The sequence below is a fragment of the Notolepis coatsorum genome (genome assembly GCF_963971535.1).
Source record: "Notolepis coatsorum genome assembly, chromosome: 15".
NCBI classification, from domain to species: domain Eukaryota; kingdom Metazoa; phylum Chordata; class Actinopteri; order Aulopiformes; family Paralepididae; genus Notolepis; species Notolepis coatsorum.
The window spans coordinates 16928880-17073058 of record NC_140179.1 but is presented as its reverse complement, the minus strand read 5'-3'; the positions used below and the strand labels follow the sequence as shown (position 1 = coordinate 17073058).

The window sequence follows — 144179 nt, the reverse complement described above, 5'->3', positions numbered from 1 at the left end:
AAGCAAAACAGAATTGCTCCACCTGCTGGCCAAATCCTCCCCCCTGACCGACCTCTCCATCACAGTCGAGAATGCAGCTGTGACCGCGTCCAAGACCGCCAAGAACCTTGGTGTTGTCCTCGACGACCAGTTGAACTTCTCTGCTCACATCGCAGCGACAACCAGAACCTGCAGATTCCTCCTGAGCAACATCAGAAGGATACGCCCCTTCCTGACAAAAGAAGCCACCCAACTACTCGTCCAATCAACAGTCATCTCCCGCCTCGACTACTGCAACGCACTGCTAGCTGGCCTGCCGGCCACTGCCACCAAGCCTCTTCAACTCATTCAAAACGCAGCGGCCCGCCTGATCTCAAACCTACCGATGTCGGCCCATGTCACCCCACTTCAAGGCCCTCGACCTAGCATACCGTGCAGCAAAGGGAACCGCTCCCGCCTACCTCCGGTCAATGGTCTCTAACTACCAGTGATGCCACAGATTACTTGTAAAAGTAATCTGATTACTGATTACTGATTACTCCTTTAAAAAGTAATCTTAGTTACTTTACTGATTACTTGATTATCAGAGTAACTTAGTTACTTTGAAAGTAACTAGGTTACGAAGTCGTCCCCCCTGCTGCTGCCACAACATAAGAATGACAAAAAAAATTTAGTAAAATGTACTCAGTTTGAGTAAAATGTACTAATAGGGCAGGTAGGCCTATCTTGCTATCTATAGATCTATAGATTTCACAAAAGATAAATGGTCAATAACACCACAATAGGCTGATATGTAGCCTACCTTTGAGGCCTGCCCCATTCAGATATGGTTCTACGTTATTATTATTTATTATTGTGTGAATGAATGAATGAAAACTTTATTTAACAGATTGCAGAATGGGTACAATACAGTACGGCTCAATACATACAATTGTTAAGGGGATGCAGACCTGAGAAAGACATTTGTCTTGTTTCCATCAGGGTCCCCCATTTTCAATTCATATAGACATTTATGACATACACAACATACATGACATTTATGGCATAGGGACATATAGGTATTTAGTACTGATACATTTGTGACATAAGCGGTATTCAAATATACAGTACTGTTACCCCTAGATCCTGACAGAGTATATACATATGATGGGGAGGGGACTGTACATTAGGAGGGGGTGGGTGGGTGGGAGGGAAATATACATACGGCGGGGAGGGAATATATATACTGCAGTGTTGTCAGTGTGCTACTGACAACCTACATACTGCAGTATGGTGTTCCATGTTCATGAATAGTGCAAGCAAAAGATGTTTAACTCAAAGGTGGAACATACTGTTTGGCTGGTGCAGCTCCGACTCCGAGTCCTGTAGAAGTCGATGGTCGTGCTGTGCTGTATATTCCATATGCGGTAGACAGTATTTTGTTTCCTCCGCAAAGTGAATGTTTTTTTCACCCGGCTTAGTTTACACAAACGTTAAGTAGACTAGTGAACTTCCAGTGCAAGGAAGCATTACGAGCGCGAGCGTCTCCCTGCTACAGTAGCTCGCAGGTCAGCCTGATAATAACAATAACAGCCGCGCCCACCAGCATGGCTCAACACGCGAGTTTGCGTGCTGTGACGTCACTCCCCAATACAAGGAAAAGCTTTCCAAACGTATATTTGACTGTCGAAAACGAAAGAAAATACTGCATTCCGCCTGCATTATGATGAGATAGTAACGAAATAGTAACGCACAGCCACTTGAACAAGTAACTGCAATCAGATTACTGGCTTGTAAAGATTAACGCGTTAGATTACTATTTTCGGGGGAAAGTAATCAGATTACAATAACGCGTTACTTAGTAACGCGTTAGTGGCATCACTGCTAACTACACACCCTCAAGACCCCTACGCTCTGCATCTTCTGGCCGCCTCAGACCTACTCCTATCCAAGCTCCCGGAGGGTCATCAAAGAGAAGCCGCCTATTCTCAGTCCTTGCCCCACAATGGTGGAATGAACTACCCATCCCAGTTAGGACAGCCAAATCCCGTCCAATCTTTCGCCGTCGACTAAAGACTCACTTCTTCAACCATTATCTGAAATGACAATAAAAAAAATTCAAAAAAATTTTAATAAAAAAAATTAAAAAAAATTATATATATATATATCTAACCCTGACTAACCTTACTGTCATGCACTTGTCCTAATAAACTAACCTACACTGTAACACGCAACACTTTGATAAACATTGTTACTCAGCTGATAGAGTTGTACCCTTCTTGCTGTCTTGTCGTACAGAACTTGTAAGTTGCTTTGGATAAAAGCGTCAGCTAAATGACTAAATGTAAATGTCTGACATCACAGATCAGCACATTTTCAGATGACTCAGTTCAGTGAGGGTGAATATTGTGAGAGGAGAATTGGAAGAATGCGCCAATATGAGAATTAGAGACATAGATCATATTAATATAGCTATGAAACAATGCTAAACACTGAAAAAGGCCATTTATAAGATAGTTCCCCTTTAAAAACGCTGCCTATGCTATAAAGCAAATAGATCTTTTCAATAGAAGGTTACTCTACAGGTTAAATTATATGGAAGTTAAAAATAGTTACAGATAAATAAATAGATATGGTTATAGAAACTAGAAAACAGCTTCACAGGACATTTGAGCTGTTGACACGCTGCATTTCAGTAGAAATATTGCATCCTGATTGATCACATTGCAAATTTAGTACACAAATATCAGATATATACATACACAGAGTATCAGGTTAAAACTCACACAGCTAACACATAGAAGACACTTGATGTTGGGAGAGATTAGAGTGTTAAAATGGGGGAGGAAGTGAGGCTATATGCAGTAGTCTGACAAGTTTTTTTATACTGCAGAAAATACATTTAAATGAGAGAACTATGATTGAAGTGTGAATATGTATGGGACAATACTGGATAAAAGTGAATTGATCAATGCAACTATTTAGTTTCACTAAGCTTGTAATGATAGGAGACAGTTGAGACAAGACACAGACTCTGCTATGTTTTGTCAAATATTCCACCCAAATTGTGAAATGAACCCAGTCGGGTCTTCACCGAATTGACATGTATATCTGACTATATTCAATATCCAAACTGTCATAGTTATCATAATCTATGAGGAAAGAACATCCTCCAAATGGTTTATTGGATGACTGTTGTGAGTCCACAGCAAATTATGGCATTCAGTTTAAAACAGTAGATAAGTACTGTACAGAGATTGTCACTTACAAATAGATGGCATTATAAATAGATAGATAGATACTTATTTTTCGCAAATTTCTTACGTTTACATTTTCTTGGTTGTCTATAGATGGGACTGCCAGCAGCCCCAACAGGGGGAATGTAGTAGAAAATGTATAGTTTCCATACCATAAGATCAAAATTACATAATTACTATTGATCTGCAGATCAGTGATATCAGCTTCCCTTCGAGCTCTGTAATATATTAACGTTGGCGGACCTCTGTGGGAGGCTGATGTCGCTGATTTGTAGATGTGGAATGTGTACAAAGCAGGACAAGGTGCCATAACCCAGCCAGGTCATCAGGACCAGGGGGGCCTCGTCAAAAGCCCAATGATCTTTTGTCCGATGATGTAAGATCGTATGATTTGGGGGAGGACACGCCTGTTTAAACTTGTCATCTTGTCATGTGATCAGCTGTTCTTGAATGTCTATAAATATCAATGTGTTATGAAAGACCGGGCTTCTCTTCCTTCTGCCGGTCCGGTTCTGTTCTGTCTTAAACTTCAGTGCTTTAAATTGAATAAACTACTGTCGATATAATTTAGACCAGCCTCGTCTACTTCCTTTAAGAAGCTCCATTTCTCCTTCAGTGACTTTGGCCTTGTACAGCTAAATAAATAATGTGACTTTGGCCTTGTACAGCTAAATGATTAGTCTGACTTTGGCCTTGTACAGCTAAATGATTAGTGTGACTTTGGCCTTGTACAGCTAAATAAATATTGGCCTTATACATCTAAATGATTAGTGACTTTGGCCTTGTACAGCTAAATTAAGTGTGACTTTGGCCTTGTATAGCTCTGTTTTACTTGCTCTATGAAAATGAATAAAAAAAAATCTATAAAAAGATTAGAATTAGTATATTGTAACACTACAGAATATTGTATATTGTAACACTACAGAATATTGTAACACTACAGAATATTGTAACTACAGAATATTGTAATATTGTAACACTACAGTATTTTGTAACACTACAGTATATTGTAACACTACAGAATATTGTAACACTACAGTATATTGTAACACTACAGAATATTGTAACACTACAGTATATTGTACTACAGTATATTGTAACACTACAGAATATTGTACGCGACCCTCTCTGCGTGCCCTCCTGTCTCCGGCTGTCTCGTAGTGATGACCGGAGTGCTGGACATCCCGCGATGATGACGGGGAGGTTGCGACCCTCTCTGCGCCGCCCCCTGTCTCCGTCTGTCTCGGAGTTATGACCGGAGTGTTGAACGTCATGTGATTAAGACGGGGAGGTTGCGACCCTCTCTGCACCGCCCCCTGTCTCCGGCTGTCTCGGAGTTATGACCGGAGTGTTGAACGTCCCGTGATTAAGACGGGGAGGACGCAACCCTCTTTGCGCCGCCCCTGTGCCTCAAATAGATCCGCTATCTTTAATCTTTCAAAATGTTTAGTTGCTATCGCTATCAGCTCTATCTTACATTTTTCTAAATGTTCAGTTGCTATATTGCATGCACTCATCTGTGTTTCACTACACACATGAGTGCATGCTTACCAACTGTCTGTCTGCAACACTACTATCACCGACATCTAAGAAGGGAGATCCCCTCTTGAATTGGCCCTTCTTTTTTTTTTTTTTTTTTTGTCTTTTTCCCCCTCCATTTTCCTCCGATTTTCTCCCATCCCAATGTTAGTCGTATGCCAATTCCCAGTCCCTTCCTGGTCGCTGCGCTTTACCCCCCACAGTCAGATCATTTGGGAGAGTGGAGGCTACCACGTGCTTCCTCCGACACACGTCCAGCCAATCACCGCTTCTTTTCACCTGGCAGCGCGGATTCTCATTGAGAGGGCGTAGCGTGTGGGAGGACCACACTATGCCCCTCACGTCCAATCCGCGCTTAGCAGGCGCCCCGACCGAACTGTAGGAGTCGCTGTTTACAACGACCCGGACCCACCCCGCCAGCTTCTCCCACCCTCTGATACAGCCAATTGTATCAGTGCAGACGGCCAGCCAAGCTGGTGACAACCCCGGAGCTGTGAGCTGGATTCGAACAGGCAAACCAAGCTCACAGCTCCGGGGCTGGTGACGAACGCAATCTCCGCTCGACCACCTAACCGCCTGAATTGGCCCTTCTAAGGGTTCTCTCCTCCACATTACCTGTGGTGCATTTTTTCCTATTGCTAGGTTTTAGTGAGTTTTTCCTTACCTTCGCGTGGGGTATGTCTGGGAGTGTTTGCATTCATTTATTTTGCATTTATTTAAAATGTATTGGACCTTATGGTGTTCTTGTTTTGTTTCTTGACTTATTGTGATGTTTCTTCTTGACTTGTTTAAAGAAGATGTGTCCGGCCCATGGGGACATTAACGTGTTGAGCCTTACAAATAAATTTGATTTGATTTGTACTACAGTATAGTGTTGTCACGATACTGGCATTCCGACTTCGATACGATACCTTGAAAAGTATCGATACTTCGATACCATTTTGATACAAAAAAAAGAAAATAATAATAATAATATATATTATTATTATTATTTTTATTTTTTAAACAAATTTAGCTTTTGTTGCTGGTTGATTCTCCTCAGCTTCTCTCTGGTACTATAAGAGAAGATAAATATAACACTTTTAAAACCCTTTGTTTATCTTTAGATCACACATTTAAAAATAACTGTTCATCTCACTTCAATCATTTTTATTGCAGATGCAGAACATGGTATTTTCTCAAGCAGACAGATGTAAACACTGTAATCTGTGTTGCATGTACCTGACAAACTGAACTGTTTGTATTATAGTTAGTAACAGTTTAGATTTTTATTTAAAGATAACAGGGCTATATAACTTCACAACAGCAAAATTACTACTAGTACTAGGAGAGAGAGAGAGAGAGAGCGAGAGAGAGAGAGAGAGAGAGAGAGAGAGAGAGAGAGAGAGAGAGAGAGAGAGAGAGAGAGAGAGAGAGAGAGAGATATCTCCGGAGGTATGCTCGGACTCGGAGCATTTATTAACGTTACATTTTCAACAAGATTGCTGCTACTTAAACACTTCATGGAAACGGGGTAATGTTATGTCGAGTTCATACGGGTACTAGTGTAGTTAGTATGAACTCGACTTAACGTTACTCCGTTTCCATGAAGTAATTATAAAGGTGGCCAGCTAGCTAGCATAAGCTAACGTTAGCTAATAGCTGTATTCGTATCGTTGGCACTGCTCTGTAACAACGCTTGCAAATGGGCATCGTGGCATCTTTAGCTTTTCCCGAAACGGGGTAACGTTATGTCGAGTTCATACGTGTAATAGTGTAGTTAGTATGAACTCGACTTAACGTTACTCCATTTCCATGAAGTAATTATAAAGGTGGCCAGCTAGCTAGCATAAGCTAACGTTAGCTAATAGCTGTATTGGGCGGCTACGTGGCGTAGTGGGCAAGGCACTCGCCACGAAATGCTGGAGACGCTGGGCTCGTCAGTTCGAGCCCAGCGCTCCACATTTGCTTTCAGTTTAGCTGGTCGTCCGTACTAATACACATTGGCCGTATTAGGGGGTGGGAAACTGATGGGTGGGGATCGGGCGTTGTGGACAGCGACTCCTACAGGTCGGTTGGTGCGCCTGCGCAGTAGAATCAGGAAGTGTCTGGGGCAGCGTGAGCCTCCCACGCGTTACTCCTCGCCACTGAGTGATCGAGCTGTGCAGGTGAAAAGATGCGACTGCTGTTACCTCAAGTACCAGAGGGGACTTGTGCTATGTATGACTTAGTCCACATTGCAGCCGGCTTGTGGGAGGCAAGAAACAGCGTCCGTGACAGGGGAGGGTTGAATTGGATGATACGAAAATTGGGATGGGAGAAAATATAGAAAATGGGAGAAAAAGTGGATAAAAAAAAAGCTAATAGCTGTATTCGTATCGTTGGCACTGCTCAGTAACAACACTTGCAAATGGGCATCGTGGCATCTTTAGCTTTTCCCGAAATGGGGTAACGTTATGTCGAGTTCATACGTGTACTAGTGTAGTTAGTATGAACTCGACTTAACGTTACTCCGTTTCCATGAAGTAATTATAAAGGTGGCCAGCTAGCTAGCATAAGCTAACGTTAGCTAATAGCTATCGTTGGCACTGCTCTGTAACAACGCTTTAGCTTTTCCTTCGTCGTTTACTTCAAACCCGAAGTACTTCCAAACAGCACTTCTGCTGTTTTCTTTATCCACAAGCACAAGTTGCGGAGGCTGTGCATTTGCCATCTTCAGCTAAAATGTTTGTTTACAAACTGAAGACGGCTCTGTGAGGGGGAGGGCTGGAGGAGGCGGAGGGGCAAGCGTGCTCTGAACAGCGTGTCAACAACTTCTGGTAGAATACTCGCCAGCTGGTACAGATACTGCAGAAAGTATCGGTATTTTGGGAAATGAGTATCGAAACCGTTTTAAATATTCAGTATCGATATGTATCGATACTTCGATATTTTTGACAACACTACTACAGTATATTGTAACACTACATAATATTGTAACACTACAGTATATTGTAACACTAACACTACAGTATAATAATAATAATAATAATAATAATAATAATAATAATAATAATAATAATAATAATAATAATAATAATAATAATAATAATAATAATAATAATAATAATAATAATAATAATAATAATAATAGATTGAATTTGTAATGCACTTTTTGTTCGCTGGGATCCCAAAGTGCTACACTACAGGGTTAAAACATAGTTAAAAGAAATAAAATAGTTATTAGTAAAACAAATAAAATACAGAATAAAAATAAGATAAAAATAGAACATAGTTAATTAAAAACATAGTATAAACAAAAAAACAAAAACAGCACAAGAAAATAAAAATAAAAAGTCAAAGGCCTTTTTGAACAGGTAGGTTTTCAGGCCTGCTTTAAAAGAGTCCAGGCTCTGTGGTGACCTCAGCTGGATGGGGAGGCTGTTCCACAGGCGTGGTGCAGCTGTGCATAAGGCTCGGTCACCCATGATGCAGAGCTGGGTATTGGGGACCAGTGATGCCAGTAACGCGTAATCTGATAGTTTATAGTAATCTAACGTGTTAATCTTTACAAGCCAGTAATCTGATTGCAGTTACTTGTCCAAGTGGCTGTGCGTTATTATTTCGTTACTATCTCATAATGCAGGCAGAATGCAGTATTTTCTTTAGTTTTCGACAGTCAAAAATACATTTTGAGCTGTTTTTCTTATTTGGGAGTGACGTCACATGTCACGTTTTCAAAGCGTGTCTGAGAACGCAACCTCACGTGTTGTACCATGCTGGTGGGCGCGGCTGTTATTATTAGGCTGACCAAAACATAGCGAGCAGGGAGATGCTCACGCTGGTAACGCTTTCTTGCACTGGAAGTTCAGTCACTACTTCACGTTTGTGTCAGCCAAGCCGGGTGAAAAAACATTCACTATGCGGATGAAACAAAATACTGTCTACCGCTAAAAACAGCACATCCAATTGCATTGAAAGCATCTGGAATCACAACACAGCACGACCAAACGGATAGAAAAAAAACCGAAGCCGAAGCTTCGACTAGCTACAGGAGGACTCGGAGGTCCACCAGCCAAACAGCAAAAGCTGTATTTCAATAAAAAAAAAAAACCCGTAAGTGAGCGAGAGCTGAAGAGAATGGTCGGGAGATATGTTGTTAGAAGAAATGTTACCTCTGAACTAGGGATGTGCATCTCCTCACTGAGGCCGATGCGATGTGCATCTCGATACGGTGGCAACGATACGATACATTAACGATACATTTGAAGCACCGGGCGATGCGATGCGATATGATTCACCCCCTGTTGAGATACGATACGATTCGATACGATTTGATTCAACATAATGCGATTCGGGCCGATACGATGCGATTCAACACGATGCAAAATAATAATAATAATAAATAATACAATTTTATGGTATGACAGAGGATTTGGTTGTATTCCTTATATGCAGCTTATATTATTATTAAAAATAAAAGAATCTACTGTAAGACAATTTATATAAAAACTCTTGGGTGCCTAAGAAGACTTTTGCATAAACTGTCTTTTCTATCCACTTTAGCTAAAAACACACGAGAGAGAGAGGAGAGAGATAAGAGAGAGAGAGAGAGAGAGAGAGAGAGAGAGAGAGAGAGAGAGAGAGAGAGAGAGAGAGAGAGAGAGAGAGAGAGAGAGAGAGAGAGAGAGAGAGAGAGAGAGAGAGAGCCCCTCCCCGTCTGAGCGGCCGGCGACAGTTGATGATGTCACACACTAGACTAGGTCACTAGTGTTACCTTTTTCTGTGTTAACTCGAACCTTAGTAAGAGTACAGGAGAGTGTTATCTTCACTCTAGGGCCGAAGTGGTCATGTACAGTCACGTACTGTTTTAACGTACTGTCCGGACTTCGGGGTAAATCCCTCTTGATGTGTGGTGGTGACAATAAACCACTGGAAACAGTTATCTTCAGGACTGTGCATTTATTTCCATTGTATTCTTCATATCATGCTGTTGACTAACGTTACATATCTCACAACAAGCTACCTGCTTCTGTTGTTCTTCCTGTGTACACACTGTCTCATCACATATTCGCTCCTTGCGTAGCTGACCTGTATGCGTGGGTGCCTCCCTCTTAAAGGAACAGACCATAATCTTATAACACTACCCCCACTCTGGATGGCAATTAACAATTAAATATAATAACATTCCAGCACCCCTATGACTACACACAAAATATCCTAAACAGATTACATAGACTTTTTTTTCTTTTTGAACACCCCTTGAGTCTCTGGAGTCCTTTAGGGTCACAATGCCCAAGAACATCTCCCCTTGACGGAGTAACAGTCCATAAGAAACAGTCCATAGGAAACAGTCCATTATAATCCTTAAGATAGTTGTTTCCTTTGAGAACAGGGTGAAATTGTGGAAGGTAGTGCAGTGTTAGGAATTTAAACAGTCCACCTCCTTTCAGTGCTTCTGAGGTTCCAACACACTCTGAAAAAGAAGCATGAAACACACCTACAACGCAACGAATACAGCCCCAATATAACCACAGCTCTAACTCAATATTAAAGGCAACCTCCCAGTATCCTCTCTAGCTTCTAACTGAGTAAAACACCTGCTTCACCTGTTCACCCCAAAATAATTGTATGGTCTCACTTTTCTCACCGTAAACAAGATCACCACCAAAGTAAACTTACTCATGATGCCACAGTGCCTCAAGTGTTTTTCTTTAACCAAAACAATACAAAGTCTTTCAAACAACAAACTCCTTTCAACAATTTTTTCTTTAAACAGGAGTAATATAACCCTTTTTTTTTTTAGTAAGTCACCCACTCTCCATATTTATCTGGGGGTCTCCTGGTCCTGCTAGACCTGCCCCTGGATGTTTGGCACTGAGTGGAGTCCATAACCGTTGCTTTTTGAGTACGTTGTACTGCACTACCCCCACTAGCATGAACCTCCTCTGTACTCGAGGAGACTTGGGCTGTGTGTGGCGAAGAGGGGAAAGCAACAGGGCTCAAGGGAATGTCTGTAGATGACTCTGCTTCCTGTCCGCTATCACTCCCCGCCGCCGTATCCGGGAACAGATTAGCCAGGAACAGGTCAGAGTCGATGAGGCTGGTATCTGGAATGGGTGGTAGAACCTCAGCAGGGTTCCAGACTTGTGCTTGTTCGATGACCCAGACATTATCCAACAGGGTACGGGAGTGGTATGGTTTGAGTTTGTCATGGTGCACTACTTTGACTTTTGCCTTAGGCCCCTTTTTGATGCGGTACACCAAGTCGTCCAGTTGGCCTAGGACAAAGTATGGCCCCTCGTATGATGGCAAGAATTTCCTCACCTTATCTCTTACTCTCTTGGTGCCTTTTACTAGGTGCCAGACAGCATCACCTGTGTGGTACAGAGTGCGGCAAACGTTCTTGTCATATTGCTTTTTGGCCCGTTCCACAGACTGACCTAGGGCATCTCTGGCGATCTGGTGAGCAAGCTCCAGCCTTTCACGGAGCTGAGTGACATACTGTGGAGGAGTCTGGGCACTTTCATGGCCGGGTGGCAGACCAGCCACCAGGTCAATTGGCTCAGTCACTTCCCGCCCAAACAACATCATGTTGGGGGTAAACCCAGTGGAGCTGTGCTTTGTTGCCCTATAGGCCATTACAGCATAGGGAATCATGATATCCCAATCCCAGTGGCAGCGTTCAGCTGTTGTGGCTAAGATATTTTGCAGAGTGGCATTGAAACGTTCAACCTGCCCATCAGACTGTGGCCTGAAAGAAGTGGTGCGCGTCTTGTCTATTCCAAGTAGTTCACACATTTTCTGAAACACTTGTGATTCAAAATTGGTGCCCTTGTCACTGTGCAAAGTCTGAGGTGCTCCAAAACGACATACCCATTCAGAGGTGAATACTTCAGCGACAGTTACAGCCTGCTCATCTGGTAGGGGATAGGCTTCCACCCATTTGCTGAAGTAGTCTTGAACTACTAACACATAGCGACTATGACGATCAGTCTCGTTGAGGGGGCCCATTATATCCAGAGCCACTCGCTCCATAGGTGCTCCAACGCGGACAGTGCCCATGGGGGCCTGGGGTGTCTTAGAGGGCCTGGCTCTGGCAGCACAGCTAGTGCATGTGCGGCACCACAGCGTGACATCTTCTCTCATACGATACCAGTAGTATCTTGTCTGCAGACGGGTGAGAGTCCGATCCACTCCAAAGTGACCCCCCACAGGACCATCATGCATTTGTTTCAGGACATCTGACTGGTACATACGAGGTAGTATTATCTGAGGGTAGAATATGGTTTCCTCTGCACAATAGAAGCGTCGCACCAGAATACCTTCTTTGAAATACAGTCTTTTCCACTGACTCCAATATGTTTTGGTGGCCGGGCTATGAGGTGAGATCTCCGCCCATGAGGGACGTTCTGTTCCCTGTTCCAGCGCTTTCCTGATGGGAGTGATATCAGGGTCAGCTATCTGAGCCTCCCTCAGCTGCTCAACGGTCCAACCGTGGAATAATTGCGCCTCTGTAGTCTCTGTGAGAAGAATCCTTTCTTCAGTTTGTGAATTTCCATCAGACCTTAAGTCCTCCACACATGTGCTTCCCATTCCAGGGGATGGGGAGTCCACTACCCCCACTAAGCTCAACTCTATGGGATGAGCTTCAGTAGTTCCTGCTGTCACACTACCGCCCAGGTCACACTGCACAGCCTGATGTCTTGACTTTTCCATGTTCAACAACGGGTCTGGCACTTTGCAAGGGCAGAACTGACGACAAGGCCTTCTAGACAGAACATCGGCATTGCAGTGCTGCCGTCCTGGGCGATGGATCACCTTGAAGTTGTATTCACCAAGCTTCTCAAGCCATCTGGCTAGCTGTCCCTCAGGCTCCTTCATCCGTATTAGCCAGCGGAGGCTACTATGATCCGTGCGGACGGTGAAAGATCTTCCCAGCAGGTACTGGCGGAAGTGTGATGTGAATTCCACCACGGCTAGCAACTCCCTCCGTGTGGTACAGTAGTTTTGTTCAGTCTGGGAGAGTCTTCTACTGCCATATGCCAGCACACGCTCCTCACCGTCCTGCATCTGAGAAAGGACAGCTCCGATTCCAGTGTCACAAGCATCTGTGTCTAGAATGAGGTCCCCGGTATCAAGGGGGTAGCCAAGGACAGGTGCAGTGGTAAGTAGTTGCTTTAGTTTATCAAATGCCTCCTGGCATTCCTGTGTCCAGTGGAAACGGGCATACTTTTTGGTCAGGGCATGTAGAGGTTGAGCGACAGCAGCAAAGTCTTTTACAAAACGTCTGTAGTATGACGCAAGGCCTACAAACTGGCGGACCTCACTGACGTCGGATGGTGTAGGCCACTCTCTGACTTTCTGGACTTTCTGTGAGTCGGTAGCGACCCCCTGCTCGGAGACGATGTGCCCGAGGTAGGCTACTTGCCGTTGGAACAGGCAACACTTTGCTGGTTTCAATTTCAACTTGGCTTGGCGCAGTCGGTCAAACACCTGGGATAGCCGCTGCAGCATTTCTGGTACATCTTTTCCCAGTGTAATGATGTCATCTAAGTATACTAAGCAGGTCTCCCATTGCATGCCAGCAAGGACGCGGTCCATTAGACGTTGAAATGTTGCTGGGGCGTTACATAGCCCAAACGGCATGACATTCCACTCAAAGAGCCCCTTCCTGCTGCAGAATGCTGAGGCCTTGCGTGCTCTGGGGGTTAGTTCCACCTGCCAATAGCCAGATGCAAGGTCCAGAGTGCTGAACCATTTGGCGCTGGATAAGGTGTCCAGAGTATCTTGAATACGAGGTAATGGGTACGCATCTTTAATGGTACAGTCATTCAAAGCCCTGTAGTCCACACAGAGACGATAGGTATCGTCCTTTTTGCGTACCATGACAATGGGCGCGGCCCAACTGCTGTGGCTGTTACGGGCGAGTCCAGTCTCGAGGCTCTGCTGTATCTGCTGGTCAGCATTCAGTTGTTTTTCCTGGGCCATGCGGTGGGGGTGTTGTTTCACTGGGACACCTGGCAGGGTTTGAATGTCATGTTGCACTAGGTTAGTACGGCCTAGGTCAGTGGGTCCTGTAGAGAAGATGTCGCCGTAGTCTTGCAGGAGCTTCGCTAGACTGCACTTTTCCCCGGTAGTTAGCTCAATGGAACTCTGGGCGTACAGAGTGGTGAGATGTTCTGGCACGGTGGGGAAGGCATGGTCGGACTGTTGGGATTCAGTGATGATGGTAGGGGGCTCCATTATCTCAACAGACTGGAGAAACCCTGCTACAGCTCCTTTCTTGATGGTAACATCAGTGGTTCCTGGGTTAAATACTCTGATTGGTATACTCTTACTGGGCTGGGCTCCTACTAAGACCCGGGCCACCAGCAATCGGTGCTTCTCAACAAAGCCTTTTGTAGGGCATAGCATCACTTCTCCTTTCACAGGGGTCCGGAAATGAGCATTTCCCGGTATAATGTACTCACGTCCTGGTGCTAGAACTGTGGTGCGAGCTACTCTTACTGCATGTGCTCTCGGCCTGTTGTCCGGATGGAAGTATGGTATTTGTTCACCGAACAACACAATCTTTCGGTTGCCAAAGTCCAGATGTGCTCTTGACTGCTCTAAGAATGGATGGCCCAGGATGGCCTCAGCACTGCCTGGCAGGTCGGCAAGTATGAAATCTACACCCACAGTCTGGCTGCCAATCTGAACAGGTAAGTGAACTTCACCCAAGGCAGGGACATTCCCAGGACCAATGCCATGCAGGGACTGTACAGTTGATGGCTGGATAGGTGGTCTGACCTCCGGGTGGATAGAATTATAGTATCGCAAAGGCAGCACATTTCTCCCTGCCCCAGAGTCTAAGATGGCACAAATCTCCATGTCATACATCAGCAGGTGGATACACATTTCTGGGCTCTCACCTTTGGCTTTACCACTGGACCCTCTGCATGCATTTTGGTTTTTGGAGACATTCAAAACTGTGTCCGCCTGCAGCTTAGTTGGGTTTGTTAGAGAGTGGCAATTACGCCACATGTGTCCAATACCCGAGCAGTTGTGACAGCGGATGCTATCCCAATTTGTATCTTTTTGTCTCCTTTGTTTGTATTGCGCGGGGTGGTTCTGGTTCTGCTTTGTGGGTGCTGGTGCTGCACCATTATTTCCCTCAGCTTCATCAGAGTGGGCATAATCGCGCACCATAGCCATTCTGGTTCTCCGCTCAGCTACATTCCGTGCTCCAGTCTGCATGAGCTGTGCAACGCTGGTAGCTGCTCTCCTGGTAGTTTCATAACGACGAGCAATGTCGTAAGCTTGGGCTAATGTGCGAGGTCGGTCTTCTAGGAGCTTCTGAATAATGTTGGCGTCCCCCATAGCATTAGTGAACACCTCAACACTGATTGCATCCTGCTCCTTTTCAGAACGGTCAGCGTATGCAATAGACACTTTCTCATATATGTCGTCCCTCAAGATGTGTAGTGCCTCACCTGGCAGGCGGATTCGTTGCCTTAACTCGATGGCAACAGCCACTGCATACTCTGATGATGGGCCATAAGCAACCTCCACCTCCTCAACAATGTCTCTGTAGTCCCAGCGTGCTGACCTTGGGTTGCGGTGGACCACTGCTCCTGCTGCACCTATGAGACAGAACCTCAACTGGACAGCCATAGTGTTCTCTGACCAGCGATTAGCCTCAGCACAGCTCTCAAAGCGCTGCAAGAAGTCCTTCCATGGTGTGGTGCCATCATACTGACCCGGTCGTAGTGTAGGAATCCTCTCTCGCTGAACACTGTCGTCCTCGCTGTCTGAAGACAGGTTGTACTGCACACGCCGGGGCAGCCGGCCACTTGGATGGAAGCCTGCTCGCCTGCGATGGGACTGATCATAGCCATAAGTCACAGCTTCATTACCTCCATGGACCGGTGTACTCTGCCTGTGGTGTACAGCGCCCTCTGGCTGCACCTGACGGGAACACACACCCGGTGTCACAGGGGTGGAAAGCAGGGTTGCAGGTTCAATATGTGGGGAATAGACTGTCACATTGTTCATAGGTGTGCAGCGTGTGCTCTCCATAAAGGCTGCTGGTTTAGCAGCAATGCAGGGGTTAATGTTATGGGTAGCTGCATCTCCTATGGTCATTGAATGCATTTGTCCATACAACATATTCATATGGGGAGGCTCAGTTCCATAATGACTTTGCTGCATTTCAATGCCACTGTCTCTCATACTTTGATCATTCATATGAGCAAAGGGGTTTGTGCTTGACAACGACAGATGAGCATGTGGGTAATTGTCACTGGCCATTATCACAAGCGATACCGGAGTCTTATGGCGAGCACAGAAAGACTCAGAAGGAGCTTCTATCCCCAGGCCATCAGGCTGCTAAACGAACAATAATCGCTAAACGAACAATGATCGCTATGCAACAACCATCAAATGCACACAGCACACACACCCACACGCACACACTCACTCAAACAAACAACACACTGCAGCACCCACTCTCCACACTTTAGATCACACAAACACACTTACACTTTATATTTATTGATAGAGGATTTGCACTGCAACTCGTACACCTACTGTGAATTGTGCCTAAACTGCACCTCGTCCATTTATGCCTTGCACTGTATGGTATTGTATATTGGTACACTGCACAGTATTGTGTGTTGTATGGTGACTACGTCTACGAGCATTGTACATGTGTCTAGGCTGAACACTGTGACCTCTTTTTACTTCTAATTTTTACTATGTTTTTGTTTCATACTTATCTTGTCATGCACAGTCTCTGGAGCGCAACAGTAAGAAGCATTTTGTACAAAAGTATTCTGTACTTCTGTATGACAACTATTAAAGAAACTTGAACTTGAAACTTGGCTTATTATGTGCAGTAAATGGGTTTGACATTGCACCAGTAGGGGGCAGCTGATCCTCTGTTATGAACGGGTTGAGGCTTTGTCCATGTTGGTACTTCATTTCACGTCTCAGGTTAGCGACATCAGACTGAGAGTACATGGTTGTAGTTGTGGGGGTTAACATGAATGGGTTAGAGTAGTTGGTCATTTCCCCGTCAACGTTACTTCCATGGGCCGTCATCATCTCAACTCAGTTCATTGACTGACGAAATTGCCTCGTGCGTCCTTTAGCATGAGCTAACTATACGTGTCCATAGTTTACAACTCATTGATGAAATCAGGATTTTTCATATCCCGGACTCGAGCCCCCAATGTTACCTTTTTCTGTGTTAACTCGAACCTTAGTAAGAGTACAGGAGAGTGTTATCTTCACTCTAGGGCCGAAGTGGTCATGTACAGTCACGTACTGTTTTAACGTACTGTCCGGACTTCGGGGTAAATCCCTCTTGATGTGTGGTGGTGACAATAAACCACTGGAAACAGTTATCTTCAGGACTGTGCATTTATTTCCATTGTATTCTTCATATCATGCTGTTGACTAACGTTACATATCTCACAACAAGCTACCTGCTTCTGTTGTTCTTCCTGTGTACACACTGTCTCATCACATATTCGCTCCTTGCGTAGCTGACCTGTATGCGTGGGTGCCTCCCTCTTAAAGGAACAGACCATAATCTTATAACACTAGGATGCGTCAGATACTTTCCGACCGTAGCATTATTGTCAACAACACGGAGCTGGATGGATTGCATGAAGCGATATAATTAAGAAATGAATAACCAATAAATGTGAAGTTATCTTTGAACCCCTGTTGTCAAGCGTCTTCAATATACCCCCCCCTCCTCACTAATGTTACTGGTGTTGCAGAGTCACTTTAGTTAGACACTATAGTTTAGCGTTAGCTGAACGGCTAACTGGCGTTAGCATGTTGGGCAATTCTATTCATGTCTCCTTGACTTCCACTGTTTGTTGATAACTGTGACGCGGCTCTCGCCTTATGTAGTAGCAAAGCAATAGTATCTGCTGTGTGTGTGTGCAGTCACAGTGCACTGCTGACAAGTGGATGAGAGGAAATTATATCAATGCATCGGTTTTGACCGGTGCAAAGACGCTACAACAAGATGCATCGCGAGTTCAGCCTGGCATTTTGCCGACGCGGACTTATTCCACCGGTGCACTTGCATCGTCAACGTGTATGCCGGCGCACCGATGCAAATCGATGAATCGTCACATCACTACTCTGAACACTGTTGGTGGGAGTCACTTGCTTCAAAGACTGCAGGCCTTCCAGATGCCATAGTGCAGGTATGTTCCACCTTCCTCATTTACTCTGCAAAATGTACTGTGTACTCGTTGCTGCTAAACAGTCAGGAGAGATTGTTGCTTTCCCTTTTGATTCATATATATGATGGTGGCAAAGCAAACGCTCTTATTTGCCAAATGCTGTTCATTTACAGGTTAAAGACAAGAGAGACTCAAGTCAAGTCAAGAGATTTATTTGTCATGGCATACAAGTATACAATGAAATGCGGGTGGTCTTGCCCGCAACGATGTGCAAATAACATATAATAGAATCAACATGGTGCATGTTGACTGACGTTCATAGAGAATTTTTTAGCCTACATGTGGTGTTATTCACCGTTTTTGTTTTGTGAAACCACTCGTTGCTGCTCAACAGTCATGAGATTGTTGCTTTCCCTTTTGATTAATGTATATTTGATGGTGGCAGAGCAAAAGCTCTTATTTGCCAGATTTACAGTTAATTTACATGTTAAAGAGAGACTGATTGTATGTTTATAGAGAGACATTTATAAAAACAATTTAATAGTTAGTTGATATAATTGAATAGTTCAGCCTGCATTTGTTAGGTGTGAATCTTGATACACTGGTTTTGTAAAACCACTGGCTGGCTGCTCTAATGCTGTGAGCATCAGAGACTGTTGCTTTACCATACTTGATGGTACAGAAGCTGAAGCACTAGTTTAACAATTTACGTTATGTGCAGAGAAACAAGTTAAAACAATTTATGCACTTTCAATAAAGCGTTTAAAAAAACTGTTGGGGGAACGACGACGACTTCGTAACCTAGTTACTTTCAAAGTAACTAAGTTACTCTGATAATCAAGTAATCAGTAAAGTAACTAGATTACTTTTTAAAGGAGTAATCAGTAATCAGATTACTTTTACAAGTAATCTGTGGCATCACTGTTTGGGACCTGAAGGAGCAGGCTACCTGCAGATCTGAGGGTGCGGGTGGAGGATTGTGGAGTGATGAGTTCCTGAAGGTAGAGGGGTGTATATTGAGTATATTGTAACACTACAGTATATTGTAACACTAACACTACAGTATATTGTAACACTACAGAATATTGTAACACTACAGTATATTGTAACACTAACACTACAGAATATTGTAACACTAACACTACAGTATATTGTAACACTAACACTACAGTATATTGTAACACTACAGAATATTGTACAGTATATTGTAACACTAACACTACAGTATATTGTAACTGTAACACTACAGTATATTGTAACACTAACACTACAGTATATTGTAACACTACAGTATATTGTACAGTATTATTGTAACACTACTGTAACTGAGGGGTACAATTCCCTGACTGTATTACTAGATATGATACTTACTACCACTACCTTTGTACTTAATATTCGGCCACCCAGTACACGGCATAAATATATTATCATAAACACTCTCACGTAGATGAAACGGATCCAACACAAATGTACGAAGTCGAAACAGGTCTTTATTTCTACACAGCGATGGTGTGTAGAATAAGCACTTAATCACTTAATTACATTTATGAATTGAAATAGTATGCACTTTTATGGCAAAGAGTATTCGTCGGTATATCAATAGAGAATGTCCAATCTCTGAAGGCGCAGGTGGTAAATATACGACCTGGAATAGTTAAGGAATAACAGCAATGATACTTTAATGATTATATACTAGATACACTAGAGGGGGTTAATCCGGTCGCTTGTAAGCCGACAGGAGTAGGAGGGGGGGGGGGGGGTAGAATCCGGCTGCCTCGTCCGGCCAAGGGTATCCCAGGTGAACCCACTGTAGTGCCGTTCAATGCGCCGGCGATCCTTGGACCACAGATGAAAGCAGGTGGACTCTTTGTGGGCCGGCTCTCTCCGGTCCACGGGGGAGAGACGTGAAGCGACCTCGTCTTGCAGAGCGTCTCCTCACCTTGCGTCCTCTCCAGGGGGGGGGGGTTCCAACACACGGCAGTGTCGGGGGTCTTTATCCATGGAATAATCAAAGTATACAAAGCATAATCCGTGCCTGGGAAGGCGGGCTGTCGTCGGTAGAATAATCCGGTATACAGGTCCACTCGCTCATCGGCTCTGGGGCTCCTCGGGTGCAGCTTCACATGGGGTCAACCACCCTGGGTAAGCAGCCAGTTCTCTGCCCGAAACGATGGGGTACTGACTACGGTAGTATTCTCACCGCACGAAGCACTATATATTAACAGACTATTATTAGCTTAATAGACTACGTCCAACTCGACGATATAGTGCCAAATATGACTATTCAAATATTAATATACACGATGTCTCAATACCGATGGTAGGCGAACTTGGCCTTACTCCCACACGTGGCGTCGCGGGGAGGCTTTACGTCTGTGACTCTATTGGAGGGTAAGAAACTGGACTGAAAAGAAAGTCCTACTTTAGTAGCGCAGTATATATACGCACTATGAACAAATAGTCCCATTAGTGGTGCGGTAGCCAGATTCCTACGCGGAACTAGGACTTGTTCGTACATGTGGAGCGGTACGTTTGAACTGGGTCTGAGGGGTATGGCAGCCTGGCACCAAGGTCTCGACCAATAGTAGAATGGAGACTATTATGGGATGTTCAGTAGGCTAGAATGGATATTCAATGCATATTGTACAAGGAATATACAAGGGATATCAGGGAATATTAGAGAATATACAAATACAATTAAATATATATATATAAATAAATATATATATTCGGTTTAATCTGGCCCTTCACAACAGCCACCCCCTGAATAGGTCCCAGACCTAATCAGTTAAACAGAGACAGATTAATCGCGTTGTCTATTTACACATAAGGGTTTGCTGTAGGGGTCAGTCAACTTCACAAAGTCATAGGGTTGTAGGGTCATGGTCATCATCGATTGTGTCTGGGAGTCGAGGCAGTTCTATGAGCCTCGCCACGGGACGGGTGTAAGTGCGACCCTGGACGAGCACTTCAGCTGCTCGGACCTTGCCGTCGGCACCGGTGATCACTTTGCTTACGCGGCCGGCCGGCCACATAGCTCTGGGCAGTGATTGATCAATAATCATGACGACTGTTCCTTCTGTCAAATTGTCTCTCTGGGCTCGCTGCAGTAGAAGCAATTCTGCTTCCTCGTAGTTAGCTGCGGACATATCGGCGGGGGACTTGCACTCCGGGTGGTACCGCAGGAATGTTCTTTGTTGTGCACTCTCTATGGACGTGCAATCGTCTATGTTAGGGTCGGTGGAGGCTACGGTGCTCAATCCACAGAACACAGACTTCTTATTTTCCACCTCCTCTGGACTTGCTTCCCTCGGGATAGGCATGGGCCACTGTCCTTCCGGGAGTCTTAGGAATGCGGGGCCGTCACTGTAGACATTGCGACGGGTGAGGTCATCCAGGGGCATCCCCCGGGTGATGACGTCAGCTGGGTTCTGTTTTGTATCAACGTAGCGCCACTCTGTTTCTCCGGTTAACTCTTCGGTTAAGTCTTGAATCTCGGTGACTCTGACTCCCACGAAGACTTTGTACTTGCATGAGTCCGATTTGATCCAGGCGAGTACCGTCGTGGAATCTGACCACAGGATTGTTCTAGACACCGGTATGGTGAGCTCACGTTGGATGAGCGTGGCTAGGTGCGCTCCGGCTAGGGCTGCGCAGAGCTCTAGACGTGGGATAGATTGTTGCTTGCGTGGGGCTATTCTCGAGCGGGCGAGGACAAATGCTGTGTAGATCTCTCCCCCCTGGTCTTGGGCCAACAAGTAGGCTACTGATCCGTATGCGACCTCTGAGGCGTCACTGAAGACGTGTAAGTCCATTTTACATGTCTCTGGCCTCACCGTGGGTGGGAAGTAGCTTCGGCGCATATTAACGCCTGGGAGTGAGTGGAGCTCCATCTCCCACTCTCTCCAGGTGGATGCAAGGTGTGCGGGAATGGGGTCGTCCCAGCCCTGGTCCTTGTCCCACAATGCTCGTACAATCATTTTTGCCCTGGTGGTGTACGGTAGAATACATCCTAGCGGGTCATATTGTCGGGCGAGTGTTGTGTACACACTCCGTCTGGTGGTCGGCGCCGCCGCCGGCCTTCCCTGCTCCGTAGTCAGGGGCTTGTGTCTGTAGTGAAGCGAATCTGTTTTGAATCGCCACACCAATCCCAGGGTCATCTCCTGGGCTTCTCCCGGGATTGTAGCCATCCAGGTCTCGCTGCTGGCTGCCTTGTCCTCGGAGGAGAGGCTGCGCAGTACTTGCGGATCGCTGCTGGCCCACTGCCTGAGATCAAAGCCGCCTTTGATCAATGAGGCGCGGAGTTTAATCAGGAGAGCCTCGGCTCCTTCCTGGGTTGAAAGGCTTTGTAGACAGTTGTCTACGTAGAAGCTGTTCTTTACGCTGTGTCGGACCTCTTCGTCCGCTGCTGGGTCCTCTGCTACATGTTTCTGTAGTGCAAATGTCGCACAGCAGGGGCTGCACGTCGTTCCGAAGGGGAGGACTTCCCATTGGTAGATGGCTGGGTGCTCATCTCCTGGCTTCTCTCTCCATAGGAACCGTAACAGGGGCTTGTCCGCCTCTACTAATCTCACCTGCAGGAACATTCCTTTAATGTCCCCGCTGATGGCCACCTTTTCCTGGCGGAAGCGGAGTAGAACGCCGAGTAGGGAGGGGCCGAGTGTGGGACCGGGCAGTAACTCTTTATTCAGATTTTGGGATCCGATCTGGTAGCTGCAGTTAAATACTATGCGGTCTTTACCGTTGTGATGGACCTTGTGGTGGGGCACGTACCACGATTCAGTGGTCTGGTCAGCCTCTTTAATGTCCATCTTTGTGACGTGTCCCGCTGTGATGAGCTTCTCAATCTCAGCGCGGTATACACTCTCTTGGGCGGGGTTCTTGGCTAAGCGCCGCTCCGTGTTCAGCAGGTACCGTTCTGTGGCGTCTGTCTTGGCGTGGAAAGTAGGCATTCCTTCTCGCCGCAGGAGTGGCGTGGCGTATCTCAACACGCCGTTGACCGGGACTCTCTTGGTCCCTGTCTCGAGGAGGTGAATGGCGTAAATGTCATCTTTAGAGCGAATGTCTTTCTTTCCGTTCTTAAAGGGCATTTGTTCCAAGGTCCATAGCCGCTCTACGTGTTGCAGGAGTGCGGTTTCTCCCTCTGTGACTCGGGAGTGGAGACATCTAGTGGCTGTACTTCGGTTGAGAGATTTGGCGAGCGGGCCTTGGAGAATCCATCCCAAACGGGTCTCGACTGCTGCAGGACAGCCTCGGGGTCCGGTATGAACCCGGTCTATCGGGACAATGAGGTCTGCATGGTCGGAGCCTATCAACAGGGTCGGCATAGCATTGTCTATGAGCGGGATCGGTAACTTGCGCAGATGTGCATATTTCTCCATCAGCTTGGCGACGGGGTATGTGTACCGCGACAGTCCTATTTCTTGGCTGGTGAAAGCGTCTGCAATCTGGTACCGTCGCTCAGGCTGGCCGCTTGCTGCGATAGAGAATGAGACATTCTCGCCCTTTATCGTCTTCAAATCTCGTCTTATTGTCCGAATTGTCATTTGGGTTTCGCTTCCCCGCAGCCCTAGCTGGGCCGCAGCGGAGGCGAGCAGCAGGGTCTTCTCTGACCCGTCATCGAGGACGGCGTAAGTGTCCAGGACTTTATTCTGGTAGCTTAGTGTCACACGCACTACTTTTAGGAGTACTCGGGCTCCACTGCTGCTGGCGGGATCGATGTACATGACGCTCGCTTTGCGGCTGGATGGTGCAGGTGAAGGGCGCCGTCTGTTACTGTCGTGAAGTATGTCCAGATGGGCTCCATCGCACTTGGTGCACCTTTTCTTTAAGCGGCATTCGGCTGCCATGTGTGAGCGCGCACAGCGAAAACAGCGCTTGTTGGACTTTATCCATTGACCTGCTTCCTCCGCGTTCAGCTTGGGGAAGGAGTCACATTGCGCTAGCCAGTGTTCTTTCTCACAGTAGGGGCACACTATCTTCCACTTCTCCGTTCTGGAGGGGGTACTGTGGCTCCTGCTGCTCGGTACTGACTCCGATTGGTGCATCACAGTCACCGATCTTCTTCCATCATTTAGTCGTCTGGTTCCTTCTCTGGAGCCAGGGGTGCTCCGTCCGAATGTATCTAGCCGTAGGCTGCTGACTTCTCTCGCCAGGAAGTCTGCTAGATCGAGGAGGTACGGTTCGGGGCCATTCGGGTCTCTGTGGTCCCTCTGCCGCCTAAAGCGCTCCTGACGAGCGGGCGGCAGCTTCTCCAGGATCCTTTCCACATTTGAGTTGGCGTAAAGTTCATGCCTCCCCTTCTCTCTTTGCGCTCCCAACATCCCTACCAGGGACTGCACTCTGATGGACAGGTCGTCCAGTGCTCGATTGTCTATTGCTGGGGGTAAGCGGTCGATGTGTCGGATCTCCTGGATCACGTAATCCCATATGCGCCCATACCTCTGGTCCAATGCTACCAGCGCTGCTGTGTATGGGGTGGTGGAAGTCGCGTAGGCGAGCGCTATATTATGTGCGCGGGGTACCTTTAAGTGCTTCAGTAGGATGGCGTATTTGTGGCGTTCATCCAATACATCCACCAACATGGTCTCCAGACACATGCGGAGTTCTGTATACTGGGCCCGGTTCTCTTGGGTGAAGTCGGGTACCATAGGCGTGCCAATGTATGACGCTGACTGTGGATACATCGGCGAGCGTTGGGGGAGAGGCCTCCTAGGCGAGTCTCCTCCCGCTCCTTGGTATGGGCTGGTACCGGCAGTGTACCATGGCCCGCTTGTCCAGGTGCTGTTCCTCGGTGCGGGTCGTGCGTCGTGCTCACCCGGGTATAGAGTCGGGGGTCTGTAGCGCAGCTCCGCGGGAGTATAGCCTGGGCTGTACCGGGCCTCCTGGTCCGGTAGAGTACTGTGCTGTCTTCGGGCGTGGTTCTCCTCCTCTTCCTCTTCGTCTTCAGTTAGGTCATCCAGTGCTTGTAGTCTCTGGTTTAGCCTCTCCACAGGATATGCTGCTCCTTCCCGGTTGCTAGGTCTCGCTTGGACCGGTGGGGGGAGGTGGTCTGTGGGGGGTATAGACCTCGTCTGTTGGTCAAGTTCAGGGTTGTTTACTCGGCTAGGGGATGCCGCCCTGGAGGTGTGTCTAGACGAGTTCCTGGAGCCTCTGGCGGAGGGAGAGGGTGTTGTCCGTCTGATCAGCTGTTCTATTAGTTGCGACTGCTGTCTGTCGCGCGCTGCGTCCCGTTGAGCACCGGCTCGTTCTCGGGCCACATTCTCTTCCATCTGAATGCGTCTTATTTCTAGACGTATCTGCTCGTGTTCGCTTCGCTGCTGGATCTGCAGTCGGTCGCGTTCAGCAGCGGCGTTCAGGCTGATGAGGAAGGCCTGCTGTAGGGTCCTCTCTGCCTCACTGGGAGAAGGCGGTTGTATAGGGGAGCCTTCCCTCGGGGTACTCCTTGCGGAGCCTTGGAGTTCTATCTCCACGGTGCTCTCCCCGTCTTCTTCCGTGCCGAGTTCTCTCTCGGTAGCGTTGTATTCCTCCCGGGACTCATCGGGGACTACTTCTTCAGTACTGGCGGGGTGTGAAGTCATGTCTGGTTCCCACTGGTCCCCACCGTGAACTTGGTCAGTTACATTAGAGCCCGTAGGGGCCTCTATGGTCGGGGTAGTCTGGGCGTTGGGGTTAGACATACTTTTACTTTCTAGTTTTACCGCGTTTACTGTTAGTAGAAGACTAGGTTGTTGACTGACAGCGTAAGCCTCTAAGTACTGAGGGAGCCGTCGTTCGCGCTGCGGGCGTTGGTTAGGAGGATCGTTTCGTGGAGTGTTCATCATAGGCCATTTCAATATTAATAACACTATATTAATATTACACTAATTACCCTCCGGCTCGAAGGACCAATTGTAACTGAGGGGTACAATTCCCTGACTGTATTACTAGATATGATACTTACTACCACTACCTTTGTACTTAATATTCGGCCACCCAGTACACGGCATAAATATATTATCATAAACACTCTCACGTAGATGAAACGGATCCAACACAAATGTACGAAGTCGAAACAGGTCTTTATTTCTACACAGCGATGGTGTGTAGAATAAGCACTTAATCACTTAATTACATTTATGAATTGAAATAGTATGCACTTTTATGGCAAAGAGTATTCGTCGGTATATCAATAGAGAATGTCCAATCTCTGAAGGCGCAGGTGGTAAATATACGACCTGGAATAGTTAAGGAATAACAGCAATGATACTTTAATGATTATATACTAGATACACTAGAGGGGGTTAATCCGGTCGCTTGTAAGCCGACAGGAGTAGGAGGGGGGGGGGGGTAGAATCCGGCTGCCTCGTCCGGCCAAGGGTATCCCAGGTGAACCCACTGTAGTGCCGTTCAATGCGCCGGCGATCCTTGGACCACAGATGAAAGCAGGTGGACTCTTTGTGGGCCGGCTCTCTCCGGTCCACGGGGGAGAGACGTGAAGCGACCTCGTCTTGCAGAGCGTCTCCTCACCTTGCGTCCTCTCCAGGGGGGGGGGGTTCCAACACACGGCAGTGTCGGGGGTCTTTATCCATGGAATAATCAAAGTATACAAAGCATAATCCGTGCCTGGGAAGGCGGGCTGTCGTCGGTAGAATAATCCGGTATACAGGTCCACTCGCTCATCGGCTCTGGGGCTCCTCGGGTGCAGCTTCACATGGGGTCAACCACCCTGGGTAAGCAGCCAGTTCTCTGCCCGAAACGATGGGGTACTGACTACGGTAGTATTCTCACCGCACGAAGCACTATATATTAACAGACTATTATTAGCTTAATAGACTACGTCCAACTCGACGATATAGTGCCAAATATGACTATTCAAATATTAATATACACGATGTCTCAATACCGATGGTAGGCGAACTTGGCCTTACTCCCACACGTGGCGTCGCGGGGAGGCTTTACGTCTGTGACTCTATTGGAGGGTAAGAAACTGGACTGAAAAGAAAGTCCTACTTTAGTAGCGCAGTATATATACGCACTATGAACAAATAGTCCCATTAGTGGTGCGGTAGCCAGATTCCTACGCGGAACTAGGACTTGTTCGTACATGTGGAGCGGTACGTTTGAACTGGGTCTGAGGGGTATGGCAGCCTGGCACCAAGGTCTCGACCAATAGTAGAATGGAGACTATTATGGGATGTTCAGTAGGCTAGAATGGATATTCAATGCATATTGTACAAGGAATATACAAGGGATATCAGGGAATATTAGAGAATATACAAATACAATTAAATATATATATATAAATAAATATATATATTCGGTTTAATCTGGCCCTTCACAACAACTACAGTATAGTGTAACACTACAGAATATTGTAACACTACAGTGTATTGTAACACTACAGAATATTGTAACACTACAGTATATTGTAATGCTGTAACGATTGGGGGTGATGATGAAGTTGAGGAGAACACAGTATGCAGACAAGGATAAAAGAGTGGAGGCAGAGACGAAGGGGGATGCTTAGAGAAGGGTAATTTACTAAATCACAACCAAAATACAAAACAAAAAGGCACAGCCGGACTGGCAGTGGGACAAACACGGACTGTACACGAAAAACAAAGAGCACCAAACATTGCTAACATAACATACGGGGGAACGAACTCTCTCGACAGGACATAGGTACACGGGCACAACACGGGAACAACGCGGGGACAATGATGCCACAACAATCCAAACAAACCACAAGCAATAAATAATGACACTAATTAATAATGGAAGACAGCTGGGGGGATAAAGGCACTAGAACTAAACAATAATCAAACACAACAGGAACAAATGACTAGGCTATTACAACACACATAATCAGAATACAACACAAAGAACAACCTAAACAGATAACACTTGTAACATAGACACTAATTGCAACAACAGTATGTTATTAATACAATTAAGAAGGATCATTGTTGACTGCATCATCTGCAGGTGACCGCTAGATGGCGGCATGATACCACTGTCAACTCTTTGTCTGGGGTAGTGACTCTCCCAGACTTGAGCTGGTCTGGGAGTGTAACATAATGCTACATATAGTTTACATGAATAGTTTTTTCACTTGGGCTCATCCCGCTCCTCGTGACACAGCAGTTGGCTGTGACTTGACTCTTTTCTCCATTAAAAAGGCACCTATTGTGAAAACCAGCCTTTTCCTGTGTGTTGCATTGTTTTCACAGAACAAGGGGTTTCCCCAACACTGAGAACGTGTTAAATATGTGCATTGTGCCTTTTCTGCAGTTCAGCTGTGACCCCTCCCTCTTGAAACAGTTCAGCTGTGACCCCTCCCTCTTGAAACAGTTCAGCTGTGACCTCTCCCTCTTGAAACAGTTCAGCTGAACCCTCCCTCTTGAAACAGTTCAGCTGTGACCCCTCCCTCTTGAAACAGTTCAGCTGTGACCCCTCCCTCTTGAAACAGTTCAGTTGTGAGTGACCCCTCCCTCTTGAAACAGTTAATCTGAACCCTCCCTCTTGAAACAGTTCAGTTGTGAGTGAACCCTCCCTCTTGAAACAGTTCAGCTGTGACCCCTCCCTCTTGAAACAGTTCAGCTGTGACCCCTCCCTCTTGAAACAGTTCAGCTGAACCCTCCCTCTTGAAACAGTTCAGCTGTGACCCCTCCCTCTTGAAACAGTTCAGCTGTGACCCCTCCCTCTTGAAACAGTTCAGCTGTGACCCCTCCCTCTTGAAACCAGACATTCAGAAATGCAGCCACAATCACTGTAGTTAGTAACGTGTGTGTGAAGAGATCTTGATCAAATGTGCGTGTACAAGATGGCGGCTTCTCCTTTCGACCTCAAGTTGAACCTAAAATATGTTTCTGACAACATTTCTATTTCTATTGCTGTGTCTTGAGTCTTATCTGACCTGCAACATCTAGTTTGAAAGTGGGATATGAATTTGGTGTGACGGTACAGACACAGGCTCACGCAGCGCTGCTAGATGTACCATGTGTGATCTTTAGGCTCACGCAGCGCCGCTAGATGTACCATGTGTGATATCTGCGTCTCGCTCGTTAAAGGCACAGAATCAGCCCGTTGAGAACAGGACTGAAATGCAAACACGTTCAAAGGCATGTTTATGGGACCTGGAAGACCTCTATTAACTTGTTGAAAAGGACTCAAATCCTTTAAATTAAATAATGATTTGATTTCAAAGCCCTCGTGCACTCGACACCCAGTCTGTCCCCAGTGGCTCTCTCTCTGTGCTCAGAGCGTTTAGTTCTGAGCTGCTTCTCTAGAAGAGCTACTTACTAACCTTAACCTAGCTAGCAACTGCTTATCGGAAAGAGTTTAGCTAGTACAATTCAATAAAATACAGCTTAGTTTAAAATGGACAGATCGCTAAGACTATTCTTATTGATTGATTGTTCCTTTGAGCAGCTTAATGAAAATAATGTCAAGTGTGAAGTTAATTTTCATTCTATGAATCCCTGCAGTTTTAGCAGCGTGTGTCACCTGACACCTGACACGTGCCCTTCCGTTATGACGCTCAACATTTAACCCTTTGAGGTGTGAGTCTTGCCTAAACCCATGCCTGTTGGGACTGATGGTATCTGTTTTAAACCCCTTCCTCTCGCTCCTCTCCCCCTCTCCTGCAGATGAAGCAGATTCAGTGCTCTTCTACTGCTCTTCTACCACCCTTCTACCACCCTTCTATTACCCTTCTATTATCTAGGGACATCTACCTGTATGGATCTCAGGGAATGTATGTCACTGATCTTTCCACACACAATGCCAACCCCCCCCCCCCCCCACCCCCTACATATTTTAGAACTAGCACTCAGGTGTTATATTTCGGGGGTGACTGAGCTGACCCTGGCTCCCCAAGAGACCAAAGGGAGGGTACTTGACTCAAGTGCTCTCCTAGAGAGGGGGTCGTGGGCTCCTGCCCCCAGACCTCCAGAATATTTTAGAAGACAGGTTCTGGGCAGTCTGGTTTGGGGTACTGCCCATATGGAAGTGACTCAATGTGTAATAATAATCGTGTGAAAAAATCTGAAAGATGGGTTGGAGCTGGGGCGATTGGGAATAATTAAAGTCCATAGTGGGAAGCAGTCCTTCCCAGCCCTCAGGTAATCCCATTACACTGAGGGGGATTTGCAAGGAGGGGGGCTGGTGGCTCAGTGACTGAGCTGGCCCTGGCTCCCAAAGAGAACAAATGGAGGGTACTTAACTTAAGTGCTCCCCCAGGGAGTGGGTCAGGGGCTACTTGGGTTGGGGGCAGTCTGACTTGGGGTACTGCCCATATATTAGTGTTGCAATGCATGATAAGTAAACAGTGAAAAAAGCTAAAGAATCAGATGGAGCTGGGGCGTTTGGAACGAATAATATTTTTTATTTTTTTTTTTACTTTATTTTTTAGCGTTTATCGCTTTTCTGGTCAAGCATGACCGACAGAAACAGGTTGAAATGGGATGTAGAGCAGGGGAAGACATTCTGAGAAATGACGGTGGGTCCGGGAATCGAACTCGTGTCCCCCAGATCCGTGACGAGCACGGTTTTCCCCGACGCAGAAATAGCGCCGAGATATGCGGTGAGCTACGGGAGCTCCCCTGGGACGAATACAAATTTAAGATGAAAAAGTCTCCCCAGCCTGATACACTGTGGGAGGCAGTGGAGGTGTGAAATCTGGCCCGGTCCAGAACAATAGGAGTCACAAAATCAGTTTGGCCCGTGGAGTTAGAAGGGTGGTAGAAGGGTGGTAGAAGAGCAGTAGAAAAGCGAATCTGAAGAGCTTCATCTGTACCTGCTATCTGCGCTCTGTGCTTCGTGCCATTTGTCGGACTCTACTCAAACCAACTCGATATGGATCTAATTAGCTGGTCACTTTCAGTAGTAGATCGCATATTTTCGTCAAGAAAGCAGAATGAGAAGGCGGTTAGGTGGCCGAGCGGAGATTGCGTTCGTCACCAGCCCCGGAGCTGTGAGCTGGATTCGCCTGTTCGAATCCAGCTCACAGCTCCGGGGTTGTCACCAGCTTGGCTGGCCGTCTGCACTAATACAATTGGCTATATTAGAGGGTGGGAGAAGCTGGCGGGGTGGGTCCGGGTCGTTGTAAACAGCGACTCCTACAGTTCGGTCGGGGCGCCTGCTAAGCGCGGATAGGACTCGAGGGGGATAGTGTGGTCCTCCCACACGCTACGCCCTCTCGATGAGAATCCGCGCTGCCAGGTGAAAAGAAGCGGTGATTGGCTGGACGTGTGTCGGAGGAAGCACGTGGTAGCCTCCACTCTCCCAGATGATCTGACTGTGGGGGGTAAGTGCGCAGCAACCGGGAAGGGACTGGGAATTGGCATACGACTAACATTGGGATGGGAGAAAATCGGAGGAAAATGGAGAAAAAAAAAAAAAAAAAAAAAAAAAGCAGAATGAGGCTGACCCTCTCTGCCCACTTGGGACATTTCAATCAGGCTACCAAATTGACAGACGACGTGGAAGACATTTGGATTATCGCATTCATGCTACTCTGCCTCAATAAACTGACTAAGACACTTGCTGCGTTCCATGCAGAGGACCAACAACTGCATTCAGTCATTTTGGACGGCTTTGGAGCACTTGTGGTATGTGGTTGGCTATGCTATAAGAAGCTTTTGGATTGCTATCAGAAGATTTTGGCTCTGTTTACCGCGCACAGGACTTGCCTCAATGAACTGACTAAGACACTTGCTGCGTTCCATGCAGAGGACCGACGATTGCATTCAGTAATTTTGGACGGAGTTGTTAAAATGCACTCTACTCAAAATCTCATTTAAATCGACGTGGCATTTTTCCTAGAAGAAATGCCTACTCAGAAGGCAGTCTTCTCTTCTGAGAATGCCTGCCAGCCAAAACAAATTCCGGAGAGACGACCCACCAAGGACATAACCCACAGAGCTGATAAGACTTTTCCAGCTGTCAAGAAAGCAGAATGAGGTGCCCCCCCCCACCCTCCCAAAGCCCCCCCTGCCCCCTACCCCCCCCTCCTGTGGGTGTTCCGCGCCTACATGGCAGCGGAGCTACACTGTGGCTGAAAGAGCACCAGGATGCTGATGATGTCTCGTCACACCCCTGCGTCCTCCTCCTCCTCACACCCCTGTGTCCTCCTCCTCCTCACACCCCGGTGTCCTCCTCCTCCTCCTCACACCCCTGTGTCCTCCTCCTCCTCCTCCTCCTCGTCCTCCAGCTGGGGCAGCAGTCTGTAGTGCTCCAGGCCGAGGGGCAGGAAGGCAGCTCGGCTGGGCGGCCCGTCTCCCAGGTCCACGGTGGTCCTGGAGTCCGAGTCCAGCTGCTCCGTGGAGCTGCACTTCGCGTAGCGCTCGCGGTGAAGCTCCGGGGCACCGCCCAGCACCTCCCCCTCCCCCCCGCCCCCCCCCGGCACCAGGCCGCGGCTCTGCAGCACAGAGTGGAGGTAACCCACGGGCACAGGCAGGGTGGCCAGGAGGATCAGGATGGAGATCATGGCCAACGCCCAGCCGGGATACTCCAGACTGCTCTCAGACGCCTAGAGAGAGAGGGGGGGGGGGGGGGGGGGGGAGAGAGGGAGGGGAGGGGGACACAGAGAGGGGAGGGGGGGAGAGAGGGAGGGAAGGGGACAGAGAGAGAGGGGGGAGGAGAGAGGGGGGGGAGAGACAGAGAGGGGGGGGGAAGAGAGAGGGGGTAGGGAGAGAGAGAGATCAGTACTTTTACATATTCTAAGTGAGAGAGATCAGTACTTTGCTTTTATTTGCGAGATGTGAGTGAAACCAAGACAGAGCTGTACCGGTGATGCCTCTCCGACAACCTTGGCATCACCGGTACAGCTCTGTCTTGGTTTCACTCATATCTCGTAAATAGGTCTCAGTTTGTCAGCGTCAGCGGCTCATCCTCCCCCCCGGCCCCAGTCGGCCACGGTGTCCCCCAAGGCTCCGTGCTGGTTCCCCTACTTTTCACCATTTACATGCTCCCCCTTGGTCAGATCATACGTCACTACGGACTCAACTTGCACTGCTACGCTGATGATACTCAGCTCTATCTCAGCACCTCACCATCCTCCCAGCTCCCCCCACAGTCCTTAGTCAACTGCCTCCACGCCATGTCAACCAAACTACTTAAACTCAATAGCAAAAAGACCGAGCTCATGGTTGTGGCCCCCAAGGCACTGCTCCGGAAGGTTGGAGATCTCCTCCTCCACGTTGATGGCTGTTCCATCTCCCCGTCTCTCGAAGTCCGTAACCCTCGACTCCACACTTTCATTTCACTCCCACATCAAATCCGTTACCAAGTCTGCCTTCTACCACCTCAAAAACATCTCCTGTCTCCGACCCTCACTCTCAGATTCTGTGGCTGAGACCCTGATCCACTCATTTATCACCTCCCGGTTGGACTACTGCAATGGAGTCCTGTTTGGGGTACCCAGCAAAGCCCCGGACAGGCTCCAGTATGTTCAGAACTCAGCTGCCAGGGTTCTCACTCACACCAAGCCCTGGCTGCACATCACCCCCACCCTCATCCACCTCCACTGGCTCCCAGTCAAGTTCCAGATATCCTTCAAACTCCTGCTCCTCACCTACAAGTCCCTCCATGCCCTCGCCCCCCCGATACCCGTCTGATCTCCTCCACCAGCACACTCCATCCCGGAACCTACGATCCTCCGATCTGGGTCTCCTCTCCATCCCTCGCACCAGGTTGCAGACTTTCGGTGACAGAGCCTTCAGCGTGGCGTCCCCTACCCTCTGGAACTCTCTCCCCCTGAAATCCACAACGCCCCAACCCTGGACACCTTCAAAACTGCTCTCAAAACACACCTTTTGGCTTTTCCCCATTAGTTAGTTTAGATTAGATTAGGTTCATTGTCCATTACCTGCCCTCATCCCCCCCCGTTTCCCCCTATTGCCCCCTTTCCCTAGCCCTCTTGATTGTGAAGCGACCTTGGGTTTCCTGAAAGGCGCTATAGACATTGTATTTATTATTATTATTAGTACTTTTACATATTCTAAGTGAGATCGATCACTACTTTCTTTACATATTCTAAGTGAGATCGATCACTACTTTCTTTACATATTCTAAGTGAGATCGATCAGTACTTTCTTTACATATTCTAAGTGAGAGAGAACAGTACTTTTTTTGTGTGGCATTTTATTGCTTTATTTCGGATACAAGTCCGGCAGAGAGGAAGGATGGGAGCGAGATATGGGGGAAGACATTCGGCAAAGGTCGCCGGGACGGCCGCGTTGCACTACAGTGCGTCACGTGGTGCGCCACCCTGGCGCCCCAGAGATCAGTACTTTTACATATTCTAAGTGAGAGAGATCAGTACTTTCTTTACATATAAGTGAGATCGGACCACAAACACAAAATATCTTCTTCACCTTCTAAGATGTGGTGAAAATGCTTTAATCTCATATGTCAACCGGAAGACATATAATATACAATGTACAGGTGATTAAACTGGGTACAAAATATACAAATTAGTACTACTGTGTGTAGTAGGTGTAGGTACAGTGTTCAAGTAGCTAACTAGAAGCTAGTTCCCATAGCCAATGGCCTAGTTGTTGGGCGATATTTGTAGGAGAAGTGGAATTTTGTATTTTTGTTCTTATTTTCAAATGGCATTTCTTTATATGTAAATGCTACGTTATTGTAATTAGTTGTGCTGCAGCCTGTTTTCCCACTGGTGAACAAAAGAAAAGGGAAAATAAAAACAAACCACCGGGTGATGACAACCTGCCCCAGACTCTATTTTCCCACCGCTTGGCCACATCCTAACACGCCTGTTTTGTGATTCTGTAAAATTGCGCGGGGAACTAGAGGGGAGCGGGTCTTACGGGGAACTAGAGGGGAGCGGGTCTTACGGGGAACTAGAGGGGAGCAGGTCTTACGGGGAACTAGAGGGGAGCAGGGTCTTACGGGGAACTAGAGGGGAGCAAGTCTTACGGGGAACTAGAGGGGAGCAAGTCTTACGGGGAACTAGAGGGGAGCAGGTCTTACGGGGAACTAGAGGGGAGCGGGTCTTACGGGGAACTAGAGGGGAGCAGGTCTTACGGGGAACTAGAGGGGAGCAGGTCTTACGGGGAACTAGAGGGGAGCAGGTCTTACGGGGAACTAGAGGGGATCGGGTCTTACGGGGAACTAGAGGGAGCAGGTCTTACGGGGAACTAGAGGGGAGCAGGGTCTTACAGGGAACTAGTGGGGAGCAGGGTTACGGGGAACTAGAGGGGAGCAGGTCTTACGGGGAACTAGAGGGGAGCGGGTCTTACGGGGAACTAGAGGGGAGCAGGGTCTTACGGGGAACTAGAGGGGATCGGGATCAGCTGCTGAGGTCAGGCAGACGCCTGCGAACCCCAGCTACTAGGACGGAGAGGCTTAGGCTAAGCTTCTTCCCCCAGGCCATCAGAGCCTTGAACAATGAACATTGAGAGACACAGAAACTGAACTATCCACACACAAGCACACACAAGCACACACACGACACGCACGCTGAGCACGCTCACACACTAGCAGCCACTTTAACACTCATGCCGCACACACGCACACTTATGGCCAGAGGAAAGGCCACTTTAAATTAGTAAAACAACAGGAACAGTGTATTGCACTACTAAAGCTACCTAGCATGTCCTATATGCTCTGTAAATACGATGTACAGATACAGAGATGGCACACCATGTTACCTGTTTATTGCACTGTTGTTTTTATTGGATTCTATTATATGTTGTACCACTGTATTTTTATTGGATTCTATTATATGTTGTACCACTGTATTGCACATCGTCGCGGGCAAGACCAGCCGCATTTCATTGTATACCTGTATGCCGTGACAATTAAAACTCTTGACTTGACTTGACTTGTCTTACGGGGAACTAGAGGGGAGCAGGGTCTTACGGGGAACTAGAGGGGAGCAGGGTCTTACGGGGAACTAGAGGGGAGCAGGGTTACGGGGAACTAGAGGGGATCGGGTCTTACGGGGAACTAGAGGGGAGCGGGTCTTACGGGGAACTAGAGGGGAGCAGGGTCTTACGGGGAACTAGAGGGGAGCAGGGTTACGGGGAACTAGAGGGGAGCAGGGTCTTACGGGGAACTAGAGGGGAGCAGGGTTAGGGTCTTACGGTGCTCTGGTCCCAGGCCGTGTACGTGGGCCGCTTGAAGACCATCCGCAGCAGACTGGCAGCCAGCAGGCCGACCATAGCGAACAGGCAGACGTACTTCCAGAGGTACTTGTAGACCACCGGGGGGCGCCACTTCAGCATGACCTCGATGTCATCCAGGAAGCTGGAGGGAGGAGCACACGGTAAGAGGCGGCTCTATTCTGTCCGATAGGTTGAAAGTGAGAATGATAGAATTAGAAAAGTAAATGAGAAAACACTCAGATAATTGTGTTAAATGACGATATTCTCAAACACTAAAGACTAGCGCTAAAGTAACATTGCATACTTTGTATGCAAATGTCAAGTTAGACCGCGCTCTCAAGATACGACACTGGGTGCTGAAATCCCATTAAGTATTATATAAAAGAAGCAGTGAAGCCAGACCAGCACTCTCAGGTTCAAAATTTAATGGCAGCCTGAAACAAACATGTTTCGGAAATATGTATTCCTTCTTCAGTGTTATAGCTTGCAATGGACTTGCAGTCAAGATAATGGTTATATACACACAGGTGGTTAATTGGCAGGAAATGACATCACAGCGCAGGTGTGCCTGAGTCTATTGGTCCTCAATGACAAAAGAAAAGACCTATCAAAATAGAGTCTGTTAGTAAATACAAATTATACAAATATACCATGTATAAAAGACATATAAAAAGGCATAAAAAACACAAAAGCAAAAGCAAAAATTGCATTACATTACCCTACCAGAAACTTGCTATGTAACATGCCCGTAGTTTATAGGGCTAATTTAGCCCCTATACTTTTTTCTTTTTTCTTTTAAGCATCAAAGGATAAACATACCTCTTGCAGGAAACAACCACTTGGATTAAACCATATAGATAAAAGGTACTTAAAGGAAACAGGTTAAAACGTTCTCTTCATTCATTCCTCTAGGTTCTATGCAATCAAACAGGTGGATATAATAACATTCCCGTTGTAACAGTAACTTATGTCTGTCTCCCCCTCTCGCGGGCCTGTTGACTAACTCAAGTCCCATGTATCTGAGATCGTTAACGGTATGTTTACACCTGGAAAAGTGTCTAGCTACTGACGACTTTATATCTGAATTTCTCACTGAACACTTATGTTCACTGATTCTTGTTTTAAAGGCTCTGGTTGTCTTCCCCACATAAGAAAAATCACACGGGCATTTTAGTAGATACACAAGATTGGCTGAATTACACGTGATACGCCCTTTAACAGGTATTTTTTTGTTCGTTTTCGGGTGCGTGTAAAATTTCTCTTTGATCATGCCTTGACACTGTACACAGGCTTGACATGGAAAATTTCCATCAGGGATATTAGACAAAAAATGTGTAGGTTTCCTTACGGGCAAGTCGGTTTTAACTAATAGGTTGGATACATTCGCTTGTCTTTTATAAAAGTAATTAGGCGAATGTTGAAACGCTGTCCCTATTATTGGATCCGACTGTAGAATATGCCAATATTTATTGACAATGCTCCGTATGCCTTTCGTAATGGGGCTAAAAGTGGACACGAAAGATACTTTGTCTGTGTTTTCTTTTTTCTTTTTGGGGATAAACAACGAGGCCCTATCAATCAGCTTGGTTTTATTCAGGGCTTTACGTGTCAAATCGACACTATAGCCTCTGTCATGAAAACTGCTTCTTAGAACTTCTGCTTGTGCAGTAAATCTATCTTCAGTGTCGCAAATTCTCCTATAACGGAGTATTTGGCTGAAAGGTAGACTATTTTTCAAGGCAGGAGTGTGGTAACTGGAATAATGTAAGAATGAGTTACGGTCTGTCTCCTTTTTGAAGACCTCTGTATGTAAAGAAATACCATCCGGGGCTTTCTTGATCAAAACATCTAGGAAAGGTAAAGTATGTATATCAGACTTTAATGTAAACTTTATAGTTTCTCTGCAGGTGTTCAAGTACTCAAGGAAGGCTTCAAGATCAGACGATGTACCAGACCAAATAAAGAACATATCATCGATATATCTCATATAGGATTTGACGAATTTCTCAAACGGGTTATTATTAAAAATGTGGTCAGACTCATACTTGGACATGTACAGATTGGCTAGGTTCACAGCGGCTGGGGAGCCCATGCTGAGGCCTCTGTTTTGCAAGTAGTATTTATCTTGGAATCTAAAATAATTCCGAGTTAGTACTAGGTCGGCTAGATTAACTAGCGCTTCTGTGGAGGGGAGTAATTCCTCTCTCGAGTTTAGATAAAAACTCAGTGCGTCCAGCGCGTCAGCATGTGGAATGCTGGGGTATAAACTGACTACGTCTATGGTAACTAATAAGTCCAAGGGACTAATATTACAGGTCGAAAGTTTGTTCAAAAATGTAGTAGTGTCTTTCAAATAACCACGCTGAGAAGAGGCCAAATCCTTAATATGCGAGTCAACAAATTGCGAGATTTTTTCTGTAGCGGAACCTATACCAGAGACGATCGGTCGACCAGGAGGGTTAACCAGATCCTTATGGATCTTCGGTAAAGTGTAAATAATAGGCGTAACTGGGTACTCTACGAACATAAACTTAAATTCATTTGTGTTTTTTATGCCTTTTTATATGTCTTTTATACATGGTATATTTGTATAATTTGTATTTACTAACAGACTCTATTTTGATAGGTCTTTTCTTTTGTCATTGAGGACCAATAGACTCAGGCACACCTGCGCTGTGATGTCATTTCCTGCCAATTAACCACCTGTGTGTATATAACCATTATCTTGACTGCAAGTCCATTGCAAGCTATAACACTGAAGAAGGAATACATATTTCCGAAACATGTTTGTTTCAGGCTGCCATTAAATTTTGAACCTGAGAGTGCTGGTCTGGCTTCACTGCTTCTTTTATATAATACTTTGTATGCAGAAAACTCTAAATTACCTATTCCCTTCACGCAAAACACTTTTTATAAACTCTAAATGACCTATTCCAGGGGTGGAAAAACCAGTCAAAGACGAAGAGCCACAAAAATTACTGTGGTACCACAAAGAGCCATATACCAGCGTTTATCAACATTTTTTTCAGTCACGGCACCCTTCATGTGTTTATAGGTCTCATCCTCTGGCCTCTGAAGTTGCTAATGACTTTTTTATTTGGGCCTCACAGGGTTAACCTCTTAAGCCCAAGATATACAGTCAAAGTGTATATTTTCAGCATTACGTTTGTTTACCAATGATTTTAACTGTTATTAGTAGGGGTGTAAAGGTACACGTATCCGTACCGAACCAAACAGTTTCAGTGTGTACCGTACCATACGGCTGTGTAGTGTACCGAACGAATACAACGGTATGTTAACTACTAACCCACTGGGGGCTGTTTTTTTTTCTCACAATCTAATATAATTATTATTATTTAAAAAAAGATTATTACAAGTCGATTATTAATTTCAATATAGAATATTCGTTGATAGCCCTACAAGTACAATTAGTTACTGCACACTACATCACCCTTGAGTGGAACATGGAAAGCCAAACTTCCCTCACTGTACCGAAAACCCGTACCGAACCTTGACTTCAAAACCGAGGTACGTGCCGTACTGTGGTTTTTGTGTACCGTTACACCCCTAGTTATTAGTGAAATATAAGATTATAGAAATCTCAGGGCATTGAGTGGGAAACCGGCGCATATTGACGGGAGGAAGTGGCGCAGCCAAAAGTGAGTGTAGTATTTTGAAGGAAGAGACCCAGGGCTTTCGATGGGCTTTCGAATTCCGAAAAACTACACTACCCAGCTCATGCCAGCCCCTGTCAATCTTCTGACTTCTGGATTAACTTTTTTATTTCTCTTATTTTTCAGGATTATCTCCCACAAACCTGAATGTTATTGCCATAAAAACAGAACGCAGTTAGTTTCTCGACCTTTCTGTGAACGTCTAGCAAAAAACAGCGTTGCAATCTGATGAAAAATGGTGGAGAAATTTACATTATAAAAAAGTAACTGTAGATTTCATTCGCGGTTTGTGAATCACGCCTGGTGATACTAAATCCAGATTGAACTCTGCCATTGGAAAGGGGAGATTTGGCCCGATCCATAGATGTGCGACTTGGCCATAATAAGGTCATTTATAGGCCTGATATTTATGTTTATGTTTATTTAGGATCCCCATTAGCTTTTGCACTAGGCAAAAGCTATTCTTCCTGGGGTCCGGATATCAAATTGCATGCATCCGGATGGCAGAATTCAGTACTGTATCTACAAAAGCATGGTGTTATTCACAGTCAAAGATACAAAAAATATATATATAGAATTTATATTCTCCTTTGGTTCATTACAATTTACTCAAGCCTAGTAACAGACACAATATTTCGGACACTGGGAATACATTCCCTGAGATCCATAGATGTCCCTAGAATCAGATACCAAGAACATGCAAATCGACCATTTAAAAAAAAATCTATAAATGTTTATTCTATGTTCTTATGGAATGAATGACAAAAAAATAAAAGAATAAATAAAAAAAATATAAATATATATATATTTTTATCAATGGATTAAAGAGCCACACATTGACGGGCAAAGAGCCGCATGCGGCTCGCGAGCCACGGGTTGGCCACCCCTGCCCTATTCAATGTCAGGGAGCTGTATTTTGCCTGTAAAAGGCATATTGGGACTCCGAAGGTGCAGTACCGGCCAGATCCTGCTAGTAGCGTTGTATCGAGAATGCAGTAACCCCTGTTCTACTAACCTGAACCGAGTGGCTTCACCCGATCGCATTGAATAGTTTTCGGGACCCCCAAACCATTATGCTGTGGTGGGTTATGTCGTGGGCCAAATGGACATATGACCTACCAGATGGCAATCAAATAATTGGAATATTCTTTTTGGAATCCCACCGGCCACAGGTAAGAACAATTTGAAGTCAATTTCAGCTTGATCGAGAGTGGCGGTCAGGTGGCGTAGCGGAGATTGTGCTTGTCACCAATGCAAGAGGCTGCGGTCTCGACTCCCGGAGTCAGCATTACCTTGGCTTGGGCCGGCCGTCATACTAACTCATTTGGCTGGGTTAGGGGGAGGGAAGCTGTGGGTGGTAACCTGGCGTTGTGGACAGGTCAGGTCTGGGCGCTTGCTCAGCGAAAGGCAGGAAATGGTGGGGGCAGCGTGACCTCCCACGCGTTACACTTCACCAATGAGAGTCCTCGCTGCCAGGTGAGAAGAGAGCCACTGGCTGTCTCCACATGTGTCGGAGGAAGCGTGTGGTGGACTTCAGGGTTCCCTTGTACCGACCAGTAGGAGGAACATGCGTACAACAACCAGGTAGGGGAGGGGGGGAATTGGCATAACGACTAAATTGGGATGGGGAGAAAAAAGTAGAAAATCAGGCGAAGAAAAAAAGAGGATAAATTCTTTTTAATTCAGCTTGATCGTGCATTGTTTTCATAGCCATCTCCCTGATCAGCGTATGTTGTGGTAATAACGAATGCCGTTATTCGCAATCAATTAATCAGAAACGACCCCCCCCTTTTCATGCATTCATGATGAAACATAATACCTATCATATGCATTTGATTTTTTTATTGTAGCGTGTGTAGGGACAAAACGCCAATGGATTTGGTATAATACACATTGCGGCTTATAAATAGCCTCACACGAATTAGCCCCGATCATTCCGAAATAACACTCATATTCACCATGGTATAAAACGGGAACGTATGGATGGAAAAATTATTTCTTTTTTGCATCTTGAACGGAGGGTTCTTACTGTCAAATGACCATGATATTGTATCCATAGCTATAATATAAAATATAGATTTAGCTCTACAAACAACGTGACGCACAGTGAAAGTGTGTAATGGAAAGCTGGCCCAGCTATAGCTAGATGGGGAATTCCAATGGCCGTTAAAGCATTACATCACGCGCAGGAGTGGGTTATGAGAATTAGACCATGCCTAGGGGTGGTAGTTAGGTCCGAGGCGCAGCCAAGGGTCGTTAGACCCCCCTAGGCATGGTCTAATTCTCATAACCCACGACTGCGCGTGGTGTAATGGCTTTTATACAATGGCCGATGTCAAAAAAAATTTAAAAGAGAAGTTGCCTCCATGTGGAAGCAGCTCGGAAGTGCATCCAACTGTTCTCAGTAAGACATCCAACAAACTAAGACATCCAACTGTCTCTCAAATAAGACATCCAACAAACTAAGACATCCAACTGTCTTTCAACTAGACATCCAACAAACTAAGACATCCAACTGTCTCTCAACTAAGACATCCAACAAACTAAGACATCCAACTGTCTTTCAACTAGACATCCAACAAACTAACACATCCAACTTTTCTTTTGTTTTGAATCTACTTTCTATAGAACTTCATTCTTAGATGCTTCTATAGAAAGTAGGTAAAACAAATTTAAAAAAAGTTTTCTTTGCCCTATAAGAGTTTTTTTTTACCTACTTTCTATAGAAGCAGCTGGGAGGTGTGCTGTTTTAAGTGAGCGTGGGTTATTGAATTGATTGATTGATTGATTGCTAATTTTATTACTGGCCGCCTTGTTTCCAACTGGTTAAGTTTAGGCACTCTTTCGAAGTCGCTCTTTTTCGAAGTTGGTTAAGGTTAGAGTTTGGAATCAGGGCTGGTGGTCTATCGCCCTGCTATTTATATTGATGTGATGCCGATTGATTATGAAGAGAACACTACGTTAATATCTGAGATGAAAACACTACGTTATTTATATTGATGTGATGCCGATTGATATGAAGAGATGAAAACACTACGTTATGTGATGTCGATTGATATGAATAGCGCGTTACAATACGTTATGTATATTGATGTGATGTCGACTTGCGTTGTGGAACTGAAAGCTAGGCGCAACGCAATTGGGCGCTGAGAGGTCAATCAGGGCGCGCAAACCGAACGCGGAAGGACAACTGCCTTGGGTAAAGTATTCACGCGAGGGGGATACTAAGTAATTCCACTCGCTCTGTTGTTGAGCGAATTGTTGATTGTGGGCGGTGACTACAACCAGTGCCTTATTCACGTCAGCAAAACAGTAAAATCAGAATGGCTTAGTTGAGTGAGGGAGGATCTCGTGAACTCGAGACTAGACTGATGAGTCAAAATGAGAATTAGAGACAAAGACCCCATTGATATAAACCCCCATTGCTAGGAAACAATGCTAAACACTGGAAAAGGCCATTTATAAGACACGGGACCTTTAATGCAGAAAACTGTGGTAAATACTCTATTCTTAACACAGAAAACTTTGTATTCTTACCGATCTGCTCCGTAAACCCAGGCCACACTGATTGTTTCAAAGACGACCACGATGATTAGCGGCAGGGTGGCAGAGTAGTCATCGAACATGGTGACAAAGTAGTTACCAGAGCGCTGGGTGAAGAGCAGTCCAATCAGGAACCCCAGAACACAGCTAGAAACTGAAACAAACAACAACATCAACATCATCAATCAGGAACCCCAGAACACAGCTAGAAACTGAAACAAACAACAACATCAACATCATCAATCAGGAACCCCAGAACACAGCTAGAAACTGAGAAACAAACAACAACATTTACCAAATACATCTCAACCTGACAAATATAAAAAAGATCTGAAGAAGACAATAATCATAATAATTGATTATAAAAGAGCCACTGGAAGGGTTGTTATAGGGATTACTAATTCAATATTTATGAAAAAGTATTACGGTAGGACCGATAATAATGAAAGAAAATATTGTTTATAATTTATATTCATAATGTAGATTTATATTATATTTATATAATGTTTGTTTTCATCCCCTACAAAAAGGTGTTTCTGCCTCCTGACTGGGAATGGGTTATTCAATATATAATATTTGTGTAGATCATTTCAGTTTCCACTTTTTGGTTTATGCAGTGTGAGGGTTATCCTAATTTTGGATTGGAATAACAGTTTCAATTCTCAAGAAACAAAAAGTACATCTCTCTGAAATCAATGAAAAGAGAATGTCTTGTCCATATATTTTTTGTGTGTGCAATATTTGGATCAAATCGTTTTACCTTCAGTATACCTTCATATTATGTCATCCCTCCCAGCTCTAATATGTTAGGTTCTCTTTGGGACGTGTTACAGGTTAGTATGGTGGTGTTACCAGTCAGTATGGTGGTGTTACCAGTCAGTATGGTGGTGTTACCAGTCAGTAAGGTGGTGTTACCAGTCAGTATGGTGGTGTTACGAGTCAGTATGGTGGTGTTACCAGTCAGTATGGTGGTGTTACCAGTCAGTGTGGTGGTGTTACCAGTCAGTATGTGGTGTTACCAGTCAGTATGGTGGTGTTACAGTCAGTAAGGTGGTGTTACCAGTCAGTGTGGTGGTGTTACAGTCAGTAAGGTGGTGTTACCAGTCAGTATGGTGGTGTTACCAGTCAGTATGGTGGTGTTACCAGTCAGTATGGTGGTGTTACCAGTCAGTATGGTGCGGTGGTGTTACCAGTCAGTATGGTGGTGTTACCAGTCAGTATGGTGGTGTTACCAGTCAGTATGGTGGTGTTACCAGTCAGTATGGTGGTGTTACCAGTCAGTATGGTGGTGTTACCAGTCAGTATGGTGCGGTGGTGTTACCAGTCAGTATGGTGGTGTTACCAGTCAGTATGGTGGTGTTACCAGTCAGTATGGTGGTGTTACCAGTCAGTATGGTGGTGTTACCAGTCAGTATGGTGGTGTTACCAGTCAGTATGGTGGTGTTACCAGTCAGTATGGTGGTGTTACCAGTCAGTATGGTGCGGTGGTGTTACCAGTCAGTATGGTGGTGTTACCAGTCAGTATGGTGGTGTTACCAGTCAGTATGGTGGTGTTACCAGTCAGTATGGTGGTGTTACCAGTCAGTATGGTGGTGTTACCAGTCAGTATGGTGGTGTTACCAGTCAGTATGTGGTGTTACCAGTCAGTATGGTGGTGTTACGGTCAGTATGGTGGTGTTACCAGTCAGTATGGTGCGGTGGTGTTACCAGTCAGTATGGTGGTGTTACCAGTCAGTATGGTGGTGTTACCAGTCAGTATGGTGGTGTTACCCGTCAGTATGGTGCGGTGGAAGCGTGTAACCGGTCAGTATGGTGCGGTGGGAGCGTGTTACCGGTCAGTATGGTGCAGTGGGAGCGTGTTACCGGTCAGTATGGTGCAGTGGGAGCGTGTTACCGGTCAGTATGGTGCGGTGGGAGCGTGTTACCCGTCAGTATGGTGCGGTGGGAGCGTGTTACCAGTCAGTATGGTGCGGTGGGAGCGTGTTACCGGTCAGTATGGTGTGGTGGTGTTACCCGTCAGTGTGGTGCGGTGGGAGCATGTTACCGGTCAGTATGGTGCGGTGGGAGCGTGTTACCGGTCAGCAGGGCCGCCTCAAGGGGTGTGCGAGCAGTGCGGTCGCACAGGGCCTCGCAGGGAGGGGGGCCTCGCCAATTTTTTATTTATTTTTTTAAACTTTTTCTTTATTTTTTCTTTCTTTATTTTTATTATTGTTTTTATTTTATAAACAAATTAAAAAAATAGAATGTTAACAATCACTAAATCACACAAAGACCTAAAATCTAGTTTTTCTTACATGCTTATATATTTCACATTAGACACGTTTGTAGAATGTGTCTGACTTGTTCCGGGCTCTGCGGCTCTGCAGATATACTATTGGAGCTCTGCGGCTCTGCAGATACACTATTGGAGCTCTGCGGCTCTGCAGATATACTATTGGTTTCAACGAGGGGAGGGGTTACATAACTTACAGGTACGGGGTCTGACTATTCGGCGCTATCCACGGGAGCGCTGTGCAGCATCGGAGCAGAAGAAATAACGCTGCGTGCCGTAAGCTTATCAATACCAAGTATAGTGATTAGGTTATGCCAAGACGAAGAGGACGTTCGGCAGATAGACTGAAGATGAAAGTTGTTGCGTGTTAGAAAGTTCAGTCAGGCTAGCCATGTCGGCTTAGCTAAAGGCAGGGACAGCTAACTAGCATTAGCTACGTTATCGAGTGCTAACGTGTGGCAGATAAACTAGGAACAGACTCCCAAGTTCATCCCAATGGGGGGGGACAATATGGACTGGTGAACTTTATCATCTCCACGGTTGTCTCCTTCCTCTTGGACGTTTGGTGAGTTTTTAATGCAATCTATTCTGTTCCCGCCGTGGATCTCTCTCTCTCTCTCTCTCTCTCTCTCTCTCACTCTGTCTCTCTCTTGCTCTCTCTCTCTCTCTCTCTCTCTCTCTGTCTCTCTCTCTGTCTCTCTCTCTCTCTCACTCTCTCTCTCTCTCGCTCTCTCTCTTGCTCTCTCTCTCTCTGGCGCTCTCTCTCTCACTCGGTGTGTTGCATCATGCAAGGGTCTGCTCACACTGTGCTCGTGCAGTTTGTGACGTGTGTACTAAGCTTATAGAGTTCGATTCAAATAAGGCAAAACTGCAAATCTGCATGTCGTGCTTGAAAAATGTACCTGGCTTTAAGCTTGTTTATCAGGTTCCAGGGGTGTTTTATGCATTTTCCCTGTTACTGCCAGGTGTACGACTGTACAGGTGCATTGCCACTAAGCCTCGGGCAGCGCTATTATTTAAGAATACGTTGACTGTATCATATGCCCAGCCTCGGGCAGCGCTATTATTTAAGAATACGTTGATTGTATCATATGCCCAGCCTCGGGCAGCGCTATTATTTAAGAATATGTTGACTGTATGCCGAGCCTCGGGCAGCGCTATTATTTAAGAATACGTTGACTGTATACAAAAAATGTAAATCTCGCGTTTAAATCTCGCACAGGGCCTCGAATTTCTCCCAGACGGCACTGCCGGTCAGTATGGTGCGGTGGTGTTACCCGTCAGTATGGTGCAGTGGGAGCATGTTACGGTCAGTATGGTGCGGTGGGAGCGTGTTACCGGTCAGTATGGTGCGGTGCCGGCCCAGGAGGCTGAAGTTGTCCATCAGGGGGGTCAGGATGCCTTGCATGGTGCCGAACATGGTGCTCAGGCCGAGGTTCAGCAGCATCAGAAAGAACAGGGTGGACCAGAAGGGGCTGGCGGGGAAGAAGGCCATGGCCTCCGTGAAGGCAATGAAGGCCAGCCCTGTTCCCTCCACCCCCTGAGAGAGAGACCAGAGAGAGACCAGAGAGAGAGACCAGAGAGAGACCAGAGAGAGAGACCAGATAGACCAGAGAGAGACCAGAGAGAGACCAGAGAGATACCAGAGAGAGAGACCAGAGAGAGAGACCACCAGAGAGAGAGACCAGAGAGAGACCAGAGAGAGACCAGAGAGACCAGAGAGAGCGACCAGAAAGACCAGCGAGAGGGACCAGAGAGAGACCAGAGAGACAAGAGAGAGACCAGAGATAGAGAGACCAGAGAGAGAGACCAGAGAGAGACCAGGGAGAGACCAGAGAGAGACCAGAGAGAGAGACCAGAGAGACACCAGAGAGAGACCAGAGAGAGACCAGAGAGAGAGACCAGAGAGAGAGATATACCAGAGAGAGACCAGAGAGAGACCAGAGAGATACAAGAGAGAGAGGCCAGAGAGACCAGAGAGAGATACCAGGAGGGGAAGCAGAGAGAGACCAGAGAGAGAGACCAGAGAGAGAGACCAGAGAGAGAGACCAGGAGGGGGGCAGAGAGATACCAGAGAGAGACCAGAGAGACCAGAGAGAGACCAAGAGGGGGGCAGAGAGAGAGACTGACTAGTAGGTTACACCCCCTCAAAACATCCTACACCCCCTCAAAACACCCTACACCCCCTCAAAACACCCTACACCCCCTCAAAACATCCTACACCCCCTCAAAACATCCTACACCCCTTCAAAACACCCTACACCCCCTCAAAACACCCTACACCCCCTCAAAACACCACCTCCCCCCTCAAAACATCCTACACCCCTTCAAAACACCCTACACCCCCTCAAAACACCCTACACCCCCTCAAAACACCCTACACCCCCTCAAAACATCCTACACCCCTTCAAAACACCCTACACCCCCTCAAAACACCCTACACCCCCTCAAAACACCCTACACCCCCTCAAAACATCCTACACCCCCTCAAAACACCCTACACCCCCTCAAAACACCGTACACCCCCTCAAAACTCTCCTTCCCGCTCAAAACACCCTACACCCCCTCAAAACACCATACCCCCTCAACATCCTACACCCCCCTCAAAACACCCTACACCCCCCTCAAAACATTCTACACCCCCTCAAAACACCATACACTAGTGATGCACGATATATCGGCCGCCGATATAATATCGGACGATATGGCCGTTTTTTTACACATCGGTATCGGTCCGATATCAAGATAGGGCCGATATACATTTTTTTTTTTAATATCTTTTTTTTTTCTTTTTACATGTTTTGGCCTTAAATAGTTTCAAAATATCAGTAATTTCTGAAAATAAGTTACAAAAGTAAAAAAAAGTATACGTTTTGGAAAATAGCTCTTTATTTGATTATCATAAAAAAGTGTTTTCTATACAGAGATATCGACATCGGTAAATATCGTTATCGGCCAGAACAGCAATATTAATATCGGTTATCGGCCACAATTTTCACATCGGTGCATCACTACCCTACACCCCCTCAAAACACCCTACACCCCCCTCAAAACATCCTACACCCCCTCAAAACACACCCTCCCCCCTCAAAACACCCTACACCCCCTCAAAACATCCTACACCCCCTCAAAACATCCTACACCCCCTCAAAACATCCTACACCCCCCTCAAAACACCATACACCCCCCTCAAAACATCCTACTTAACCGAGAGAGAGACCAGAGAGACCAGAGAGATACCAGAGAGAGACCAGAGAGAGACCAGAGAGAGAGACCAGAGAGATATATATACCAGAGAGACCAGAGAGAGAGACCAGAGATAGACCAGAGAGATACAAGAGAGAGAGGCCAGAGAGACCAGAGAGAGATACCAGGAGGGGAAGCAGAGAGAGACCAGAGAGAGAGACCAGAGAGAGAGACCAGGAGGGGGGCAGAGAGATACCAGAGAGAGACCAGAGAGAGACCAGAGACCAGAGAGACCAGAGAGACCAGAGAGAGACCAAGAGGGGGGCAGAGAGAGAGACCAGAGAGAGACTGACTAGTAGGTTACACCCCCTCAAAACATCCTACACCCCTTCAAAACACCCTACACCCCCTCAAAACACCCTACACCCCCTCAAAACACCGTACACCCCCTCAAAACTCTCCTCCCCGCTCAAAACACCCTACACCCCCTCAAAACATCCTACACCCCCCTCAAAACACCCTACACCCCCTCAAAATATCCTACACCCCCCTCAAAACATCCTACACCCCCCTCAAAACACCCTACACCCCCTCAAAACACCCTACTCCAATAGAGTATATATTTTGAAAGTCTACCAATTGAGTATATATTTTGAAAGTCTACCAATTAAGTATATATATTTTTTTAACTCTACCAATTGAGTGTATATATTTTCAAAGTATATATTTTGTCATGGTCATTATTCTTTCCAAGTTTACCTTATTCATCTGCTCCTCCAGATTACAGTCGGTGATATTTGGTCCCACCAGGGAGCCGTAGTGGCCAAACCACTCTCTGTACTCAGGGATGGACACCGAGCCTGGATCACTCATGTTGAACCAGGGCCACCAGTGGAGCTCAGATCCGTGGGAGGCCATGCCGTTTAGAAGACCCAGGTTCCTGGAGGGGGGGGCAGTTTTTAGAATAACAGGTCGTTTTGTTACCTACATCAGGGGATCCCAAGCGTTTTCATGTTAAAAGATAAATACTCTGGGTGCTCCACCAAGCGGAGGCTCAAACCAAAGCCTGTCTGGAGAGAAGAGGGTTCACTCTACCGCCTGCTAGCGATGGGAATTGATACGATTTTATCGATACGATTCCATTATCGATTCTGCTTATCGATACGATTCTTTATCGATTCCCTTATCGATTCCTGATAAATTTATATTTTACATAAATAAATTGGAAATGCAACAGAACTAAGCTGGTTAGAATAACAACATGCAACTTGACATTTCTGATTGTCATTTATTGTTGCGCCCCCACCAAAATGGTCGCAATTTCGAGCCCTTACAAATTTAGTTACTGCTCTGTGACACTCGTTCACCTTTTCCTGAGTCAGTTTACCCTGCTGTGCTAGTGTGAAAGGATTTTCCTGAGGTGCGCGAGAACCACTAGCTGCAGTCTCAGTCTATTGTGATCTAAAATGGATGAAATGGGAGAATATTTATACAGTGAAAGCATTCGTTTTCATTTAGGTTTTCCTAATCAAGGAATCAAATAGTCTGCTATGGCTAACGTTATTGGTTTAAAATGTGCAACTGTCGGAAAAACATGCCATCGATAAGAGTAATCGATAGTCACAAAGGCATGCGATTCCAGGAATCGGACAATTAGGAACCGGAACCTATCCCTACCGCCTGCTGCTGTCACCTGTAAGTAAGTTGATTGTAAAGCGACCATGGGTTCTATGAAAGGCGCTATATAAATTTGATCTATTATTATTATTATTATTATTATTATTATTATTATTAAGTAAGGTTCTCACCTCCATCACCACTACTACTACTATCACTACCATCACCACCACCACCACTACTACTACTACTACTACTACCATCACCACCACCACTACTACTACTACCATCACCACCACCACTACTACTACCATCACCACCACCACTACTACCACTACTACCATCACCACTACTACTACCACCACCACCACTACTACTACCACCATCACTACTACTACTACCATCACCACTACTACCATCACTACTACTTCTACCACCACTACCATCACTACTACTACTACTTCTACCACTACTAAAACCACCACCACCATCATTACTACCACCACCACCACCACCATCACCACTACTACTACTACTACTACTACTACTACTACTACTACTACTACTACTACTACTACTACTACTACTACTACTACTACTAAAACCACCACCACCATCATTACTACCACCACCACCACCACCACCATCACCACTACTACTACTACTACTACTACTACTACTACTACTACTACTACTACTACTACTACTACTACTACTACTACTACTACTACTACTACCACCACTACTACTACCACCACTACTTCTACCACCACTACCATCACTACTACTACTACTTCTACCACTACTAAAACCACCACCACCATCACTACTACTACTACCACCAATACTACTACTACCACCACCTCCATCACCACCATCACCACCACCATTACCACTACCACCATCACCACTACTACTACTACCATCACCACTACTACTACTACTACTACTACTACTACCATCACCACCACCACTACTACCAGACACCACTACTACTACCACCACTACTACTACCACCACCACCACCACAACAACAATGTGAGTGATTCCTGACAGAAATTAGTTCATATAAAACACAAAAACACAAAGCACATACTCAGCCACGCAGCCCAGAGTGTTCTTCTTGGCGCGGAAGCCGAGCACGACGAACACGACCAGGGAGGCCAGGATGGAGGTCATGAAGTTGATGCAGGACACCATCAGAGCGTCCCGGTGACAGTTGTTATTGACCGGGTTGTAGGAGGAGTAGGCGATCACTGAGCCGTAGCCCAAACCAAGAGCGAAGAACACCTGCGTGGCCGCCTGGCGCCAAACCTGCACCTCTGCCCAGATCTCCACCTGAAGAGGGAGCGAGAACCCAGAAGAACCTTAACTATGAACTGTAAAACTATAGAACCCAGAAGAACCTTAACTGTAAAACTATAGAACCCAGAAGAACATGAACTATAAAACTATAGAACCCAGAAGTACATGAACTATAAAACTATAGAACCCAGAAGAACATGAACTATAAAACTATAGAACCCAGAAGAACATGAACTATAAACTATAGAACCCAGAAGAACATGAACTATAAACTATAGAACCCAGAAGAACATGAACTATAACTATAAACTATAGAACCCAGAAGAACATGAACTATAACTATGAACTATAACTATGAAGCTAGATTATTCCTGTTTTTGGACAGCCCATTTATTTGCATTTGTAAATTAAAATAACTTGGGAGTGTGAATGTAGAAACTACTGATAAATAAATTAAAAAAAACTAAATCGAATAGATTTCCCCCCAATTTTAATTAAAGATCCAATATTATGGAAAATACAGTAGGTTTGTTCTGTAAGTTCTGGACAACACTGGTACTCCCAATTCATGAGGGTTACCTAAAGAACTGCAGTGATATTACTACCACCTAAATCACGCGCACCTCTTCTTTTCAGACCACTGCCGATCTCGCGGGAGTGGGAGGCACCAACATGATACCTGGCCTGGCGAAGGCGAGGCCGGGGAAGCCCGCACTGTGTGCCTCAAAAGGTTTCGAACCCCCCTGCTGACAACACTTATAGTTGACAGACGTAACACCAGGCTCAACCAACACAGCTTATGGTGTGGGAGCCGCTTGACAGCACAACATTCTCACGGACAGACCCAGGCTCAGCCATCAACTGGGTGTCAGCCCCTGTCCCCATGAGAAGCGAAAAGTGGGGCCGCCCGCACTTCAACGAAGGCACGCGGCCCGCAGCCAAAGGAAACAATCAAAGCCCCCTTTTTCCGCTGGTGTTGGGGGAGGGAGTGATCGGAGAGCGGGCTGCTCGTGGCAGCACGGCGACGGCTTGTATATTCCAAGCCGAACCCATCCAACATGGCCGATCCCTCGGCCGCCAAGGCTGTCGGCCTTGTGGACACCTGTCGATTCAACGCCCAGGATACCTCTGGCGGGGGAAAACATGGCCGCCTGTTGAGGGCCTCGTCATCGCCGCTGACGAGGCCGTGCTCTCTCTTCTTCTGGCTGCGCGGTGTGAGGCGGTGTGGGGCCTAGGACAAATACTGCCCGCGCTCCAGCGGAAGATCAAAATCCTCTGCGGAGAGGGGAGCCCTGAGCGGTTATAGCTTGCGGCTGGGTCAAAGCTAATAACGTCAACAACCTCGCGCGATGTGTCGACGTCGGCTGGCCCTCAAGGCCCCGCCACCAGACACCATTTTTTGATAGAAAAAACAGAACACTAATCGCTGCCAATTCCATAGCGTGGCGGTACAGGCTTTAGCAGCCCACCAGCCACTCGCCGGGCCGACCCACCTCATGGCGTCGGCCGGGGGGGCACTGTTTCAATATGTCAAAAGCAAAGGGCTGATGCTAACACGGAGCACCAGTGGTGGTTGCAAACAGCAACCTCCACTGTGGTGTGCACCATGAAGGGGTTAATGAATAAATGAACTAACACCATGAACACAACGTTTTTTTTTTATCCACTTTTTCTCCCATTTTCTATATTTTATCCCATCCCAATTTCGTATCATCCAATTCAACCCTCCCCTGTCACGGACGCTGTTTCTTGCTTCCCACAAGCCGGCTGCAATGTGGACTAAGTCATACATAGCACAAGTCCCCTCCGGTACTTGAGGTAACAGCAGTCGCATCTTTTCACCTGCGCAGCTCGATCTCTCAGTGGCGAGGAGTAACGCGTGGGACTGGGAGGCTCACGCTGCCCCCGACACTTCCTGATTCTACTGCGCAGGCGCACCAACCGACCTGTAGGAGTCGCTGTCCACAACGCCCGATCCCCACCCATCAGTTTCCCACCCCCTAATACGGCCAATGTGTATTAGTACGGACGACCAGCTAAACTGAAAGCAAATGTGGAGCGCTGGGCTCGAACTGACGAGCCCAGCGTCTCCAGCATTTCGTGGCGAGCGCCTTGCCCACTACGCCACGTAGCCGCCGCCCATGTACACAACGTTAAGGGGAGGCGGACCAGAGAGAACCAGTCCCGCATTCATTCATAATATTGACAACAGCACACCAGCCCTAGACTTCAGCCCATTTACCCATGAAGGTAAACAAAGCCCCCCCCGCACTACTCCCCCAGTAGACACCGATTGACCGTCAGCATGAATGGTTGAGAGGAGGGAAAAACTGTAGCATAGACAGACATTCCCGTAGCAGAGAGACAGAACAAAACAGTAGCTGAGCCACAACACTGGCCGCCGCTAAATTCCGTCCTGCAGCAGTATAGCTCTACTGCCACCCGCCGAGCCGACTCGCTCTCAAGCATCGGCTACCGGGTGGGACACCGTTCAAACCCCGCCGAGGCACAGGACCAATGCTACCTGGCTAGGCTACCTAGCCACGGCACACCCGCCCTGTACCCTGTTGTCAACCCATTTACCCGTAAAAGGGTAAAATAGGACTCAGCAAAACCCCCACATTAGCTACCGACTGACCTTCATCAATGAACCGGTTTAAGAGGGAAAAGCGGCAACATCCCACGGCGGGGACATTAGAACAGTGCCCAGCATGTCAGCAGTAGTGTTAGCATTTAGCATTAGCATTAGCATTTTGCGTTAGCATTAGTGTTTAGCACGCTCCAGGATCGCCTGGAACCCGTCCACTTCAGTGGAACGTTCACCAAACCATCCCGCCCCTGGCGCCGACACACAACTTGGTTGTGTTACAAAACAAACCAGCATTACTAACACTAGCATCAATGCCTGATGACACAGGGCTCACCTGTGTGCAAGCCGGCTCGATAGCCAACCTCGCACACTGTTCCTCGATCTGCTGCCACAAGACGAGGGAACATCAGAATAGACCCGACGTGTCGTTGGAACATACCCCGAAGATTCCAGGGGTAAGCAAATCTCCGTAAGCACTCAATATTATCTAAAGTTTTCGAACAGCTAGTTGCATAGGGTGACTTGCATCCGCTATGATGGAAACGAAAATAGAGGAAGAGTGAGTGGTGGCCATGCCCAGTACTATGTAGCACGCCACTAAAGGGGCGGGGCCTGGCAGGTGGTGGGTGTATTTGATTTTATTCGTTGATGGAGTACAATAGGTACATGAGATGAGGTATATCTCGGTATGGCTTAAGAGCGGGACGCGATACAAGTACGCTATATAACAGCTTACTCTAGGATAGAACATGTAGGTGATTATCAGCTTACTCTAGGATAGAACATGTAGGTGATTATCAGCTTACTCTAGGATAGAACATGTAGGTGATTATCAGCTTACTCTAGGATATAACATGTAGGTGATTATCAGCTTACTCTAGGATAGAACATGTAGGTGATTATCAGCTTACTCTAGGATAGAACATGTAGGTGATTATCAGCTTACTCTAGGATATAACATGTAGGTGATTATCAGCTTACTCTAGGATAGGACATGTAGGTGATTATCAGCTTACTCTAGGATAGAACATGTAGGTGATTATCAGCTTACTCTAGGATAGAACATGTAGGTGATTCCCTCCACGGCACCGTCCAGCATCAGGCCTCGGATGAGGAAGATGAAGAGGACCACATAGGGAAAGACTGAGGAAAAATACATCACCTGAGGAAGAGCACCACACAGGGAAAGACCTTTATTAACACTTTCAGTGGGCACTTCACCAAAAAACAATGCCGATTTATTTTGCACATAATCTCACACACATCCAAAAACTCTCAACAGTTTTGCACACATTAATTTAGTTTGGCAGTTATTGAGAGTAAATTAGTCTGAAATTATATGGCCACCAGTGTTGTCATCCCGGGGCATTGAATCCTTGTGTTGTGTTAATTACAGCTCAATGAAATTATAAAGTAGCAGGACCTATGAGGAGTTGCTATTTTTTCATCTACATAATTTCATGGAGCTGTAATTAACACAAGGATTCAATGTCCCCGATGACATCACTGGTGGCCATATTCAAACTCATTTACTCTCAATAACTGTCAAACTAAATGTGAAAAACTGTTTAGAGTTTTTAGATGTGTGTGAGATTATGTGCAAAATAAATCAGCATTGTTTTTGACGAAGTGTCCCTTTAAATATGCTATTTGTAAGATTTCCAAATGGTCTGGAAGGAGGACCATGTAGACTCAACCACATGGAATAAGACTATTGGTTCTCCACGTGTGGTTGGGGGCCCCTCCACGGGTCCCTAGAAGAATAGGGAATAGTTTAACTTCACTGTATTTAAATGTACTATAAAACACACATCTTCTCAAAAGTGGGGTCCACAACCTAATGTGTATCAACTTGGGGATCCTTGACATAAGAAAGGTTGAGAATTACTGATTTATACTCATTAAATGACACGCTTTGAAGTCCTCATGACTTCAACCCACTTAAAGTCCAGACCGTTATTCTTTTTGGAGGTATATTCTATGTCTATTTTACCGAACCTGAAACATGTTTCTGTAACGATCACAGTGTCATATTTTATTTGATTTGGGAGTATTTGGGGTTTCAGGCGAACAACCAGAACGATTCGGGCTTATTGCATATAACGCGTCATATCTCGCAATCTATGGAAAAGGACTGGATTATTTTGGAAATGGGCGATGTTTAGCGTGTAATAAACTACAAACTACAGTGTGTAGAAACAACTGTATTAACATTATTTGAGGAAGTGAAGGGTTATTAACTAACTAACAGCTTATTAATTAACATGCTTTGAGGAAGTGAATGGTTATTAACTAACTAACAGCTTATTAATTAACATGCTTTGAGGAAGTGAAGGGTTATTAACTAACTAACAGCTTATTAACATGCTTTGAGGAAGTGAAGGGTTATTAACTAACTAACAGCTTATTAATTAACATGCTTTGAGGAAGTGAAGGGTTATTAACTAACTAACAGCTTATTAATTAACATGCTTTGAGGAAGTGAAGGGTTAGGGTTATTAACTAACTGACAGCATATTAATTAACATGCTTTGAGGAAGTGAAGGGTTATTAACTAACTAACAGATTATTAATTAACATGCTTTGAGGAAGTGAAGGGTTATTAACTAACTAACAGCATATTAATTAACATGCTTTGAGGAAGTGAAGGGTTATTAACTAACTAACGGTGTATTAATTAACATGCTTTGAGGAAGTGAAGGGTTGGGGTTATTAACTAACTAACAGATTATTAACATGCTTTGAGGAAGTGAAGGGTTATTAACTAACTAACAGCTTATTAACAGCTTTGAGGAAGTGAAGGGTTATTAACTAACAGTTCTATATCATACTGGCTGCCGCTCAGCGTCATCTGCACTAACCTCACTTCGTGCACATGCACTGAATAAAAATCCACAATGTACCTTTACATACCAACATCCGTCTGGCCACACCCCTATCCGCTACCTTCATAAGCAGGTGTGTGGTCACCTACTCGCCTCCTTCTTCACTTTCACCACAAGGAAGTGCCTGTTGTATACATCACTTGACGAGGTTGTTTTAGCTGAAGAAAGTTGAGTTACGTTTACATTTTTTCTTGCTTTTTTCTTTCTCTCATAAACTTTAAAAAGAAAAAAGCGAAGTCATAATGTTTACCTCGGAGGGTCGCGCTAGCAACGTTACCCTTCACCAGCGGTTCTCCATTGCCTCCTCTGTCGTGCGTCTTGGAGCGGAGTTGAGGCCTCTTTCGTGGTCGGCAGCCGCGCCCGGTAGGCGTCCGATAGGTAGTTTGCCTCTCCAAGGAGCTGGTGCACCAGCGCCGTCTCCTGTGCGATGGCCTGGTTCCGGCTCTGGTTCCTTTGCCTCCGGAGAGTCGTCCGCTGTTGGGCGGCCGGCTCCTCTGGTGGCGGAGGATTTGAGACACAAACTTTTTGCGTCGGCTCGCTCCTGTCGCAAGATGGTGGCTTGTAGACGCGAACGGCCTGGTTTTGGTGAGTTGCTGGAGCCGGATGAGGATGCGTCTGATTCTCCATGGCCAATGGAAACAGAGGACTACATGGTAGAAGCGGACGGGTTCTTGTTTGACGCCCCGGTGGAGACATGTCCGCCGCCCGTCCAGGTAACACTGGAGGGGGGTGATAGGTCTCCTTGGGGTTCCTTGTACGCGGATGTTGGGTTAGAACCTCCGACTCGGCGGCGGGATGCCCTGCTATCAGCCACATCAGAATGTGGCTCTGTAACCAGTAGTCTGCTGCATGTGAGGGACTTGAGCTCGGTGGGGGAAAGTATGCAGGGGGAACTGCATGCTTTGTTCCCCGAGCTCATGGCGGCGGCGACAGTCGCAAACGGCGTGCCGCTGCCGCAGCCACTGCCTGTTCCTGTTCCTGATGATCTCATAGGTCATCTATGGCAACGCCGTCCTGTGAGAGAGATGGGTCGTTGTCTGTCCATTTTTCCCCTCGATGGAGGCCTACGTCCGTCAGGGACAGGTGGTCTCCCACATCATGGGCCTCACCCCCACCTACGTGCGAGTCACGAGGGTGGTGGGTTTGGTAGACGGCATGAAGGAGGGGGTGCCTCGGCTTGATAGGCCGATGGCAGCTCTCCTTTGTCCTGAGGTGGTGTGGGAGCCGTTACGGAAGCCGGTTCCCCAAGGGAAATCAGCGAGGCGGTTGACTTACTGGAGTGACCAGTCATTTATCTTCACGACTCAATCTCTGGCTGCCACTTCTAACATCGCGCAGCTGGCGAGATTCATGTCCGGGATACTGACGGGCGGTACGGAGCTGACCGATTTGCAACATGATCAGCTCGCCCAGTCTGCAGGAGCCATCCTGCATCTGATCCAGCCGCAGGCCATCGCCGCTGGGAAAGTACGTGCCCTGGCCACTCTAGTCCAGCGCCACCTTTGGCTGGAGCAGGCGCGTGTGCCGGAAAGGAAGAGGACTCCACTTCTGACGGCACCCCTCTCCGATGCTGGACTTTTCGGGTCGGCACTGCAGTTGATGACCTCGACCTGCAGGGAGATGCAGGAGGAGCGTTCCGTGCTCCAGCCTCATTTCCCCCCCGCCCGATGTCGCCGGTGGGGTTCCGCCGCCGTAGCCGCCGCTGCTACCACCGCCACTGCTGGACCTTCGGCAAAGAAGGCCAGGAGGAAAGAGGGCGCCTCCGCCACTGCAGCCGGCCCATCTACGCCCGGAGGGTTTCCCTGACTCCGCACCTATCACGGGCGGTTGAGTCATGGGTTTCCCCCTGTCATAGAAAACGTCACTAGGCACGTTTCTATTGGACGACGGCTTCTGTGAATTTTTTTTCAGACCCGTATGTAGGGTCTGTCATTGTCAAGTTGTCGGGGGAGAGCGTAGGAACTTACTGTTCTGCTACGCTCGATAAACGTGTAACTTGAGTCTGTTGGTCACATGGCTCAATGTTACCGTGGCTTTTCAATCTGTGGCTCACGTGGGAAGTCTCTCTGAGGATTCCCGTCTCCTCTCTGTGGTGAGGGTGGCGGGATGTAAGAATGTAAACAATTTTTACCCTCGGCCGCGTCACGTGGGATTCATGTCAGTCGGTGTTTCTTTCTTTTTAATGAAAAGAGGGAAGAATATGAGCACGACAACTCCTTGTCGTTCTCCCAGGCGACTTGAAGGACCAATGTCTGGTGTCTGGTTAGACTATCCATTGATGTGTTTGGGTCTCGACGCGTACATAGTGCTGGCTCGGGGTGTTTCTGATAAGAATCACGCATGAGGCTGGTACGCCTTGGTTGCTCGTTATTAAAACAGCGTTTTTATAGGGCAACTGGGATGGAGGTTTTCTCTTCCGAGCGCCTGTTACTAGGTCTCGACGGATTCTCGTTCATATCTGGGGGATGTTAACGGAATAGATCAAAACATAGGTAGAGGGGTCTCACGCCCTTGGGGTGGGCCACTGAGCGCGGTACGAATGGGACCGTCTGGGTGGCGCCCTCTTTTCATGTTTTAGATCTACATGCATACCTACCCCCTCTCTTGGAGTGGGGATGTCGGCGTGGTTAGGGCACGGGACTGGTTCTGGTCACGCTGGTCCAGGTCAGTTAACCCGTTGTCCGCCGGTGGCGCAGATCTGCTGTTCTGGTACCCTGAGGGACTTGTGCTTTTTTCGGGGGAAAAAATGCCGGGTCGGCCCGGGTGTCACAGGGTTGGGCGTTATGGAGACCCTTTGTTGGGTACATGTTGTACCCTGCGCTATCATGAAGGGGCTGGTTCTCCATTCTTTTCGCTCCTCTCTCACGCATGGCGAAGAGGGGGCTGTTGGGGTGGTCTTATGGACCTCCTCTGGTAGCCCTGTGTGCTTCCCGAGCCGCCGGGCCCGGTCCGAAGTTGTGTTTCGTCGACCCGTAGGCCTGGAATAACCCTTTTTTGAAAACTGAAACACTTGTACTGCGGTGTAGCCAGTGTATACCCGCAGGTGTGTTTTGGAGTTTTTTCTTGAGGGGTTATAGGAACAACCACCGCATGTGGTACCAAGAGGGTGGTTGATTCCCTGGTGTGTTGGAGCAGAGTCAACTCCCAGGTTACCCGGTTGAGTGTGCCCCTGCACGTTCATGACGCCTGCCAATCGTGTCAGCTTTCTCTGCCTCGGCCCCTCTGGGTCGGGGTTTTTTGGTGGAGGCTTTGTCATGGTGCGCAACAATGCCAGCATACGCCCCTTCCGCCAGGGTGCTGTTTTCAGTTGACCCCTTTGGCGCCTGTCTCGTCCGCAGTGCTCCAGGCTCGGGTCAAACGCCTGCTGCCTGGTTTAAGGGATCAACCCCCTCTGGGGTCGTCTCCTCGGTGCGCTGCCTGCTTCCGCTGTAGTGTAGCCTTTTGAGTGCTTCAAGTTACGGCCATGCTGACTGCCTGAGTTTGCCAGGGTCAGTGTGCCAGGCGGCGTACTAGTGGGGGGAAGGGCCCGCTCTTGGAGGGGCCCTGTCCGAATACGCTGGCGATGTGGGGGGCGGTGTCACTAAGTGACCGCCTGGTGAGGTCTTGATGCTGTGGCGTCATTGACCTCTCCGGGCCCCCTTTTTCCGGGGGATCCAGTCCCTTCTTCCTTCGCGCTCCGCTGCTACGGCCTTGCCACAGGGGTTGAGTTTGCTCTCGACCACGTGATTTTGGGGGCGGTAACGAGGTTTGTTCCTTCCGTTCGTTCCCTGGTGGCATGCGGGTTGTGCGTGTGCGTAGTCGTGGGGTCAAGCCACGGTCGGATCCGTCTCCCTCCCGTCCTCCAATAGGGGGGGTATCCTCCATTAGGGAGGGTCGGGGGGCTCGGTCCTCTCCGGTCTGATGGTTGTGGGGGGCCTCAGCGGGGTACATTTGTCGAGCTTCAGGCTCCCGCTCAGCTCCTGTAGTGCAGATGACGCTGAGCGGCAGCCAGTATGATATAGAACGTATGTTCTATGAATACTGGTGACGCTCAGCGTCGGGACGCCACTGCGGCCCTTGATCTCGCCTTGTGGTGAAAGATTGGGAAGGAGGCGAGTAGGTGACCACACACCTGCTTATGAAGGTAGCGGATAGGGGTGTGGCCAGACGGATGTTGGTATGTAAAGGTACATTGTGGATTTTTATTCAGTGCATGTGCACGAAGTGAGGTTAGTGCAGATGACGCTGAGCGTCACCAGTATTCATAGAACTTGGTTATATTCATAACCTTACGATTATTAATATTGGGTTAGGGTTAGGTTACCTTTGCAGAAGACTTGATGCCTTTGATCATGGCCAAGGACACGATGGCCCACGCAGCCAATAGGCAGCCCGTCATGACAGGGTTAAACTCTGTGGGCTCATCGATGGAGCTGGTGATGTCCAGAGCCTTCCGGAACCAGAAGAAAGAGGTCGGGGAGCTGCTCGCACATTCCTTTACTGTTGAGGAGGGAGGGATGGAGGGGGAGGGAGAAAGAGAGACAGAGAGAGACAGAGAGAGGGGGGGGAGAGAGAGAGAGAGAGAGAGGGGGGGAGAGAGAGAGAGAGGGGGAGAGAGAGACAGAGAGAGAGGGGAAGAGAGAGAGGGAGAGAGAGAGACATAGAGAGAGTGAGAGAGCGAGGGTGAGAGAGAGACAGAGAGGGTGAGAGAGACAGAGAGAGAGGGAGGAGAAAGAGAGAGAAAAGTCCTGTTTAATGGTTCAGAAATCATAATCTCTTTGAAAAGGAGATACTACTATTGGGGCGGCTAAGTGGCGCAGTGGGTAAGGCGCTCGCCACTACCGCAGGAGATGCTGGGTTCGAGCCCAGCTCTCGGCGTTGCTTCCGGCTTGGCTGGTCGGCAGTATTAGGGGGTGGGAAAGCCGGTGGGTGGGGATCGGACGTTGTTGACAGCGACTCCTACAGGTCGGTTGGTGCGCCTGTACAGCAGAATCAGGAAGTATCGGGGGCAGCGTGAGCCTCCCACGCGTTACTCCTCGCCACTGAGAGATCGCGCTGTACAGGTGAAAAGATGCGACGGCTGCCTCCTCGTGTACCGGAGGGGACACGTGATGCAAGGCTTCGTCCTCACTGCAGCCGACCAGTGGGAGGCATGGTCTAGCAACGTTCGAGACAGGGGAGGGGAGAATTGAAGGGAGAATTGGCGAGGCGAAATTGGGATGGGAGAAAAATTGAAAATAGGGAGAAAAAGTGGACAAAAAAAAGAAAAGGATACTACTGAATTTCAGAATTCTAATTATTAGACAGTTTAGTCTTTTATACAGATGGGCGAATTCACAAAGAATGGATTGCACGCGCTAATAGCACCCTTAACTGCATGTGAGAGAGAGAGACAGAGAGGGATAGAGATAGAGAGAGGGATAGAGAGAGAGAGACAGAGAGAGAGCGAGAGAGAGTTTTTGCTATGAGGCTCATTTGCATAGAAAGGGGCACATGTTCAGCCCACGTGATTTCTTTTCGTAGCCGCAGTTTGCGAAGACGCTCTCTGATTGGCTAGCCCACGTACAGAGAAGACCCTCTCTGATTGGTTTAGCTCCGAAGGGCTCTGGGATAGAAATATCCGCCTTGTACATATATATTCTCTGCTTCGAAGTGGTTATGCTTTGGCCCTCTTTCGAAGTGGGTTATGCTTAGAGTTTGGAATCAGGGCTGGTGGTCCATCGCCCTGCTCTAAAGATAAACTCTAAGCATAACCCACTTCGAAAGAGGGCCAAAGCATAACAACTTCGAAGCAGAGAATATATATGTACAAGGCGGAAGAGCCCTTCGGAGCTAAACCAATCAGAGAGGGTCTTCGCTGTACGCGGGCCAGCCAATCAGAGAGCGTCTTTGCAAACTACGGAAACAAAAATCAGACAGACTTTATCCACGGAGGATGAATACGCCACGACACGTTTACTCAAAACTACTTTCAGACATCTCATGTTTTATTATCTTCCTCAAGGGTTGCTGGGAAAGACTCCAGATTTACACTGAGGGGCAATCCCTGTTTTCAGTGTCGTCCAGTATCACATGATGTCAGCATCAATAATCATCAGTTAATATACAGTACAAAGTACAAGGAAGAGAAAACACTTAAATAATAAATAAAACTGTACTATACGAATATAAACATAGAATCCTTTAAGCTTTACACACTTTTAAAGCCCAACTTGCAGGTTAAACCCTACTCTTCAATTATGGGTAGTTTACATCATTGGTATCTAATTTCATTATTTATTTTTTTCCATTTGACGCCAGAAATGCCACTCAGAAAGGGTTAAAAAGGTCCATGCACGAATAACATGCACACACGAATCAAAAAAGCTTATCAGACGCTAGCAGGGCCGTGACGTCACTCGAGGCAACTTATGCCTTATGCCCGTCCGGGTCATAGTACTATTGGCTATGGCTCTGGCTAACGTTACCCCGCTAACGTTAGCATTATGGCTACTGTCGTGAACCATTTTAGATCGGGCATGTAGAGGAGTTTGGGGAACGAGTAAAATGTGCAGGTCCTCTTCTCAGACCTGTGGGGCAAAGCACTGCACACACATCATGCCGGCTAGCAAGCTATACGTTGCGGCATGTTGATACGATAGCAGCCCCTCGGATAGCACTCGGTGCATCAGTCATGAAAGGGGCTACCACAATAGCTATTAGCTAACGTTAACGTTACAAGCTCAAACGCCTTATAACTACTACTATTGTCGTGTTTATAAGTTCCCTAGCAGAATACTTGTGAGGACAAAGGTATACAAAGAGGAGAGAACCATTTTAAATCGGGCATTTATGCCGGCTAGCACGGCATGTTGATAAGCATGAACCGGTTGGGATTCGATGTTGATAAGCATGAACCGGTTGGGATTCGAATAGATGTAGCTAGGGCTGGGCGATAAAACGATAACGATAACTATCGCGATAAATTATTTCCTCGAAATAAACATGAAACGTGGTCGCAAATTTCGATATATCGATTTCCAAGCTTGGCTCCGTTCAGCCTCGGCTCAGCACACTCACTAACAACAACCAACGTTACGTGATGACGTGACGTGCATACGCACAACAGCTAACAACCAATCAGTGAAGGAGATGGCCGAGAGCGAACGAGATCCGGAAGGAGACCCAGAGCAGAGGTACTAGGACTCACTCAACAACAAGGCTTGCTAGGCTAATTAGCTTGCACGGCGTTGTTTTATATATTTACGTGCCGAGTATGTGTGTGTTTTGAATTCTGAGGCCACGTTTAAGTAGTGTGGGGTATACAGTGGACGTCGTTTCAATATATTGTGGCGGAAGAGAGTATTTTAGTGTCATATTTAGCACATTGTCGTGGAATACACCGCTTAGAAGCAACAGGCTGGCTAGGATACCTAGCTTGCACGGCACTGTTTTATATATTTACGTGCCGAGTATGTGTGTGTTTTGAATTCTGAGGCCACGTTTATAGTAGTGTGGGAGTGGACGTCGTTTCAATATATTGTGGCGGAAGAGAGTATTTTAGTGTCATATTAATTGTCATGAGATACTCCGCTTGTCGGCTAACTGTTAACGTGCGCAGACTGATGACGACATCAACTCGACTTGAGACATTCGCAGCAGCATATTAGAAGTTAATTAAACTTGACAGACATTATATCGACGATAATTATCGATATCGAATTATATGAAAATAATTTTATAATTTTATCGCAATAACGTTTTTGGTCATATCGCCCAGCCCTAGATGTAGCCCCACTCGGTGCATCAAGTTTCAAGTTTCAAGTTTCTTTAATAGTTGTCATACAGAAGTACAGAATACTTTTATACAAAATGCTTCTTACTGTTACGCTCCAGAGACTGTGCTAGACAAGATAAGTATGAAATAAAATAGTATAGCATGTAAAATAGAAGTAAAAATAGAGGTCACACTGTTCAGTATAGACATATGTACAATGTTCGATGCAGAATAGAAGTAACTGAGTTACCATAAAATATACAATATACTATGCAATGTACTAATATACAATACTATATAGTGCAAAGCAGAAATGGTACAATTTAGGTACAATTTAGGTACAATTTACAGTAAGGTGTACGAGTTGTAGTGCAAATCCTTTACCAATAAATATAAAGTGTGTTTAGGTGATCTAAAGTGTGGAGAGTGGGTGCTGCAGAGTGTTGTTTGTTTAAACCATAGGTGTCAAACTCACGGCCCGCGGGCCAAATGCGGCCCGCCACGTCATTTGATGTGGCCCCCCAAGAGCTCAGGTAAAAAAATAAAAAATAAATAATTAACATTAATATTGGGTTAAAAAATAGCAGTGTTAAAATAATTGTGGGTTAATGCGTTAATAAAGCTTTGACTTTGACAGCCTTAGTTATTACACATTCTTACACATACATGTATGTTGAACATCTGAGGTATTGATGAAGTAACAAAGGAAAAAAGCCAAAAGCACTTACTCCTCAGACATTCTTTGACAATTTTACAGCCCAAAATACAAAAAAGATCCAGGCGGAATAGGTAACAAAGGGTTGAAGAAATATTGTCTGAACTGTCAGATGCAAACTGGCTGTGTGACATAACCGAGCATCTCGCTCAATTGAATAAGAAGCTGTAGGGACGCAAACAAGTCCCACCCAAAACTTGACCAATATAGTTGTGAACTGAGAACCCTTATTTTGTTATTTTTGAGTACAGTTACAGTTGTGTGTTCATGCAGACACATAATAGCAATTTCATTACGAATTGAAAATGGGGGACCCTGATGTAAACAAGTCGAAAGTCTTTCTCTGGTCTGCATCCCCTTAACAATTGTGTGTATTGAGCTGTACTGTATTGTACCCATTCTGCAATCTGTTAATTAAAGTTAATTAAACTATCTTCTATTAGTTGGATGTATGGCCTCTGCAAGGTTGTGTGCAGCCATTTGTTTTTGTAACATCTGCTACATCTGTCCCACGTGTTCTTTGCAGCTCACAGTTGTTAGTTCTGCCCCTCTTGACTGTGACAAAAAGGTTTTGAACAAACTTAATGTCATAGCTTGTATTTGATGATATTCTTCTTTGTTATTTACTTGAATGGTTTGATCATTGATTGATGGAGTAATATGGGGTTCTGATAAACTAAAATTATTTGTTAAAATAACATAAGCTAACATATATTTGTACATTTATGCAAATGCATATGCAATATGTATAACTTGAATAAGTAATAAATACAGAAACAACATGTTTAACAATATGTAAATGAGTAGCTACATTTATTTTACATTACATTAACATTTATACGGTCTTTGGCCCTTTGAGGGCAACCATAATGCTGATGTGGCCCTCTGTGAAAATGAGTTTGACACCCCTGGTTTAAACTATACCAAAGAATTATAATAAAAAAATGAAATATATTATTTAACATTAGTTTGTGTGTGTGTGTGTGTCGTGGGACAACTACAGCATCGCAAAAACGACAGTGAATGCATGTGACACACACACATGAACTAACGTTAAATAATAGTTTTTCTTTCTTTTTTAAGAAAAAAGTATAAAACAAACAAAAAATCCCACATGCAAAATAATAATAATAGTAAAATCAATATTTATGTCCCGATTTATCGATTCTTCCAAATGGCATATCGGCTCAGCGTTAGTGAAAAGACACACACATACACAGGGTGTTGTGTACCTGTCTGGTTGGTCAGCATGTCGACGGGACAGGTGCGTGTTGTGTACCTGTCTGGTTGGTCAGCATGTCGACGGGACAGGTGCGTGTTGTGTACCTGTCTGGTTGGTCAGCATGTCGACGGGACAGGTGCGTGTTGTGTACCTGTCTGGTTGGTCAGCATGTCGACGGGACAGTGCTCCCAGGGCAGGGGGTACTGGAAGGAGTTCCCCAAGTAGAACAGACTCCAGGCGATGATCACGTTGTAGTACAGAGCCACGTAGAAGCACACCTGAGGAGAGAGGAAAGGGTTAAACACACCTGAGAGGAAAGGGAAGGTTTAAACACACCTGAGAGGAAAGGAACGGGTTAAACACACCTGAGAGGAGAGGAAAGTGTTAAACACGCCTGAGAAGATAGGAAAGGGTTAAACACGCCTGAGAGGAGAGGAAAGGGTTAAACCCGCCAGAGAGGAGAGGAAAGGGTTAAACACACCTGAGGAGAGAGGAAAGGGTTAAACACACCTGAGAAGAGAGGAAAGGGTTAAACACACCTGAGAGGAAAGGGTTAAACAGGCCTGAGGAGAGAGGAAAGGGTTAAACACGCCTGAGAAGAGAGGAACGTGTTAAACACGGCTGTGAAGAGAGGAAGGGGTTAAACACGGCTGTGAAGAGAGGAAGGGGTTAAACACGGCTGTGAAGAGAGGAAAGGGTTAAACATGCCTGAGAAGAGAGGAAAGGGTTAAACAGGATATTTGCTGTATTTATTTATATTTTTTGAGAAATGGTAACTTGGTGATCCTTTTCTGTATTTAAAAAAATATACATGATTTTGTTTTTGAGAAATGGTCACACTTATCCAAATATGCTATTTTTATGGAAAAGTGTGGAGCTGCAACAGATGGCACTTTAGTGATCATTTTCTGTAATTTTATTTAAAGAAATATGCTATTTGATTTACTACTACAAGCAGTGTAATGTCAACAGTACTAAGCCATTTAGACCTGGGCCCTATTCCCCGTACCTGGTTCAACTAAGTCGATCAAGAGTCCCATTATCCAGATTCAATTAACCCGATGTTTGAAGCCGGGATTTTCCTGTTCCTCGAAGGTAGATTCAGTCTCGTTAACTCGAACCAGACTTGATACTCAGGATCAGTGCGCGCGCCCGCCTCAGCTGAGAAGACAGCAAGTGTCGAGAGCAGAAATCCTGATTTTCTAACGGCATTGATTGATTGATTGATTTAAAACTTTATTAACAGATTGCAGTACGGCTCAATAGCCTCGCCGACAAGTTAAATGCATAATCTATAGGCAAATTTTAAGTCCCTCATTACCCCAATCAATCAGATTATATTTCTTTAAACATGCCCTGCTGGCAGTAGGTTCATGGAATGGATAATCAAATGAGATCTTGCTAGCGAAAATAATTAGTTCAACAGTTTCAGAATAAGGATACGGCTCTCTTATCCATTGATGGATGTATGGTTGATGTTTCATTTGTCTGCCACCGTGGTCTGATGGTCGAGCATTTTGCCTTTCACACGGAAGACCCGCGTTCGAATCCTACTTCTTCTAGTTTTCTTTTTGAAATGTAAATACTTCAATTTGGTGCACGTTGAGAGCTATATAAAGAATGACATCCTCAATGCATGTAGATTTATAATATTTTAACTTAAAACTAGGCTACTTTTGCGTATAATCATTAATATTATATTCCCAAAAAATTCTATTTGAAACGCGGGGTCTCGAACTCTGGTCGCCCGCTTGCCAGGAGTGAACACTGGCCGTTGGACCACTGTGCCAGACGGGATATATTCATTGTGTATCCATCAATGGACAAGTGAACCGTGTTTAGAATATTTTTCTTTTGAATGAAGTTTTATCTCTTTATTCTCAAATGCATTAATCCCAGTTACAATATCACAATAACGTGTGAGTGATGATACAATTCAACAATCCTCAGATTCCTCGTAATTCATAATCCACAAAAACCACAATCCACGCATAGACACTTCAATTTTATGCTTGAATGAAACACAATCCATGCGCTCCGTTAAACATCCACAGCGGAAAATATGAAAGGAATCAGAGCCAAACGAGCGATAGGTTTCAATCATTAAAAATATCCCTGCGGGATTCACATTTGCAATGCTGCACGTTGTTAAAATAACCACATAATGTGTACATCGCACCTAGCGAGCGCCACGGTATATATAACGTGCATTATTTAGGACAACGTGAATTTAGTATCAGCATTTTGGGTCTATTTCACATTTCAAAAGCCCCCTCTAGAAGAATGAAGCACAAGAACATAATTCAGAATGGTATAATGCAGATCTAGACTGTGAGGATCATTTCAGGAAGCGAGCTGGCATTTCTTTGCGGGGGCGTGGCCATGGTTCATCCAGCTAACTGAATTTAACCCTGCTCTCGACCAGGCTCAAACTTTCTGATCTGTTACCATGGTGATTTAGACAATCGAGCGTCGGGGAATGGAAAGGTCTGGCTTAAGTCAGGCTATACTGGAAATTATCCGGCTAACTCAGTTAGCCAGGTACGGGGAACGGGGCCCTGAAACACCTGTTAATAATGCATTATATAGCCTGCATATACACACAAATGTGTTTCCCGGTTTCTTAAATAAACATTATTTTGAAAGCAAGCAGTTTTGTCATCATTGTAGCAAGAAAGACAGGACCGGAAAAGTCTTTATCGTATGTAGGGGTGCCCTGGAATATTTTATTGAACACAGGGGTGCCTTGGCAGCAGAAAGGTTGAGAACCCCTGGTAGACGACTAGATAGAACTAAGATGACTAGATAGAACTAAGATGACTAGATAGAACTAAGAGGACTAGATAGAGCTAAGACGACTAGATAGAACTAAGAGGACTAGATAGAGCTAAGTGGACTAGATAGAGCTAAGAGGACTAGATATAACTAAGACGACTAGATAGAGCTAAGACAACTAGATAGAGCTAAGACAACATGATAGAGCTAAGACGACTAGATAGAGCTAAGACAACTAGATAGAGATAAGACGACTAGATAGAGCTAAGACGACTAGATAGAGCTAAGACAATTAGATAGAGCTAAGACGACTAGATAGAGCTAAGAGGACTAGATAGAGCTAAGACAACTAGATAGAGCTAAGACGACTAGATAGAGCTAAGACAACTAGATAGAGCTAAGAGGACTAGATAGAGCTAAGAGGACTAGATAGAACTAAGAGGACTAGATAGAGATAAGAGGACTAGATAGAACTAAGAGGACTAGATAGAGCTAATACAACTAGATAGAACTAAGACAACTAGATAGAGCTAAGACAACATGATAGAGCTAAGACGACTAGATAGAGCTAAGACAACTAGATAGAGATAAGACGACTAGATAGAGCTAAGACGACTAGATAGAGCTAAGAGGACTAGATAGAGCTAAGTGGACTATATAGAGATAAGAGGACTAGATAGAACTAAGAGGACTAGATAGAGATACGAGGACTAGATAGAGCTAAGACAACTAGATAGAGATAAGAGGACTAGATAGAGCTAAGACAACATGATAGAGCTAAGAGGACTAGATAGAGCTAAGAGGACTAGATAGAGCTAAGTGGACTAGATAGAGCTAAGAGGACTAGATAGAACTAAGACAACTAGATAGAGCTAAGACAACTAGATAGAACTAAGACGACTAGATAGAGCTAAGACAACTAGATAGAGCTAAGAGGACTAGATAGAACTAAGAGGACTAGATAGAGATAAGAGGACTAGATAGAACTAAGAGGACTAGATAGAGATAAGAGGACTAGATAGAGCTAAGACAACATGATAGAGCTAAGAGGACTAGATAGAGCTAAGACGACTAGATAGAGCTAAGACAAGTCGATAGAGCGACTCTACAGATTAATACACAAAACACAATAACTGACATGAAGACAAGGGGAGTGACAACACATGAGGAACACCTGGGGTGACTGCAATAAGATAAGAGGATAACACAGAATAAGATAAGAGGATAAAACACTGAATAAGATAAGAGGATAACACTGAATAAGATAAGAGGATAACACTGAATAAGATAAGAGGATAACACAGAATAAGATAAGAGGATAAAACACTGAATAAGATAAGAGGATAACACTGAATAAGATAAGAGGATAACACTGAATAAGATAAGAGGATAACACTGAATAAGATAAGAGCATAACACTGAATAAGATAAGAGGATAAAACACTGAATAAGATAAGAAGATAACACACTGAATAAGATAAGAGGATGAAACACTGAATAAGATAAGAGCTTAACACTGAATAAGATAAGATGATAACACTGAATAAGATAAGAGGATAAAACACTGAATAAGATAAGAGGATAACACTGAATAAGATAAGAGGATATAACAGTGAATAAGATAAGAGGATAACACTGAATAAGATAAGATGATAACACTGAATAAGATAAGATGATAACACTGAATAAGATAAGAGGATAACACTCAATAAGATAAGAGGATAAAACATTGAATAAGATAAGAGGATAAAACACTGAATAAGATAAGATGATAAGACTGAATAAGATAAGATGATAACACTGAATAAGATAAGAGGATAACACACTGAATAAGATAAGAGGATAAAACACTGAATAAAATAAGAGGATAACACAGAATAAGATAAGAGGATAACACTGAATAAGATAAGAGGATAAAACACTGAATAAGATAAGAGGATAAAACACTGAATAAGATAAGAGGATAAAACACTGAATAAGATAAGAGGATAAAACACTGAATAAGATAAGAGGATAAAACACTGAATAAGATAAGATGATAACACTGAATAAGATAAGAGGATAAAACACTGAATAAGATAAGAAGATAAAACACTGAATAAGATAAGAGGATAACACTGAATAAGATAAGAGGATAACACTGAATAAGATAAGAGGATAACACTGAATAAGATAAGATGACAACACTGAATAAGATAAGAGGATAAAACACTGAATAAGATAAGATGATAACACTGAATAAGATAAGAGGATAAAACACTGAATAAGATAAGAGGATGCCACACTGAATAAGATAAGAGGATAACACTGAATAAGATAAGATGACAACACTGAATAAGATAAGAGGATAAACACTGAATAAGATAAGATGATAACACTGAATAAGATAAGAGGATAAAACACTGAATAAGATAAGATGATAACACTGAATAAGATAAGAGGATAAAACACTGAATAAGATAAGAGGATAACACACTGAATAAGATAAGAGGATAACACTGAATAAGATAAGATGACAACACTGAATAAGATAAGAGGATAAACACTGAATAAGATAAGATGATAACACTGAATAAGATAAGAGGATAAAACACTGAATAAGATAAGATGATAACACTGAATAAGATAAGAGGATAAAACACTGAATAAGATAAGAGGATAACACACTGAATAAGATAAGAGGATAACACTGAATAAGATAAGAGGATAACACTGAATAAGATAAGATGACAACACTGAATAAGATAAGAGGATAAACACTGAATAAGATAAGATGATAACACTGAATAAGATAAGAGGATAAAACACTGAATAAGATAAGAGGATAACACAGAATAAGATAAGAGGATAAAACACTGAATAAGATAAGAGGATAAAACACTGAATAAGATAAGATGATAACACTGAATAAGATAAGAGGATAACACTGAATAACATAAGAGGATAACACACTGAATAAGATAAGAGGATAACACTGAATAAGATAAGAGGATAACACTGAATAAGATAAGATGATAACACTGAATAAGATAAGAGGATAACACAGAATAAGATAAGAGGATAACACTGAATAAGTTAAGATGATAACACTGAATAAGATAAGCGGATAACACTGAATAAGATAAGAGGATAACACTGAATAAGATAAGATGATAAAACACTGAATAAGATAAAATGATAAAACACTGAATAAGATAAGATGATAAAACACTGAATAAGATAAGAGGATAAAACACTGAATAAGATAAGAGGATAAAACACAGAATAAGATAAGAGGATAAACACTGAATAAGATAAGTTGATAACACTGAATAAGATAAGAGGATAACACAAAATAAGATAAGAGGATAAAACACTGAATAAGATAAGAGGATAACACTGAATAAGATAAGATGATAAAACACTGAATAAGATAAGATGATAAAACACAATAAGATAAGATGATAACACTGAATAAGATAAGAGGATAAAACACTGAATAAGATAAGAGAATAAAACAGAATAAGATAAGAGGATAACACTGAATAAGATAAGAGGATAACACAGAATAAGATAAGAGGATAACGCTGAATAAGATAAGAGGGTAACACTGAATAAGATAAGAGGATAAAACACTGAATAAGATAAGAGGATAAAACACTGAATAAGATAAGAGGATACAACACTGAATAAGATAAGATGATAAAACACTGAATAAGATAAGAGGATAAAACACTGAATAAGATAAGAGGATAAAACACTGAATAAGATAAGATGATAACACTGAATAAGATAAGAGGATAAAACACTGAATAAGATAAGAGGATAACACAGAATAAGATAAGATGATAACACTGAATAAGATAAGAGGATAACACTGAATAAGATACGAGGATAACACTGAATAAGATAAAGGGATAAAACACAGAATAAGATAAGAGGATAACACAGAATAAGATAAGAGGATAAAACACTGAGTAAGATAAGAGGATAAAACACTGAATAAGATAAGAGGATAACACTGAATAAGATAAGAGGATAACACTGAATAAGATAAGAGGATATAACACATACGTCGGCAGAACACACACTCCTGGTTAAAACACAAAAATAACTGTAACTGGGTTTAAACACACTATAACATAGAAAGAGACAATAAACCACACAATTATAACTATCTTGATCAAAGGTGTGTGGGTCTATTATTTTTCTCATTATACTATCCACTGAACTGCTTTATGTGTACAACCTCAATCTTTAGAAAATTTTACCAGCATCTTTAATATTGCAAGTTGGGAATCACAAGGTGAAGTGTTTTTGATACAAGTTTGCTGCATGCACCAGGGATTGTGTGTTTATGGAGGTTTATCGAATAATTTCTCCGACAGGACGTCATGCATCGGTGTGATTTATTTTTTTCAACATTTTGAAACATTCAAGACGTTTTCACAGCGTGTGCAATGCTGTGTTGTTAGTGTAGAGAGAAGGGGATATGATTTAAATGTACAGTATGGTTAATAACACGTACGTTGTGGCCCGTTTCTCAGCTCAGCTGTATCCAATCGCTTGCCTATAGCAAGTAGCGTACAGTATATGCATATAACATTGTTTAGAAACCTATTTTGCAAACGTTAGAATTAGTGCCGTCAATCGATTAAAATATTTAATCTGATTAATCGCATGATTGTCCATAGTTAACTCACAATTAATCGCAAATTAATCGCATTAAAAATGTAAAATTATCTACCTTAAACGGATCTTTTTCAAGTTCCAAGTTTTAATACTCTTATCAACATGAGAGTCAACAAATGCTTGCTTTATGCAGCCATTTAACCCTTTCTCTGCCACACTTATATCCATCCTTGTAGCCAGTCTGCCAGCTCTATTTGTCTATGGAGATGTTCACCTACTTTGCAGGGCTATAACTTTTTAAATTGTATTGCTAAATTGACATTACTATGGCCCATTCAACATCGATTAGCTATCGTTCAGGATGTAGGAACGTTTTACTTTTTCATTCACACATTCATACAAAAATACGGTCTAGAGTATAAATATGTTTTTATTGTTTTCTGCAGTATTTCATAGAACGTGAGTTATAGCCATAAATGCTATATTAGATCATCAAATGCAGTTTGATACCAATTGACGCCAGATAAAAAATGTCAACTGTACAAGGTCCCAGACGTTATCACTCATCATGCGCGGTTGACTGGAGGGGGGGGGGGGGGGGGGGGGGTCGTTTATAAGTCCGTGGCCGACGTTAAATCATTCATGTAGTATGGGTGATATATAGATCAGAACAGTTTGTATGGATAATAATAATCAAAACCGCTGAAACTCACCCCAGTCTCCTCTTACCGTTGGGTGATGAGCGTGGAGCAAAAAGATCGCTATTATGGGATGTTGATCTATGCGATCCATTTCCAGGTTGTATAATACTATATACTTCCTAATAATGTTGTTTATTGAGTTATGGCAACGAATCGATTATCCAGTGTGTCAAGATGGAGTCCTGCGAGCGATAGCGAGTGGCCGGAGGGAATAGGGAGACACACCGGCGTCACAATTATCAACATCCGGTTGTAACTCGCCGATCGGCCACCAGGTGGCGGTATTGAAGCGTTGGAGAGTTGAGCGGAGTCCTACAGCACCAGTCAAGGATCCATGGGTGAAATATGAATACCATGACAGAAATTTGAAATATTGATCTCAAAGACGCTGTAAAACGTCATTGGCAGATTACGCATGGCGAGGAATGGCGTCTTAACACGTCATCGGCGGAGAAAGGGTTAACACAAAAGGATGACCCTCATGCATTGCAAATTTGCATCAAATTCAAAACAGAGTGATGCACAAAATAACTTAAAAGAAAATAATAATTTAAAACAATGGATAAAGTGTGCATGAAATAATAGGGGGGGGAAAACGTTAGGAACTTGTTACATTCACCCACACAAGGACTGAGGACTCACCCCCCCCCCTCTCTCACACACACACACACTCTCCCAGCTCTCTTTCTCTCTTGCCCCTTCCTCATCTCTCTCACCCCCCTCTCTCTCTATCTCTCTCACACAGACACACACACACACACTTTGAGTCAGAAACAAACATAGTATCAATGAGAGTATCAATAATACACCTGAGTGAAGTCTAGTAAAAAAATTTAAATAAAAATAAAAAGTAAAAAAATATATAAAAGGAATTCTCTAAAAGGTTAATCGTGAGTTACAAAGAATAGAGGCGTTAATAGAATTGTGCGTTAATACCGCGTTAACTTTGACAGCCTTAGTTAGAATGTGTTTGTCCATTTTCATCAAGATGTACTCCGTGGATGACATGCTAACGTCACGTTACTGGTCTGTAACTTGGCAACAAAGAGAGCTGCTATTGGTCGAGCGCAAGATACGTGACAGAACTCACACCAATACGTCAAATAACACTATGCGGTGACCATGTATCCGTTCGCGAGGAAAGATCTAGTCCCGCCTCGAAAATTATGATTGCGCAAAACCGGGTGGATTCTAAATGGAGAACTTTTTATTCCTAAATCTACACCAATAGATCTTTAGCCCAGAGTGAAAATTGTGTAGTCCGCCGAGGTGGGAACGAGAATAGTTTTCTAGCCACTTCTCAGCCTTCACTATACGGCCTAAATTGCTTGATGTGAAACATTATTCCCACGCTCCTCCTTGTGCCTCTGTAACGTTACGCACCAACTCACAAGCTGATTGGCCCTGTAGCTTACACACACACACACACACACACACACACACACACACACACACACACACACACACACACACACACACACACACACACACACACACACACACACACACACACACACACACACACACACACACACACACACACACACACACACACACACACACACACACACACACACACCACATGTTCCACAGATTCAAGGAAGTCGTATAGAAGTTTTCTGAAAGTATATGTAAAATATACATATGTCCCCTTTAGAGAATCTCTTAAAGCTCTTGAGCGTGCATTTTGTGCGTGTGCATGCCTGAGTGAGTGTCTGTGTGTGTATGTGTATCTGTGTGTGTCTATGTGTGTGTATCTGTGTGTGTGTGTCTGTCTCTGTGTGTGTGTGTGTCTCTGTGTGTGTCTGTGTGTCTCTGTGTGCGGAGAGACATGTGATCTGTGTGACCAATAGGCTGCAGCCTGTAAATCACAGCAACATGGAGACAGAAAGTCTTGCCATGTGCAGTGTCTCATGTTACAAGAGGAGTGTCTTCATGCAGTCTCTCGTGTGACCACAGGGGTGCAGGGGGGGGGGGGGGGGGGGGGGGGGGGGGAATGGTACAGGGGGGGGGGGGGGGGGGGGGGGTGCAGGGGGTGGAGGTGGGGGGTGGTGCAGGGGGGGGGGGGTTGGGTGGGGGGGGGCTAAATAAACTTTAGTTCCAGACGTTAACTAACAGCTTGTATTTATTGGCTGAAGTCCTAAATATGGCCGAAGTCCTCCTATAGGGGTCATCCCCAGGCACCTCTGAGATCTACCAGGCCTACTAGGGGGCTGTGGGGGGTTGTGGGGGGGGGTTAAGGACAGGGTATCTTGGGGGGTTGTGGGGGGGTTACAGCAGATGCCACATACAGTAGAAGTGTTATACATCATCTGAAGGCGATTGAGGAAGCTGAAAAAGGAAAAATATGTCTTATCTCATCTCAATACTTCCCTCATGCACACACACAGACACACACTTTTCAACGTGTTTGCCAGGTTGCCAGGTTGTGCAGAATAAATTAACATTGACAGTCCCTCAAGCTAATCTGGCAATATGAATCTTGTGTTTCATGACTTGGAACCCACATTATACCCACATAACCCACATTATACCCACTATACCCACATAACCCACATTATACCCACATAACCCACATTAAGGTTTGTGTAGGTGTAATATCCAAACGTCTTGTAGTGAGTTTCGAACACCCTTTAAGCCAGAGTAGGTGAATAACGGGAGTCTTGAACGTGAACGACAGGACCACGTATAGGTTTACAATTCAATAAAATAAAGAAAACATACAGTAACACGTCAACATCGCTCGTCGCACGGTCAAAAGCTATGACGCTTCAATCTACGCTATCTGGCTCCATTCACAAAACTCCAGCTGCCTTCTTCACATGACATTTCCGGTCTATCAAAATAAAGAAATGTTTTTATCACATCGTCTCATTGTCTCTTTTTAAACAAACAAAATCTTATCAAATCATGAAATCATGACAATTCTTTTTTTTAACTATATAGACTATTAACACTTTCAGAGCCCAAGCTTAATTCCTTTTTACCCCCTTGAATGCCCAGCACCACTTCAATGTTAACGTTAATATCGCCTAATCTATGTTTTGTTGTGTCTAATCTGCCCGTCGCTTATCAAAGACCCATTGTCGAAGCAGATTTTTTTTTTATCGGTTCGTTTCCGTTTTCTAGCATTTTGAAAAGCACTCGTTTTCACGGAAAATAAAAAGAATCCGTGATAAACGCCCTGTACTGGAATATTCTAGAACGTTGTCATTTTTCGGTCTATTTATGAATCGTTTTCAAATAAACGCTAGATTATCGATAGTATATGTTTACGTATGCACGCTGGTGCCGTGAGCTGAAAATCGATTCTCTTAGTTCCTGATCGCTCGCACAGACAAACAGCCATATCACACATAGGGGAAAAGCTTATATCTCCATGAAAACAGGTCTGATTATCCTAAGACTGGTAAAATAGATTCCTTACCTGAGATCAGATGGTATCCAAAAAGATTATTCCAATTCCTGATCGCCATTCCAAAAATCAATCCTTTTATTGATCCAATACTAGGTACTGTAAAGACATATTACACGCTGTTCTGATGGTCCACAATGACTCCGAGCGGCTCTGGGTACATGCGTGAGAAGTAAAATGTGGATTCCGGATTTTTTTTTTCTCATCCATTTTCATTGAGTCCATTCCAAAAGGGTGCATTACCATCTGGGAGACGATAGGGGGCGCTTTTTTCACATCTGAGCGCCTGATGGAGCTGGTTTCCCAACGGTAGATGAAATATGAATTCAGATCGTTAATAAAAAAAAATTCACGCTAATTGTCGTGATGGGCATTCAGGGGGCGGACTGCTAACACGTGTTATGTCGTCCGTGGCATCCAAAGTGTTAATGGTTCGGTACTTTATCGATACTCTTATCGGTTCTTTCTGATTATTTTGCAAGAATTGCATATTCTTGGTATCTAGGGACATCTATGGACCTCAGTGAATGTATTCCCAGTGTCAGAAATATTGTGTCTATTACTAGGCTTGCTTAAATTGTGATAAAACAATTGACAGTGAATAACACCATGCTAATAATGACCAGACATGAAAACAAAAAATCTAAGGAAATTAATAAAGGGAAGATGAGTAAACAGAAGGTTCTGTAGATACAGTACTGAATTCTCCCATCCGGACCAATGCAATTTGAAATATTATTATAGAATATAGAATAGCAGGCTTATAAATGACCTTATTATAACCAATTTGCACATTCATATATATACTAGGGATGTCCGATATTATCGGCCTACCGATATTATCGGCCGATATCGGCATTAAAATGTGATATCGGAAAATATCGGTATCGGTTTTCAAAAAGAAATTATTTACTTTTCTATAACGTTTATTTACCCAGGCAAGCAAGTAAGAACGAATTCTGATTACATTTATTGTCAAAAGTATGCATAATGTTGTGTTAATTTCACAACAAGAGATATGTAATGTTAATTACCTGAAATTATTAAATTCTTTGGGGGGGGAAACCCTGCATATATCGGTATCGGTTGATATCGGTATCGGAAATTAAGAGTTGGACAATATCGGTATAGGTAAAAAAGCCAATATCGAGCATCCCTAATATATACATATATTATCTTTCAAATGGCCGAGTTCAATTTGGATTTAGTATCACCAGGCGTGCATAATAACAGATAATGAACTCTACTGTAATCTACTGTACTTTTTTATTTTCACCACAGTGCAACCGTTTTGAAACTAATTTCAGATCTAATTGTTGCTGCATGCTAACAATAGGGAAGAGAAACTAACTGTATTTCAATATTTGTCAATAACGTTACATTTTGTGGTATATTATCCCGAATAATAAGAGTTATTCAAATAATGCATACAGAACTATGAACCTTGAACCCCATAGATTCATTCAGGAAGTGTAGTTTTGAAAAATTCCAACACAGATCCAGAGCTTTGGATGTCCGCTACAAAATGGCCAATGATTCAAGGTTTTCCAAAATGATTAAAAGTTTTCCAAAATGTGCGCCTCTCGCGAAATATACAGACATTTCGAGAAGGAAAATCTATCTAATAACACTTTAACCTATTCCTAAACTAACGTATTATGATAATATACATTATAAATGCTGTTGTGACATGGTTATGATGTTTATACTTGAATACTTTGAAAATAAAAACGCTAATTTTGTAGAACATTCTGGAGATATTGATTTATGACCAGATGTCATTCGCGGTCCACCGACGGACCGCACAGGCAGAAGAGGTTAAGGTGTGTCTGTAATGACCTGCGTGGCTTTAAGGTGTGTCTGTAACGATCTCACCATGCGGCTGCAGTAACCTCCTCACCATGCAGCTGGAGTACCCGATGCCGGCCAGCTTGGGGGAGATGTGCTTCCAGACGCCGATGCTGCCCTGCCGGATACACTGGCCCGCAGCCAGCTCCATGAAGAAGAGCGGGACCCCAACCAGAACCAGGAGCACCACGTACAGCAGCATGAAGGCCCCTGGGGGATGGAGGGGGAGCAGAGACACGTATGAGGAATATAGAGAACTCCTGCTGCCTCATGAAGGACACACCCTGCTTCCACCTGTTCCACCTGTTACCATCAGGCAGGTGTTACAGGTGTATGTTACCATCAGGCAGGTGTTACAGGTGTATGTTACCATCAGGCAGGTGTTACAGGTGTATGTTACCATCAGGCAGGTGTTACAGGTGTATGTTACCATCAGGCAGGTGTTACAGGTGCATGTTACCATCAGGCAGGTGTTACAGGTGCATGTTACCATCAGGCAGGTGTTACAGGTGTATGTTACCATCAGGCAGGTGTTACAGGTGTATGTTACCATCAGGCAGGTGTTACAGGTGCATGTTACCATCAGGCAGGTGTTACAGGTGCATGTTACCATCAGGCAGGTGGTACAGGTGTATGTTACCATCAGGCAGGTGTTACAGGTGCATGTTACCATCAGACAGGTGTTATAGGTGCATGTTACCATCAGGTAGGTGTTACAGGTTTATGTTACCATCAGGTAGGTGTTACAGGTGCATGTTACCATCAGGCAGGTGTTACAGGTGTATGTTACCATCAGACAGGTGTTACAGGTTTATGTTACCATCAGGTAGGTGTTACAGGTGTATGTTACCATCAGGCAGGTGTTACAGGTGTATGTTACCATCAGACAGGTGTTACAGGTGTATGTTACCATCAGGCAGGTGTTACAGGTGTATGTTACCATCAGACAGGTGTATGTTACCATCAGACAGGTGTTACAGGTGTATGTTACCATCGGGCAGGTGTTACAGGTGTATGTTACCATCAGACAGGTGTTACAGGTGCATGTTACCATCAGACAGGTGTTACAGGTGTATGTTACCATCAGACAGGTGTTACAGTTGTATGTTACCATCAGGCAGGTGTTACAGGTGTATGTTACCATCAGACAGGTGTTACAGGTGTATGTTACCATCAGACAGGTGTATGTTACCATCAGACAGGTGTTACAGGTGTATGTTACCATCAGACAGGTGTTACAGGTGTATGTTACCATCAGACAGGTGTTACAGGTGCATGTTACCATCAGACAGGTGTTACAGGTGTATGTTACCATCAGACAGGTGTTACAGGTGTATGTTACCATCAGACAGGTGTTACAGGTGCATGTTACCATCAGACAGGTGTTACAGGTGTATGTTACCATCAGACAGGTGTTACAGGTGTATGTTACCATCAGGCAGGTGTTACAGGTGTATGTTAGGTGTATGTTACCATCAGACAGGTGTTACAGGTGCATGTTACCATCAGACAGGTGTTACAGGTGTATGTTACCATCAGACAGGTGTTACAGGTGTATGTTACCATCAGGCAGGTGTTACAGGTGTATGTTACCATCGGACAGGTGTTACAGGTGTATGTTACCATCAGAGAGGTGTTACAGGTGTATGTTACCATCGGGCAGGTGTTACAGGTGCATGAGAGAAATATCACACTTTTTAGAAACATAAAATTTGTTCTCATGTTAGATTAGGTCTTTAGAAAAATGAAATTATGTAATTAACTAATCTTAAATTAAGTAGATGAATATGTAGGCTATCACCTTCTTGTGCTTTATAAGAGGTGTACTGTGTATTGGACTATAGACCATAGTCACAGTATTCTTCCTGCTTTATAATAGAGGTGCTGGACTATAGACCATAGTCACAGTATTCTTCCTGCTTTATAATAGAGGTGTACTGTGTCCTGGACTATAGACCATAGTTACAGCATTCTTCCTATCAGTTGCAACCCAGCTGTCTGATTTCTCAGGCCTGCTAGCTCTAAGGTGAGTTAGCATAGCTTTCTGGGACATCTTGTATTAATGCTTCAGTGATATTGAAACGAGAGCTGTCATCCATAAAGAAAGTAGTTTTAGGTTTAAAGTAGAGGTGGGCATAGATAAAAAAAATTAATCTAGATTAATCTATCTGCAGTTAATCCTGGAGATTAATCTAGATTAAAATGGCTCATTTGAAGTCTGCCCAAGGCATTCAAAATATGTGTGTTCTACCCAAATAATGACCAGAAGTAAGTCCTTACTTTTTCTTTCCTCCTTACGTTTCTCAGGCCAGGTGGCCCATTACACCATGAGCCCATCTCCCTTTTCCAAAATACATTACAGACTGTTTGAAAAAGCAGTTTTGCTATGATAATTGGTAATGAAATATCAAAATAATGTTCAATAAGATGTACTTGTGTTTAATAAATTGTTTTATTCAGAACACAAATAATGTTACCAGTACAGTCACTCAGTATGTGACATGGCTTGACTCAATCAGTCCAATCTCTACTTCTCCTTCTTCCACCAGTCACTCAGGCAGACCAGCTTGTTCACATTGGCTGGTGACAAACTAGCTCTCTTCTTCTGTACAATATGGCCTATTAAAGAGAACAGTCTCTCGCATGGGACAGTTGAGGCAGGGGTCCCCAAGTACTTCAGGGCAATGTGGGCCAGCTTACCATAGACAGCAGTGTGGTCTGACCACCACTCAAGTTTCTTTAATAGTTGTCATACAGAAGTACAGAATACTTTCATACAAAATGCTTCTTGCTGTTACGCTCCAGAGACTGTGCTAGACAAGATACACATTAAATGCACCTACTGTTGGTACAGACAAAACTCTTAAAACTATAAATATTAACAAAAGTAAGCACAATCTCGACGGAGCGAACAGACAGGCGACCGGGCATAGCGGCGCCATCTTGTGAACACTTCAATGGACCCTGATCCAAGCTGGCACTTGGCTCTACCTTGTACCTCTCCACAGCATTGCGTACTGGTGTGTCGTCATCCGACTCTGACTCTGATCCCATCAGTAGAAGGGCTGTTTTCTTTTTAGCTTGTAACATATAGCTTAACTTAGTTAGCAGCTAACGTTAGTTAAAAAGGTTTTTAACCACAACAGGCATATAGTAATGGCGAGGATATAAAGCATGTTAAAGACGCATTTATTGGACGCATTGCTCGCAAAGTTTACATAGAACAGCGCGACTCCCAAGAGGAGTTATCACAGGCTGTAGAACGCAGGACTGAAGAGATGCTTCTTAAACTAAAGTGTGGGTACTGCTCAGCCCCTCCCTGCAGCTGGAGCGTTATGTGACTGTAGCCGCGTTTTGAATACGTCATCACAAGAACACGTTAGGTCCAACTTTGAGAATAGATTAACGGCGGTAATTTTTTTATCGCGCAATAAGAGTCCGCCGTTAACAACGGCCCGGCCTTAGTTTAAAGTTAAGTAAACATTAAGTAGCCGAGGTATAAAAAAAAAAGGCAAAAACATGATGTTACCCAGATACCAAAGCGTTCTGAATATCATGATCCCAAGAGACAGTTTCAGTTCTACACTGATGCCCACAGGCCCGGAGCATCAAGAGACAGTTATACAATGGCATGCAAATATCTTGATTCTGATTGGCTGAAACAGTCAAGTTAGCCGTTGTTATTTCGTATAACACACTCCACGTGACCCCAGATACCTCCCACAACCGAATAACTTTTTCTGAATGAGTCCGCCATAGATAGACAAATGGAAGTATGAATATATTTTGAATGAATCCTCCAAAAAAGATAGTCAACTAGAATATGTTAGTTCGTTACACATGTGTTGGATTATGTAATTGGTTTGTCATGACCCATTGTGAAACAAAAGAAAATCTAAAAAAAAAAAAAAAAAAAAATGGCAGTCGATTTTGTTTTTGGTCAGACTTGGATCTACCATTGGATCTACTTTCTCTGTGGATGGTTTTGTGAATAAATCTCCATTATGCTTCAATTACTGTGTGTTTATTGTATAGCAATAAGGTTGGGTGAATTCGGGCCATTGTATAAAAGCATTAAATCACTTGAAGTTGTGTGTTATACTCATTAGATCATGCCTAGGGGGGTCTAACAACCCTCCGCTGCGCGTCGGGCCTAACAACCACCCCTAGGCGTGATCTAATGAGTATAACACACTCCTGCGCATGATGTAATGCTTAATTCTACACTGAGGCCCACAGGTCCAGAGGGTCAAGAGACAGTTCTACACTTATGCCCACAGGTCCAGAGGGTCAAGAGACAGTTCTACACTGATGCCCACAGGTCCAGAGGGTCAAGAGACAGTTCTACACTGATGCCCACAGGTCCATAGCATCAAGAGACAGTTCTACACTGATGCCCACAGGTCCAGAGCATCAAGAGACAGTTCTACACTGATGCCCACAGGTCCAGAGGGTCAAGAGACAGTTCTACACTGATGCCCACAGGTCCAGAGCATCAAGAGACAGTTCTACACTGATGCCCACAGGTCCAGAGCATCAAGAGACAGTTCTACACTGATGCCCACAGGTCCAGAGCATCAAGAGACAGTTCTACACTGATGCCCACAGGTCCAGAGCATCAAGAGACAGTTCTACACTGATGCCCACAGGTCCAGAGCATCAAGAGACAGTTCTACACTGATGCCCACAGGTCCAGAGGGTAGCAGCTACAACTCATCTCACGATTCACGCTGTTTCTATGTGCAACGAAAACTCTGTGAGCAACGGTTCCAATAGTCTAACATGCTTTGCATCCTCGCCATTCCTGTATACCCACGTCGCACTAAAACCTTAACTACTGTAATGTTATCTGCTAACTCTAATTAAGCTAACTTGCTAACGCTAACTACTGTAAACTATCACTGGGAACGCTCAGAGGCATAGTGAGGGAAGTCTCTGTCTCTCTCTCCCTCTCCCTCTCTCTACATCTCTCTCTCTAAGAGATATTGATGGACAGTAGCTATAGTATATAGATCAGCAGCTGTAACAGAATAATTTTATTATTTTAGATTATTTACGTTTCAATAGCGTTTAAATTATAATGAATTAAATAATATAATGAGAGTATTATATAGTAATAATAACACATGGCAATATATTAAAAAGCTATTTATCACATTTGGCTGGTAAAAGATCTGCCTGGCTGGTAGTTTTTTAAATCTACCATGCCACCTTGTCTGGTAAGCCAAAAAGTTAATTTTGTTCCCTGCGTGTTGTGCTAGCTACTGTACACAAAACACTGTCGTTTTTATTTTCACTTTGTGCAGCTTGATTTGATTGTATTTCATGAAAAAAGTGTTTTTCAGAGATGGAAATAACTTGAGAAAAGGTTTTGCATTTTTCTATTGCAGTTTTGCACAATAAATGTTCTTAAAATATCTCTGTACTATGTGAAATATGTCCTAGTAATACAAGAGTACAGTAATAGCTGCCAGTGTTTTACCCCTTCAGAAGCATTTATATAGACATTTTAAGATAAATGCATATACTGTGATATATACAGTTACCGTCTATGCTTCAAATTATACCGTGATATAAATTTTAGACCATACCGTCCAGCCCTACCTGGTTCTCTGGGTAGACACTCACTCCTGGTGGTGCTAACATGGTATCTGGTGACTCTAGTATGGTGCTAACATGTTCTCTGGTGACTCTAGTATGGTGTTAACATGTTCTCTGGTGACTCTGGTATGGTAACAACATGGTAACAACACGGTAACATGTTCTCTGGTGATTATAGTATGGTAACAACATGGTAACAACACAGTAACATGTTCTCTGGTGATTATAGTATGGTGACAACATGGTAACAACATGGTAACATCTTCTCTGGTGATTATAGTATGGTGATAGTATGGTAACATGTTCTCTGGTGATTATAGTATGGTGACAACATGGTAACATGTTCTCTGGTGATTATAGTATGGTGACAACATGGTAACAACACGGCAACATGTTCTCTGGTGATTATAGTATGGTAACAACATGGTAACATGTTCTCTAGTTATTATAGTATGGTGACAACATGGTAACAACACGATAACATGTTCTCTGGTGATTATAGTATGGTGACAACATGGTAACAACACAGTAACATGTTCTCTGGTGATTATAGTATGGTAACAACATGGTAACAACACGGTAACATGGTCTCTATGATTATAGTATGGTAACAACATGGTAACAACACAGTAACATGTTCTCTGGTGATTATAGTATGGTAACAACATGGTAACAACACGGTAACATGTTCTCTGGTGATTATAGTATGGTAACAACATGGTAACAACACGGTAACATGTTCTCTGGTGATTATAGTATGGTGACAACATGGTAACAACACGGTAACATGGTCTCTGTGATTATAGTATGGTAACAACATGGTAACAACACGGTAACATGGTCTCTGTGATCCCCAGCTCTACTCACCTCCTCCATTCTGGTGGCAGAGATAAGGGAACCTCCAGACGTTGCCCAGGCCCACGCTGAAGCCCACCTGAGCCAGGACGTACTGCAGCTTACTGTCCCAGGCCGGTCGGTCATCCTCCGCCGCTCCCGGTCCCGGCGAGCTCCCGATGTCCAGGAGCTGAGACTGGGACCGCCCCTCGCCCAGCGCAGGCCCCTCCTCCTCGCCCAGGCCAGGCCCCCCCTCCTCGCTGGGCAGCGGGGGCTTCTCCAACTAGACAGAGCAGAGGGAGACTGGGTGACTACACGCCAGAATCACCATGACCACACGCCAGCCTCACCATGACAACACGCCAGCCTCACCATGACAACACGCCAGCGCCACCATGACAACACGCCAGCGCCACCATGACAACAGGCCAGCGTCACCATGTGTTGCTGAAGTGAAAGCTTGGGGCAGCTTAGGCCTTGTCCAGATGGAGATGGAACCGATATTTTTCGTTTCCATTTAGTTTTCATTTCAAAAAAGTTTTCCGTAAACACAAAATCATCTCAAGAAATATGTGCGTCCAAAACGAAAACACTGAAAATGCTGTAATGTCGCCACAAATGTGCAAAATAAACGTATTTCCGGTGTTTTAGACTTCGCTCTTTTATTTGACAAACTCCCCCCAACCGGAAGTATTATTGTTGTTATCTTGTTGTAACCTATCTATGAGCGGAACAACTTGTGTCATCCGGTTCTGTGTTTTTGAGCTAAAGCTAATACAAATGTTGAGATTGTTGGTGAACAACTAACTTTAGGTTAGTTTTAACATTAGCTAACGTTAGATAAGAGCAGGGATTGACGCCGTTGTGCAAATGCAGCTACAGGCAATCGATGATGAGGAGGAAGAGCTGCTGATTTTAATCGGCAGGAGAGAGAGAGCGCGTCAAAGCTGTATATAATATTATATAATAGCCCTGTGGTGCGGTCGTAGGCACGACAGCGCAGCTCGAACTACCTGTTGTATTACATTTATTGCTGTTTAACTTGTCCCTGTGTCCAGTCCTTTTGGTCACTAGCCCCACCCGTTCATTGTAAACAATGATGCATGTAATTGTATTAACGTTACTGTGTGTTGTAGCTATGTTAATACATTCTGAATGGCATTAACGTTAGTTGGGTATGTTAGCTAGTATGATAGTCCAGACAAACAAAGCTATTTAGTTAGCTTGCTAGCTATCGTTGGTAATCAAATGTATTTAACGTTACCTCAGGATACCACTGTCATTGTATTTAGTTGGTTAGCTATTTAGCTAATGTTGATAGCATTGAATAGCATCAACGCTAGCTGGCTACAACGAATGCTCACAAGCTGGCATCGTAAAATGAACACCAGCCATGGGAATACCGTTTACTAAATTATGGAGGCTTTTTAATCGTCAAGGTAAGAGAGGATTTGTCATGATCAACTGAAGGCGTATGCTATGGAACAGTCTATGTGCTTGGCTACTGACCCAGCTTCTGGCCAGCAGGTGGTTTAAACTGACCAAGCCTCCGGTCAGCAGCTTTAAACTGACCCAGCCTCTGGCCAGCAGGTTTAAACTGACCCAGCCTCTGGACAGCAGGTGGGTTAAACTGACCAGCAGGTGGTTTTGCACGTTGTGTTACTCTTTGATGAGGAACGTGATGGTGGTCTCAGTTTTCCCACCCCCAGGAACAGCACTTGGCAGGCAAGACATCTGATTGGTTATTGATGCAGGGAGCTGATGTTTTTGGCCAATCAGATCAGTAGTATTATTGGGCAGCCAGTTCAGAAGCAGTTCAGTGTGGCAGTCAATTATACAGACTCCATTCTCACAGTTATACACAACTTTTAGTCTGGAAATTGTAAAAAAGAAAAGAAAAAAAAAGATTTATAATAATAATGGTCCATAATTTCCCGACCAATACATAAAACGTTCAGACTCAAAATCGTGTCGGCTGGGAAACACTGGTCTTCCAGGATTTGCGTTTCTGTGTTTTTGTTTTTATAGTATCGCTGGGAAGCTACGGTCCGACTCCCCTGACATGAAAACATAAAACATGTAATTCATATGGAGCGCCCCTTTCTACACACAAACACACGGAACACAGTCCACATGGGAACAAGAGAGACATCTGTTCTGTGGCGCTCCACAATAACCCACCACTTCTGTTCTGCATGAAGAGAGCCAAGTCAATATTTTGAGGCAGTTCATTCATTTAACTGATGCAAACACTGATGTATACAGGGCCCTTGAATATAATATACTGTGTATATATATATATATATTATAATAACTTTATTTTATAGCACTTTTCATACAGAAATTGCAGTTCAAAGTGCTTGACAACAGTCAAAAATACAGGCATAAGCTAGCATAAAAAAGATAGAGGTAGCAAGGTAAGGTAAATCAGTGTTTCACATTAGGATCTAGCATCCCAATAGGCCTTTCTGTTTACAGTTTCATTCAGTAATACAAATAATAAAAATTGTTTAAAATGATTCAGTTTAAGAATAGGCTAAAAATGATAAAAATAGAACGGACATACAACAGGGTATTTAACATACAACATACAATCAGTAAGAAGTAAAAAGTGTGATAAAATAGTAAAATCTTGAATTACAGCAGAGCAGTGCTCTTAAAATTACAGTGCATAGGAGATAGTGAGATACAATTTGCATAGAACCGACACATGAATTTGATAGGAAGTGTATAAAAGTAGTTATACAATGGCATGCAAATATCTTGATTCTGATTGGCTGAAACAGTCAGGTTAGCCGTTGTTATTTCGTATAACACACTCCATGTGACCCCAGATCCCTCCCACATGAATGAGTCTGAATGAGTCCGCCATAGATAGACAAATGGAAGTATGAATATCTTTTGAACGAATCCTCCAAAAAAGATAGTCAACTGGAATATGTTAGTTCGTTACACATATGTTGGATTATGTAATTAATTTGTCATGACCAGTGATGCCGGTAACGCGTTACTAAGTAACGCGTTATTGTAATCTGATTACTTTTCCCCGAAAATAGTAATCTAACGCGTTAATCTTTAAAAGCCAGTAATCTGATTGCAGTTACTTGTCCAAGTGGCTGTGCGTTACTATTTCGTTACCATCTCATCATAAATTCATAATGCAGGCGGAATGCAGTATTTTATTTCGTTTTCGACAGTCAAAAATACATTTTGAGCTGTTTTTCTTATTATTATTATGGAGTGACGTGGTGTGGCAGTGAAAGGGTTACACAAGAATGTGTCCCGCGGCGTGACTGGACTCTCTGTCTGTGAGTGACTCTGCTTTGGCCCAATCACATTCCCCATCCACAGTCTGCGAATCAGAGGCAGAGTAGGGCGGGTCTTCACAGCACGTCATGTGACATATGCGCCAATCGTGTGACAGCAGGGCTCCGTTGTTATGTTCGTCTGAGAATTCCACCCCAAAACGCTTGTCTAAACGAAGTGAAACCGCAAGAAGACGTTTTGCGGTTTCTGTTCAGACTTCCACTCCAAAACGCTCGTTTAAACGTAGCCTCAGTCAAAATACTGTCTACCGCTAAAAACAGCACATCCAATTGCATTGAAAGCATCTGGAATCACAACACTAGCCGACGCTTCGACTAGGTACAGGAGAACTCGGAGGCCAGCCAAACAGCAAAAGAGAGATTGATTGATTGATTGATTGATTGAAAACTTTATTAACAGATTGCAGAATGGGTACAATACAGTACAGCTCAATACACACAATTGTTAAGGGGATGCAGACCAGAGAAAGATTGTTTCTTTCCCTATTGATTAATGTATATTTGATGGTGGCAGAGCAAAAGCTCTTATTTGCCAGATTTACAGTTAATTTACATGTTAAAGAGAGACTGATTGTATGTTTATAGAGAGACATTTATAAAAACAATTTAATAGTTACAGTTGATATAATTGAATAGTTCAGCCTGCATTTGTTAGATGTGAATAGATACACTGGTTTTGTACAACCACTGGCTGGCTGCTCTAATGCTGTGAGCATCATAGACTGTTGCTTTACCATACTTGATGGTACAGAAGCTGAAGCACTAGTTTAACAATTTACGTTATGTGCAGAGAAACAAGTTAAAAACAATTTATGCATTTTCAATAAAGCGTTTAAAAAAAACTGTTGGGGGAACGACGACGACTTCGTAACCTAGTTACTTTCAAAGTAACTAAGTTACTCTGATAATCAAGTAATCAGTAAAGTAACTTGGATTACTTTTTAAAGGAGTAATCAGTAATCAGTAATCGGATTACTTTTACAAGTAATCTGTGGCATCACTGGTCATGACCCATTGTGAAACAAAATAAAAATCACAGACTAAAAAAAGAAAAAAAAAGAAATGGCCATCGATTTTTATTTTTATTTTTTTTCAGTCTTGGATCTACTATTGGATCTACTTTCTCTGTGGATGGTTTTGTGAAAAAAATCTCCATTATGCTTCAATTACTGTGTTTATTGTATAGCAATAAGGTTGGGTGAATTCGGCCATTGTATAAAAGCATTACATCACTTGAAGTCGTGTGTTATACTCATTAGATCACGCTTAGGGGGGCCTAACAACCACCCCTAGGCATGATCTAATGAGTATAACACACTCCTGCACGTGACGTAATGCTTAAGTAGGGTAAGAATAGTGCAGGTAAAGCACAATTTGTGTCAGGATATCCCTGATGTTTCATTTAAATGCCTGAGCAAAGAGATAGGTTTTAAGCTGTCTTTTGAAGATGTCTAGTGAGTTGGCTTCCCTGATGTTTTGGGGTAGTTTGTTCCACAGTTTTGGGGCATAGTTGATAAAGGCTGCATTACCAATCCTCTTTTGACTGTTTCTGGGAGCCTCTAGTAGCCCAGCAGCGGAGGAGCCTCTAGCCGTCCAGCAGCTGAGGACCGCAGTGTTCTTGTGTATATCAGTGTATATGCTTGGGCTGGATTCTTTGTTCATCAGGATGCTGTTAAACTGCCATATCGAGGAGGTCGCTTTTCAGCGTCATTGAAATTGAGAGCATTGGAATGTAAACTAAGTACCTTTTACAACACTGAAGTACTGGATGTAACCCAGGTTTCAGATTCATAACTATTTAGTTATAGGAACATAAATAGTTAATGCCATTGAATAAGAACATAAATAGTTAATGCTATTGTGTAAGAACATAAATAGTTATATATTCGTACTGGCCAATCGCGTCTCGCTCTTCGCCATACTGAGATATACCTCATCTCCAGTACCTACTGTACTTCATTAACGAAAACAATGCACCCATGCACTTGACCAGGCCCCGCCCCAGTGTCCCCTATAAGACACCGGACATGGTCACACTCGCCCTTCCTCTTTTTCGTTTTCCATCATGGACGTGCAGTGCATTCCATGAACTAGCTGTTGATGAAATGCAGAGAGAAATTGAACAATGTTGGGTTTTCGCCGGAGATTTGCCAGCCCCTGGAATCTTCTCGTCACATTGTCCTGGGGTTTCCTCGTCTTCTGACAGCGGATCGAGGGACGTCGCGCAGCGGCTAGCTGTCGTGGCTAGGTCACGCCCAGGTAGGGTCTGCGCCACTAGGCATAACAATGCTGGCGTTAGTGATACTGCTCGTTGTCCCGTGAGACAACCGAGTTGTGTATTGGCGGAGGAGGGAAGATTGGTTGGTGGAGGGAAGATCGGGATGTGAATACACATCCTTCAGGTCTATGGAGGTGAACCAGTCTCCCACCTGACAGCGCTTAACAGGTGGATGACGGTCAACATTCTGAACCTTCCATGGGACAGGTCCAGTATGGGTCTGACACCCCCCCCCCCGATTCCTCGGTCACCAGAGAATATCGGGAGGAAACGCCGCTCATCGCGTCCTCCCATGGGACCACGACGACGGCCTGCTTCGCCGCCAGAGAACGAATCTCCTCGGCCAGGGCTGTCACTGCCGCGGACTCTGACAATAGTCTGTACCAAACCCAAAAACGGAGGGCGGGGGTGTGTAAACTGTAACACAAGCGCCGCCCTCAGCGTTCTCTCCATCCACACCAACATATGGCTACTACTGCAGCCATACGTGGTAAAAATTCCAAAGCGCCCCCGCGGCCAACTGCCGCTGGTCCGCTAGGTGGCCCAGTCCCTCCCGCTCTGCGTTGTCAACCCTGGTCTCACCAACCGCGCAAGCAGGGTGTCCCGCTGAGCCGGGATATCGCACCCTGACTCTACCAACGAGGCAATCGCACCCAAGGGGAGGACCCCGACAGAAGGGGCTGATACGGGGGGAGCGGCCATCACCCCTGGAGACATAGGCTCCCCCGCTGAGCATCTTCCCAGCTTAGTTTGCTGAGGACAGCCTGCTCTGCAGCTGGACATGCATGGTGTGTGGTCCTCACACTGCCCGATAGGGTGGGTCTCTACACACCGTAGCCCTGTAGTGATATTACTACCACCCAAATTACGCGTAACGTAATACCCGGCCTGGCGAGGGCGGGGCTGGGGGGAACCCATGCTGCGACCTCCTGGGACTAGAGTTCCCCCGCTGATAACACTTTTTAGATACAGGGAACCCTGCTCCGTCGACAGATACAACACCAGGCTCACCAAACACAGACGCAGGACGTGTGGTGTGGGAGCCGCTTGACAGCACAGCATTCTCATAGACAGACCCAGGCCTAGCTAGCAACTGGGTGTCAGCCCCTGTCTCCATGAGACGCAAAATGTGGGGCCGCTTGCGCTTCACTGGAAGAACGCGGCCTGCAGCCAAAGGGGACAAATCAGAGCCCTGAGTTCCGTAGCGTAGCGGGGGGGAGTAACCGGTGAGCGTGCTAGACACAGCTAGATGGTAATGGTTTTTTAGGGCGTGCCCATCTAATATAGCCGATCCCTCGTCCTGACAAGAGCTGTCGGCCTTGTGACTGGGGCTATATTTCACACTATATTTCCCAGCCTGAATTATTTCCCCAGTCCGGCCCTGCTTATGTGAGAGTGTGTGTGTGTGTGTGTGTGTGTGTGTGTGTGTGTGTGTGTGTGTGTGTGTGTGTGTGTGTGTGAATGTGTGGGAGAGAGAGAATGAAGGACAATTGCTTGCTGTGTGAGAGAGAGAGAGAGAGAGAGAGAGAGAGAGAGAGAGAGAGAGAGAGAAAGAGAGAGAGAATTAAGTACATTTGCTGAAATACAGTTGTTCTTCATTTTCTCACTTGCTATGTGAGAATGTTAGTTATTATGTTCTCAATGTCCCTTGCATTGTATGAGTTGTGTGGAAGAGTTTGCTAGTTCTAGTGCTACCCCTTTGTAAAAAAAAAATTACAATGGTCCAGCACTCTGCAGCTCGGTTCCTTACCGGCACCAGAAAGAGAGAGCACATCACACCAGTCCTAGCCTCCCTACACTGGCTCCCAGTCCCACTTAGAATAGACTTCAAAATCCTCCTCCTCACCTTTAAGGCACTATCGGGTGCAGAACCCCTATACATCACCGAGCTCATCACCCCCTACGCAGCACCCAGGTCACTAAGATCCTCCAACCAGGCTCGGCTGGTCCCCCCCCGCACCAGACTCAAAAAGAGAGGCGATCGCTCCTTCAAGGCCGTGGCCCCCAAGCTATGGAACCAGCTCCCCCTGGAGATCCAATCTGCCCCCTCGCTGGAGACATTTAAGGCCCGTCTAAAAACCCACTTCTATTCCCTGGCCTTCAATAAACCCTGATTCTCCCACACCCTAACTCACACACTCCCATGTAATTTTATCCTGCCCCCTCCCTCTTGTATCTCTTCTTATGCTCCTCTGTCCCCTGTGTGCTACTGTACTTTGTGTTCCCCTATCTGTGTGTTGTCCTACTGTCCTATTCTCTGAATGTACTGTCTTGTCCTTGTGTATTTTATATTAGGACATTGATTTTAAGCTTTGATTGTACAGCACTTTGGTTGGCTCTTGTGCTTTTAAATGTGCTATATAAATAAATTACTTGACTTGACTTGACTACATTGTGGCTGTGTCTGACAAAAGTTAACAATAAATAATGGTATTAGGGATACATTTGCCTCCTGCGTGAACTGTGCATAGCTGAATAGACTGTATTTTAACGTCGGTCATATGGTGGTACTTGGAGAGCCAGCTACGTTCTCAGGTGGTACTTGGTGTAAAAAGTTTGAGAACCACTGGGCTAGAGGATGAACTAAAATATTGTGAAAACATAAATCAATTCAAATCTAGAGTAAAAAAAACAGAAGGTACAGAAGGGAAAAGGAGCTTTAATTGCATATTATTTTTTTTTTAAATACGTATGATACTGTATTAGGGCTGCAACGATTAGTCGATTATGAAAAATCGTCGACGAGATATTGTTGCGTCGATTAGTCATTTTTGCACTACCTATCTTTGTGAAAGTGGCTTCTCAGCTCTGGTCCAGCCAGCTGAAGACTTCTTAGCTTAACATAACAGACCGACAGTAAGTTTGGGGGAACTAATGAGATAACTGGGGATGTTGTTTGGTCCTGACAAGAGTCTCAAAGCAACTCTGAGGTCATGCTCAATGTCCAATCTGTTCCTCTGCTCTGTCTTCAGCTGGACCAGAGCTGAGAAGCCACTTTCACAAATTCACAAAGATAGGTAGTTAAAAAAAATAATATATATATAGGCCTATATATATATATATATATATATATATTTTTTTTTAATAGTTGTTTTTCTATTAGTCGACTAATGGAAAAAATAATCGACAGATTAGTCGACTACCAAAATAGTCATTAGTTGCAGCCCTATACTGTATTGTACGCTATATCATATCACATTATATAATCATATTATAATTTGGTGATTTATGGAATGACCGTTGTTATGTGTCCAAAGCCCGAAATAAAAAATAACTGAACTGAACTGAACTGAACTGCCCCCTCCTCTACTCCCTCTTCACCCACGACTGAATCATGGCACCAACACCATTATCACGTTTGCAGACGACACAGCAGTGGTGGACTTCCTCAGTCTGTAGGGAGGAGGTCCAGCCCCTGGCTGCGTGGTGCGCTGACACCAAGAAAAGCAAGGAGCTCATCGTGGACTTCAGGAAGACCAGAGCCAGCGCACACACCCCTGTCCAGATCAACGGGACAGAGGTTGAGCGTGTCTCCAGTTTCAAATTCCTGGGAGTCCACATCTCCGAGAACCTCTCTTGGAACCTCAATCAGTGGCGTAGCGGAGGCCCCCGCACCGGTGCGGAGGACCCCCGGAGCTTAGGAGGCCCCACCCCCACTGTAGGCTATCCTCTTAGATTTGGTAACGGGAACAGGGGGCGGGGCCCCTCCCCTTCTATGTTGCTAGGCACCCCGTCATGTGTATCATTCTTTATTTTTTATTTTATTTTTTCCCTCCTTTTTCCTCAGTTTTTCTCCCATCCCAATGTTAGTCGTTATTAGGGGTGGGACGATACATCGATCCAGATCGATATATCGATCTATTATCAATAATCAAATAGGATCGATGCCACGTAAAAAGATCGATTCATATTGCGATACTCTTATTTTGAAAAGCCGGCGACGGCGACGTCATCGCCCCGCGCCCAGTGTTGTGAAACTCTGTTTAACATCAACAGCACACAGCGTCACTAGAGCAAGACTATTGTGCCTATTCTGTGACCCAAAACATGTCCCTGCTGTTTTATTCCGCAACGGGTCCAATGCATCTAACCTGCTTTGCAATCCTTGCCACTCCATTATGCCCACGTCGCGTTAAAGATCGAAGATAACGTTACATTAGCGTAAGCTAATAAGCTAACCCAGAGCCATAGGCAGAGAGAAGTGGGGACTGGGAAGGAGGGTGCATTCTCGGGATAGCCCCACTAACAGGATCTGGACGGCTTTTCCAGCCAAAATACAGCTATGTGACAGTGAATAGGATATTAATATCGAGAAAAAAAAGAACAGGAGGTCTATTTGTATTAAAAACAATAGATTGGTTTTCATTTAAATGTCTGGAAGAGCTCAAAAATAAAAATGTCAAATGATATTTCCATTGCCTTTTTTTGTTGATTTAAATGTTACTGATTGTGTTAAATGGGCATATAATATCGTCTCATATCGATCGCAGGCACCTGAATCGAATCGTATCGTATCGTATCGTGGCAGACTGTGTGATATCGGATAATATCGTATCGTTGTCCAAAGAATCGATATCGTATCGTATCGTGATGAAACTGGTGATTCCCACCCCTAGTCGTTATGCCAATTCCCAATCCCCTTCCTGGTCGCTGCGCACCTACCCCCTACGGTCGGTCTGGTCTTCTTTTCACCTGGCAGCGCGGACTCTCACTGAGGGTGTAACGTGTGGAAGAATCACACTACCCCCCTTAGATCCTTTTCCTCGCTGAGCAGGCCAGGGTTTCCGTTAGCCGGTAATTACCGGTATTTGACCGGCAAAATCTGTTGAAGTCCGACATATTTAATCTCTCCGGTCATAATGTCCGGTGAAAATAATTCCCTCTAAGCACAATTTGATTATTTGAATTGTATTAAAATAGGCTAAAATTAAATAGCCTATGCGATGAACGAAACAATCATTACATTTGTTTCATCGTTGCTTCACCAAGCAGGTCTAATAATGACAACGCTGTTGTCAGCGAGAGCTTAGTGCTGGGTTTGCAAGAAGCATGCAGCAGCAGGGGAGCTCCAGTAGCTCACCGCATATCTCGGCGCTATTTCTGCGTCGGGGAAAACCGTGCTGCGTCACGGATCTGGTGGACTCCGAGTTCGATTCCCGGACCCGCCGTCATTTGCCAGAATGTCTTCCCCTGATCTATATCCCGTTTCACCCTGTATCTGTCGGTCATGCTTGACCAGAAAAGCGATAAACGCAAAAAAATAGTTTAAAAAAAAAAGAAGCATGCAGCTGCAGAGCCACAGAACCCACCAGCCTTGCCGGCACAGTGCAGTACTCCAATTCAGCCATTGGCAATTTAGCTGTTGGGTGGGGGGCGCTGCTGAGCGGTCCCCAGACCGGACCTGAAAACACTGCTGCTCTGCGGGTCTGCAGCTGCATGCTTCTCGCAAATCTAGCAGCAAGCTCCCGCTGACAACATTATTAGACCTGCTTGGTGAAGCAACGATGAAACAAATGTAATGATTGTTTCGTTCATCGCATAGGCTATTTAATTTTAGCCTATTTTAATACAATTCAAATAATCAAATTGTGCTTAGAGGGAATTATTTTCACCGGACATTATGACCAGCACCAAGTCGTTGGGAGGTGGAGATATACATCACGCAAACCCACGATAATGTTGCCGTCTCTCTCTGCCAAATTTCTCAGTTCTTCGCTTGATATAATTAATACAAATGTCCAATATAACGGAATTCGTTAGCTCATAAAAATGTGATTATAACAGACTGCTGTTTATTAATGTCGGGCAGACTGCCCACCGACACCTCAAGTCGGCAGCAGCACGAAGTCTCGAGGGACTTATTTTATTTGGAATATATTAATGACTGTATATACGCAAAAATAGCCTAGTTTTAAGTTAAAATATTATAAATGCCTTGAGGATGTCATTCTTTATATACAGTAGGCCTATCAATTGTTTTTAAGCTCAATAAACTCTGACCGGAATTGATCCCATTTGTCCGGTAGATTGAACCGGACACTCAGACCTGCAAAAAAAAATTCTAACGGAAACCCTGGAGCAGGCGCCCCGACCGAACTGTAGGAGTCGCTGTTTACAACAACCAGGACCCACCCACCAGCTTTCCCACCCCTAACACTGCCAATTGTGTTAGTATGAACGACCAGCCAAGCTGGTAGCAATGCCGAGAGCTGGGCTCGAACCCAGCATCTCCTGCACTAGTGGCGAGCGCCTTGCCCACTGCGCCACTTAGCCGCCCTATGTGTATCATTCTAATAATTATTTGCTTACCTGCGATGGGACTAGCCGGCTGATAACTAATGTTCATTGCTCAGAACAGAACAGAAGCGGACAGTGCAGGTTAGCCTTCGGGAGAGGTGTTAGTAGGACAATGCCTAGGCTCAGTGCCGTCTGGGAGAAATGCGAGGCCCTGCTGCCCGAGGCTGGGTGTATACACAGTCAACGTATTCTTTTTTTTTTTTTTTTTTTTTTTCCCCCTCCATTTTCCTCCGATTTTCTCCCATCCCAATGTTAGTCGTATGCCAATTCCCAATCCCTTCCTGGTCGCTGCGCACTTACCCCCCACAGTCAGATCATCTGGGAGAGTGGAGGCTACCACGTGCTTCCTCCGACACACGTCCAGCCAATCACCGCTTCTTTTCACCTGGCAGCGCGGATCCTCCCTGAGAGGGCGTAGCGTGTGGAAGGATCACACTATCCCACTCAGGTCCTATCCGCGCTTAGCAGGCGCCCCGACCGAACTGTAGGAGTAGCTGTTTACAATGACCCGGACTCACCCCGCCAGCTTCTCCCACCCTCTAATACTGCCAATTGTATTAGTGTGAACGGCCAGCCAGGCTGGTGACAACCCCGGAGCTGTGCAGTCAACGTATTCTTAAATAATAGCGCTTGACTTCTATTTTATACTTACTATACTTATTTTATACTTATCTATTTTTATCTAGCACAATCTTTGGAGCAAAACAGAAAGAAGCATTTTATATAAAACTTTTAGTATTCTGTACTTCTGTATGATATACTAATAAAGAAACTTGAAACTATGCACGTCAGAGCTTCGGCAAAACCACAAGGTACGAATACTTAATTAGGTACAGTACAACTATCACCATTGCCAATGCCATAAATCAACATATGATCAGTCAATGCAGCCACGTTTCCAATAGCGCCTACACAAACATGCACGCACGCGCTCTCTCTCTCTCTCTCTCTCTCTCTCTCTCTCTCTCTCTCTCTCTCTCTCTCTCTCTCTCTCTCTCTCTCTCTCTCTCTCTCTCTCTCTCTCTCTCTCTCTCTCTCTCTCGGGAGCAGCATATCACTGTAATATCTTTGTGCATGCTCCCTCCCATGCGCACTAGGATCAGACCTAGTATACAGTATATACCAAGAATAACTTCTGCATATTGTTAAAAGAGCCAAGGCTGGCTTGCGTAAATTAAACATAGACTTACCAAGAGTTGAAGGGGGCGAGATATTCAGCTGTCCACAAGCCTTAATCCACTTTAAAACAATTAAATAAAGTGTTTCATGTCCTTTACTCCAGTAACAGTCCATGGGCATGTTGTATCTGTCCCCTTCGTTTTAAAAAGCAGGAATGGAAAGCAAAATACGGCATTTACATAATGTTCCTAGTTTATCTGCCACACTTACACAATGTAGCTAACGCTAGCTAGCTTGGAAACAGAATTTGTCGCTTGTGATAGGCAAGTTCAAGTATTATTTTACGTAGGCTTACAGTCCAGATAGTGGAAATTTACCCGGGAAGCGCGCAGAAGTGCATCTGCAGAGCCGCAGAGCCCGGAACAAGTCAGACACATTCACGTGTCTACAATATTCTACAAACGTGTCTAATGTGAAATATATAAACATGTAAGCAAAACTAGATTTTCGGTCTGTGATGGAAAGTGATTGTTAAATAACATTATATTTATTTTTATATAATCTTTTTTTTTTTTAAGTAAATCAAATAAAAAAGAATTCTTCTTCTCGCGAGGCCCTGTGCAGTTGCACTGCTTGCACGCCCCTAGTGGCGGCCCTGCCTAGGCTAACCGGCACTGTCCGCTTCCATTCATTGTGCTAAGCTAGGCTAACGTGGAGCCAGATAGCTTTCTACTGAACGCACAGAGAGGAAACTGGTATCCATCTTCTTGTCTCTCTCTGGAGAAGACGGTAAACTAATTTCCCAAAATGTTGGCGTGTTCCTTTAACTACCTATGTACCTCATACTATAGTTTACCCATATAACTCTGTATGATAGCATGTACAATAGTGCTGTATATACTGTATATACATTTATATATTTATATTTACCGCATACCGACAGTGAGTCCAGCTCTTTTCATTTTCCGCAGTTCCTGAGTGAACCAGGGGGCAGAGCGTTCAAAATTGACCTCACATGTCTCGACAGGGGCATGAAGGTCAAAAACACTGCTCAGGGATGAGTTGTAGTGCTCCACTAGTTCATCCATTGTTGCAGAGGCTGGGCAGGTGATGCGTTGGTGGTCATGGTGGCTGGGTCGATGGATTTCCAATTTCGGAAGGACATGACGTTTTTGTCTAGTAGAGGGCAGCATCGATGTCAGGGTCGTTGAGACCATAGATATATATAGAACACTAGATAGCTTAAGGCGGAGTCACCAGCGTCACTGAACCGCCGCCATCTTGCCCAGGTCAGCCTCGAGTGAGAGTGAGTGAGCTGCACAGACAAAAACTCATAACTCGCTGAAATATTGACGGATTTACAAACGGGTTGGTTTGCTATAAACATCAAAGATGTAGTTATGATACTGCATACTTATAAAAAAAAATAAAGATGTTTTTTTTACAAACCACTTGAATCATAGCCACGTTAATAATGCTTGTAATAAACCAAACCGTTTGTAAATCCGTCAATATTTCAGCGAGTTATGAGTATTTTTGTCTGTGCAGCTCACTCACTCTCACTCAAGGCTGACCTGGGCAAGATGGCGGCGGTTCAGTGACGTCGCTCTCCATTGGCCGGCAGCGCGGGTAAGCTATCTAGTGTTCTATATATATCTATGGTTGAGACCACCTCATGGTCGGACACACCCAGGTCATAGACCTCTACGCTATTTAAGGGGGCTGATGTAATGACCAGATCTAGGGTGTGGCCCCTGTTGTGCGTGGGAACCTCAACATGCTGTATGATTTAATCACCTGTACATTGTATTGTACATTGTATTGTACTGTGTACATCTATTACATTTGCACTCTGGTTGGATGCCAAACTTATTTTCATTGTACTGTCCTTGTCGTGGTACTGTACTTGTGCTATATGATGACAATACATTTGAATCTAATCTACTAGTAAACTAGCGACCACTGCTGTCCTTGTCATCTGCTGTCAACACCAGTGTTCCTCCCAGGCGCTGCTGTCAACACCACTGTTCCTCCCAGGTGTCAGGCTGCTTGACTTCCACAGACTGATTCTGCCACTGTGTCGCTAAGCTAGTCAAGTCAAGTCAAGTCAAGTAAAGAGTTTTATTTGTCACGGCATACAAGCATACAGTGAAATGCGGGGGGGTCTTGCCCGCAACGATTGTGCAATAATACAAGTAATAAGAATAGGATGAGAATAAGACATTTGTGCAATAATACAAGTAATAAGAATAAGACATAACAGGTATATGTACATAACGTTTACAAAAAGCATGGTAAGACATGCTAAGGTCCTGCGATAGTGCAATACACTGTTAGCTACGGATGAGGCACTGGGTCTTATGTACACTACTATACAATACAATGCTATACTATACAATCTACAGTTATACTATGTGTCCTTATGCTAGCTTGCTATATCCATCTGTTTACTATACAAGAACCACTCCCGTTCTTGTTTTTAAAGTGACCTTTCATTGTGTAAAGTGACCGTTGAGTGTGAGCGTGTGCAGCATGTGTGTGTGTGTGTACCATCAGAGGGTTCAGGCTCTTACTGACTCAAACACAAGTGATTTAGCACATTTGGCTGTAGACATTGTTTATGCATTGTCTATCTCTGTCTGTCTATCCGTCTATCTACCTACCTACCTACCTACCTACCGACCGACCGACCGACCGACCGACCGACCGACCGACCGATCTATCTATCTATCTATCTATCTATCTATCTATCTATCTATCTATCTATCTATCTATCTATCTATCTATCTATCTATCTATCTATCTATCTATCTATCTATCTATCTATCTATCTATCTATCTATCTATCTATCTATCTACCTACCTACCTACCTACCTACCTACCTACCTACCTACCTACCTACCTACCTATCCATTTATTCATCATAATTATTTCCCTGGTCATGGTATATAAATGAGAGAGAGAGAGAGAGAGAGAGAGAGAGAGAGAGAGAGAGAGAGAGAGAGAGAGAGAGAGAGAGAGCAGGCTGTGGGGTCAGAGAGAGAGAGAGAGAGAGAGAGAGAGAGAGAGAGAGAGAGAGAGAGAGAGAGAGAGCAGGCTGTGAGGTCAGAGAGAGAGAGCAGGTGGCAGGAGCGCACACACACACACACACACATGCAGAAATGGAAACAAAGTAGCCCCCTGGCAGACCTTGGGAGGGAAGTGGAGGGGGGTGTCGCCCTGACACTCTTTGATTGGCGTATGGGTGGGAGGGACCGGAGGTGGGGTGTCAGTCTCTCCATTGAGGGGGGATGTTGGGAGTACATTGGTCCTCACTGAGGGTGGTGCTGGGAGTGGGGCTGGGAGGGTGGTTAGGCCGCCCACTAGGCAGAAAGAGTCAGCAGGTGAGCTACGCAATCATCTACAAACAAACAGTGAAAAAACCATTTGTTTTAGATAAGATATAGATTACAAAATACCTTAAAACTGCACTATAATTATACTATCAATGCACTTTGCTACCAAATTATCTACCTTGCCTATATTACTTCCTACTATACTAATATGTTTACTACTATGCACTCAACACTGCAGCACCCAAGTTCAACACAGTTTGATGAACATGTTACTCAGCTGATAGAGTCGTACCCTTCCTGCTGACCTCAGCTAAATGACTAAATGTAAAATGTAGTTGTGGGAGAGGAATCTGAACCCTTGGTAAAGTATAAAAAAAAATTAAAAAGATTTATAATAATAAAGTAGCCTATTTTATAACTAAATAAATAAACAGACACGGAATCAGTTGATTCCGCCTGATATCTGCCTTGAATTTTGGAATGTAAAAATCTCTTTTGATTTAAAGGGATATTTCACTTTAGTAGAACTTGTCAAGTTCAAGTCTTACCTCAATCTAAAGTCATCCACTAGTAAACTAGTGACCACTGCTGTCAACACCACTGTTCCTCCCAGCTGTCAGGCTCCCAGCGGCATGGTCATGCTGGACCTACAAAAGGCCTTCGACACTGTCAATCACTCCATTCTGTTTGACAAGCTAAAAGCAATTGGTTTTGATAGTTTATCAGTGAGCTGGATAAAATCCTACCTGGAGGGGAGAGAACAAATGGTAGAGGTAAACGGTACTCTATCCCCCCCCCTCACAGTGAGCTGTGGTGTTCCACAAGGAAGCATACTAGGACCGCTACTCTTCCTAATTTATGCAAATGACATGTCATCAGCCTGTGACTGCAACTTGTTCCTGTTTGCGGACGACTCAGCCCTGCTGGTCTCTGACAAGAACAAGTTGCAGTAGGGCTGGGCGATATAACGATAACGATAAATATCGCGATATATTTTAATAATCGATATCGAATATCGAAATTTAAAAAAAAATCGAAAAATCGTTTTTTTTTTTTTTTTTTTTTTTACCTGCAACAGGGCAGTTTGGACAGAGACAGTGGACAGACTTGTCTTTCTTGCCTGCAACTTAAAGTAATGGCTTTGCTTGTCCAAATGACAATACTGACCAAATTCAGATTTCTTTTTCTCTTGTCCATTTATTTTGTTTGCTTTCTAATTTAAAATACATTTTGAAACCGTCTGTACACAGTAGGCTATGTGTGCTAGCAGAACTAGACTCCAGTCACGAGTCACAGTGCACATGTGCGGTGGTTTGTCCACCAAAAAAGCGCCAAAAGATCGAAAATAAACTAGCAGAGCCAGAACTGTTCAACTCCTCTAGAGCCACAGCCAGCAGAGAAGCCGGTTTACTTTAGCTTTTAAACCAGCTGCAGCCTGAGAACTGGAGTGTGAGGGGATGTAACACTAAAGATGGCGGCAATGACAAAGAATTGCTGCAAAAGAAACATACATCTGTTGTTAAAAAAAAAAAAAAAAAAAAAAAAAATTTTTTATACTTATAACAATTCGATAATTATCGATATCGAGAAATAAAATAAAATTATCATATCGTTATCGCGATATGATTTTTTTCCATATCGCCCAGCCCTAAGTTGCAGGTTGAAAAAACCCTCAGCTCAGAACTAGGCAAAATCTGCATATGGCTCGCTGATAACAAACTATCATTACACATGGGCAAAACAGAGTCCATTCTCTTCGGTTCAAATAACAAACTCAGCAAGACCGACGGCTTCTCAGTTACAGTGGGTGACAATATTGTCACAAGGAAAGACGAAATTACCTACCTGGGTTCCATCCTAGAGGCAAATCTTTCCTGTGACAAAATGGCATCCAATGTAATAAAAAAAAGTCAACCAACAAACTAGATTCTTGTACCGGATCTCCTCTCTGGTAAACAAGAATACCCTGAAGACTCTGGCAGGAGCACTCATTCAAGGGTACTACGACTATGCGTGCACCTCATGGTACCAAAGCACCTCAAAGGCGCTAAAAACAAGATTACAAACATCACAAAACAAACTGGTCAGACTACTACTTGACCTTACCCCCAGAACCCACCTCACCCCTGCCCACTTTGACAACCTAGGATGGCTTAGAGTAGACGACAGAGTACAGCAACTTGCAATGGGCCTCGTCTACAAGATACACTATACGACTAAGGTACCCATGTACATGTCAAAATACTTCCCAAAGGTCAGTGAATACCACAACCACTACACCAGAGGAAGCTCAACAAATCATGTTAAACCCAGATTCGGCTCAAACAAGGGACTAAACACATTTAGCAATTATGCCACAACAATGTGGAACGCCCTACCCAAAGCTGTAAAGGAATGTGAATCCCTACCCACATTCAAAACCGCTCTTAAAGAGCACCTACGGGAGGCTGCAATTAGAAACTGGCCACCGTAAATGCCCAAAACCCCCACCACCTCCTAATAGACAGTCCCCTCCCCACCGCATGTATATATTCCCTCCCCGCCGTATGTATATTTCTCTCCCACCCACCCACCCCCTCCTAATGTACAGTCCCATCCCCATCATATGTATATACTCTGTCAGGATCTAGGGGTAACAGTACTGTATATTTGAATACCGTTTATGTCACAAATGTATCAGTACTAAATACCTATATGTCATGTATGTTGTGTATGTCATAAATGTCTATATGAATTGAAAATGGGGGACCCTGATGGAAACAAGACAAACGTCTTTCTCAGGTCTGCATCCCCTTAACAATTGTGTGTATTGAGCCGTACTGTATTGTACCCATTCTGCAATCTGTTAAATAAAGTTTTCATTCATTCATTCATTCATTCATTCATTCACTCCTCATTCACTTCCATTAATTCTGAGGACCAAGTCTAAATATCATACTTCTGAAGTATAAACAAACTACTGCTGTACAGATTTCAATAAAACAATGACAGTTCTGAGTCAAATGTACGTGTTTGTTTTGGCATTTGATGTGTCTTTACAGATGTATGACCTTTGGAAAATAAAAGCAGATCTGGTCAGCTTGTTGCAGGTTTGAGTGAGCTGTGACCTGCATGGCATGTTTGGTTACCTGCTGCCTCGATGGAGGAAAGATTACTTTCTGTGAGAAGTTGACAGCTGGTCAAACTACACCTCCAGTGAGAAATAGTTCCTAATATACTCGTAATTTGAATGAGTATAGGAACAACATTAGCTCAAAGAAACAAGTACCTTTGACTCTGAAAAATATATTACACAGAATAATATTGTTGTATTGTTTGTTTATAATTCAGAAGTATGGTATTTAGCCTGGGTTCTCAAAATGAATAGAAGTGAATGGGGAACCAGGTGGTGTTGACAACAGGGACATCAGTGGTCGCTAGTTTACTAGTAGATGACTTTACATAGAGGTAAGACTGCTAGTTTACTAGTAGATGACTTTACATAGAGGTAAGACTGCTAGTTTACTAGTAGATTACATAGAGGTAAGAAGACTGCTAGTTTACTAGTAGATAACTTTACATAAAGGTAAGACTGCTAGTTTACTAGTAGATGACTTTACATAAAGGTAAGACTGCTAGTTTACTAGTAGATGACTTTACATAGAGGTAAGACTGCTAGTTTACTAGTAAATGACTTTACATCGAGGTAAGACGGCTAGTTTACTAGTAGATGACTTTACATAGAGGTAAGACTGCTAGCTTACTAGTAGATTACTTTACATAGAGGTAAGACTACTAGCTTACTAGTAGATGACTTTACATAGAGGTAAGACTACTAGCTTACTAGTAGATGACTTTACATAGAGGTAAGACTGCTAGCTTACTAGTAGATGACTTTACATAGAGGTAAGACAGATTTTTGACAAGTTCTAGTTAAAGTGAAATATCCCTTTAAATGTCCAAACAAAGCCAACGTTGTCCAATAATGAGGCCCAGGGATCTCTAATGTGAGCTCCTCTCACTGTAGAGCTCTTCACCAGGCAGAGCAGAGAGGCCTTGCTCTGTCCACAGCGGTCTGCTGTAGCTGCTCAGGGAGAGGCATTCATGGTCCATTACAGCTCCAGGCTGGTAGGAGGAGGGTGATGCAATCAAGTGAGTGACAGCGTGGATGACGTAAACACAACCGGTATTTTAAACACAACGTAAGGAGGCAGAACCTCAAGAAAGAGGGAAATCTGCTTGAAAAAACAACACAGAATTACAATAAATGAACTCTTCTGTCTGTGATTTACTACACTCTCAACTCCTTTAGCACCAACCAAAATTAACTCTGTCTTTATTAGATTCTACATTAAAAAGATTCATTGAACAAGAAAGATGACTCATATTCACTTTATTCCTCCATGTAGAGACACGAAGCTAAAACCTGTCCTCCATGTAGACATGAAGCTAAAACCTGCCCTCTGTCCTCCATGTAGAGACATGAAGCTAAAACCTGTCCTCCATGTAGAGACATGAAGCTAAAACCTGCCCTGTCCTCCATGTAGAGACATGAAGCTAAAACCTGTCCTCCATGTAGACATGAAGCTAAAACCTGTCCTGTCCTCCACATAGAGACACGAAGCTAAAACCTGTCCTCTGTCCTCCACATAGAGACATGAAGCTAAAACCTGTCCTCCATGTAGAGACATGAAGCAAAAACCTGTCCTCTATGTAGAGACATGAAGCTAAAACTTGCCCTGTCCTCCACATAGAGACATGAAGCTAAAACCTGTCCTCCATGTAGAGACATGAAGCTAAAACCTGTCCTCCATGTAGACATGAAGCTAAAAACCTGTCCTGTCCTCCACGTAGAGACATGAAGCTAAAACCTGTCCTGTCCTCTACGTAGAGACATGAAGCTAAAAACCTGTCCTCCACGTAGAGACATGAAGCTAAAACCTGTCCTCCATGTAGACATGAAGCTAAAAACCTGTCCTGTCCTCCACGTAGAGACATGAAGCTAAAACCTGTCCTCCACGTAGACATGAAGCTAAAACCTGCCCTCTGTCCTCCATGTAGAGACATGAAGCTAAAACCTGTCCTCCATGTAGACATGAAGCTAAAACCTGTCCTGTCCTCCACATAGAGACACGAAGCTAAAACCTGTCCTCTGTCCTCCACATAGAGACATGAAGCTAAAACCTGTCCTCCATGTAGAGACATGAAGCTAAAACCTGCCCTCTGTCCTCCACGTAGAGACATGAAGCTAAAACTTGCCCTGTCCTCCACATAGAGACATGAAGCTAAAACCTGTCCTCCATGTAGAGACATGAAGCTAAAACCTGTCCTGTCCTCCACATAGAGACACGAAGCTAAAACCTGTCCTCCATGTAGAGACATGAAGCTAAAACCTGTCCTCCACATAGAGACATGAAGCTAAAACCTGTCCTCCATGTAGAGACATGAAGCTAAAACCTGTCCTGTCCTCCACATAGAGACACGAAGCTAAAACCTGTCCTCCACATAGAGACACGAAGCTAAAACCTGTCCTCCATGTAGAGACATGAAGCTAAAACCTGTCCTCCATGTAGAGACATGAAGCAAAAACCTGTCCTCCATGTAGAGACATGAAGCTAAAACCTGTCCTGTCCTCCACATAGACATGAAGCTAAAAACCTGTCCTCCACATAGAGACATGAAGCTAAAAACCTGTCCTCCATGTAGAGACATGAAGCTAAAACCTGTCCTGTCCTCCACGTAGAGACATGAAGCTAAAAACCTGTCCTCCACGTAGAGACATGAAGCTAAAACCTGTCCTCCATGTAGACATGAAGCTAAAACCTGTCCTGTCCTCCACGTAGAGACATGAAGCTAAAACCTGTCCTCCATGTAGAGACATGAAGCTAAAACCTGTCCTCCATGTAGACATGAAGCTAAAACCTGTCCTGTCCTCCACGTAGAGACATGAAGCTAAAACCTGTCCTCCATGTAGACATGAAGCTAAAAACCTGTCCTGTCCTCCATGTAGAGACATGAAGCTAAAACCTGTCCTGTCCTCCACGTAGAGACATGAAGCTAAAAACCTGTCCTCCACATAGAGACATGAAGCTAAAACCTGTCCTCCATGTAGACATGAAGCTAAAAACCTGTCCTGTCCTCCATGTAGAGACATGAAGCTAAAACCTGTCCTCCACGTAGAGACATGAAGCTAAAACCTGTCCTCCACGTAGAGACAGTCTTCACACATTAATTTAGCTCGACAGTTATTGGGAGTAAATGTGTGTCCTCTGAACCATAAGAAGTTCTCGTTCATATAGTCACTTGTAGTTTGCTAGATTTGCTGCGGACAGCGGGACACACACAAACACACACACCAACACACAAACACACCAGATCGATTACATGATCTCCTCCAGGCTGTGTGTGTGGGTTGAGTCGACACGTAGGTCATGAGAAGACAGAGACCCGTTTCCTCTGTTCTGTAGAAAGCTATCCGGCTGCAAGCTAGCCTAGCTTAGCACAAATTAGTGTAAGTGGATACGGACCACAAGCCTAGCTTAAAACTCCTAGGCTAGTGGTCGGTATCCACTTCCATTCATTGTGCTAAGCTAGGCTAGCTTGCAGCCGGATAGCTTTCTACTGAACGCTATCAGAGGAAACTGGTCTCTATCTTCTTGTCTGACTCTGGAGAAGACGGTAAGATCAGTTCCCATAATGTTAGTGTGTTCCTTTTAAGTTTAAAGTCTCACGTCTGTGTCTGTGTTGTTGTGGTGCACATAGCAACCACTGTCTCCACCAACATGGGAGAAGAACAGGCATTCCAAACATTCTAGCCTCTCTCTGCCTATGGAGCAGATTCAGACTTTACACCGGATGACATCGCAAGTTTTATTGAGAGTTTTTCATGTTCACTAATATCTTTAGACTGTCTTAAGACCATATGAATAATATATTATACCATGGCCTGGTGAATTGAATTATTATGATATATATAGACCTACTGCAAGTATCTGACAATCCGTCCCCTTCCCACATTCTAAATGTACAATGCAATAGCAACTTATATACGCTTGATTTTTTTCCGGACATTAATTAATCACTGAAATCATTCCTCCTGGGCCACTGTAGCCACTACTGAAGGAAACACATCAACCACGCCACCCTCTCAACAGCTGATGCAGCTAGCTAGCTATCGTTAACAAGCAGGTGATGTGAGGACCAGGGTATCATGTGTTGTGAACTTTAACTGCCGTGTTTTGATTTATGAATGAATGTAATTTTACCACTGTTGAACAAATATGACACGGTAATCGGACCGCATTTATATAGCGCTTTCATCGAAAGCTCTTTACAACATATGCCGAGTCACATTCACCCACTCACTCACACATTCACACACCGACGGCGGGGGGCGACCGCACAAGGTGCCGACCTCATCAGGAGCAGTTAGGGATGTTAGGCAGTAGGTCTTGCACTCTTAACATATATTAGCCTTTCATCAAGGTTGAGCTAACACAGCTCTGCTGTTAGGAGAGGAGGAGCGCAGCTGTTTGGAGAGTAACCTTTATTTAACTTTAGTCCTAATCTGTTTTTCAAGAGATATCTGGCAGAGAAGGGCAACAACTAAGTAACAACAGTACATATAGTTCCAGACACAAACTAACACCAAGACAACATATAGTTCCAGACACAAACTAACACCAAGACAACATATAGTTCCAGACACAAACTAACACCAAGACAACATATAGTTCCAGACACAAACTAACACCAAGACAACATATAGTTCCAGACACAAACTAACACCAAGACAACATATAGTTCCAGACACAAACTATAAAGTCACGAAAGTCAATCAGCGTCTTCAAATATGATGCCTAAAGGGCGATTCATTTAGCACCCCAAGCAGAGTCAGTGTGTTAGGGAGTGGGCCCTGTTCCTCGTACCTGGCTAACTGAGTTAGCCGGATAATTTGCAGCATAGCTTGACTTAAGCCAGACCTTTCCTTTCCCCGACGTCGGATTTTCTAAATCGCTATGGCAACAGATCAGAACGTTTGAACCTGGTCGAGGGCAGGGTTTAGTTCAGTTAGCTGGATAAACCATGGCCACAACCTCGCAAAGAAATGCAGCTCGCTTCCTGAAATATTTCTCACAGTCTAGATCCCATTATACCATTCTGAATTATGTTTTTGTGCTTCGTTTTTCTAGAGGGGGCTTTTGAAATGTAAAATAATATACCTAAAATGCTGATAATAAATCATATTCAGCCTATAGATTTACTTTGTCCTAAATAATGCACGTCATAGTTATACGGAACCTATACGGCGCTCGCGCGGCGCGACACACAGGTTATTTTAATAACGCGGAGCATTGCAAATGTGAATCCCGCTGGGATACTTTTAATGAATTATACCTATCGGGCGTTTGGCTCTGATTAGTTTCATATTCTCCGCTGTGGATGTATTTGCTTAACGGAGCGCCCGGATTGTGTTTCATTCAAGCATAAATTGAAGCGCCTTTATACGTGGACTGTGGATTATGAATTACGAAGAATCTGAATCTGTGGATTGTTGAATTATATCACTGTCACTCACACGTTATTGTGATATTGTAACTGGGATTAAAATGTCTGAGGAGATGCACTGTTTGACGGATTTGATGACGTGGATGTGACTTGAGAAAATGAACGAGCAATTGCAAGCCTTTGACGTTTTGACAAATGAATTTGAGAAAATGCATTTATCTGTTCAAGCACTGTTAGTGTTATCTGATGATGAACATGAGGTGTCACTGGTATAAACCAAAGGTTAATCAATTAAATGCATGTATGGATGATGTCCGAAACAGATTAAAACCTGATTAATAGTGAAACTGTATAGCAGGGGTCGCCAATTAGATTTGCCCACGGGCCGAATTTTCCCCGAGCCATTGTGTGGCGGGCCAATGATAAGTGAACATTTTTTAACTGTAAAAAAAAACGACATATACATGTTTGCACTGTCTTTTTTCTATTATAAAGTGCCTCTCAGACAGTGCATTACACATGAACAGATCAGTAATTTGATTTTAATGCAGGTGCTCGCATTATAAATCGAGATCAGTAGGGTGCATTTGATTTTAAGCACCACAGCGGGTGTATTATACATCGAATGTATTATTATTATTATTATTATTATTAAAACACAACACTCACCGGCATAATGCAGGCAGCCCTGCCCTGGACTTGATAGTGTTTCTGCTTCGGTCCTCCAAAATCCATGTTAATAACATGTTAAATGTCCACTCGCGTTGAATGCCCACACAACTTGAACAGTTGCTTGCTCGTGTTGCCATGTCAACAAGCGAGAGTCACCGGTTGCTTATTGCAAGAGTTACCTGTTGCGATAAACCCGTATTTTAAGAATGACACCTGTTTATTAAAATAAGCTTTATAGGTCGTAAGCTCCTCTTCTGGCTCATCATATTTCCCCGTTGCATTGCAAAGAAGTTATTCAAAGACGTTTGTTTTGTTTTTGCAAACGTTCGCTCGCCTCGCCGGCATGCCAAACGCGGAAGTGAAAGTGAAATGCCATTGGTTCTCCCAGTCCATGTGACCATTTCTAGCATTTCAATTGGCTATAGTGACAGCCATAGATATGATGAATAGATAGATACAGCTTCAAAAGACACTCTGGCGTCACAACGAGTGAATATTTCCTGCGCGTAAAAATTGTAACTGTAAAAAAAAAACGACATATACATGTTTGCACTGTCTTTTTTCTATTATAAAGTGCCTCTCAGACAGTGCATTACACATGAACAGATCAGTAATTTGATTTTAATGCAGGTGCTCGCATTATAAATCGAGATCAGTAGGGTGCATTTGATTTTAAGCACCACAGCGGGTGTATTATACATCGAATGTATTATTATTATTATTAAAACACAACACTCACCGGCATAATGCAGGCAGCCCTGCCCTGGACTTGATATTGTTTCTGCTTCGGTCCTCCAAAATCCATGTTAATAACATGTTAAATGTCCACTCGCGTTGAATGCCCACCCAACTTGGACAGTTGCTTGCTCGTGTTGCCATGTCAACAAGCGAGAGTCACCGGTTGCTTATTGCAAGAGTTACCTGTTGCGATAAACCCGTATTTTAAGAATGACACCTGTTTATTAAAATAAGCTTTATAGGTCGTAAGCTCCTCTTCTGGCTCATCATATTTCCCCGTTGCATTGCAAAGAAGTTATTCAAAGACGTTTGTTTTGTTTTTGCAAACGTTCGCTCGCCTCGCCGGCATGCCAAACGCGGAAGTGAAAGTGAAATTCCATTGGTTCTCCCAGTCCATGTGACCATTTCTAGCATTTCAATTGGCTATAGTGACAGCCATAGATATGATGAATAGATAGATGCAGCTTCAAAAGACACTCTGGCGTCACAACGAGTGAATATTTCCTGCGCGTAAAATAAACATCATATTCTCAAAATAACCTGACGGGCCAGAAATTATTGCTGGCGGGCCCATTTCGGCCCGCGGGCCGCCTATTGCCGATCCCTGCTGTATAGCCTCCAAGCCTCTCTGACACCGTTATTTCGGATGTCGCGCCTTGAAATCTTTGTTTATATATAAAGTACATGATACCTAAGCCGAGCACATACAGTACAGATATCCTCATAAGTATCTATTAATTCGTATCAATTAGATACTCTTTGGGCTTGTTTGTATCTACTTATTCTGAAAGAGTTGAACTAATTATTTTCGCTAGCAATAGCTCATTTGATTATTCATTCCATTAAGCCTACTGCCAGCAGGCACATTTAAAGAAATATAATCTGATTGATTGGGGTAATGAGGGACTTAACATTAGCCTATAGATTATGTATTTAACTTGTCGGCGAGGCTATTGAGCCGTACTGTATTGTACCCATTCTGCAATCTGTTAATAAAGTTTTAAATCAATCAATCAAGCAATGCCGTTAGAAAATCAGGATTTCTGCTATCGACACCTGCTGTCTATTCAGGTGAGGCGGCTGCGCGCAATTATCCTGAGTATCAAGTCTGGTTCGAATTAACGAGACTGAATCAGCGTTCGAGGAACAGGGAAAGCCCGGATTCAAACATCTGGTTAATTGAATCTGGATAATGGGACTTTTGATCGACTTAGTTGAACCAGGTACGGGGAATATGGGCCTGGACTGACGTGACGATGACAATGATGAACACAATGAATTACATGAAAATGAATGCAGCAATCAAATGTTTAAATGTATGAAAATCACATTACAATACTATCCAAATGTGCACTGGATAAAATCTATACGTTCACACTAAATAAAACGAATTGTCTATTGGCTGAGCGTGTGGCATTCATGTGACATCACGCCCCGGATTCACGCCAACCAGGAAATAACTAACGCTATAGTTGTTGTTGTCGTCGTCGTTGCAAATTGATAATAATCACAAGATATATCCAGTGCTGGATTTAACTAAATGGATTTATGGAAACACATTCATGGAAAGTTCAAGCCCGGATCACAAAGCTTCTCGAAGGGTTAGCGCAACACGCAACGGCTCTTCCAATTCGTTCTACCGTCAGCAAAGAAAATGAGTCTCAGCCTCTGCGTTATGATATTATGATATGAAAATGTAATTGTAGTGCTGTCGGACCCGGATACGGGTTGTCTTTTCCCTTTATTTTCTTCTCTGAGTGCTTCGTTTACATCGTTTACAGCGATTTTCTTCTGGGAGACAATGCCCCCACACACACACCACTGGAAACAATTTTTTTTTCACAGATACTGTAGACTATGCAATGTCGCCCCCCATAGGATGTATAATGATTTAATTAATTTATAAAAAAACGATGGTGCGAACATCCGTTCGAAAAACCCTGCCGAAGTTTGAATCCTAAAAACAGGCTTTAGGATTAATAACAGCTCTAATAGTTCCAGACACAAACTAACACCAAGACAACAGTCAAGCTAAAAGTGCAATACAAAAAATTTGCAGGGGGGGGGGGGGGGGGTAAATGATATGAAAATGTATTCCGTTTGACATAATCACAAAGTGTTTGACGTCACCTACCGCAGCATAACCCACATGTTGGCAATGGAGGCCTTGCACAGTGTAGTTCTCTTTATTCCAACATGGCTGCCTGTAATCGTTGGTAACCACTTTTTTTTATCCACTTTTTCTCCTCCATTTTTCAATTTTTGAAAATGGATGGGGGAAAAAAATATTCCAGTCCACATTTTCCAGTCCACTGATGTAGCCGGGGTTACCAGAGTTCATTCTGGATCCTCTGAGCGCCGCGGATCATGAGTTCTACTGTATACATGTTAGATCTATACACTTATCGATTTTTTTCGAATGGTGATCAGGAATTGGAATATACCAGTTGGATACCATCTGATGTCAGGTAAGGAATCTATGTTATCAGTGTTAGGATAATCAGACTCGTTTTGATGAAGATATAAGCTTTTTTCTGATATGTGCTCTATCGGTTTCACTGTAAAATCGACGAGGAAATGAAAGCAGCTATTATCAGCGCGCGCCTCGAATGTGCGTGCGTGCACGTATACTATTGATCATCTAGCGTTTATTTGAAAACGATTCATAAATAGGCCGACAAATATCAACGTTCTGGAATATTCCAGTAAAAGGCAATTATCACAGAATGGGCTGTTTTCCACCTCAAAACGGGTGCTTTTCAAAATGCTCTCAAACGGAAATGAAGCGATAAAAACCAATCTGCCTTGACAACACTGACTGGAAAATGATTCTTTGATAAGCGACGGGCAGATTAGACACATAGCCATAATTTAAAACATAGATTAGGCGATATTAACGTTAACATTGGCGCCAATGGTGGCATTCAAGCACTAAGTCGTGCGCCCCCTGGTGGCACTGAAAGTGTTAAGCACTATACCAAAAATTCCGATTCTTCGGACAGATATTGCGATTGCGATTAAATTTGCGATTATAATGAAAAATAATTAAGCAGCCCCACAGAGGTTTATTGTAAAATGCGGCTTGCATCTGGCCTACGCGGTTGGTCTTTTCGGGACACCGAGCCTGAAAAAGTTTCTTTTTACCTGGGAATCGATACCGGTACCCAACGGTACCTTTTTTTCTGTACTTTACTCTCCCTCTCTGAAGTCTAAACTTCACAACACACAATCTAAAACCCCTTACCTTCCTCTCCCAAACCGATCTTGTATCTGAATGGGACTTCCTGGTTAAACAAAAACAAAAACAAAAGTTTAAAAAAAAAAGAAATATTGCGCTTTTTTTTTGTTTTTGCGATTTGATAATTGCATCATTCCAAATCGCGATTTCGATTAAAAATCGATTAATCGTGCAGCCCTAACTGGCAGTAGAGCCTCCACTACTGTAGTGCCCTGCGCTGCAACACAACTAACACAAGAGTGAACAAAAAACGCTCATGGACCTGCGGTCTGTCATTGACTGCTCGCTTGTGTTGTTCGTTGGATTCGTTTTGGATTATTTGGGCTCGCCAAACAAACTATCAAAACGTACACGGACCCGCGGACCGCGGTCTCTCGTTGACTGACTCGCTTGTGTTGTCGCTGTGTGTCAGACTCTGCATGCTTTCGAACACCCGCCCACCTCTACCTCTGATTGGCTTACCATGACATTTTACTCAACCTCAGCCAATCGTCAGCATGTATGCGCTTGTCTCGTGCACTGCCCACTAACCAAGGAAGAACAGTATTGCCTCTTGGCGCAGAGATCTGTCTGATGGAAAAAACAGCTTCAATCATAGTAACGCGCCGCATTTTTTGGCGGTAACGGCGTTATTAAGATTGGAAGAGTAATCCGTTAGATTACTCGTTACTGAAAAACTAACGCCGTTAGTAACGCCATTATTCCCATCACTGGTGGTGGAGCAGGTAAAACCCACTCCACTGTAACTTGTTTACAAGATCCAGTAAACAAATTATTACATTTGTGTTGTTTCTCATATATTCATACTGTAGCAACCATTGTTTTACACATAGCAACGGTTGTGTCTTCCAACATGGAGGACAAATGGGCACATACCGTCAACGCCTCTTGCTACAGCTGACGGCACACAGCGCCTGTCATTAGTTTGTGAAAATTATGCTATTGATCTGGAGATAATGAGATCTCTAGGGGGGGGGGGCGACAGTAGTGGCTCAGGAGGTAGAGCAGTCGTCTCGTCTGGTAATCCGGAGGTTCCCGGTTTGATTCCCACTCCTCCCCGGCAGCGTGTCGATGTGTCCTTGAGCAAGACACTTAACCCCTAACTGATAACCCCTAAATTTTGCAGTTTAGCAGTTTAGCACTATAGGCCGGCCCTGGCAGATCTTTCAATATAAATGTGGTGAAGTGATCAAAATTAAGTAAATTACATTTTCTATGAATTCAAACTTGTTAACACCTGCATTTCATGTTTACATATGATTGTTGTTATTTTAAGTTATGTGTATTACTACTTTTTTTTAACTCACAAAATGAAATGTTCATACCAAACTTCATATCATATGACGACTACTAACTTACCATCTTTAGATAATAAAGTATACTCAACCTCTACTGTCTTTAACTATGAAGGAACACAACACTCTAACTTACCATCTTTAGATAATAAAGTACTCAACCTCTACTGTCTTTAACTATGAAGGAACACAACACTCTAACTTACCATCTTAAAGTACTCACATTTGAAAGTTTGAAAACATTGTTCCTCTAAAAACGGCAAACAAACGTATGATTCTTTGTCAGAGGTGCTCAAGAGAAGTGAAATGGGAGACAAGTGTGTGCAGGAAAACAACATTAAGCTGTTTCTAATGCCAAAATAAACCAAAAAGGACAAAAAAATCAAGTAACTTGAAACTAAAGTGTTTTCATGACAATCTAACGGGGAAGAAAGAGTATGAATATAATATTTGTATTGTTATTCTATAAACTGCACGTCTATTTTACTGCTGTGGGGCACTTTGGGTTTGGGCTGCATTGCTTGTATGAACGGTGCTATACAAATAAAGTGTCTTTTTATTAGTATTAATATGATTAAGAAATAAATAAATTAACGGGCGAGATTTGAGAGGCCATATTTCAAAGTTCCAAAGCTAATGTGATTTAGAATAGCCTTACGCTGAAACGTGCATTAATAAGAAAAGTGCCAATAGGTACACATGTACCAAACTATATGAACATACCATGATGTCGAGGGTCCTCTAGTCGTGTTGCGGGGGGGGGGGGTTGTCCCCACAGTCCCCTCGTGTTGTTACTGTCCCGTTACTTCAGCTCTCAGCAGAGAGGGGCTCACTTCAAGACTCTTCTTCACTTCAAGACTCTTCTTCCTCGGTATTGTTGTTTGGAGGGCAGCCTACTGGGCAGTGGAGACGGACTGGTGGAATAAAACGCGCTTTATTAGAATGATAGGACAGCGTTTCTTCTAACGCCACGTTGTAGACGGTGGGACAGGATCTGTTGGCGTCGATCATCGCGCTGAGACCGTGTTGGAGACTGGAGCGCTGCTGCGCGCTGATGGTGCGTTGGGGCGGTGCTCAACAACTCGTAAAGTCGGACATTTGTGACCAAATGGTAAAGTGCAAATCAGATGCTAGGCAGAAGATTCAGACAGGGTAAATTCAGACCTGGGTAAAAACGAAAGGTTATCCTATAACCAGTGTTGCGTTGTTATTATGGGCTGAGCCGCCACGCAGGATAATGACGCCGCGCGCACGCGCGCGCGCACACGCACGCGCGGCCGCGCGCGCATGCGCATATGTTCCCTCGCGCACAATAATACACTTTGTTTGTATAGCCTTTCATACAGAAACTGCAGCTCAAAGTGCTTCACAACAGAATTAAGACAGGCATAAAATGAGCACATAAAGTGCAGACATATAAAATCAGTTTTTCACATTAGGATCTAACATCCCAACAGGCAACCTTGTTTATGGTTTGATTCAGTTTTAATATAAATAATAAAAATAAAGAGAAGATTAATTAATTATCTACTCAGTCCCGAAGTTTGTGATGTAGATATGGAATGTCCCGGGTTGCTGCTGTTTGCAGAGTGTGTTGTTGTCCGGGGGTGAGTGGTGGTGGGTGGGGGTCTGGGCAGCGGCAACTTGGGACGTTCCATATTTACATCACAAAGAGTCCCAGACTGGTTGAAGACACCAGCCTATAGCGGCTATTGTTATGATAATGCGAGGTAGCGCCGGGGCCCGGGACTCGGCAGGTAAACACGAGCCGAGCCGAGCGCAGCGCGTTCTCGCGAGCGCGTGCATGTGCGTGCACGCGCTTCTGCTCAAATCTTTAATACTCAGTGAGGTACCACTGAGTGGTACCCCGTGCCATGAACAACGCATGCCTGCCTATAACCTAGTTATATGAATACTGGCTGAACGTCTCGCTCTTCGCCATTATGAGATATCTCTTATCTCCTAGCACCTAATGTGCTCACGAACAAACAAATGCACTCACATGCACGTGACCAGGCCACGCCCCCGCATCCCACTATATGACGCCGGACATGTGTACCGGACATGTGTACCGGACATGTGGCCCGACTAGTGTACCCCCTGAGGGCCCGTAAGCCCCAACCAGGGAGGAGGGGAGTCCCGTCCACCCGCCCATCCTAACGAAGGGGGGGGAGGCAGTCAACTCCACCAAAGTCCAAAAAAGGGGGAACCAGACACCCCTGAAAACGCACAGCACAGGCGGGACCACGTGTGACACAGCACCCCGTGGCACACACCCCAGCTAGCCCACCAAATGGCGGGACGCAGGAGAGGTCCCAGACCTCAGAACCGCCTGGGAGACAGAACCCTCAGTCATGTCCATGAGGTAAAACTTAACGAAGGGACCCGGGGAGGACCAGGAGGCCGCAGCACAGATGTCCTTCACAGAGGCCCGCCCTAACAGGGTGGCAGAGGCCGCCACCCCACGAGTGGAGTGCGCCCTGACGCCCCCAGGGGGGACCTGTTCAGCCAACGTGTAGCAAAGGGCAATGCCCTCGCACAACCAATGTGACAGGCGCTGCTTGGACAGCCCCCAACCTTACACCACTCTTGAAAAGCACGCCACTTACCCGCGTAAACCGCGATAGTGGACGGAGCGCGCGTGTTCCGGATGGTGTCGACCACAGTAGGGTCAAGACCCATCCCCTCCAGACTCACCCTCTCAGCAGCCAAACCTTCAGTGGCTGCCCCAGAACAGGGAACAGACACCGAGATCCGTGTGCCTGAGAGAGGGCCCGCGGCAACCAAGGAACAGGCCACGGCGGGGCTACCAAGAGCTGGATCAGGACCTGGAACCACACAGCCATGCCCCGGTCCGGCGTGATCAGGATCAAAGTCCTGCGCTCCTGACGTACCCGCTCCAACAGCTGAGCTATCAGGTGTATGGGGGGGAACGCATACAGAATCCCGGGCGGCCATGGATACATCGAGAAGGCATCCACCCCCAGGGGAGGATTGTCCCCCCGACTGACCGAGAACCATAAGGGGCACTGGTGAGACTGTCTGCTCGCAAACAGATCCACCGTGGCCTCCCCGAATCGGTCCCAGACCTGTCTGACTATGTCTGGACGTAGTCCCCACTCGTCGGGATGAGGACCGCCCGCAACATCACATCCGCGCCCACATTCTCCTTGCCAGGGATGTGGAGCGCCCTCAGGCTGCGCAGATTGACAGACGCCCATAGCCAGAGCTCGACCGCCGCCCGGTGCAGACGGATGGAGCGTGCTCCTCCCTGTCTGTTGATATACAACGCTGTCGTCGTGTTGTCCGTCCTGATCAACACGTGCTCGCCCACCACCAGGTGGCCGAACTGCTTGAGAACCAGAAGGACCGCCTTCAATTCCAACACATTGATATGCAGTGCAGACCGGGTAGCATGGCACGTCCAGTTGCCCCCTACTGCGTTGGTCCAACACGTCCCACCCCATCCCGTGAGGGAGGCGTCGGTGAAGACCGTGACGTGTGACAGCCTGCAGCCCATGGAGATCCCGCTGGTGAGGGTACCAGTCCTCCCCCAGTGGTCGAGATCCCCCAGTATCGACACGGGAACCTTCAGTCGTTTCCACTTGCCTCTCACCAGGTCTATTTTCATACTGGAAAACCACCTCTGAACCCTCCTCATAAATAGGAGGCCAAGAGGGACCACATAGTGAGCAGATGCCATCATACCGAGCAGGCGCATCACGGACAGTGTCATAACCGTCCTGCCAGGACGGAGCCCCCTGAGCGCGCCGAGAATATCCTCCCGCCACCGCTCTGAGAGGGTTGCCCTCATGGGCCTTGAGCTTAGAACCAAGCCCAAGTACTCCACCTGTTGACTGGGAAGAGGAGTACTCTTCTTCCAGTTCACAGCTAAACCCAGACTGGTGAGGAATTCCACCACCAGCCTGGTATGAGACCTGGCGACCTCCTCTGACTGGCTGAGGAGCAGAATGTCATCGAGATAGAAAATAACTCGTATCCCCTGACGACGTAGAGGCTCCAGCGCGGTCTCTACGCACTTGGTGAATGTGCGAGGGGCCAGAGAATAGCCGAACGGCAGCCTCTGGTATTCGTACGCTACACCCTGAAAAAGGAAGCGAAGGAATTTCCTGTGAGGAGGGAAGATCGGGATGTGAAAGTACGCATCCTTCAGGCTTATGGAGGTGAACCAGTCTCCCACTCTGACAGAGCTTATCAGGTGTTTGACGGTCAACATCCTAAACCGCCTCACCACAATCAGCCGATTGAACGCAGACAGATCCAGAATAGGTCTGACACCTCCCGATTTCTTGGGCACCAGAAAATACCGGGAGTAAACACCACGCATCGTGTCCTCCTTTGGGACCACGACGATGGCTTGCTTCGCTAACAGAGATTGGATCTCGTCGGCCAGAGCTGTCACTGCTGCTGACCCTGACGCTTGTATCCTTTCGGCAAGCAACAAGCCCTTCCGCGTTGCTCTGATTGGCCGAGCGCGCGCATGAGCCACGACAAGCTCCTCAGCCAGGCAGGAATACTAAACTCCGCTTAACGCAATTTATACAAATGGAAGTATTGATTTCGCCATAACGAATCATTAAAAAAATATACCGTTAACTGGAATATGTTGTTTCTTTACACATATGTTGGATTGTGTAATTGGTTTGTCATGACAAACCAATAAAAAATCGCGAATTAACCGGTGGCTACAACAACACACAGTAACTACATGCATCATTGTTTACAATGAACGGTGGGGCTAATCGAAAGGACTGGACACGGACAAGTTAAACTAACCTAAAGTTAGTTGTTCACCAACAATCTACAGACACAAACAAACACAGAACCGGACTGTTATATTTAATTTATTTATTGCTGTTTAACGCGTCCGTGTCCAGTCCTTTCGATTAGCCCCACCGTATATTTTTTTAATGATTCGTTACGGCGAAATCAATACTTCCATTTGTATAAATTGCGTTAAGCGGAGCTTAGTATTCCTGCCTGGCTGAGGAGCTTGTCGCGGCTCATGCGCATGCGCGCACTCGGCCAATCAGAGCAACGCGGAAGGGCTTGTTGCTTGCCGAAAGGATACAAGCGACCCTGACAACAGGGTCTGTACCAAACCTGAAAAATGGGGGGTGGGGTTGTGCAAACTGCAACACAAGTCCCCGCCTCAGCGTTCTCTCCATCCACCTCGACATATGGCACTGCTGTAGCCATATGTGATGATAATCCCAAAGCGCACCCGCCGCCACTTGGCGCTGGTCCGCCAGGAACCGTAGATAGGCGGCCCGGTCCCACCCGCTGTGCATTGCCAACCCTGGACTTGCCAACCGCGCGAGCAGGGCATCTCACGGAGCCAGGATATCGCACCCTGACACTACCAATGAGGCAATCGCACCCAAGGGGGGACCCCGACAGAAAGGGCCGGTTTGATATAGGGGAAGCTGACATCACACTGGGTGACAAAAGCTCCCCCACTGAACACCTCCCCGGCATGGATTGCTGAGGAACTGTTCTACAGCTGGACATGCAAGGCGTGTGGTCCCCACACTGCCCGATAGGGTGGGTTCCTACACACCGTAGCCCTGCAGTGATATTACTACCACCCAAATCACACGTGCCTGACTGACCATCGCCGGTCTTCCGGCCATGGGAGGCACTAACGTGATACCCGGCCTGGCGAGGGCGGGGCTGGGGGAACTCACGCTGCGACCCCCTGGGCCTCGAGTTCCCCCCCTGACAACCTTCGTCGTTGACATACACAACACCAGACTCACCAAACACAGACGCAGAACGTGTGGCGTGGGAGCCGCTTGACAGCACAGCATTCTCATAGGCAGACCCAGGCCTAGCCAGCAACTGGGTGTCAGCCCCTGTCCCCATGAGAAGCGAAATGTGGGGCCGCTTGCGCCTCGTTGAAGGCATGCGGCCCGCAGCCAAAGGGGACAAATCAGAGCCCGTATCCCGCTGGTGTTGGGGCGGGGAGTGACCGGAGAGTGAGCTAGACACAGCTAGACGGCGAAGTTTTTTTAGGGCGTGCTCATCTAATGTAGCCGATCCCTCGGCCGCCAAGGTGTCCAGGGTACCTCTGGCGGGGGAAACATGGCCGCTGGTCGGGGGCCTCGCCACAGTCGCTGGCGAGGCCGCGCCCTCACCTCTGGCTGCGTGGTGCGAGGCGGTGTGGGGCCTAGGTCAAATACTGCCCTCGCTCCTGCGGAAAGACCAAAGAGTCCCTCGGCGGAGAGGGGAGCCCTTTTCTCCTCCTCAAAGGAAGACTGCTCCAACCAAAGATGTCTGTGAACAAGCGTTGACAGCATCCTAGTCCTCCCTGCGGTTATAGCTTGCGACTGAGTTAAAAGCTGTATAACCCCAAAAACACGCGCGATGTTTTCGACGTCGGCTGGCCCTAAGGCCCCACTACCCGACACCATTGTGGACAGAAAAGCAGTCAACTGAGCAATGACACTGGTCGCTGCTAAATTCCGTCCTGCGGCGGTATAAACTTCATCAGCCACCTGCCGGGCCGACTCGCCCTCTGGCGTTGGCTTCCGGGTGGGACACCATTCAACCATGCCAGGGCAAAGGACTGATGCTACCTGGCCCTCAAGCCACGGCACACCTGCCTTGCGCCCTGTTGTCAGCCCATCCACCCGTATAAAGGGTAAATAAGCCTCAGCAAAACCCCCCACATTAGACACCGATTGACCTTCAGCAATGAAACGGTTAAGAGGAGAGAAGAGTGGCGACAGCCCACGGCGGGGAACAAAGGAACGGCGTCAAAGCATCGTAGCATTAGCATTAGCCGCGCACTCCAGGATAGCTGGGAAAACATCCAAAACAGAGTCATGACGACCATGTTTACCCAAATATCCTGCCCCTCACGCCAATACATAACTCGGCTGTCTCACGGGACAACGAGCAGTATCACTCATGCTAGTATCAATGCCTGTTAGCGCAGGCCCTACCTGTGCACAACGTAGCTCGACTGCTAACCGTTGCGCGACGTCCCTCGATCCGCTGTCACGAGATGAGGAAACCCCAGGACAGGCATGCGCTGTTAGGATGTGCCGAGAAGATTCCAGGGGCTGGTGAACCTCTGGCGAAAACCCAACATTGTGTAATTTCTCCCTGCGTTTCATAACAGCTAGTTCACGGAGTGCACTGCTACTTCCGTGTTGGAAACAAAAAAGAGGAAGGTAGAGTGTGACCATGTCTGGCGTCATATAGTGGGACGCGGTGGCGTGGCCTGGTCACGTGCATGTGAGTGCATTTGTTTGTTCGTGAGCACATGAAGTGCTAGGAGATAAGAGATATCTCATAATGGCGAAGAGCGAGACGCGATTGGCCAGTATGATAATATAACAGAGTCCATTCAAATAACAAACTCAGCAAGACCGACGGCTTCTCAGTTACAGTGGGTGACAATATTGTCACAAGGAAAGATGAAATTACATACCTGGGTTCTATCCTAGAGGCAAATCTTTCCTGTGACAAAATGGCATCCAATGTAATAAAAAAAAAAGTCAACCAACGAACTTGATTCTTGTACCGGATCTCCTCTCTGGTAAACAGGTATACCCCGAAGACTCTGGCAGGAGCAGTCATTCAAGGGTACTACGACTATGCTTGCACCTCATGGTACCACAACACCTCAAAGGTCCTAAAAACAAAATGACAAACATCACAAAACAAACTGGTCAGACTACTGCTTGACCTTACCCCTAGAACCCACCTCACCCCTGCCCACTTTGACAACCTAGGATGGCTTAGAGTAAACGACAGAGTACAGCAACTTGCAATGGGCCTGGTCTACTAGATACACTACACCACAAAGGTACCCAGGTACATGTCAAAATACTTCCCAAAGGTCAGTGAATACCACGACCACAACACCAGAGGGAGCTCCACAAATCATGTTAAACCCAGATTTGGCTCAAACAAGGGACTAAACACGTTTCGCAATTATGCCACATCAATGTGGAATGCCCTACAGCTGTAAAGGAATGTGAATCACTACCCACTTTTAAAACCACTCTCAACCACGCTGCAATTCGAAACTGACCCCTGTAAATGTCCTAACGCAACCCCCTCCAATGTACAGTAAATGTCCTATAATACACGAGACCCTCTTCTTGGGACCAAGTAAGGTTTAGTCGATATTCCAAAGTACAGTTACCCCCACCCTGCCTACCCATCCCCCCCCACCCCACCCCACCTACCCAACCTCCTCCAATGTACAGTTTTTTCGTCAAATGTATATACTCTCTTTTTTGTTTTTTTTTAACTCTTTTTGTATCACAAACAGTACTGTATCTGTAAATCTGGTATGTCATAAATGTATAGATGTAGCAGTACTGTCTATCTGTATGTCATGTATGTCATATATGTTATGATGAATTGAAAATGGGGGACCCTGATGTAAACAAGACAAAAGTCTTTCTCTGGTCTGCATCCCCTTAACAATTGTGTGTATTGAGCTGTACTGTATTGTACCCATTCTGCAATCTGTTAATAAAGTTTTCAATCAATCAATCAATCAATTAATCAATCAGAGAAAGACTTTTGTCTTCCCATTTTAAATTCATCATAACATATATGACATCATACATGATGACATACAGATATACAGTACTGCTACATCTATACATTTATGACATACCAGATCTACAAATATACAGTACTGTTTAAGAGTACAACGCCTGTCACATAGACCCTGGCGTTGGAAACTCTGATTAAGAGACAGAGTTTCTAAAAAGAGAGTATATACATTTGAGGGGGAAGAAACTGTACATTGGGTTGGGTAGGTGGAGTGGGGGTGGGGGGGATTATGGTAAATACGAAGTGCAAATCAGATGCTAGGCAGAAGATTCAGACAGATTATTCAACCGTTAGTTCTTGATGCAGCTGGTTTAGGAATCCCAGCATGTCAACATATGATGATGTCTCGTGATACCCCCCCACCCACCCAACCCCCTCCAATGTACAGTTTCTTCCCCTTCGGATGTATATTTTTTTTATGATCTCTTTTTCTTACACAGTACCGTATAATTGTATGTCTTGTATGTCATAAATGTCTTGATGAATTGAAAATGGAGGACCCTGATGTAAACAAGACGAAAGTCTTTTTATGGTCTTCATCCTCTTAGCAGTTGTTAGTATTGAGCTGTACTGTATTGTACCCATTCTTCTGCAATCTGTTAATAAAGTTTTCAATCAATCAATCTAATATTTTCATGTTCAGGTTATTGGCTATGATACAAATTAGGCTATAGTTTTCACAGCCCCCATATGATGACAACATAATGTGTGTGTTTTGGGTGGGGATCGGGCGTTGTGGACAGCGACTCCTACAGGTCGGTTGGTGCGCCTGCGCAGTAGAATCAGGAAGTGTCAGGGGCAGCGTGAGCCTCCCACGCGTTACTCCTCGCCACTGAGAGATCGAGCTGCGCAGGTGAAAAGATGCGACTGCTGTTACCTCAAGTACCGGAGGGGACTTGTGCTATGTATGACTTAGTCCACATTGCAGCCGGCTTGTGGGAGGCAAGAAACAGCGTCCGTGACAGGGGAGGGTTGAATTGGATGATACGAAATTGGGATGGGAGAAAAATATAGAAAATGGGAGAAAAAGTGGATAAAAAAAAAATAATGTGTGTGTTTTTAAAGTAGTTTTGTGTTGTTTTGCATCATGAACACACCCCATCAGCCCCGCCCCTTCTACTATCACAATGATCACAACACTCGCCCACCCCCTCGCAGATCTTATTTATACTGGGCACAGGGCAGAAGCCCCGCCCCCTCCCAGATCTTGTTTATACTGGGCGCAGGACAGAATGTACCTCGTGCTGTGATGCTGCATTCACCCAGGGTCGGAGGGGGGAAGTTGGACGTGGGAAACGCTTCATCTCCCACCTAGTTCGAACCACAAAGTCTATACTCACAAATGTACTCTTAAAATAGCCAATAACAACATTAACACATCCTGCGCCAAAAACGTCGTACAACGTGATTCAAGTTCATGCTAATTCTGCCATTCCACGGCGTACAACGTTATTTTGATCATATTTAATTTTTTCGCCATGGTATTCATATTTTCCTCACAGAGCCTGGTCTGATGCTGTGTGAGCCGGCATAACTCTGCAACGCTTCAATACTGCCCCCTGGTGGATGATCGGCGAGTTGCCAAACCGGAAATGGCCGGTTGGATATCGGTGCGTCTCCGAAATGCGTCCGGCCACTCGCTTATTGTTGCGGGACTGTATACACACGTCCCTGTGTAGCGATCGCTGCCATAACGCAATAATCGATACAATTTGGCCGTGTATTATGATTATACAAACCGGAAATGGATTTAGGCGATCGCCGTCAAATAAGTGGGATGTTTTTGCTCCAGTCTCATCGCCCAATGGTAAGAGGACGCTGACGTTACTTTCAGCCTGTTTGTTTATTATTATCCATGCAAACTGCTCTGATCAATATATAAAGCATTTACCGACGATCACGGAATTATAAACGACCCCCCCCCCGCTCACCCGCGCATGATCAGTCATAACGTTTAGGATCATGTACAGTTGAAATTTTGTATATAGCGTGTAAGGCCAACAAACGGCATTTGATAATCTATATATGCGTTTATGCCTATATCTCACGTTCTTGGAATTACTGCAGAAAACGATAAAAACATATTTATATTCTAGACGGTATTTTCGTATGAACCTGTGAATGAAAAAGTAAAACGTTCCTACATCCTGAACGATAGATAATCGATGTTGAATGGGCCATAGTAATGTCAATTTAGCAATACAATTAAAAAAGTTATAGCCCTGCAAAGAAGGTAAACATCTCCATAGGCTTAGACTGGTGGCAGTGATCAAACATTGATGGATATAAGCGTGGCAGGGAATGTGTTAAGGTTTATACAATGTGGGTGACCATGCTGAAATGAGAGGCTTGAGGGGTTGAAATCATACTCCGAGTTGACGCGCCAGTTATTTCCTAGGATGTAAGCATTTCCGACCTCAGAGTTGATAATCAAATGCAGTATAATGCCCTCTAGCTGACTTGGAGAGAGCGAGAGTATTTAAAAATTATGTTTTTTTGGTAGATAGGCCTATATATATATATTTTTTTTTTATCCACTTTTTCTCCTTATTTTTCAAATGTTCTCCCATCCCAATTTCGCCTCGCCAATTCTCCCTTCAATAGACCTTTCCCCGCTGTCAATCACGCAGAGAATAATAACCAATAAGATTGCCCTATTTCTTAAGGCCGCGCCCCTTGAAATAGAGCCGCCATGATGTCTCACAGATAGCCAGCCAGTCCTGCATTGTTGAGAAAATGGTTCTTAGATGTGCTTGGGGAACGTGCAATAATGACCAGAGATATCCAGAAAGACTAAAGGGAGCGCGTTTTATAAATTTTCCGAAGCCTAAAACACAGTTGGAAAAATGTGGATTAAGGCTTGTGGACGGCCCCATACACAGCTGAATGTGGACAAGATCAACAAGAACAAGGCTGTATGCTCGACGGTAAGCCAGAAAAATATGCTTCAGTAATATATGCTTCAACATTTGAGTTAAACAGAAGTCACCACTTGTTATCTTATATATACTGTATATAGATAGATAGATAGATGGCTAGCCGATCGTTAGGTAGCCAGCTAATCATGTCTCCTCTCCAGACCTCAATCAATCAACCACCAATCAGAGCTCAGTTATACAGCTACACAGACGTGCACAGCTACTCAGACTGAAGGAGAGGACGATAACCTGGTTGAGAGGGCAGCTTCTTGACAAGGAACAGATAATACAGTCTCTCGAACAGGATGCGATAAGGCTATTACTGAAAGCAGAGGTTTTTATGATTTACTTAAAACACTGAAAGTTCATGGTTACATCAAGGATGGTGATGCTGTTATGGCTGACAAGGGTTTTACAATACACGACGAGTTGAAAGAGCTTGGATTACGTCTGAATATCCCTCCCTTTGCTGCTGGTCATTCTCAGATGTCTCAGTCAAATGTGGCGTTGACTAACAAAATTGCTCGTCACAGGGTTCATATTGAGCGTCTTATATGTAAAGTTAAGACGTACAGAATCCTTTCAGATCGCATACCAACAACCCTTTTCAAAACGATAAACCAGATATGGTCAGTTTGTTGTTTTATGACCCTACAACATGATGTGTTTGTAATGTTTTGGTCACTTTGTTAATATGAAAATTGAAGTTCAGTTCTGAATCTATGATAACCCAGAGACTAGTGACCTCAGATTTGATCCAAGGGGTTAGTCCTCCCAGGTTCTTTATTAATGTTTATTTTTTTGTTTTGGGGCCGATAATTAGAATTATAGATAGAAAACCTACATTATGTCCTCTGATGATATCACCCAGCAGTAACATGTAAAAGACCTAAGCAACTCCCTTGTGCAACTCCATAGTTGTCATATATCTCAGACATGTGGCCTCCTAGTTTAACATAGAATTTCCTCCCTCTGATGTATGTTTTAACCCTTCTGCCTTATTAGGTAACTGACAAAGTTGGCACATCAGTGCATGAAAAGATTGCATCACGTTCAAGGTCATAAAAAACTTAATTTGTAATATTTCGTTCCAATTCTTTTTTTTATGAATACCACTATAAGAATGGAGACCTTATTCTCATCAGAGTTTAGTCTGAGGTCACTGATTAGTTTGGTGAGGGCAGTTTCAGTGCTATGCTATTTTCTGAATCCTGAATTCTTCTAAGATTGTGTTCTCTTCATTGACATTGATGTCTCATGAGCTAATTGTATATGTATGTCCATTTATCCTGAAAATACACATGCAACAATCAAATGGTTGATAGCTACTCCACACATCAATGTACAGCTGCGCCAACACTAAAAGGTAAGCTAACTAATTACAGTAGTTCAAATTCAAAGGTTTATTTGTCACCTACATACCGCGACATTTGTGTGATTAGCATAACGTTAGATGATTAGCCCATTGTAGCTAGCAGTTAGCAGATACTAGGCTTAAATCTTCATTCACTCTAACAATTTTATAATAAGGGACCACTAACATACTCACCCTGCTTTACATGTGCAGTAGGACTCCACAATTGTATCCTGACGAATTACAATGTGGAGTTTGTGAGGCGTTTGTGTCTTCCGCATAGACCGCCAACACTTGGCATCAACTTTGACGTTGTCATCTCCTTCTCCGTCCGAAATCCTAATTTCATGGATATATCCTTGAGTAAAATAATTCAGGCATTTCTGGAGAACTCTCTTTGATATAGTAGCAGCATTGGGCAAATAACTGATAGCAATAGTTTCAGGAATCCTTAAGAGAGAATCCATGTTGTTCGATTGACACGTGGTTGTTTCAGTGTGCCTGTGAGAACATTTGGGAGAGCGTGGGAGACCATAGCAACAGTAACACGGGGGGGCGGGACTTGCCGTCAGCGCGGAAAGGTGTATTCTCCCCTCCCCTGTCTCGAACGTTGCTAGACTATGCCTCCCACTGGTCGGCTGCAGTGAGGACCAAGCCTTGCATCACCTGTCCCCTCCGGTACACGAGGAGGCAGCTGTTGCATCTTTTCACCTGAACAGCGCGATCTCTCAGTGGCGAGGAGTAACGCATGGGAGGCTCACGATGCCCCCGATACTTCCTGATTCTGCTGTACAGGCGCACCAACCGACCTGTAGGAGTCGCTGTCCACAACGTCCAATCCCCACCCACCGGCTTTCCCACCCTCTAACACTGCCAATTGTGTTAGTATGACGAGAGCTGGGCTCGATACCAGCATCTCCTGCGTTAGTGGCGAGTGCCTTGCCCACTGCTCCACTCAGCCGCCCAGATTTTAATTGTTTGTACTACCGGGCAGTCTGGTAGAGAGAGAGAGAGAGGAAGAACGGGAGACAGAGCGGGGGGAAGACATTTGGCAAAGGATGCCAGGTCCGGGAATCGAACCCGGGTCGGCCGCTTCGCGACGCAGCGTGTTACATGGTTCGCCACTTGGGCGCCCCGAGAGAGAGTATTTTAATAATGTATTTGTGAACCAATAGGCTATGATGTGTCGGGTTGAGGACGTGCTGGATCAAAGAACATCAGTATTCACTACTTTCACGCCATTTCTATAGTTGTTGTTTATAACCTTAACTCTTACCTTAACCTTAAAACCCTTTCACTACCACAGTACAAAAGGTTAACCCTTTACTTAACCGTCTGTAGTGTGATAGTAAAGGGTTACCCTTCTGTAGTGTGGTAGTGAAAGGGTTAACCTGCTGTTTTATGGCAGTGAAAGGGTTAACCTTCCATATTGTCGCAGTGAAAGGGTTAACCATTTGGTAGTGCAGCAGTGAAAGGGTTAAACTTAAAGGGGAACTTAACCAAGAGTATTGAGAGTAAATGAGTTTGAATATGGCCACCAGTGATGTCATCAGGGATATTGACTCCTCCTTGTGTTAAATCGCAATACGTTGTCTTATAGGGACTTCATAATTTCATGGTGCTGTAATTAACACAACACAAGGATTCCGATGACATCACTGGTGGCCGTATTTAAACTCATTTAATCTCAATAACTGTCAAACTAAATGAACGTGTGCCAAACTCCTTCGAGTGTTTGGATGTGTGTGTGAGATTATGTGCTAATAAATAAATCAACATTGTTTTGGGGTGAAGTGTCCTTTGAACTCGTTGCCTCCCGACCCTCCATAACCTCAACTAGAGGTGGAAACTTCCTCCAGAATCTGCCGGGTCAACCGTCCAAGTCAAACAAGAGACGCGATAAGAGAAGATAACGTGTTCAAAGCGGCGCCTGTGAGGTGAGACAGGTGAGACAGGTCTCTGTGAGGTGAGACAGGTGAGACAGGTGAGACAAGTATGTGTGAGGTGAGACAGGTGAGACAGGTCTCTGTGAGGTGAGACAGGTGAGACAGGTCTCTGTGAGGTGAGACAGGTGAGACAGGTCTCTGTGAGGTGAGACAGGTCTCTGTGAGGTGAGACAGGTGAGACAGGTCTATGTGAGGTGAGACAGGTGAGACAGGTCTCTGTGAGGTGAGACAGGTGAGACAGGTCTCTGTGAGGTGAGACAGGTGAGACATGTCTCTGTGAGGTGAGACAGGTCTCTGTGAGGTGAGACAGGTCTCTGTGAGGTGAGACACGTGAGAGAGGTCTCTGTGAGGTGAGACATGTCTATGTGAGGTGAGACAGGTATCTGTGAGGTGAGACAGGTGAGACAGGTGATACAGGTCTTTGTGAGGTGAGACATGTCTCTGTGAGGTGAGACATGTCTCTGTGAGGTGAGACAGGTGAGACAGGTCTCTGACTCGGCTGGTCGTCTCTCTGACTCGGCTGGTCGTCTCTCTGACTCGCTGGTCGTCTCTCTGACTCGGCTGGTCGTCTCTCTGACTCGGCTGGTCGTCTCTCTGGTCGTCTCTCTGACTCGGCTGGTCGTCTCTCTGACTCGGCTGGTCGTCTCTGTGACTCGGCTGGTCGTCCCTGTGACTCGGCTGGTCGTCTCTGTGACTCGGCTGGTCGTCTCTCTGGTCGTCTCTCTAACTCGGCTGGTCGTCTCTGTGACTCGGCTGGTCGTCTCTCTGGTCGTCTCTCTGACTCGGCTGGTCGTCTCTGTGACTCGGCTGGTCGTCTCTCTGGTCGTCTCTCTGACTCGGCTGGTCGTCTCTCTGGTCGTCTCTGCGTGACTCGGCTGGTCGTCTCTCTGACTCGGCTGGTCGTCTCTCTGACTCGGCTGGTCGTCTCTCTGGTCATCTCTCTGACTCGGCTGGTCGTCTCTGTGACTCGGCTGGTCGTCTCTCTGGTCGTCTCTGTGACTCGGCTGGTCGTCTCGCTGGTCGTCTCTCTGACTCGGCTGGTCGTCTCTCTGACTCGGCTGGTCGTCTCTCTGACTCGGCTGGTCGTCTCGCTGGTCGTCTCTCTGACTCGGCTGGTCGTCTCTCTGGTCGTCTCTCTGACTCGGCTGGTCGTCTCTCTGACTCGGCTGGTCGTCTCTCTGACTCGGCTGGTCGTCTCTCTGACTCGGCTGGTCGTCTCTCTGACTTGGCTGGTCGTCTCTCTGACTCGGCTGATCGTCTCTCTGACTCGGCTGGTCGTCTCTCTGGTCGTCTCTCTGACTCGGCTGGTCGTCTCTCTGACTCGGCTGGTCGTCTCTGTGACTCGGCTGGTCGTCTTTCTGGTCGTCTCTCTGACTCGGCTGGTCGTCTCTCTGGTCGTCTCTCTGACTCGGCTGGTCGTCTCTCTGACTCGGCTGGTCGTCTCTCTGACTCGGCTGGTCGTCTCTCTGACTCGGCTGGTCGTCTCTCTGACTCGGCTGGTCATGATGCTCGTTTGGTGATAGCAATGGGAACAGGGGCGTAACTTGCGGGGGGGTCCCCGGAAAATGTCCCCCGCATGATTTCAGAATGCAGTATTTGTCCCCCCCATGTTTCAAACCGCTGCAACTGCGCGGCCTAGCGGCCAGCACTGTGACTCGCTACTACACAGTGCCGGCACTGCAGATTTACCCTACTCTTGGAATTCATTGCCACTCAAAGTCATAGGGGCGCTGTCTCGATAATGCAGTGTTATTAGAGCAGCGTGTAGCCGACGCATGAACCAGTTGGGATTCGAATAGACGCGGCCTGGAAGCGTCAACGCGGAACTGGAAATCCGTTGGTAAAGAAATAGCGGCCTGGAATCATTTTTGGGACGCTCTCAATTCGCAGTAAAGGTATATATCTGCGGTTTCCCTGGCGGATGGCGAACAAGCCAGCCGATTCTACGCCCATTCTAACGCAGGAGTCCTGGACCCCCGACAGGTAAGGTAAGCGATTTTAGATGTATCACTTTAAGTGTGCGGCTGTTGTCCGAATACTAGTGAATATTGAAAAATAAAGGCATGACATTTAGAGAGGCCCCCGTCGTAGCGTTCTGGTGCGGGGATATGGGTCTCTCTGTGCGGGGGCGCAACAGCAACAGGTGGGGTAGGCTGGGCAGAGATGTTTGCATCAAAACGATTACATTGTTTGTCTCGCATACATTCGATTTATAATGCGAGCACCTGCATTACAATCAAATGACTGATCTGTTATGTGTTATGGACCCGAGTCTCGAGAGGCACTTTATAATAGAAAAAAGACAGTGCAAACATGTATATGTCGCTTACAGTTTATTATGCCTATGCAGCTAGTTTATTTTGACAGAGTTAAAAAAAATTCACTAGTATCATTATATTAAATTAGCGGACGTCCAGCTGGACAAGCCCTGGCTCCACGATGACCACTTCTTACAAGGGTATCGAGCACCCTTTGAAACCTTGTTTTTCGGGCAAGGGGAGCGGTTATAACTAGAGATGTTCGATACCATCTTTTCCTTTCCGATCCGATTCCGATACCTAAGCTTTGGGTATCGGCCGATACCGATATTTATCCGATACCAGTGCATACATAAAAAAAAAAAAAAATTATACGTTTTTTTTTTTTTTTTTTACAGATACTGTTATACTGTTTTTTAGTAATAACTAGAAAGTAATGGTATTTATTCAACAACAGGTGATTGTATAGATTTGTATTAGTATCATTAATCAATGAGTATGGGGCTGCAGCACTGCAGATATACCCTACTCCAATGATCCACACGGACATTAAACGGTGTTGCACTCGCTACCCAGTGGCTCTGCAGATATACCCTACTCAGTCTGTAAGCTAGTGGCAGATAGAACGTTTGAATGTTGTGATTTTCGATGCAAAATAAATATTCAACATTCTCTTTTGAAATTCCGCCTCAGACTCTTATCCTTTGGCACTTGGAACTTGCTGTACTTTGCTTGCAGGTCTGCAGCCATTATTGCTGGATTATGAATAGCACCAACTTTAGACACGGTAACGTTATCAAGCTAAGCTAGCTGACCTAGCTTGTCTTCCCGCATTGACATTTGATAACGTTAGTCAGCTAACGCTATAGTCAGTAGCTACTTAACTTAAATACGATTCACCGTGGGTGCATTATTGTTGATAGACGGTCACGGACAGTGTCAGGTCCTGGAGAAAGGACAGGCGATCATCTGATTTGATGTAACGGGCGGATGTTGTTCCAACTAGCTAGCTTTTCAGCTCATGCTATCATAACACCAGCGAAACACATCCCTTCCGAGCTCCCCGTCACACCGCACTGTCGGGGACAATGGAATTTAAGAAAGTGTATCTGCTGTTAAAATGACACAGCATCACACTTTAAAACACGTTCATTTTATAATCCTCACTCTCCGCAGGACTCGGCAGGAGATAAATTACATCATGGGATCGGAGGCTACAATTCACGTGTATCGATACCAGCATTTTAGGCAGTATCGGTATCGGTATCGGAACAACTCTAGTTATAACGGTCGGATTGAGATGAATCAAATGCTCCCGACACATGATGTGTGGTGGGTTATGTTGGCGACACGATGGACATCAATACTTGGAATTGCGATCAGATAATTGGAATATTCTTTTTGGGGTACATCCTAGTCAAGGTAAGGGCTATATGATATCAATCCTGCGTTGATCCAACCATGTCTTCACCTCGATCCGAACATGTGTGTAACGTTAGTCCACAACGTATGCCGTTGGTGACGATCAAAGCATCAAAAAACGACCCCCCCCCCCCCCCCCCCCCCCCCCCCTCTTTCATGCATTCATGATGAAACATAATACCTATGATATAGATTTGATTTGAGAATAATAGCGGGTCCAGGCAAGAAACGGCAACAGTTATAGTATAATACACGCATTAAAGTTGAGATGAAGCATTGAACAATGTGATCCTAGTTTGTTTGTTGTGTACCTTGTGTAAGACAGAGTCCTATAATAAAATGTGAAATCCTGCTTATTTGTCTGAAAAATCAAATATAATTTCCCTGTTTTCGCCATGGGCGGCGCCATTTTGTTGCTGACGTCACGGTGTTGGTTTGGTGTATACACTGCTGGTTAGCTGCCTATAGTGAACATGGATTGTCGGGACTCGGGTCAGTCAGCAAATAAAATGCCTACAAAACAACGGGACCGCGTGGTTCTTTTTGTATTGCTCCTGGCTGTTCAAACTAATTGTACCGTGTGAAAGAGAGAGGAAAGTTGGTTAATTTCCACAAACTACCAGTGAAAAAAACAGTGTTGTTGGCACGTTGGCTCAGGCTGGCTGCACTCAGGCGACGCGATCAGCCTGTTGGACAGGGAATGAAGATCTGCAGCGAACACTTCATTGCCTCGGATTATGTTGTTAGGGGTGGGAGGTTTGTCCAGAAGACCACTAATCAGCTGAAGCCCGATGTGGTTCCCTTGGTCTTCGACAGACAGACCGGCGCAGGCAGTTCAGCGTCGCGGAGCATTTAGCCTGCTGGCTACCTAGCTCCACTTCAACCAGCGTCGGGAGCTCCAGCAGCTTGTCGATGTGCTAATAGCCTCAGCAAGCTAACGTTAGCTGGCTCCAGCAGTTTGTCAATGTGCTGGTAGCCTCAGCCAGGTACCAGCGTTAGCTCCCGGAGCGATGGCTAGCTAGTTAGCCTCAGCCAGGTACCAGCGTTAGCTCCCGGAGTGATGGCTAGCTAGTTAGCACCAGCCAGGTACCAGCGTTAGCTCCTGGAGCGATGGCTAGCTAGTTAGCACCAGCCAGGTACCAGCGTTAGCTCCCGGAGCGATGGCCAGTTAGTTAGCACCAGCCAGGTACCAGCGTTAGCTCCCGGAGCGATGGCCAGTTAGTTAGCACCAGCCAGGTACCAGTGTTAGCTCCCGGAGCGATGGCTAGCTAGTTAGCACCAGCCAGGTACCAGCGTTAGCTCCCGGAGCGATGGCTAGCTAGTTAGCACCAGCCAGGTACCAGCGTTAGCTCCCGGAGCGATGGCTAGCTAGTTAGCACCAGCCAGGTACCAGCGTTAGCTCCCGGAGCGATGGCTAGCTAGTTAGCACCAGCCAGGTACCAGCGTTAGCTCCCGGAGCGATGGCTAGCTAGTTAGCACCAGCCAGGTACCAGCGTTAGCTCCCGGAGCGATGGCCAGTTAGTTAGAACCAGCCAGGTACCCGCGTTAGCTCCCGGAGCGATGGCCAGTTAGTTAGCACCAGCCAGGTACCAGCGTTAGCTCCCGGAGCGATGGCCAGTTAGTTAGCACCAGCCAGGTACCAGGCTAGTTAGTTAGCACCAGCCAGGTACCAGCGTTAGCTCCCGGAGCGATGGCTAGTTAGTTAGCACCAGCCGGGTACCAGCGTTAGCTCCCGGATCGACAAGCTGCTGGAGCCAGCTACCGTTAGCTTGCCGAGGCTCCAGCACATCGACAAGCTGCTGGAGCCAGCTAACGTTAGCTTGCTGAGGCTATTAGCACATCGACAAGCTGCTGGAGCTCCCGACGCTGGTTGAAGTGGAGCTAGGTAGCCAGCAGGCTAAATGCTCCGCGAGGCTGAACTGCCTGTGCCGGTCTGTCGAAGACCGACGGAACCGCATTAGGCTTCAGCTGATTAGTGGTCTTCTGGACAAACCTCCCACCCCCAACAACATAATCCGAGGCAATGAAGTGTTCGCTGCAGATCTTCATTCCCTGTCCAACAGGCTGATCGCGCCGCCTGAGTGCAGCCAGCCTGAGCCAACGTGCCAACAACACTGTTTTTTTCACTGGTAGTTTGTGGAAATTAACCAACTTTCCTCTCTCTTTCACACGGTAAAATTTGTTTGAACAGCCAGGAGCAATACAAAAAGAACCACTGCGGTCCCGTTGTTTGGTAGGCAACATTTGACTGACCCGACAGTCCATGTTTACTATGCAGCTAACCAGCAGTGTATACACCAAACCAACACGTGACGTCAGCAACAAAATGGCGGCGCACATGTTCATAAATGCTACATAAATGGACATTACAAATCGTTTTTTCTTAGAAACGCCTTATTTTTATAACGTGATTTTTTTTGTGGTTTATCTAAATACTAATTTGATGCTATGACTATGTGTTTATCGCTATGCTTCATCTCCCCTTTAAGGCTATTCTTCAGCACTTCGGGAATTACCCCAGACCGATCTAAAAACATTTTCTTATATTCTTATATTCACCACGGTATAACTTGCTAACGCTGGTACCTGGCTGGTGCTAACTAGCTAGCCATCGCTCCGGGAGCTAACACTGGTACCTGGCTGGTATGCATGGTAAAATTATCTCTCTTTTGCATCTTGACCGGAAGAAAGTCACTGTCAAATGACCATAGTATTGTATCCATAGCTATAATATAGAATATAGTTATAGCTCTACAAACAAGGTGACAGACTCCTATCTTTTAAAGCGTGGCCTTGCATAGATGGGGCCCAAGTTCAGCTCCAACTCCATAGTGAAGTTTGCGGACGACACAGTGGTGGTGGGGCTGATCTCGGACAACGACGAGAAGGCCTACCGGGAGGAGGTTGAGGTACTGGAACGCTGGTGCCAGGACAACAGCCTGCTCCTGAACATTGGTAAAACCAAGGAGCTGATCGTGGATTTTAGGAGGAGACAGCAGGGGCACACACACCACTGAGGATAAACGGGGCTACCGTGGACAGGGTGAGCAGCCTCAAGTACCTGGGGGTCCACATCTCAGAGGAAATGACATGGACAACACACATAGACTCAGTTGTAAAAAAGGCGAAGCAGCGCCTCTACCACCTGAGACAGTTAAGGAAGTTCAGAGTATCTGGGAAGATACTCCAGTCCTTCTACTCCGGAGCTGTAGAGAGCATCTTGACTGGAAACATCACTGCCTGGTATGGAAACAGCACGACACAGGACAAGAAGGCCCTACAGAGAGTGGTGCGCTCAGCCGAGCGTACCACAGGTATTGCACTACCACCCCTGCAGGTCCTATACAACAAGAGATGCAAAACCAGAGCCTGCAGAATAATGAAAGACCCTCACCACCCCAACAACAGCCTGTTCAAGATGCTGCGGTCAGGCAAACGCCTGCGAACACCAGCAACTAGGACAGAGAGACTTCGGCTCAGCTTCTTCCCCCAGGCCATCAGAGCCTTGAACACTGAACTCTCCACAAACAAGCACACATGAGCACACACACAACACACACACTGTACACGCTCACACACTAGCAGCCACTTTAACATGAGCACACACACACTCATGCTGCACACGCTTACACTTATGGTCACTTTACAAAAGGAAAGGTCACTTTAAGAATACTATAGTATAACTTGAGATTGTATAATATAGCATTGTATAGTAGTGTACATAAAGACCCAGTGCCTCATCCGTAGCTAACAGTGTATTGCACTACCACAGGACCTAGCATGTCCTACCATGCTCTGTAAATAACTCATGTACATATATACCAATATGCCCTACTTTGTTTACTTGTTTTATTGCACAATGTCGTTCTATTGGATTCTTATTATATATTACTATTGTATTATGCACAATCGTTGCGGGCAAGACCCCCCGCATTTCATTGTATACTTGTATGCCGTGACAAATAAAACTCTTGACTCTTGACTTGACTCTTAAAACAGTGTGGCACCCAATGTGTTAAACAGACCATGTTCTTTTTGTCATGCCTCTCAACAGCCAGCAGATGTCGCCATCCTCCTGAACAAGCAACAAGGAGACTTACCTTGGATTCAGCAATGTTTTCTTATTTTTGCTTTTCTCTTAGGCAAGACCAAATTTTAAGAGTGGTCAAGAGCACTCTTACCCAGATGAAAAAAAAATAAAGCCTATGATTGGTCAATTGCCCCCAAAAATGACTTTAACCTCTTAAGCCCGAGCGGTCCGGTACTGGACCGACAATGACATCACGCCATAAATCCATCTCTACAAAATGTATAAATTCTGTCAAAACAGCAGTCAAAGTGTATATTTCCAACATTACGTTTGTTTACCAATGGTTTTAAGTGTTATTATTAGTGAAATATTAGTTATAGAAATCTAGTCGGAAAAAGGCGAGGATTGACGCGAGGAAATGACGCGAGGAAATGACGCCACCATTTATTTTGTAGTACTATGAGGAGAGGAGACCCAGGCCTTTCTATGGGCTTTCGAATTTCCAAAAACTACACTTCCCAGCTCACGCCAGCCCCTGTCAATCATCTGACTTCTAGATTGACTTTTTAATTTCTCTTATCTTTCGGGATCATATCCCACAAACTTGAACATTATTGCCATAAACCGGAACGCAGTTAGTTTCTCTACCTTTCTGTGAACGTCTAGCAAAAAACGGCGTTGCAATCTGATGAAAAATGGCGGAGAAATTTACATTCTAAAAAAGTAACTGTACTTACAGTAGATTTCATTCACGGTTTGTGAATCATGCCTGGTGATTCTAAATCCAGATTGAACTCTGCCATTGGAAAGGGGATCCATAGATCCATAGATGTGCGACTTGGCCATAATAAGGTAATTTATATGCCTGGTATTCTATATTCTATAATCTATAATATTTCAAATTGCATCTGTCCAGATGGCAGAATTCAGTACTGTCTTTACAAAATCTCCTGTTTAATCATCTGCCCTTTATTCATTTGCTTAGTTTTTTGTACACATGATCTCAAGAAGGTGCTGAATGAGCTCAGTGGCAATCTTTCATGTCTGGTCATTTTTAGCATGGTGTTATTCACTGTCACAAAAAAAAAAAAAAAGTTCATCACAATTTACTCAAGCCTAGTAACTGACACAATATTTCTGACACTGGGAATACATTCCCTGAGGTCCATAGATGTCCCTAGATACCAAGAACATACAACCTGTAGGCTTGGTGAGAACAGAGAGATTACATGAAAATCTATCCTCAACTTTCAACAACAAAAAAGGATCAACATGTCACGCTCACTGGCTCCATATGACATCAGACTCTGTTCTGCAGCACTGGCTCTAACATCAGACTCTGTTCTGCAGCTCTAACATCAGACTCTGTTCTGGAGCACTGGCTCTAACATCAGACTCTGTTCTGCAGCTCTAACATCAGACTCTCAGATTCAGATTAAGAATTTTTTACATTTTTAACACCTCACTGGAGCTGTGTCGGGTCCCAGCATGTTTTAAGGCCTCGAACATCATCCCCGTCCCCAAGAAGGCCAAGGTCACAGGCCTTAACGACTACAGACCGGTCGCCCTGACGTCTGTGGTCATGAAGGTCTTTGAGCGACTCCTGGCCCACCTGAAGTCCACCACAGACCCTCTTCTGGACCCCCTGCAGTTTGCATACAGAGCCAACCGTTCCACGGACGATGCTGTGAACATGGCTCTGCATTATGTCCTGGAACACCTGGACACTGCAGGGACCTACGCCAGGATTCTGTTGGTGGACTTCAGCTCGGCCTTCAACACCATACTCCCGCACATCCTGGAGCACCAGATGTCCCTGCTGCAGGTGCCGGACTCTACCTGCAGGTGGATCACGGACGTCCTGACTAACAGGTCACAGCGGGTGAAGTTGGGAATCAACATCTCCGATCCCAAGTCCATCAGCACTGGCTCCCCACAGGGCTGTGTTCTGTCCCCACTACTATTCTCCATGTACACAAACAGCTGCGTCTCTCTGCACCCCTCGGTCAAACTCCTGAAGTTTGCGGACGACACCACCCTGGTGGGTCTCATATCCAGGGGGGACGAGTCCGCCTACAGGAGGGAGATTGAGAGGCTGCTGAGCTGGTGCAGCTGCAACAACCTGGACCTCAACGCCCAGAAAACAGTGGAGATGGTAGTGGACTTCAGGCGGAAGGCAGCCCCCCCCACCCCGATCATTCTGGGAGGCACCCTGGTGGCCTCTGTGGAGTCCTGCCGCTTCCTCGGCATGACACTCTCCCGGGACCTGAAATGGGAGCTGAACACCATCGCTCTTAATAAAAAGGCCCGGAAGAGGATGTACTTCCTACGTCAGCTGAGGAAGTTCAGGCTGCCGAGGACCATGATGGTCCAGTTTTACACCGCCATCATCCAGTCCATCCTCACCCTCTCCATCATCACCTGGTTCCCTGCAGCCACGGTCAGAGACAAGGCCAAGCTGCAGCGGGTGATACGCTCGGCGGAGAGGGTGATCGGCTGCCCCCTTCCCTCCCTCGAATCCCTACACTCCACCAGGGCCTTGAGGAGGGCGAGGAAGATCATGGCAGACCCCGCCCACCCGGGTCACAACCTCTTCACCATGCTCCCCCAAGACACTACGGCTGCCCAAGACACTAAAGTCCCGCCACAGACTGAGTTTCTTCCCCTCAGCAGCTCGCCTGGTAAACGAGTCAGGTGTCCCCCCCCTCCCCCCCTCTATGGCGAGCTGCTAGGGCTGGACTTCTGGACTTGAACTTTGTGTTGCACTGTATCCATGTCCCCAACCACCGCACTTTCACAGTCTTATTGTTGTCTCACTGTTCTGTCCTGTCTTGCACTTTACTTAAAATTATTTATTTACTGTTGTATTGTTCTTAATTGTGAAAAAAGTATGCACTGTAATGTCAAAACACGTTCCATTTTGTACCTGTATGAAATGGCGAATAAAGTAATCTGAATCTGAATCTGAATCAGACTCTGTTCTGCATCACTGGCTCTAACATCAGACATCAGACTCTGTTCTGCAGCTCTAACATCAGACTCTGTTCTGCATCACTGGCTCTAACATCAGACTCTGTTCTGCATCACTGGCTCTAACATCAGACTCTGTTCTGCAGCTCTAACATCAGACTCTGTTCTGCATCACTGGCTCTAACATCAGACATCAGACTCTGTTCTGCAGCTCTAACATCAGACTCTGTTCTGCATCACTGGCTCTAACATCAGACTCTGTTCTGCATCACTGGCTCTAACATCAGACATCAGACTCTGTTCTGCAGCTCTAACATCAGACTCTGTTCTGCATCACTGGCTCTAACATCAGACTCTGTTCTGCATCACTGGCTCTAACATCAGACATCAGACTCTGTTCTGCAGCTCTAACATCAGACTCTGTTCTGCATCACTGGCTCTAACATCAGACTCTGTTCTGCAGCCCTGCCTCTAACATCAGACTCTGTTCTGCATCACTGGCTCTAACATCAGACTCTGTTCTGCACAAGTTGAAGCTTGTCTTTCTTTATTGGCACCAGACCAGACAACTGAACCACAGTCAGGACAGGACAGAACAAACAGAACAGTCAGGAGGGGACAGAACAGTCAGGAGGGGACAGAGCAACCTGTGTGACCGGTTTAACAGAATGCTTGTTCTAAACATAGACACACCTCTTCATCGCGGACACAGCCCTTCACATCTCAGCTACGACATTAGATTAGATTACATTCAAATGTATTGTCGTCATACAGCACAAGTACAGTACAACGCAAATAAGTTGGCAATGTAACAGTAAAATACATTAACAATATACAATGTGCAAGTGATTAAATGTGATATATATGTAACAAGCTACTGAGTAATATATGCTAAACTGATGTATGTATTATGCTATTATGCTATACAGTGATACAGGTATAAAGGGTGAAACGGGTATAAATATACAATGGTATTAGTAAGCCATACTGGCCAGTGGTATGGGATAAAAACAGATATATACTATATACAGCTATGTGAACAGGGATGTATGCAGATAATATCCAACAGTTGTAAATAAATGGTAAATGGTGCATTTATATAACAGCTTTTATCCAAAGCACTTTACAATTTGTTCCTCACATTCACCCGTTCACTCACACATTCACACACCGACGGCGGAGGCAACCATGCAAGGTGCCAACCTGCTCATTAAGTGCCTTGGGTCTCCTGAAAGGCGCTATTTAAATTGAAGATATTATTATTATTATTGTTTTTTAGATCCAATCAAATACAGAAACCAGTTAGATTCGCATGATATTATTTAGTTCCAAAAGATTATTCGTAGATTTATA

General features: G+C 45.1%; 2 protein-coding genes across 2 annotated transcripts in view; one reads left to right on the top strand and one right to left on the bottom strand.

Moving 5' to 3' along the window:
• The window catches only part of LOC311241952 (uncharacterized protein), a gene marked incomplete at both ends in the record, with an annotated part of 31440 nt that extends 21413 nt beyond the window's left edge, over positions 1-10027 (top strand). The window contains one exon of the mRNA XM_084330910.1: positions 9980-10027. Within this exon, the coding sequence (XP_084187036.1) occupies positions 9980-10027 (48 nt within the window). The remainder of the gene's footprint in view (positions 1-9979) is intronic.
• Positions 10028-32048: 22021 nt separating this feature from the next.
• Positions 32049-118184, bottom strand: slc6a16a (solute carrier family 6 member 16a; the record flags this gene model as incomplete). The annotated part of the gene is made up of 12 exons (XM_084330286.1): positions 118051-118184; positions 86575-86824; positions 80159-80316; positions 66908-67034; positions 61388-61563; positions 55251-55361; positions 51401-51642; positions 49447-49627; positions 46840-47041; positions 43224-43383; positions 35992-36154; positions 32049-32411 (listed from the first exon to the last, which is right to left on the bottom strand). The coding sequence occupies exons 1-12, from the start codon at positions 118051-118053 to the stop codon at positions 32049-32051; spliced, it is 2136 nt and encodes a 711-aa protein (XP_084186412.1). The 5' UTR covers positions 118054-118184.
• Positions 118185-144179: the final 25995 nt, after the last annotated feature.